Source organism: Calliopsis andreniformis, chromosome 3 (genome assembly GCF_051401765.1).
Source record: "Calliopsis andreniformis isolate RMS-2024a chromosome 3, iyCalAndr_principal, whole genome shotgun sequence".
NCBI classification, from domain to species: domain Eukaryota; kingdom Metazoa; phylum Arthropoda; class Insecta; order Hymenoptera; family Andrenidae; genus Calliopsis; species Calliopsis andreniformis.
In genome coordinates, this window is record NC_135064.1 from 355070 (window position 1) to 478393 (window position 123324).

Genomic DNA, 123324 nt, shown 5'->3' on the forward strand with positions numbered 1-123324 from the left:
TTGTTTGGCCGACTCGCGACAGCTAGATTATCTGAAACAGAACATGCCACTATTTTGAACAGGCTACTGTGAGTTTTTTAATATACCTTGTTCCTCGCGTGGATAGGCTTATTTTATGAAAAGCATAGCGTAATTAGCGTATTTCAGAAATACGCTAGTATTTCTTTCGAATGTTTAAAAACGCGATCACGAGGGCCCTATTTCAGAACTAACAATCTCTACATAATTTTCAACGTTATTAAAATAAACTTTCAATCACAAAAAGATTTATTTAAATTCTATTAAATTTATTTAAATTTAAATTTTCAATCACAAAAGAATTTATTTAAGCAGGTCAATGGTTTTCGATTAAAATAATATTTAAAGCTAAACAGATTCCGAAATATAAATTTTCAAGTATAATCCATGTTACACGAAAAAGGTCAAAAAATTGTGAAAGTCACAGTTCTCTTCTTTTTTTAAATAAATATTCCACTTTCAACTAAATTTCAGACATCGGTGAAAAACAGTGATCGATTTGACGTACAATGAATGTCCGGTAAATGAATTTAAATATTCAAATACTTTGTTATACATCAATAATCACAGAAAATGAAATATCGATATGTTAATGTATATTTATTAAAAATATTGTAACATACGTGTATCCATATATTTCGAATTTCGATAGACGATATACATATACCCGTGTACATAGTTATGGATCCGTGTACGTGTCTAATTCCAGATCTGTGTACCCATATAGTTACGCATCCGTATACCTGTATAGATCCGAATCCGAGTATCCACGTAGTATTCATGTATTAGTCCGTGTATTACAATACACATGTGTGGAGGTGACTGGTTATCGGGAGTGGTATACTCGACATCGGAATCTTAATCGGAACTCAGTTTTATTGACCACCGCACCGTTTCGCAACACCCGCATAACCGTTCTCGCTGTTCACTTCATTTTTTTTCTCTCTCACGGATTCGCTCTCACTCTAAACTAGCCACTCGTACCCTTACGCGACACTCGATGCGCTCTTCTAAACATCCTGCCGAAATCATACATCACGCTAACAGTCGCTCATTCACTCAGACGCATTCCAATCTTAACCTAAACATTTGACAGGGACGTGGCGTCGGCTTGTCGCCGCCACACATGTATACGCGACCAAACACGGATCTTTTAATTTCACGTGTATACGCGTATTAAAATACACATGAAATGAGGATCTCTAATGAAAACATTATAATAAGATGAGCAGTTGAAGGTTTAAATAATATATATTATTAATAATTTCTTTGACTGTCTTTAGGATTCAGTACCGATTAAAATTTTAAATATCTTTAATTCTAATTTGTTGAAAATTTTACTGATCAAATGTATAGAGCGTGTAAATAATATACTTTTCAATATTTTAAGACATTACATGAAAGCCCAAATAGACCAAAAATATTCTGTGATAAAATATTTACTTTTCCTTTTGCAATAAGAATAGCTTAGTTAAGATATTATTGCGAGCAACGAGTATATAGCTTCATACCCTACTGATATTCATAGTGTTGGAAACCTAACGTTTCTTAGCTTAGTAATCCGTGTGACAACCTTGCTTTTCCTTACGAACACAACCATGGAAAAACCCATAACCGTATCTAAGGGGCCTACAGGGTTTTCACCACCACCTACCCTCTCAAGAGGGTCCGATGCTTGCCTGCTTTGAGGAAGCAGATTTTGGTTGACTGTCAAACTGTACGCACTGTTGTAATAAAGCAATCTTTTAATTAACATACAAATTAATTATTTTTAGGAATCCAATAACAGGAAAAAATAAACAAAAGAGTATCGTAGAGGCTTCATTTCTGATGTCAATTTGTCAGTTGTTGACAAATTCCCTAAGCGAAAACGTACTCGTTATAATCAAACTTGTATATATCGTAAATAAATTTGTGTTCTACGTACAACGGTGTAATTGTAGCTATAGTTACAATGTCAGATCAGAAACTACAGATTGAGTCAGGAACTTGGTTCGCGATGCGATCCAAGCACCAGCAACTCGCAAAAATATCTGTACGCTCAACCAGTAGTTGGAACAATCTATAATTTTAAGTGGTGAATACTAATATAGACAAAAGATCTTAACACATTTTGTGTTTATCTCATATGATTTAATGAAAGTTCCAACATTTATGAACTGTATAAAAATGAGCTTGGTTGATTTATGTGAGTGTCCGACCAAAAGCTCTGACTTACTGATAATCTGACTTGTTCACTACAATTGCAAATGCAGTCTATCAAAATCTTAAAAGCTTTCTAAGGCACATACACACACACTTTTCAGACAACTCGCAGACCTAAGTCAGCAATCTATTTCAATTATATATGTATGACTCACTGATATACAGAAACTACTCTTTGTTCCAAAGTTGTACTCTTAACGCTTCAGTACATTATTATTCTAAACCGGTGGAAGTTCATACAGTTTATCATAAAATAAATAATTTGTATTCCATTTACGATCTTCCATTTCTTAAAATATTGAAACGCGTATTGTCTACAGCCTGTATTTATGTACTATTTATTTCCTTACACAATGTTTAATTACACAATACATATATATTTTCTTTCATTATAGCAACATACATAATGTCTGTCAAAGACACTCAAGGAAACACCGACAACTTGTTTGAACTATAACATTCCATCTGTGATGCTTTTTAGACGATAATGAAGTTATGGAAACGACTGAAACATTCTATTGTTCATTATCGTTTATTATCCACTTTATTTCAACGTCTTACTGACACTATGTTAATCTTTCCGTGACATCGTGCGAAAGCGCTGAACCTAAGTGGTATCTTTGTTTTGAACAAATTTGCCTTTAAACTCTCGAAACACAGTCTACTAGCCTTCAGATCAGAAAGAAATATTGCTTATCGCCAACGATACACTTTTTTAAAATCGCAAATAGTTTTTTATCCATTACCACTGAACGATAGAAATATTTGTATAAGTATGTTGTAGTTCTGTTTCCTTATGTGTAAATATACTATAGCTACAAACATATAGTAAGATATACATACTCTGTTACTGTCAGTTTTCATCGTAGGAAAACGATATCATTTGTTGAATATACCGTCCATTGAGAATACACGGGCACGATTATTTACACGCCATGAAGGATATAAACTTTCGTGCAAATATAGAGAATCGTTTGATTTGAAATAAAAATTAAATATTTCTGTTTTATTTCGTTATTAAACAAGAAAAACTTCTAGCTAATAAATTACGATGGATACGGGAAAGAAGAAGATAAATTGATTTTAAAAAAACAAACAAAAGAGTGTGAAACGTGATGTGTGCCTCTCAAATTCCACCTGGAGAAAGGATTAGAAGAAAGTTTTTCCGAAGATGAAGTTTCCAGCTGCAGTTGGGTCGTCCGAGGAGAAGTACTGTTTCCAGAGGGTAGTGAATTTATCCCAGGTTATTTCCCCATCCTATGTAAATGAGAAACAGTATGATAGCATTAGTGAGTTGGTGTATACGGTTCCGCGGAATTATATCATATGATTTACACTTACGACTCCCAATTTCTTGAAAGCCTCCCTAGCCTCAACTTCTTGAACACCGTGATATCTGCAGACATTGCAAAATTCGTTTTCGTCGATGGTCTTGTCACCTAATAAACACCAAGATAATAGATCCTTTCAATTTGTAATTTATTTCCTGGTTTTAGGAAAACATTTATAAAGGTCATGTGATTAATTTACGCTGTGTTTAATTTAGACAGTGATATATATGTATGTATTTTTGAGAAATGTATTCCTAAAACTATGGATTGTATACAATGTACAGAATGAGACATCTAAAAATAGATCACCTTTAAATCTAAAAGATCTAAATCTAAAAATAAATTACCTTTCGCAATTGAAAGAAAAGTGTCAAACCTAATTTGCTTCGCGTTACGAGGCACATAATCTGGTGTCAATAACTTTTTTATAGGCAGAAGCGTAGACGAGAAATAAAGGCCAATTACGTTTCTTCAAATGGATCAATATGGATTTTTATTTACATTCTGGTAAAGTGTTTCAAGAGAAATACAATGGCCTATAGTTCGAATTCAAAGTTGTTCCAGATCAATTAAAATGGAAAATAAATTACTCCCAGAAATCGCTAATTTATTTATTTTAAAACCTGTGGATACAGAGAATATTGCATAATGAATTTCGTTCGGTTTGATCACAATGATTTCGCTCCTTTATGTCCTCTCTGGTTATTAGCACTTCGCTATACACATGTTGCTTTAATTTTCCTCATAAATTTCCCCATGTTTATTTAGGTTTAGTGACACATCTGAGTGATTACAAGAGCAATGTACCAATAAATAGAGGAAACGTGAAAGTAGAATAATTCCTGATGAAATGGCTCACTTTTCTTTAGTGTGCCAGAACATAATAAATACAAATATCATTGCAAATACAAAAATATATTTCTAAAATAAAGTACATGTAGAATTCGAATGTGCATGAACAAATAAAAAGTAATCTTTAGTTTAAGAAAAAAAAAAGAAATTGTAACACATGCAAAAGGTCATTTCATCCGGACTGTCCGGACTGTCCTTAAATAGAAAGTACATATTTTGGAAATGATAAAAAGAACAATTATTTTTTTAATTTAGACAAAACTTTTCCACAACAATTGCAGAAATTTAAAACCTTATTATGTCCTTCATAACCTTGCGTTTGAGCATGTGTTCGAGCAAAGCTTATACGATTTGAGCAATTTTTTTTTTTGTACTTTCTTGTATTTTTTATATTGTCAGAAAATATCAAAATTTAAAAAGTGAGCCATCTGATCCCAACCATATGGAACATGATAATGATGACTTATTTGTTTATTGTATAATATAACAATATAATTTAACAGTTTGCTTTCTATTACAAGAGCAAGTAAGTTATTCAAATGATCTGTTTTAGGTGCCTCATTGGTCACCTTGTGCATGACAATGTGTAGTGTATGTGATTTTGAACATAGTCTGTGATCCAGTTTATATTTATTAACATCTACCAGCGGCGGTACAATTTTACTAACATGATTAGTTAATGTAGCTCAAATTCTTGGCTCTCGATTTACTAGTACCTATGTACCTCGTTTATTGTGTATTAATGGTTATTAACTAGGGTTGACGAAAATAAATTTAGAAAGTCACATCTTACCAAACACCATCCTGTTTTAATTACGCAGTTTGGTTGAAAATTTTGTTTTTCTCGATCTGTCACAGTTTTCAGAGCTCCCACGCTCGAGTTTTTAACAACTTCCATCTAGCCCTGGGAGGCAGGTCCATTCCCTCCTTACGCTATTACACTTTTCTGTGCGATCCGTTACGGTCGGTCTGAGGACCTGTTTAGACCAGCGGTTGATCAATAGATCTTTCTGGTTTTGTTGAATTTTGCACGTGATGTGCCGACTAGGGTTTAGTTTGAAGGACCAGAGATACCGATGAATTCTAAGTTGTATCTAATCTTTATTTTGATAAATCTTACTTTATACACAGATGAGTTTAGAGGGCGGAGGAAACATTTACAAATAGGAACCCTCGTTACTCTTTTGAGGGAGGCCTTTCTGGAGTAGGTTATGCCCAAGAACTCGCACCACAGACATGGGAGGGAAGCCGTCGACCGCGCACGGGGTTAGTGGCTAGGCTCCGTAGAGTGACATCACCCCGGAAAAGCCCAAGGGGCGACGGACTCCGAGGGTAGCGCGCTAACGGAAGACGCTCGAGTTTGATGTTTACGATACGTCAATTGCTATTGAGTAGAAACTCGGGACCCCAAAGTGCACGTGTTCGTCCTTAGTTGTTTCTAGGGTCCTTAATCCTCAATGCAAATTAACAAATAATTACCAATAAACTAATAGTGTATTTCCTCAAAAATAGCAGGCCCAATTCGTCCGTATCGTAAACCTAGTCTACCAGATATCACATAATTATGATCGTCTTAACAGGACCAGTATTTTATAAGAGAATGGTGAGCGAATCGCTGATCGAGCCAGATCTAGATGAGCGTCACATTCGAATCAGGAAAAATTAACCTACAATGTGAAGCAAAGACACGACAAAGAGGGCGGCGAGCGTCGTCCGCAAGACATCGTTCATTTCGATCGAGGGAAGAGGATACAGATTCGGAAAGTGATAAAGAAAACGATGATCGCTATGCATCAGGTTCGCCATCTTCGCAATCGTCGGATGTTTCGGTAAAACAAGTTAATGTAGAGAATCCAGATAATATCGATAAGGAGTTACCGACTAAGTTAGATGAAGCGACGCTTGAATTGTTAGGCGATGACCCAACCAAGGACAAGAAAATAGGTCCCGATATCCACGTAGCAGTGGCAGAGCGTTGGAAGAAAAATTTACAAGGTGGTTTGCCAAAAGAGCAGAAAAAAGATTTGCAAGAAAAATACCCGACAATTGGTAATTGTAGTCTAATGAAAGCGCCTAAATTAAATCTCGAAATAAAATCCGCTGTATTATCGTTAGCGGTAAAAAAGGATATTTACCAATTTAATGTTCAAGGCCAATTGGGAACTGGCATTAATGCAATAGGTGCGGCATTAACAGAAGTCCTGGTTGCAGAAAAAAGCAAGGATTTAACAAAAGATACGTCCAAATTTATAGTAAAACTAAGTGATGCTGGTAGAATTCTTTCGGACTTACATCACAGCATGTCTAAAACAAGAAAATCATTCATTGTACCTGGACTGAATCCTATAATAAAACATATTGCAGACGAAAGTGAAATGTTATTTGGTGAGAATCTTACAGAAAAACTTAAAGCAGAATCCAAGGTCCTTCTGTCCAAGGCAGAATCTAATGCATGTGAAATTAAAATTATAAAATTAATTAATAAAGGGGCAGTTTCACAATGTAGTCTGTGTAAAGATCAATTTATTTCGACATATTTTTTAGTGGTTGAACCTAACGGTGAAAAACGGTTTATTTAAAGTTTTTAAATTTAAATAGTTTTATTAAACCACCCCATTTTAAGATGGACGATAAAAGGACCGCATTAAGACTAATGAGTAGATACAATTTTATGGCGACAATTCATCTCAATGATTCATATTTTTTAATCCCTGTGAAAAAAGCAGACAGAAAATACCTTAGATTCAGCTTTAAAGGGAAATTATATGAATTCAATTGTATTCCTTGGGATTATGTACAGCGCCTCATATGTTTACAAAGGTTATGAAACCGATTGCGGAATATTTGAGATTGAGAGGATATGTATCTATTTTTGATTTAGACGATATCCTTCTATTTGGGCAATCAGTTAAAGACTGTTGTAAAAATATTAAAGAAACAAGAAACTTGTTGGAAAAACTGGGCATGATCTTAAATTTAAATAAATGTAATCTTCAACCTTCAAAAGAAATAAAGTTTCATGGATTTTTATTCGATTCGGATAAATTATGTTTAAAATTGCCACAGGAAAAAAGAACTCAAATATATAACTTAACGATAAAAATCTTAAATATGCAAAAATGTACAATTAGAAAATTTGCAGAATTTATTGGGGTCTTAGTTGCAGCATGTCCAAGTGTTAGGTACGGACCTTTGTATTTTAAAAACCTAGAAAGACAAAAATTTATAGCATTACAAAATGAAAATAAAGACGACGACAAAGAAATGTTAATTTCAAAAGAAATATTTCCGCATTTAGAGTGGTGGAAAAATACAACTATAAGCTGTAATAACCCCATAAGAACCGAGAAATATTGTATGGAAATCTTTAGTGACGCTTCCTTGACGGGTTGGGAAATCGTTTGCAACGAAGAGCGATCTCATGGTTTTTGGAGCAATGAAGAAAGGAATAAACATATTAATTTCTTAGAACTAATGGCAGTATTTTATGGATTGAAATGTTTCGCTAAGGATAAACTTTCGTGTGAAATACTGTTACGTGTTGATAACACAACGGCGTTATCTTACATAAATAAAATGGGCAGTATTCAGTATCCAGAATTGGTGAGACTCGCTAGAGAAATTTGGCAGTGGTGCGAGGCTCGAGAATTGTGGATATTTGCTTCTTATATTAAGTCTAGTGGTAATAAATACGCCAATGAAGAGTCAAGGGTTGTACAAAAAGAAGCAGAATGGGAACTAGCCGATTGGGCTTTTAAGCAAGTAGAATCGTCATTTGGAAGATTCGATATAGGTTTGTTTGCCTCAAATGTAAATGCTAAATGTGACAAATTTATATCTTGGTACAGAGATAAAGAAGCGTGGGCAGTAGATGCATTTACCGTACAGTGGGAAGATTTGTATTTTTACGTATTTCCTCCTTTCGGACATATGGGAATTACGGACAATTCAGAATATAATTATTGTATAAAGTACCCTTCTGGCCCACTCAGTCGTGTTGTGCCAGACAACGCCCATCCGTGTAACATAGTTGCGTCATCCGAGAACGTTCTAGGAAGACACGCATTCCGCTAAGCAAATTCCGCTAATTCAGCGGAAGCGGAGTTTTGTTGAAATCATCTGATGGAATCTAATCCTTTAACCACTCACGGACCCAAAGGCCATATCTCGTCCCTCGTCCTGCAAAACCACTACGCGGGGCACAACAGTCATGGTATCCACTGTTTATAAAATTACTATTAGCAGAGCCGATTCATTTCAAACCTATCAATGATTTATTAATTAATAATTGCAGAGAACAGCATCCGTTGCGAGGATCCCTTTCCCTGGTTGCCGGGAGATTATCAGGCAAGCGTATGAGTTGAAAGATGTTCCTCGAAACTCAATTTCTATTATGTTAGCATCCTTGTCAGAAGTGTAAGGATGGCACTAAAGGCGGATTATGAGGATACAATAATAAGAATAGATTGACGCAATCCCGCGCGATTACCTGCGGCTACGTTTGGCGAGGCACTGCCGTGGATCGGCACGTGCCCGAAGTCGTCCAATGTTTTACGAAAAACAGTTGTCGCCTAGCAACGGGTCACAACGGTTTCGACCGTTATTGAAATGCGTATCTCTCGAGAGTCACACACACATACACACATGCATACACTCTTACAGAAGGAACAATCAAACAATACCAAAATCTACTAAAATTATGGTGGCAATTTTGTCAAGAAAATAATATTCCCTCCTTTAGAACCTCCATTACAAATATTCTTAAATTTTTAACAATTGAACTGAACAAAATTAAAACAGTTGGTACATGAAACTCGTATAAATCGGCGTTATCGTTAGTAATGGAAAGCGAAATAGGGCAAGACCCAACTATTACAAGGTTTTTTCGCGGTGTAGGAGTTTTAAGACCTTAGACTCCAAAATATGAGGAAATTTGGGACCCTGAATTAGTGTTAAACTACTTGCGAAATTTTTGGCCTCATAAATCAGTATCGTTTCAATATTTGACGAAGAAACTAGTAATGCTATTGGCTTTAACAACAGCTCAGACAGTACAGACACTTTCAGAAATAAAACTCAGTAATATTTGTATATCAGATTCCGAAATAAGATTAAAAATAGTAGACAGGATTAAAACTTGAGGTCCAGGGAAATCTCAACCGCTGTTACTGTTACTGTTTTTTGCAGATCAGCCACGATTATGTGTAGCGACAGTTTTACGTCGATATATGTAAGAATCAGCTCAAAAGAGGCCACAAAACGAAGACTCCTTGTTAATAACATTTAAAAAAACATATAAACCAGCAACATCGCAGACGATTAGTAGGTGGCTAAAAGATGTAATGAATGAAAGTGGAATTGATATAAGTATCTTTGGGTCACATAGCACTAGACACGCTTCTACTTCGGCAGCCTTTCAAAAGAAGGTAGATATAGAATCTATTCGAAGGACTGCAGGTTGGACGCCTAAATCAAACGTGTTCGCTCGATTTTACAATCGACCGTTGATCGAAAATAGAAGTTTAGCACACGTTATTATTACATCTTAAATTTAAATTGTTTTGTCTTAACTTAATGAAAGAATTAATTGTTTTCGTTCTCAAAAAAAAAAGAATTGTATGTTTTGTTCAGATTATATGTTACAAATTGCATTAACTTTAAACAGCTACAATTGATCTAGAGGACAGGACAACTAACGCAACATAATTAAGGGATCAAACGAACTTACCTGTAAGTAATGTTCGATCCTAATTATGTTAGTTATCGTGTCCAAATAGATCAAAACCCACCCACTATTATTTCCCAACTCTTGATCTATTCGTATGCAATTTGTATACGCTTTAAAGTGTCATGGTGTAAAGAGGGAACGGACCTGCTGCCCAGGGCTAGGTGGAAATTGTAAAAAACTCGAGCACGGGAGTTTTGAAAACTGTGACGGATCGAGCAACTAAGCGCTACTACAATTGAGCTGTTCGGACAGGACGACTAACATAATTAGGATCGAACATCACTTACAGGTAAGTTCGTTTAATCCCTTAATTATATCGCTCTTTCCTCGCATAGAGGAAAGATCATTTTTTGAGAAATGGGGCAATAACTGTATTTTGTGTAAGAACTGGTTTTTTATAGTATGCAGCAAATGAGCGACACAGAGGGTGTTTCTAAATTCGTGGGAAAACTCGGAGATGTAGGTAGAAGACAAGAAAATAAACCGAAAACTTCGTATTGAAACTTCGAAAACTTCGCTTAGTTTGTTAGTTATATGCGGTTTTTCATTTCATGAAATACCGATGTAACAGTGGCCCATCCCCTTTAAGGTCAGTGCCCAGGCTTCGACGAGGCCTCGAGCTTTTAAAGGACCTCTGGGCCTAAGTGAGCCTCTGTCGATTCGCAACGCAACTTTCCGGCCCGGTCCACGGCCTGCGCTCGGTGACAATCACCCGTCACCCAGTTTCGTAGAAGTAACAAAGTAAACAATGACCGCGTACATGAATAAAGCCACGCATTTTTGTCAAATAATGTGTCGTCATATAGAATAAAAAAAAATGAACAGAGGAAACAGTTTACCCTATGTCATTGGGAAAACAAGTTTGATTAACGTTACAGAAAATGTCATATACATCCATCGGTGTCACGACGGGATCAATGTAGTCCTCTGTTACTTGTAGTAGAACTCTAGGAAAATTTTCTACGAAAAACAAAGATGAAAAAAGAAATGAACCTAAGAGAGGATCGAACCCACGATTTCTGAATTCGTACTGCAATTTTTTTTGCTTTATATACGTATACACCAACCTTTCGTCTAATGAAACTTCAACACTAAATATTTTTATAAATAACTAAGTCCCATTCGCACAAACTTTCGAACGTGACCGGTTACCCGAAGTCCGTAATTGCTTTTGGTTAGCAATGCAGTAGCCACGCATGATAAACATCAAAAAGTCGGCCAATAGGGCACCCACCTTCAGGAAAGTTTTCGATGAAGCTACAATTTTTGGCCTCATATAAGAAAGGAAACCAAACTTTGTCTTCATTACATTTGTTATCATTATGATTATAAAGAAATCACGTTTATTATTATTATTGCAAGAGTGAGACAAAGATATCAAGGTTCCTTACCTTGTATGTATTTATAACAACAACTGAATTTCTTTACAAAAAGGTCCACCAAATATTTCTTACTCAAGCAATCACCGGTAATCAGGCTCTCTATTTTTAAATGTAATATAAGCAATGGCTTTTAAGCTAATTTTAGCCAACTTGCTGAAGTTTTACACAGTAGCCGCTGTGCTTGATTTTTAAATATATTACTAACGGCGATATTTTAAAGAATTTTTTCCTTTGCATCAAAACCAAGTTTTACTTTCCAAGATGTTGAGGAAATACATTAGTACAACACATCGTAGTTTGGCTATATGAACTCGTGCGTGATTGTGCACATCACGGACAGTACACGAAGTGGGCTTATAGACGGGGGGGGGGGGGGGGGGGGGGGGGGCAAGTTTCAAGGGGAGCTCCTCAAGCAGTCATGTGCAGGTGTGGGGGACATACCCCTTGTTACCCGAGCTGGGGACCAGGGGGCGACTCGCCCAAGAGGAGAGAAGAGAAAACCAAAGAGTGTTACGCAAATTACGTTTAAAATAAATTTTATTACAAGTTAAAGAATTTTCTCATGAAAAACTTTATTTCACCCACGCCCAATAGATAAAGTGGTACACAACACCACACAGGTCAAATTGTGATGCCATCTATGTTATACCGGAAAAAACTTCTCGTTGGTTGGCGGGAATCATTTATGGCCATGTTCGTTTCGTAGCCGTTTGATTCATAAATTTTCATTTGCACTCGATTACAGTTAATGTTAAAAAGAATAACATTACATATAATAATGTATATTAAAATAATTAAAAAAGCATGAAAAACGTAAAAAAATCTTCCAATATTCAAAGTATTAAAGAAATAATGCTTAAAAGAAACAAGAGGCAATGCAACATCAAGATTTATATTAAAAGACTTTAATATTAAACAATTTAAGAAATATTACATATCATAGGTACAGAATAATATTACATAACATTTGAATTATTAGATTATGTAACATTTTAATATTTAAACATAAGATTACAAACAGGAAATACCTCTCCAGAAATATTCACCAATTCTGAACTAGTGACCAGAAAATAGTATAAGTTTATTGTATTGTGCTCGCCTACTATTTGCATTATCACTTTTCACTTTGCATATACAGTATGTCCCACGAAATCCTGGATAGTCGATTATTTGCTAACCTATTAAAGATACGAAAAAAGTTTTTATATGAAATTGAATGGCAAGAGGGGGCTGATTTATTGGCCGTAACAATTTTTTTTTATCATTATTGTTTACAGAGATATGAAAGTTAAGTTTGGTTTTTTAAACGGGATTATATATATATATATTTTTATCAATAGATAGTACGTTTCAAGACGAATTCAGTAAACATTAATGTATACACCTTTTTTCAAATAGTTTTTAAGATATTACGCGTAAAAGTTTACTGATTTTCGGTGGAAGATTTAGGCCTGCCGTTCCTACCACAGTCTCTTCGTATCAGTTTCAAGAGGCACGGTTTAACACGTTCGACGCGCGACAGGGTAGATCTATCGAGTTGAGCCCGTTTCCCCGGAGAAGTATTGACCCGGCGGTGCTGCCGCGCGCTAGCATACAATTGGACAAACCTTCTTCGACCATTTTTTTACCCCCGCACGCAACGTGTTAACCCGTAGCATCTTAAGTGTGGTCGAGAGTCGAGACTCCCAACTATGCTTCCTGGTCTCGCAGAGTTTCTTCCACCAAAAATCAGTAAACTTTTACGTAAATACATTAGTACAACACATCGTAGTTCGGCTATATTTTATATTATATATATTCATTTAATATATATTCATATATATATATTGAATCTCGGGCTAGATTGAACCTTCCTCTATTGAATGAGTCCTTTTCCATCTCAAAATCTTTCAATATAAGGACGTAAAGCGTCAGCGCGTAAACCTCTGTTTTTGCCTAATTTTGTCGGTAATGTCACCGCCCTGACATATCTGATCCTAGGCCCTTAAGGGGGTACGATCAGATATGTCAGAGCGGCGATATTACCGACAAAATTAGGCAAAAACAGGGGTTTACGGCCTGACACTTTTCGTCCTTATATGAGATGATTTTAAACTGGGAATGGGTTCATTCGAAAGAAAACAGTTCAATGCAGCGCAGTCAACTCGCGATTTAACGAAATTCTACTGATATTTAGTAATACGAGTGTTGTAAAGTAGAGCAAAAATCTACCATTGACAGGTATGGAAATTTAAGCATTTTTATGTAATTTAGAGAGTGTTTTGATCGAAATCGCGAGTTGACTGCGCTGCGTTGTACTTTTTTCTATCGAATGAACCCTTTCCCAGTTCAAAATGTTCTCATATAAGGACGAAAAGTGTCAGGCCGTAAAACCATACAACAGTATTGCTTTTGGCTGGGTTATCGATAAAACAGAGCAAAAAATGTGACAAATTTAGTTGAGCATTTGCAAACCAGGCGACGCCTAATTTGAAAGACTGCCGATGTGGAATCGGAATCTGTGATACCCAAATTAACGATGCGAGTTACTGAAAATTTCCCCCTCCACTACACACACCACCTTAGGAGCCGCGTGTACGTGAGCTCGGCGCTTCGGGCCACTCCGGCCATATTCGAAAAGTCAAAAGAGAACGCAAGTGTAAAGTGAACCTTACTCTCTCGCTCTTTAAATACTGTCCAAGTTGCCGACAAACGACACAAACCGCGCGCGATATTTTCATTTGTCCAGACATATTTACGAAAGCCCGAGAAGACAAGAATACGGAGCCCGTCTTTTGCTATCATGCAGGTTCAAATCTGTGACTTTTTTATTTCATACATAATTTTTAGTAGCTTTTTAACTTTAGAATTCCTCGCTTCATATATTACTTCATTTATAAAATACTGTAGAAAATATAATTCATATTTTAGCCACACAGATAGCCATAAAACACAGTTGCATCGTTCTCATTTTTTTACAACCAGTCTTTTATGGAATGAAATAATAATTTGAGTCATAATAATATAAAATCAAATTTATATAAAGATTGGAATTGTATATTAAAATTACTTGTAGAATAAAAAAAAAGTTGCAGGTTTGAACGGGATCCGAACTCGATCAATGGTAAAGACATAGATGACAGGTATAGGATCCGTGCATCTTGACGTTCATCATTTCATTACGGTTACGAGGTGAGATTGTGAGATCCTATACACGTCTGATGTCACAGTTACATTGTGTATAATGAAGAAATAAATGCAGTAGATCACATGTATGTATATTCAAAACAGTCGTGTGCGTTTGGATACACCACCAGACATGCATAGGGAATTGAAATATCTCAATACCGTCGATTAGCTGTTGCGATTTCGAGTAACACTCGGTCATGTTCGGCTCATGTCGCATATCGCATCGCTCGCTCCTAACCTAGCGCGTTACCACTTATGTATACATACAGGGTGTCCCGCGTAACACACAAAAAAAAAACACACAAAATTAAAAAAGTGTTTACATGTCATTTGCATGGTATAAGGGGGAAAATTTATTGGCTATAACAAATTATCTTTTAGATTATTATTTTCAAAGATACGATAATCAAGTTTAGTTTTTTAAATAGAACTATATACTTTTTTTCAAATCATTTTGTAGTGCGTTTCAAGATAAATTTAACGACATAGAAATTATGTATCTGTTTTCAAATGGTTTTCGAGATATTGGATACGAAAATTTAGTGTTTTTCAGTACAGGAAAATCTGCTCGAGTAGAGAGCATCGCAGGAAATCTCGCCTACGCGTCAAGTGCCACATGCCATACATTGTTCCTTCAAACCAATACGGGAGGGTCTGCTGCAGGAACAGTAGGCCCAAATTCTGGAAATGGTTTTCCTGTGAACCTGACTATCATATCTTTGAAAATAATAATTTGAAAGATAATTTCATCTAGCCAATAGATTTTTTCCTGTATATGTGTAGATACAGTAATGTTGCCGACGAGAGCTGTTTCGTCTACACGGACGAGAGCCGCGGTCTATCCCCACTACCTCGTATGATGTGTGCCTCCGTGTAACCAATTCTTGGAACCATCGCGTACAAGCTCGATACCCCAGAACAAGGCGGCCATAAAAAACAAAGATAGCATTAAGGATTTAAATAGGAAAAATTGAAGCTTCTTATTCGCAAACAGATTTTCACGCACGTAACACCAGTAAATTCCTTGTGCTCTCCCGATGAAAATGATATTAAACACGACAGGATTCCGATTATTTATAACATACATAAAACTTGATTTATAGAAAGAAAGGTCACGTTCATTTACGTATACAGTAATGTTACAGACGAGAGCCGTGCTCGGGTCTCGTAACGGCTCTTGTCGTGTGAACGAAACGGCCCTCGATCGTATTATTACTGTATTTAGAATCCAACGATCCTAATCCAGACCTAACTCAAAATATACATACACACATACATATATATATTAATATTTCTATTTAAAATTGGTTTGAGTTTCATTAGTATCTACTTATATATGTAAAATAATATATACTTCTATATTCTATATTCTATGTATATATAAAAAGGATGAATAGTATCTAGCGAAATAATAAATCGGAAAACGGACAAGTAAGCTCTTTCTACAAATTAAGTTATTAAGTATCTTTATTATAAATAATCGGAATCATGTCGTATGTGATATCATTTTCTTCGGAAGAGCACAAGGAATCGATTGGTGTTACTTACGTGAAAATCCGTTTGCAAATAAGAAACTTCAATTTTTCCTATTCTTAATCCCTAATGCTATACTTGTCTTTTGTAACGTCATTGATTTCGGGCATCGAGCTTGAGCATAGACGGTCGAGCGAAACCCTTTTTTTTTGCTTCTTCGGTCGTGCATCAATTATCTTGGCGACCGAGAGTAAAGGAAGCCAAATCGACTACCAGTGACGGACGAGGGCCGCGACCAGACCCAAGCGCTGTTCTCGTCAGTAACATTACTGTATATGTATACGTATACTTATGTACACGCACACATATGCGTGATCTTCATATTAATATAAAAACGATATTTGGAAAAAGTGTCTATCTCGAGAAAGGCATCGACGTGGGCAAACAATGAATAATATGAATGTAGTGGTATTTAGAATGTGACACTTGTAAAAGTTATACACATACAAATAACATGTGTCGTTTGATAAATACCACTACATTCACACGATTCAGTGCTATATTGAATCACAGAAAATATCTTAGCAATCGGAAACATCGCGCGTGGCTCGTGCCGCTTGCAGGGATTTGAACAGTTGAATGTGGCGTTTCAAGAGTGAGAGAGTAAGACTCATATTCGCACTCTCTCTCATTTCCGCAAATGTCCGAAGTCGGTCGCGAAGCGTCGAGTTCACGTACACATAGCTCGTATAGTAGTGTATGCAGTAGAGGGGGAAATTTTCTAAGCTACCTCCCGAATTCGAAATCATAGAAAGGCTCCATCTTGCGTTCATCAGGCAGCCACGTGTCTGTGGATAATACTATTTCTGTAACGAAAACTGTAATAGCAGATACCGACCTGGCAATTTCGAAATGTCACGTGACTACCGTACCCCCTTAAGGCATGTCTGAACAAGTGCAACGCGCGTTGCAAAACACACTTGAATCGATCGGAAAGGGACGATTTTTATGATATTCAAGAATATCGTGCAATACGGAGCTACACACGCAAATGCTAGGCGCGCACGCAACGGATCCAGGTTCAGAGAAAGGTCTATGCTTGTTTTAAGTATCTATTAGTGTGTTAGTTGAGTCGGCTAGTAACCGAAAGGTTTTCCCAGTTCACCCTACTTAAGTAATCCCCAGGGTGTTGCCAGCATCATGTATTTAATACTACATGCACATTTCTCCTATTTTTTTATGAACTGGAATAATACCGAACCGTGCACAAATATGTTGATGCATAGAATCCATATCCTTTATTGTGCATATTAAAAATGAGTTGATATCTTCAATATGGGACATGTAACTGGAACTAAGTATTTCAATTTCGTCGTAAGTAATAATTTTAGTGAAAAATGTTTCAAACAGAAATTGAATGGCTATACACGAAACATAGTTTGACACAATTAATTACTTTGTAAGTATATGAATAAAGGACATATAAAGGTCAATTTAATTTTTTGAAATGGAATGATATATTGTTTGAAAATTTTGATGTGGCAGCCTGAAAGTATATTCAAGCGTTTGCGATTAAACAAACGAACCGATAACAGGCCCGACCAGCGCGACGCCAGGCCAGGTCGTAAATTAACGACAGGCACTTGATGGAGTACAACTCGGGGGAGAACGAGGACTTTTGTCGAAGGAAGAGTCATTCCAGCGATATCCTCGAGTTCGTGCAGACCTCATTGTACCCAGCGTTTTAAAATATATTCATTGTAGAATTCTTTACATTTCTTATTGCCTTATAAGTCAGAAGTGGGATAAATGCTTACGTAGTTTTTAACTGCGTGCCGTGACGCGCTCGCAAATATATAACACGTGTATCATATTTTTCACGGGCCGTACAATTTTGGATTTTCAACGCAGTTGTGTTGGTGTTAATGATACGATAAGTAATCTAGTGAAACTTAGTATTTACGTGCTGGATTGAACATTGTGCGGTGGATATACTTTTGTGGACGTGTCTGGCTGTAATAGCGAACAATGGGCCGATCAGGAGGCAAATCGAAACGACGGTCGCTTGATGGTTCACGGGGACGTTTGAGCAAACGTGAACAATCGAAGGACCGATCGCAGGAAGGGTCTAGTGAACGTGTGCGTGATTGTTCGCGAGACCATTTTCTTCGATGTATGACGACTTTCTTGTTCGGAGTACAACCGTAGCATCTAGTGCGCGTACCCAACGCTACCGCAGTCGCTCGGACGGCAAACTCGTGCTCTCATTGGCCGGTGTTTTTCATTAATAACTCGTTAGCGAAGCCTCATCTTACATTTTCGCTAAGGAAAAAGTTGTTTCAAATAACCCCCTGAATCACCCCTTTTAAGGAACTGCGACATTTTTGTTACACCCTGTATATTACAAACGAACGTTTAGGAAGAAGCAGGATAAGCTGCATCCAATTGAGAAGACCCCGGCGCCCTTTCATACTATTCATCTAGATCATGTGGGGCCTTTTGAAACGACTGCGCGGAAAAATAAATACTTGCTAGTTATCGTGGACGCATATACGAAATTCACAATCATTGAACCCGTGCGAGACACTAAAGTGAAGCGAGCAGTGAAAATTTTACTGAGTGTGATACACCTTTTCGGAGTACGGTCCCGTGTCATTAGCGATCGGGGTACGGCTTTTACAGTGAGGACGTTCAAGATATTTTGCACAACATATGGGATACGGCATATTTTTAATGCAGTCGGAACGCCTCGTGCCAATGGTCAATGTGAACGTTATAATAGAACCACCGTAGCGTCATTAGCTACGACAATGGTTAGAAAGGAAGCAGATAAATGGGATGACTATGTCAAGCAAACTGAAAGTGCGATGAATACCACTCGCAATAAAAGTATTGGAGCAACACCAGCAAGGCATTGATGGGTTGGAACTCAAGGACAACGGCGGAGGCACGAATTCTGCAAGAGGTGCAAACAGAAATGGAATGGCTTGACTTGTCTGAATTACGACAGCGAATTACTGATCACATCACGGAAGACCAACGACAACAAAAGGAACGCTATGATAAAACTCAGCGCGCAATAACGCAGTACCAGGAGGGAGATCTGGTCATGGTGGAGATTACTACCGAGCGAGTCACAGAAGAAAATAGGAAGCTTTGTCCAAAATTCAAGGGACCATTCAAAATTAGTAGGGTTCTTCAGAATGACCGTTATCAAGTTGAGGATTTACGACACGGGGGTAAACGAGCCAAAATGGTTGTCGCAGTCGAACGGCTAAAGTCATGAGTTGTAACGGTCGAGTCAGATTGTTTATCTATTTTATAATGCAATTTGGAATTAGTTATAGGTCATCGTCATTATTGTGATTGTATTATGCTATAATGCCGAAGGTGATGTCTAGCCACTGACGGATGGGGATGAGTTCGATATCACAGTAGTTGATGAGAGCTGTCATCATTGCATACTTTACTGTGTCATCGGGTCGATAGCGATGCCTAGCCGCTGCGGAACGATGATGGTCTCGATATCATAACAGTGGTGATGTCTAGCCGTCACTCTATGATTGTTTTGACTATCAGATTGATAGTGATGCCTAGTCACTATCGAATGATGATAAATCGATATCACGGTGATGATGATGTCTAGCCATCATCACGTGGTTGTACTAAGTTGTCATGGCAGAAAGCAGATTTTGCGACTGCATGACTCTCGACATAACAATAGAGTGAATACAACTTGTTTACGAGAAGTTCAATTGTATATTACTGAAAATAATATGCAGATTTCTTGGAAACTAAGGCCGAGTCGAGAGGCCTGTATAATAATAATAATAAACAATGAAAAACAAATTTGTTTATCTTTAATGTATAAATACTGCAATTTATACGATAGGTATGCGTGCAGTTGTCGGATATTAATTCAACATGATTAGGAGGATTCGACAAAATTGTTGAAATAGAGGAGGCTAAATTTGGCAAACGTAAATACCAATGTAACCGTCTTTTAAAAGGACGTGTTTTTATGTTTTGTGTTTTCAGGGTTTACGGGTGAGATTGCAAAAAGATCCGTTGTATCAATCGCGATTAGAAAAATAGAAACACTTTTGCGAGTAATCAAAGAATGAATTCCTCCAGGAACGACAATAATGTTGGACCGTTGGAAGACGTATAATAGTACATATAGTAATCGATTTTTATTGCATTATATTACATAATGTTCAAATTTAGTAATTATCTATCAAAAAGTGTACCACTTTCAATCTTAATGATTTCGAAGTATAGTTCTTTATTGAAGGTAATATTCACTTCGGTGAAGTTTCAAATTTAAATACAGTTACCTTTATCTTTTATTGTATTATTGTTGAGTAGAACTAGTCTTTTTTCGCCCGTGGAAGTGGCACACCTGTGACCGATAATTATTTCAAATTAGTTTTAGAAATGCAGATGTTGTTTATTAGGTTATTTTTATATAAATGTACATACACAGTCAACTGAACGAACATGGTCCGATGTTCGTTTAAATATATCCCGATACGGAAATAAGGAAAAAGACTTGCTATTGTACTTCTGCGAATATCTTTCTAAAACGAATCATGATAAACTTAAAAGAACCGACGTTTTGTTTGACGAAAAGCTAAGTTTCAAAGACACTTACATAGTAGTAGCCACGAGGGTCCTAATATATCGCACAATAATTAATATTTACGTAAAGAAAGCTCAGCGAACCTGTTTGACCTGGGCTCGGCGCGTTGAAGCTTATATGAATCCAAATTGACAAGTTATACAAAATTCGAGACTCGGCAAACTAAGAAAAGGTCTAAACTCGCAAATTCGAATTCATGCAAACTTCCACGAGCCAAATTAGGCTTGCGAAGGCAGATTCGCCGAATCACTCACCAAGCCAGGCTTGCCGAATCACGTGCCTTGGGAAGCCTTCTTAACACATATAATGTAAGACACACTCACAGAGACTTATCGTTAGATCGCTATAACTTTGGTCGCCTCCACTAGCATAAACAATCGCCGAGCGTGGACATTGCCACGCACATACATGTATAGCCAAACTGCAATACATTGCACTAATATATTTTTCTTAATATCTTAGAAGCTAAAATAGACCTGGATTTGGTGTAAAGAACAAATTACATAAAATATCGTTGTTAGTAACATATGCAAAAATCATGTAGATCGATCATTGTGTAAAACTTTGATAGGCTTGCCAGAATATTGGCGAAGTCTAATAGATTAAATTATTATACTTGATATTTTTTAATTATTTTAATCGAGTTATTTGCCTTAACATCATACATTGCTTTTGCAAGCAATCGACTTTTGTAGGTAGTTAACTTTTGCAGGAGATTGGTTTTTGTAGGGAATACACATATTTAACATGCTTTTTTTATTTTCTCAAGGTTGTGGGGGAATATAACATAACAGTGTTGTAACGAGTCCTCGATAAATTTTCCAAGAAGTCGCAGTTAGTTCTCCGATGGACTTTCGCATCGAATACTTGCTCCAATATTTATGATACTTCAATACCGAATTATTCTACTCCAGGATTTCTAGTGATGTGTGTAGTTTTGAATGAACATATGAAATATTTTTTATTATTTTATCCATATGAGCTATTGGAGTCTCATAACATATATCTATAACTACTATAGTCACTGAGCTTTTCCATACTTGTAATATTTATTAATAGTAGGGGAAAGCTATTTCATGCAACGTTATGGATTCCTATTTATAATTATTTTATTATTATATATTTATATATGAGATGCACCTATTAGTGAACATGTACATAAGTTTGATGTACAGTAGGAGTACAGTTTGATATACTTGGATAATTAATTCTCGAGATTTCAAGGCGGCTCGAGTTCGCAGGACAAGTTGAATCTCTAGATGCTTGAGATCACAAAACGAATCGAGATCCCGAAAGGAATCCTGCTTCGGTATCCCGCCCGATTTCGCCCGAATTTCTCTGTCCCGTCCAGAACGTCGGCTGTTCAAGACACTGCTTTGCTCGCACACCCCTAATTTCTGATGATTTCCGCTAAATTTTTAAGTACTTATAACTAACAAATGAAGCCTCAAGTTTGAAATGATTATTCTTAATTTTTGTCTTATTTTTATGTCTGGAATTATCTGTTAAATTTTCTGCATAACATTTTACTGTACATCTACTGATAATATAAGTGAAGGTGTATATTCGCTAGTAAAAGTTTATGTTTACTGACTTTCCATTACCACTGTAACATGTACATATACACGTATCCATACAGTATCTCAGATCTTTTGAGTTAAGTTTCGTCAGTTATACATCAAAAGCGAAGGATGAAATATTATATACAGGGTGAGTCACCTAACGTTTGCACCTTGAATATCTTCATTGTTTTTTAAAATTCGTCAAATGTCTCAAGGAGAAAGTTGAATGGTTCAAAGGAATTTATACATTATCAAAAGAATTTTTGTTTTGTTGTCATTTATTTTTAGAGATGTCAAGATCACCTCCATTTTTTTAAATGGAAACACTCCTTTTTAAATACTTGTAATGATAGTTCCTTCCATTAGGAATTTAGTGATTATAATTAGTCAAGGTCATTCAAGATCACGGACAAAAAAAGTACAAAGAGTAAACGTAAGAATCCCGTGACTAATGAAGACATTGAAATAAATGTCTTAGCAGCTATAGGTATCAATCCACATGTGAGTACGAGAAACATTCCCCCAGAAGTAGGCATGAGTCAAAGTAGCGTAATACGAATTCTGGCTTCACATAAATCCGTTTCATATACCGCTACACTAGGAATTACTCGGAAGTGACTTTCAAAATTGAAATAATTTTTGTCAATGGAGGTTGCAGCAAAATCGTTCATTTTTTTCTAATGTGCTGTTTACAAACGAAGCGACATTTAGTAATCATGGCTCAATTAGTCTACGGAACGCTCATTATTTGTCTGTTGATAATTCGCACTAGCTTTGACAAATTGACCACCAAAGACAATGGAACGTAAATGTGTGTGCGGTATTTTGAACGACAAAGTAATCGGGACACTTCATTACCAGAACGATGTCAGGACAAAAATATTCCCAATTTTTGCAAAAAGATCTGCCAATTTTGTTGGAAAATGTCTTTTTAAAACCGTCATGGTACGTGGTACCAGCATGACGGCTGTCCTGCTCATTATAGACGAATAGCAAGAGAAACGTTGGATTTTAGGTTTCCAAACCAATGGATTGGACAAGGTGGAACTGCTTCATGGCCAGCACGTTCGTCTGATTTAAATCCACTAGGTTTTTTTGCGGGGTCTGCTAAAAAAGACTGTGTATATGAATGCTCCAACGACAGTTGAGGATATGCATCAGCGTATCATCACAGCATATGCAAATATTCAGAGCCCGTTAACAGCAATGTATCGATGTAAATGGAACATTTATGACAACAATTATTAACGAACATTTATGAAACACAGGTATTCCATTTTCATATTTTAAATTTTATACGTTTTCTCTATCCTTGAATATTAATAGTTACTGAATTCCTAAGGAAAGGGACTATCATTATAGGTGCTTAAAAAGAGGTGATTTCGTTTTAAAAAATGGGAGTGACATTGGTATCTCTAACAAACGACAAAAAACAAAAATTTTCTGGCATTGTGTGAGCTCCATAGAACATTCAACTCCGTTCTGAAGACATTTAACGTATCTTTAAAAACAATAAAGATATTTGAGGTGCAAACATTAAGTGACTCACCCTGTATATAAGTATAAATCATTTGATGTTGGCAGTTAACAAATTACAACAGAATCATAAAATACTACAAAATCGATAACGATGTCCATACTATTGTAGGATGAATAATTATTTGTATTGATTTATATTGTATATATATTGTATTGTTTATAAAAAAAGGAGGGGACCTGCGAAAAAGGACCCAAGTTTGGCGCAGGTCAAGGCGCCTCACCTTACTAACAACTGGTCACGTACGAAATAGGAGTAAGGACGCAGGAAGAAGCAGTAGTACATACACAGTCGCTAAGGACAGTTTGATTCGTGCATTAAAGAGTTCAGTGTGTTTACTATCCGACTGTTTTTTTTTGTTTCTGTGTTAAATTAATAACATAGCCTACACTATGTACTCATGTAAGTATTTATTCGATTATGGCGCGTTACACACCATGATGAAGTACTGCTTTTACCACCACTATTTCCTTTATTGTTCATTAATATGAATAAACTGATAGTTTTTTGTTCTAATCGCACTTTTTTTGCAATCACACACGTGTATAAAAAATACAGGTTCTTTGTTGCATTTTATTAATCTTCAAAAGTATCAGCCTGTAACGTCTCTAATTTTTAATTTTGAATACTTCACAGATAAAGACTAATAAGGAGTGAAAGATGATATCCAATATTTTTGCAAAAACTCGTTTCCAGCCAGATCACAATTATTAATAATTGACACATTGTAAGCAAACTAATATGAAATAACTAAGAAATCAAGATTTATAGTTCGATTTCACGAGGAGCTTGTTTATACAATCTTCGTACAGAATTTGCTCATCTAATACATCTATCCAGTTTATGATCTATCCAGTTTATAGAAAATTACTCCAGTTTCCTTATCACTTACTTTTTAAGACAATCTGGAAAGTAATTTCCATATCTTTTTTAATTTTAAATGAATTACAGTGAACTTCGATATATCTGAAATCTGAATGTCCATATTAAGAAAGAGAATAACTTAAACTGGATCATTTAACTTGAGTAGTAAACACAAATATATTTTTTGCATATGCAGTCGGATAATGTATTTTAATGTGTATTTTTTCTCGATTAAGTCCTCCAAATTCTGATTTGATGAACATTTTTGAGGTTCAAAAACTCTGCGGTTAGTCCCCAAGAAATTTTAAAACGATGGGAACAGCCCGATTTTGATATGTTCCGTACGGCCGGCAGAAAAAACTCAGTATGAGTTAGGACATATAATGTCAGTTTCTATTACTCTGTACTAACACTGGTAGATGCCGATACCGCGCCGCGCCGACCGAATGAAAAGGTCAGTGTCGGTCCATAGAAACCGACGGGTCCCCAACGTGTTAATGAAGTTATAAAGAAGGAATTTAAAATTGCAGAATTGTATGACAACATTCTGTAGTATATATGTTTTACAAATGAAGTGACTTACCAGACGTATCAAACAATTGGAACGTTAGATTCATGTAGATATCTTGCCAATCGGATGGATTCGAAGGATTTTTCGCATATTCTTCCCACAGCAAATACCATTCTTCTCGGCTAACCTAAAAAGGAAAAAGAAGGAATAAAATACTGTTCAAAAATATGGTTTACTACAAATCTTTTCTTAAATTTTAGAAAAATGTAAATACACAATGACAATTATCACGATATTTTATAAATACCTACTGACATTTTTCCGATATTTATGATTTTATAGGAATAAGAAAGTTGAAAATATAGAAAAAATTTACTTTTACTAATTCCAATAATCGTTTGTTTATTTGTATGTTTAGCCTTTAATAGATGAACAGTTACTAGAATAATACATATTAATTTATTAATATATAGGTACAGAAATTGTTTTCTAAATTGCTTATGGTTAGAACAATAAATGCTAAATAATCAAAAACAAAATTGAACCTATTTTACCTATAAATATAATATATCCTTCCAAAAGCGGTGAATGTTTTAATTGCTAATATTTTTTATAGTTTTTCGAAAAGAAACATTCGTTTTTACATAAATAAAATGATTTTTTATTTTTGAATTTTCTTATTATTTATTTCAAATAGATATTCATTACACAACTCCATTTAAAATTTAAACTTTTGTATCATTACATAATTTTCGTTAGAACTATTTAAATCATTAAAATATTTAAATACTATTTAAATTTCATACTATTATATACTATTAATAAATACTATTTAAAATCAAAAGTAGATAAATTTATTACATAGCTATTCCGAAATCATTGAGTTTAAGCGGTATGCTGTCTTTTCGTAGATAAACTATTCCTTTTGCTTTTCGTACAATTTTCATATCTTTGTTTATGGTTGTATGCAAAAGCTTGTCAGAACAAAATTGACCTATTTCAAGGGGCACGAGTAACAGCGAAAACTCAAGATGATTTTCTAAAAATCATGAATATTTTTTATAATGCAATTTTTTTTTATACTCTGGTACAGCGTGAAAAAAAGAACAAATTCAACAACCATATTAACCACACTGTTTTGATCATTGTATCTCAAGATATATGTATTTGTATTACACGTGAGTACGTCGCTATCTACTAATTCGACAAGATTTTGAACAACTACTTCCTATACATGTAAACGCAGCTCGTTCTTACTTTCCAATATATTTGCAAAAAACTGTTGCTACTAATACATTGAATTTTGCTTATGCAAGTTATTCATTTGAAAACTTTAAATCTAAATATCTCAAAAACGACATTTTCAGGGATAATGTAAAATACTAAAAGTTACTCGGTTTCAAGAGGGAAATACAATTATTTTAATTATTTTTTAGTTGTTGAACGCTTTCAAGGTTATTTAAAAGGTAACTTTGTTTTTTTTAAATGGAAACCTATATTTTTATTTATAGATTTTTATTCTTTGCGAAAAAAGAAGAAACTTTTGTATGAAACATTTTTTAATCAAATTTTGTCTCAAAAAGGTGTTTAATAAAATAAAGATTTTTTTTTAAGTTTGGTGCTTCGACAATGTTACGTTCCGAACAGGAAAATTTTTGAAATCTTTCTTTTTCGGCCAATACGTCGGCTGGAATATGTCACGATAATGCTTTACATTTTGGAAATTCCTGATCGGACATATTCCGGGCTTTTGACGTCCAAAAAATTAAGCATTTTATTATTGTTTCTACCCGCTCTCTCCTTGGAATCGGCGTCGGCCGTCGACGAGGCGTGTGTGTGTGTGCATGTGCTGCGTTCTTCTGAAGTCTCGGGAATGTAAACGCAAACCTTTTGTTAGAACGAGAAGCGTTGTACACCGACATTCAAAATTGCGGGTTCTTATAAGCCAGAATCAATGTGATAGGAACGTGTGCGATCTACACTCTTATCACCAATGTGTACGAATCGTTGCGTGCAATGCTTATTAATACCGATAGCGAATCGTCCGCGGGGACCAAGTGCAATTGCATCTCGCATTATCTGAAACAGCTGTAGTTGATTTCGAGAAGCCTCTTGTAACGCGTCGACGTGTTATAGAAATCAAAATGAGAACCTTTCGGCGTTCAAATTTGGAGCTAGCGAAAAGACTATAAACATTGCGCGACACGACGACCGCGTGAGCGGCGATGCCTCGTGGCGTACGTGCTATCGAAACTTCTCGATAATGGCGGGAACCTACAAGGTTTATTGTATTAATTATAAGAACGATCAACAGCTGGAAAATTCTAATAAGAGCAGAATCCGTGGTTGAATAAATAATTGTAAATCTGGGAGCTGAGATACGGAGAGAGAACACAGAAGATATGTTAAATACAAATTAACGAATGACGCGACGGCTCTCGTGACATTACGCACGCGATTGGCTAGGACCTCACATCGATACGGCAATCGATCTATGTGTTGATGATTCGCGAAGGATCCTGCCCGTCCTAGCTTCCGCTATTGAGCACTCTTCATCGACAGGTCGTGAGGTGCGTGACGGGAACCCGTGGGCTAATTATCCTTTCCTTTCTTTCTTTGTTCAGTTACTAATTTCCATTAATTTTACAATAGTTTTCGAGCATAGATTCACTCACGAGTGCAGTGTGTCGGAAGTGCTTAAACTCATAGCCCCACGTAAAATTCCGTAATCAGTTCGCGTGAAATCATAGTTCAATTTAAAATTTAAAGATTCTAAAACAAAATCCGCGTGTGTGTTTTTTTTCTTTTCAGTACTAGCAGCATCATTAGATAACTCGAAACATTTAATATAATGACGATCTGGCATCGATTTGGCATTTTCTCTTTCTTGGACACGATTTGGCTTTATTTGAATTTGATATTTTTTTTCCTTGATATTTGACGATTGACCGCAGACTCTCTTTTACATTGATTTCTTCAATTGCGTAAGTTGCACAGATTATTTCATTTGATTTCGATTTATTGATTTTTGTTACTGATTGCTTTATATTCTGATTATTTTCTGATTTATCACATGTGTTCGCCTTGTGCGCTCACGTGGCCAGAGAGGCATTAATGTCGCGAGGCATTCTGGAGTTTCCTGAATGTCCTATGGTCACGCTAGAGTATAGAATTTCGAGAGAGTAAAATATATTGGACCTTGTAAATTTTCTTTTTTTTTATATTTTTTTTATATTATCGTTCCGAAGATTGTGTTATTTTTCCTTTTTGTTTCTTGCTCATCTGTTTGATGCTACCAAATCTTCATACAGTTCTATTTTTGTAAAAACTGAATTTCTATGTTAGCTGAAATTTCAGAATATATCCTTTTGTTATTTTGTTATAACATCTGGTGTTCCGTTCGACGAGGCAATCGTTGTTTATTGCTGTCAGATGTGAGAGAATCCGGGATTCTTTCAGACAATTTGTCTATTTAGTTGTTCTTTCGAAAATTACACATCTGGCAATTCATAAAACAATTTCGTGCTTTCGTCGAGCGGCGTGTTCCTCCCCAGCAATAAACATCGAAGGCTGTATTGCCCTGCAGTCGGTACCGTTACGCCAACTCATCATCCTTTGGGATTATCGGAGGGTTGACGCCGACTCGCGGGACAATGCAGCCATAAAACATCTGGAAAACACTCGCGTGGGTCCATTCGAGCCGCGTTATTCCGGGGTTCGATCTTCCTACCTAATTTTCGCGACCTTCGACCTGAGGGAGGGGTTCCTCCACCATCATCGCGGGATGATCGGGGACTTTCCACCACCACCGCCGCAGAGTGACCAGGGAGAGCCCGTTCCACCCCTATCGGAGTGATTGGGGATCCTCCTTCCTCAGGTCGATACACAAATCGATCGCGAGCTTCCATCAACGCCCAAAAAAACGTTGACAACCCCGAACGCGCAAATTAGGGGAAGATGAACTGAGGAGGAAGCGGATTCCGGAAACTAGAATCAGAAGCTACGAGAGAGTTAACGTCCTGACATCTCAGGAAAAAGAATCCCAAACGATTCGTGGGAACTTAGTTTGTTCGTAAATCACCTCACTTTCGAGATCCGTCCGATCTTAATTTTTGTAAACAGACGCTTAAGATTCATTTGGCAAGCGGCAACCCAAAATCGCGAAGACGAGTATTCGCGATACGAACATCAGGCCACTATCTGGCAGAATTGGTATTTAAAAGAACATTCGATTTTGACGAATGACTGGATTCTTTTTTTCAAGTAATGAAAATACTTGTAAAGCAAAATACATATAAAATAACTGAAGATATAAAGGAATAAACAAGTAGGGGTAATTATATAGATTAGGGGAGCCACCTCCGATTTCAATGACCTTGGAATATGTTGTCAAGGTCAGCATTCTGAACAACTTTTACGTATACATATACCCGGCAGTCTCTTTTAGTTTTCGAAATATTCGCAAAAATGTTTTCAATATTAAAAAGTGTGATCGGAGTTGGTCTGGGTTAGATTCATTAGCGGGGAGAGGTTTGGGGAGGGGCGGCAGCCTACGTTCCTACTTATTCCTTTCCATCTTCAGTTGTTTTATATCTATCTGCCATTACCTGAAGAAAAGCATCCAGTCGTTCGTCAAAATCGAATGTTCTTTTAAATACAAATTCAGTTTAATTACGAAACCGAGCCTGGTAGTAGGGGGAACCGTATTTCACTGCGATACGCAATGTAGAGAAGTGGGCTATATTACCGTTGCCTCTTCGTAGCGAAGAAACCGTCGGCAGACGATCGTACAGGTTTGAATTGGACTCTGTTTTGTACTGAATGAACTTTAAACTGGATTGCCTCGAATGAAGCATAACGAGAGCTAATCCCGGTGACTTTTAACAGCGACTTATCTCACCGACGCTTTATAACTCTGCGTCCATCACATAAGTAAGCATCTATTCGTCACACTGGTAGTTAATTAGATGAGGTTGCAGAGTTTTGTCAACGGAGGAGTATATCACTGTCTCACGTCGAGGGAAAATGTTTGGTGAGCACAACCAAGTGATCAATCTCAACCAGTGGTCAACCAAGGAGTGGTTTTTGATTATTTCTACGGCGTATAGCACTCTCAAAGAATCATGGAGCGATCCCCGATCCCAAGATGCATAAAACGCCTACAAGGAAACGTATAGAAATGCGAGCCTAATATTCGACTGTCGAATATTATGGGAATTTGGGTCAAATCGAATGGACCAAGACACAAGAGAAAAGAATGAAGAACTTATGATCTGTGTTGAACAGCTTGCTGTGCGGAGACGTCAGATGACTGTACTGGACTGCTATATGCCTATCTGTTGACAGACTTCAAGAAACTAACAGTAAACTGTTAGGCGTGGATACATAAAAGCGCGGATTACTAATTAGCCGCTATATGGCGTTCACTGTCCTCCATATTTCTTTCTCTATTCTTCTACCATGTTATCCCTCTCTTTTGTACTCTGACGTCACGACGTGACTTCCACTAATAACTGCTGCCCGTATATACTTGATCAAATTTAAACGTAGCAAGCGAAAAGAATCAGAAGTCGTTTTTGTTGTGTGTGTTATTGACAAACACAATCTCCTACTGAGGTCACACATTCGGTAGATCACGTATGCTATCCGATGACGCATTTCGCAGCCGAGAGCATAACCACGATGTAACGTCACTTTTAAACAAATAGTTTTTTGCTTTCGCTCCAGAGCATACTTTTTTTTAGTTGTGCCCCTTTTGTAATGCGAGATATGTATTTATTATATGTTTTGACGTGGCACAAGTGCCAGTCACAAAACCGAACTCTTCCCGGGGCAAGAGAGGCCTTTAGTGCGCACCATCGGGAATTTAAGCGGCGGATCTCCGGAATCGGGGAGCAGCCAGGGTACCAACCGCTCCAGAGTCACTCCACCCGGCGAATGACGCGACGCTTAAATTGGGAGGCTGTCATAACTCTTCGAGCCAACTCAGGGAGGACGCACAATGGGAGGGCTGCATCACGGTTGTACGAGGACGCACCGATGGATGGGAACCAGCCAACGCGCGCGAGGTTGGCCATCTCCTCTCGTGTTCCGGGAAGAAGTCTTTACCGAAGAAGAGCAGGGACGTTGCTACGGGAGCCATCTCGTGGGCAGAGGATAGCAACGGACCCCGGAAGTACAGCGTCTCGGATCTTCGCCACAAGAAGAGTTCCAGGGGGATTCAAGGAGTCCCTGCCAATCAACGATCGTCATTCGAACGGCGCCAATAATTATTGGTCGCGACGTCGCGTGACATCAGCGAGCCAATCGGGGCACGGTGGGGGAAGCGTCGCGTGCCGAGATCCTGCCGTACGTAGCGATCACGGCCTTCTTCTTGTACGGGACGCCGACTAGGTCGCAGGTGGTAAAACTTTCCCCATTGTTCTCCCCAGTTGACTCGGAAGAGCTCGGTTCGAACGCGAAATTTCGAGAGGGCCGACACCTCGTGGTCGTGTAGGCCGTGTAACAGGAAGAAAGGCTTCGCATACGGGTTTCTCGAAACCGGCGGGCTCGACCGAACAGTGAGTCCGCGGCTTAGCGGCATAATAGCGAACGGTTGTCGCGTGCGAATACATCTTCGGCTTGCTGGTGTAACATTGTTGTAACAGCAGCTAGGCGGGCGGATTTCTTAGGCGTGTCGAACGTGCGTTTCAGCCTCGTCGCCGCCCGAAAACCATTGTAACGCGATCGCTGTAGCGGGAAACGGGTAACTGCCCGCGATCACGTGTCGCGGAATGGCGCGTGTAACAATCTCGACTAGAACGTCTACGTTTCTCGCTAGAATATATTCCTTATTACATCAGAAAACCGTGTTTTGACTGGCGTTCTCGCCGTAAGAACCCAAAATGTCAGATACGTTCCTCACCCTACGGCTGAAAGAACCTTGCCCCTATCCGCGCAAAAAGCTAGCCTGGCACGCGATTCGGAAAACGAGAGACGCGTTCCACGCTGGTATCGCAAGATACCTGGCGCCCACGGAAAAATCAAGGCGTGGGACGTGTAGTGGCTGGATCCTGCACGCCCGTCCTAGCCCGAATACGGCTCGGAGGGACGGTCACGTCGCAACGTGTCCCATGAAAAGTTCCCTAGAAAGCATTACCTCTAATTATTAGGCATTAAACATTAGAGATAATCCTTTCCTATGTACACGTACCCATGTGACACATACGTTGTAAACATACGTTGTAAACATACGTTGTATATGTACACATACGTACATACACACGTATGTGTATTATATATAATAAGCACAGTATGAACAATACAGTTTAGCATTTAATCTACTAAGCCTTACGGTTATACAGTTTAGTCTTATATGTTCTAAAACTATTTTATAATTTCTTACCTGACCATCCTGGTCCGCATCGGCCCTTTGTTTCAAACCCTCCCACATTTTAAGCAAATTATCTCTCGTACTTTGAACTTTAGGATTGGTAACAGTCCATCCTCTGCATTCGCTGATTCGCTAATGTTACGAAAATAGGAATTATATCAATAAAGCGTATAAAAATTACTTAATATTGGAAATATTAATACTATTTTTAACGAAATAGCTATTATATATTTTACTTCCATTACTCCTTAATATTTCTAGTATAAGCAATAATACTTTATACGTATTAATTTATTATTAAATTTTAGTTTGAATAAAACTATCTTAAAATTTAGTCAAATATAAAGCACTAGTTACTTGTACGGCAAGGTCAATGTCCTTTCTGTCGATCGCACCACTTTGGTTGAAATCTGAAATCATAAAAAAGTTATTAAGTAGTTACCGAAATTTCATAAGATGCATGTCTATTGAAGATAAATATTAAACAAATATATGGGTCATTCCACGCGAAATCGGGCACGTTTCGGAGTAAGTTCTTGTAATTTGCTCAAATTTGAATATGTTGTAGTCTTTAACGATATTTAAACGTGCCCTATAGGATTTTTTAAAATTTTGAAAATTGTCGATTTTACAGCGGTTTGAAGTTAAGTGCTACCTTTTTTTTAAAAAATTATAGCTATTGAACTAGTAAGCGGATGGAGATGAGCTTTACGGTGCTTATAGAGAAAACATTGAAGTTTGTAAAAAACATTATTTCATTTAAAAAAACTTGTTTTTTAATCATCTTTTTTGCAATTATTTTAAACAAATGCAGGTTTTTAAGATGATGCGCGATTTTAAAAATCTGAAAAAAAGGAGAATATAGTTTGATCCTTCCCCTTGATGGACAAACTTTCAAAAAGATGGACATTTTAAAATTGGCCCTGTGAAAATTGCCGAAAGTTGACGCTGCGTCGAGTCGCACTGCTGTGGCGGGCGTGTCATCGCTGGCAGCCTACTCGACTCCAGCGGGCGAACGTGCGTTATTATTTGGAATCAAGAGATTCCAAGAAAAAAGACATTTTTTCTTAAATAAATGATTTGTTTGAACCGTATCGCTTGACAAGTTGTGGTTTCACATTGTCGCTTCAATCGTAAAACAAAATCTGAGTTCGGATCGTGATGGCTTGATAAAAAAATTCCGCAGGCAAACGAACGTTAGTACCGTATACTAATTCTGCTGAAGTTATATTCAAATCTGGTTGCGCGTATGCCTAACAAAACAAGGGGTAAAACGTTGACCCAACTATCGGTGTCATGACATTTAATTGCAGACTTCATATGGCGATGAAATCTTTCCACCGTGCCATTTGTCTGCGCGTGGTACGCGATCGCGTGAATGTGTTTAGCACGAAGCAATCTGCACAATTCGTTAAACAACTGGGATTCGAATTGACGTCCTTGATCAGTTGTAATTCTCAACGGCACATCAAAAGGAGCAACCCAGGTCGAAAGAAAGCTTGAAGCAACGGTTAATGCCTCCATGTCAGGTATAGGTATAGCTTCCGGCCAGCGAATAAATCTATCAATGTACGTAAGATAGTACCTGTAACCCTGAGATAACTGCATTGTGACAATGTCAATATGGACGTGCTCAAAGCGTGCAGCAAGGTACCCAAAGTTACCTAAAGGTACATTAACGTATCAAGAAATTTTTGACCGCTGACATGGAATACATAAACGTGTTTAAGTTCGTATGTCCTTGTTAATCGATGGCCAAACAAAACGTTCTGTAATTAACTTCTGAGTAACTATAATCCCAGGGTGTGATATATATTATGTAATGAGTCAAAGACTCGACGGCGTAAAATTTTCGGTACAAACGGCCGCACCGCATCGCGTGTTACATCACAATAAAGGTCTGTATTGCCTTTTGGAAACCGCACCTTTCGAAGCTGCAGTGCATTGGATCGACATGATAGAATTACATGTAATTCTTCATTATCTCGCTACGTATCTGCAAGAATTGCATGGTTGACTACTTTGAATACGGCCTCAATACGAGATAACGCGTTGACAACAGAATTTTCCAAACCATTAATGTGACGTATATCGATGATAAATTGACTAATGAAATCAAGATATCGAAATTGACGTGGCGAACACTTCCTGAGACTCTGATTAAATGTAAAAGTCAATGGTTTGTGATCCGTGAAAATTACAAAATCTCTTCCATCAATCGCGTATCGAAAACACTTTATTGCACTATATACCGCTAACATTTCGCGATTATATACGCTATATTTACGTTGCGTCGAGGAAAAAGTTTTTGTGAAGAACCCTAAAGGTTGCCAGACGTCGCTTACCTGCTGCTGTAATGTTACAATCGGATAATAATCCGATGTGCCCACAACAATACCAATCGTTGCGTCAGGTATCGGGTGCGCAAGCATCGTGGATTCAACCACGATGTTTCGCAGCAGAAAACGCATGCAGAGCTTCTTTATTCAGAATTACTTTTTTGTGCCCTATAGGAGATCATTCAAAGGGTACAGAATTTCGCTGCGCTAAGAATAAATCGGCGATAAAAATTGAACATTCCTAAGAATCTACGCAATTCTTTGATCGTTCCCAATTTCGGAAAATTTACAATAGCATCAATCCGCTCACATAACGGTTTGACACCAAAGGCGTTTGCTATATACCTCAAGAATGTAATCTCCTTTACACATAAAATACATTTTGCAGTATTTATTACAATCCGATAATCCTGTAAACGTTTGAATAAAATGTTTAGGTGTTCAGCATGTTGTTCTTCATTCTCTGACGCAATTAAAAAATCGTCGATGTATACATAAACGAAATTCAATCCGCGCGTGATTTCATCTACGAATCGTTGGCATGTCTGAGCAGCATTACGTAACCCAAGCATTATATTTAATACCTCAAAGAGACCAAAGGGAATTCTAATGGCCGTTTTTTCAATATCCTCGGGTGCAATCGGTGTTTGGTGATAAGCACGCAGAGACGAAGATAGCCAGAGTCAGAAGTGCAGTTTTCTCCGAACTCCAACTTTAAGGGCCTAGGATCAGATATGTCAGGGCGGTGACATTACCGACAAAATTAGTCAAAAACAGAGGTTTACGCGCTGACGCTTTACGTCCTTATATTGAAAGATTTTGAAATGGAAAAGGACTCATTCGATCGAGGAAGGTTGAATCCAGCCCGCGCTGGTCATTATTTAATCAGATTCTGCTGATGTTCAGTAATATGAGTGTTCAAAGTAAAGCAAAAATCGACAAATTCACAGCCATGAAATCTAAGTATTTTTAGTTAATTTAGAGATTGTTCTAAGCGAAATCATGACCAGCGCGGGCTAGATTGAACCTTCCTCTATCGAATGAGCCCTTTTTCAGCTTAAAACCTTTCAATATAAGGACGTAAAGCGTCAGCGCGATTTTGCAGTGCTTTTTGCGAAGTTAGAGATAAAACAGAGTAAAAAAGTGACAAGTTTAGTTCCGCTTGAACACGCCAGGCGGCGCCTAATCAGGAGGCCCGTGCTGCCCTGAGTTGGCACGCGAGTTTCGAGAATTTGACGTACCACTACACATGCAACTATACGAGCTGCGTGTTTCGTTTATGTCCCACAAGAAGTCCCATGAAAAGTCATTCTGAGTGACATTGTAAGGTTCGAACAGAAAGTGAGCTCGGCGGTTCGGACTGCTTCGGACGGCTTCGGAAAGATTCGGAAAGAAGCTTGAAACGCTTAGGTCCAAGTCACCGGCAAGCGCAACAAGACACAAGCAGCCTTTTTGATATTATAGATATTTTCACGTTTCGACTCGGAAGGAGATTCTTCGATGAAATGTTCAAAAATTTTTATGAAATTTTGAGGGATGAGTTTAAAGATGAAACGATGACATTCTCTGTGTATTTTGTATGAAAAATTTAATTAAAACAAGTTTATGTACAAGCTGATACAATCGAGAAAGAGCGATTCTATATGCAATAATAAACTAAAAATAAAGAATATAAATTGTTTATAATATTTATATGTTCTTAGGTCTGGGTTAGGTCTGGGTATATACAAAATAAAAGGAGACATTGCTAAAAATACATTAATTTAATATATTTACTTTTTCATTATAATAATTTATAATTACTATCAGACTTGATATAAATTTAATTTGTGGCTTATCTGGGTGGGATTAATAATGTCCTTGTTGTCAGTCACCCTTATCACGAGTTAGACTACCCCTAATCGTTTAAATGCACATTTAAGGCCTCAAACCTGCAAGAAGATTCTTCAAATCTTTAAGAAACCTTGGATTTTATGCTAATAAGTTATTGCATGATAACAAATTACTGGTTCTCTTACCTCCGACCCTTACTGAAGGGTGCACCACCTTTGACTCGTGATTTACATTTGTCTTACTACAAGCCGATCAAGATCAAGTAAATATTATTTCTTGAAAATTGAGTTCCAAATGATAAGGATTGTTAGATGTAGTCTTGCTTATTGAAAAAATTACGCTTAAGAGCACAGTTACGTAACTGTAAACAATGAACACAGATAAATATTCCATTATATGTTTTATTTTAAATTGTTTGCGGGATGTACATATACAGTTCACGAAATGATTCATTTTAAATGTATACTGGAAACCTTATAGTTCATATTTATCACAGAAGTGATATTCATGATAAAAATGTTTAAAACCAAATGTTTTTTTACACTAGAAGCATCGAACTATCGAAGTATTATCACATAATGCACACTTCATTTGCGTATTCTGTTCGATACCAAAATCTACAAGATTTCTATTTTTATACCAAGCATAGTGAAATAGGTTTTTATATCTTGGTGAAGATAACTGATTGTGTACAAGCAATTGTAATTTAATAATATTGTTTCTTAAATGAAGATTAACGGCGTAGTCATGTAATAGTACATCGTCAGAGAACCGCCTAACATAATTCTTCCACACTCTAAATCCGTAAACATCTAAAGACTGGATTCGTCCCGTGATGCCCTTTAGAATTGTCATAATTGTAATTTCTTTGTCAACTGATTTTATATAATGTACATCTTGTTCACAGTATCCACTCCAAGAGTCTAGTAACAACACACTTGTGGTTCTAGTTTTAGGAAAAAAATACCTATTCCAACTAGATGTTGAAATAAACTGGAATATTAAAATAACATCCCATTAACTATGTATGTATTAATTATCAATAAAAGATATCTTAATTGAGATAATTTCAAAATACCTCATTACCTGAAGTGAGTTTCCCAGATTTTCATGCAGACACGTACACGATCATCGGCTTAAATAATGTTTTCTGAATTGTTGGTCCAAACTGTTCGCTTACATCCTGTAAGATCATAAAGAGGGTCGACAACAATCTTCCTTCAGCAGTTACTGTTCCAGTTGTAAGATTCGTCCAGAATGTATTTCTAACTGAAGTCCACTCGGGTCTGAATTGTATACATTTTCTCATCCATAGGTTGTGATCACAACCTTTACCATATTAACAAAGTCTGCAGCCTTAGTCTTCAAAACTTCATCGTCTTCTATTGCCTTTCGTGTAATTAATTTAGTTACTTTTTGAAACAATGCAATAAGTCTTTTTAAATTATGTAACCGTGTTCCGGAAGCTACAAATTCCATATTATTATTATTCTGCTCCACATATGCTTTCAATGGCAATCGTCGAATATCTCTGTCGTGCAAGATATAACCGGCATCAACAGTCTTCTTGAAATGTTTTATTACATACTCGGAAACTTTTACTAATTTTTCTTGTTTTGTTACTTCTCCTGCGATCTGATTAGCCCAACGACGTAATTGCCGTTCGGAAAAAACAAGTTTAAAATTAAGTTCAACATTATTAAGTTTAGTCAATATTAAAATCTTCATCACGCTGTGAACAAAGTCCTGTATATGTTTCTTCAGACCAATTTTCATCGGTATCATTTTCATTAACAGCTTCAACTTCACACTCTTTATATTAATCCGGAAAATCCAATGAAGACTCTTCCAGAATTTTAATTGCATTAAATTCAAATATGTTATCAAACAATATTTTCTCTATAGATTCCTTCGATTCAATTTCTTCCGTTGTTATGTGAGTTTCTATCAAGTACATTATTTTTAATGTTGCTAGTAACAAATTTAGCACGTTTATCGGGTTAATAATGATTTTTAATCATTGAAATAGCAGAATTACTTCTGTTAACACGTCAAGTACTTGGCTGTGACTAGAGAACGTGTTTTCGAGGAAGAGAATAACAATATATACTTTTAGGATCAAAATCAGAAATTTATAAAAAAAAAAGAAAAAAAGAAGTAAATCGGGTATGATTCAATACAATCTTAATTCTAATCACAATGTGAAAAACGAAGTCTACCGCACTAACCAACTAGTCAACAGTTTGCAGAAACAAGGCATTCACTTGGTATCGAATAAATAGTACTCATACAATCAAACACTCAGTTCACAACACTAGGTCCGCACACGGAGAACGTTAACTCAACAGTGCCCGCCTTAGAGGCTCGTCCTATCCTTCGCAAAAAAAAAAAAAAGAAAAAAAGAAAACGTGGCCTAAAGTAGGTATATTTGGTAGGGGACACTGCTTATAATACAGTATATAACAATACTTTGATAACGTTTCAAAAATAAAAAATATCCAGGTGACTATATATTGTTACGTTCCGAACAGGAAATTTTTCGAATTTTTGACTTTCGGCCATTACATCAGCCGGGGTGTGTCACGACAATGCTTTGTCATTATGAAATTTCCTAGTCTGGTACCTTCTGGCCGTTGATGTTCAAAATTCTAAATTATAATTGTTTTGTTGTATTATATGTTCTCCTTGGAATCGTCGTCGAAAGTCGACGACGCGAATGTGTGTGAGATTTGTGAGGATGTATGTGTGGGTGTGTGTGTTCTTCTGAAGCCTCGAAAAGGTGAGCATGAACACCTTAGCCGTAACAACTATCGTTACATTACGATGTTTGGAATCGCGGGTTCTCATGCGCTTGAATGAGTGTGCACCGAGTGTATGGTCAACACCTTCTGTTGCAAGTCAAGCATCTTATTGTCCGTGATGCCTGTTAGAGCTAATTGCAAATTGTTCATAAGGTTCCAATGCACCCGTATCTTGCATGAATTGGGACGGTTGCGAGTGATTGCAGAAAACTTTGTAATGTAACGGCGTTTCAAAAATTTGGAATGAGAACCTTTCGCGTCTGGTTTTGGAATTCGCACAAAAACTGTATACAGCGCGCGACACGACGCGACGCGCGAGCGACGATACCACGCGACGAAAACGCCGAGCGTTTCCCGCGAAAGTATGAAAAACCTGTATAAATTATTACAAGTTTAGTAATTATTGACCGTCGTTAATTGTAAGGAGCAATAGAGAATGTTGTACATGTGTAGCATTGCGCAAAATATTGAGCAACCAGTGAATTGTGAAGGAAACCGGAAGGAGAGCACATGCGATATATCGAAATGCGAGTTGACAAATCACACGACGGTTCCCACACGCTGCCTCACCTGATTCGTCAGAACCTCTCACGGATACGGCAGAAGATCACTGTATTGGTGATCCTCGAAAGATCCTCTGCCTATCCTGATTTCCGTGATCGATTACTCTTCGTCGACAAGTCGCGAGGTGCGTGACGGGAGACCGTGGGTTTAATTATATTCTATTTCTTTCTTTCTCTCTATCTTTCTTTTGTTCTTTTCTCAACTATCAATTGCTTCGAGCATAGATTTACGGGAGTGAATGGACTCAATCGCCCACGTAAAATTCGGCAATTCGTTCGGAAAACCATAGTTCGATTTAAAATTCAACTCTTTAACCATTCCGCGTGTGCTCTCTTCTTCTTTATAGTATCATCAGCATTCATACTCTACATTGTATCATTCTGCAACCTATAAACGAACTGGCATACCCTAAGGATTTGATTTGCCTCATTATTGGATTTGTTTTCTGGAAAGGATTGATTGCGTTGATTTCTTCAACTGCGTGAGTCTTTTGAGTACTATCTGATTTTGATTTATATATATGATTGTCTGGAATTGTTTCATATTCTTTCGTATTGATTATATATTAATTTCTCATTGTTGTACATGAGCTATCGCCTTTTTGTTTCGCCACGTGGTTTGAAGGACATCGATATCGCCAGTCGATATCGTGGATTTACCTTGGTGTCCTTACGGCCACCTTGGCGCGGGAGATCCACGTGCACAGCACGATCTAATATTTTGTTTGCGATTACATATGTGAATATTCTATTTTTGTCTTTTGTATGATGCGCGCATTTATTAACATCATATAATCGTGACTAATATTATATATCTAAATGATTCTTTTACGGTTGTGTGCTCATTCGCCATAGTGCGTTTCAATTCTTTTCTTTTCAATTTTTTTTTGTATATGCATACGATTATCCATTGTTAATCTTGTTGTTAATTCAACAACAACTTGTTAAAGTATCAGAGACTATATATACTTATATACTTATAGTCTCTTTATTCATTTAATTATAAAAAGAATTATAATTATAATTTAGAATATATATATATTATATACTCAATATATACTTTGTGTTGATTATTTTACTTTTCCAAATACAGTATTAGCATAAGCCTCCACCTCTCGGAAAAATCAATCACGCATAGCGGGGCCCGTATGGGACTAGATGGTTTTCTAACCCATTTACCTTTATCCTTCTTGGATATTTGATTAATAGAAATTTAGACATACTCGCGTATCGTGGCCGAGCTTCCTTTTCAAAGCCGCTCTGTTATCGCGACTATACTACCATTTCGCACTGTCTCAGCATATTTAATTCATAGACAGAGTAGTGGCTCGGACTAAACGTTTGAACGCATAGAAGTATGTAACGGACAGAGTTACGAATTCCGTTCGAAACAGAAGCGGTACGAACGAACGGAGTTACGGACTCCGCCCGTAACAATGTACATATTCCGTCCGAACGAAAGCAAGTGTCATTTTACAGGCACTTGATTTCTCCGCATTTTTTATTTCTTACAGTATTTTAATTTCAAGATTAGATTTTTAACAAAAAATCAACCTTTATCAAAAATCAACCTTTTGTAATTCCAGAGTATACGAAGATTAATAATATTCCGTATCATCTATGAGTTCTCTGGGTCACAATGTAATACCGTATCGAATTCTCATGTCGTAGGATATGTTTAGTAGCCGACCGACGCGACGGTCAAAGAAGGGAAGAAAGTGAGGGGCTAATGAAGGCCGCGAAGCGTGTGCACGCCTGTGACCTCCACGCTTCGCACGAGCAGGCTTGTCTCATAGCAGACCGCACAGTAGTGACGTGGTTTGAGATGCACATATTTTCAAATAGGACTCTATTCACAAGTTTTGTCTACTAATTGTGCATACCATTTACGCCAGTCCATTATTCATGCTCGCGATACTTTCCTATGTGACGCGTATCTACATACACTCCAAACTACATAAGAAAAATTTACCTACTCCTACAAAAATACTTGGCTTGCATAGGTGCATCTGTAGAAAACCGTGTGCACAAGCGCCTACAACTTGTACGAGTGATTGCTTCAGTGCACTTACAAGTATATTGTATTCACTGTTCATGTGTGTTCAAATATACTCATACGAACGAACACGTAAATTTAATACAACCAGACATCCCTTTAAACGCGTTCATTGTTTATTTTCTCCTGTTCGTACCATAAATAGATATCAGGCTTACTTTTGCTCAAATGGTCACGATACAAGGAGCATAGAGAAGCTGTACAAACCCAACTGTCAATGAATATTATTATTTATCAACCTAAGGAACAATAGCTAAAAATGAATTAAACCGTCTACATAATTTCCGTAGTACAGTTGCATGTCCTTAATTAACTTTTTTAGTTAGCAAGCAAAAGATGCACTGTTGTTTTAAATTCTTTAAAAATAGCACAGAAAAAACGGAAAAGAAGAATTTCAACAGCGTTTACATTTTTGATGTGGAAGATAGTTTTTAAACAAATTAGTTTACCAAATTCTAATTTGTTCAACATTTCTGCAAATCATCGTCTAATGTATTTTTAGATTTCTCTTTGAGTTACATTTAATTTTAAAACAAACACAGAAAAGGGAAATAGCTATATTTTTCCTTGTAAAAACAATTCTTAAAAATCTCCAAATATGAAGATATATTGCACGTAGAAGCAATGGCGGTATCGATTGTTCTATGAATTATTTCACGAATTATTTCTATGAATTATTTTCCGATTGTTAATAACTAATTTGAGCTTAAATATGAAGATTACGACTTTTCTTAAGAAAATATTGTTAAGACAGCGGCTAGGGGTTTAATTAAATGTACATGTATATTCTTTCAATCAAAGTAGACAGTTTCCACAAAAACAACAGTAATTATTATTCAAATCACAATTACGAATTTCGAAAATTCATTTTATAGCTATTTACGTTATTAACTTTGAAAAGAAAGTTGGACATTCACTAGAAGAATAGTAAGTTTTATGAAAATTAGAATACATTTTAATGTACTACTTGTTACATTGAACGAAAAAATGAGTGAGAAATGATATCATTGTAAGGGTATTTTTTAACAGTTGAGTTTTATGCATTGAAAATATGCAAAAATGGAAACATATGGTATCGTCTGTTATTATAAATACTTAATATAAATACTATTTTATTATTTGTTAATATAAATACTATTTTAAAGTGCAACAAAGTATTGGAAAACATGATGGAAACAATAGAAATCAGTAAAGAATAAGATTAGTAGGATGTTTATTATGATTTGTTATTACTTTTATTATTTACTACTATTTTTATTGTGATTTATTATTATCTTCTTATTGTTACTTTTGGAAACAGTTCTCTTCGATAAAAGAAATTATTTATACAGAAAGGTTTATTTTAAAATATGGAACGATAAATATTACTAAATTTGTTTAAAACTGATCTTCGAAAATAAGTAAAACGTGGACATATTTTGTAAATTACATTCGTATTGTTTATCTCAAAAATTTTTACTTAATTTTTATTTAATGCTTGAAATTATCCTGATAAAATATCTAACTAGCTTTCGAAACTTATATGAGAATTTCACCTCTCGCAATTGTTTTCTCTTAATGTTTGTTTAACCATAAGTTAAATTGTTACTCACTTAGATATATTCAAGGGTTACCGAATTTCCTAAGTAGAATAGCTGACACTTCTCTATCTCCCTTGGCAGTCCCTAACTTTTTTCATGCTTCAAGCCAAAATTTTTACTATTTTATCGAATATCTTGTGAAGTACTATTGTTGTGAAACTGTCCTTTGCTTAGGCGTGGTTCACTGAAGAATCACCACGATAACCGATATTTTCGTGAATCGGTGAAAACAGATGAGTAAGCGCAGTCCAAAGACAGTATTGCTTATCTCCTGACTAAGGGTCAAGGGTTCAAGAAATCACCTTCCCACCTAAAATATGTAATAGTCCTATAACGATATATAGTCCTGTGCGACACCGATCAAGGCAATTTTGTATTCTTCACTCTCTCGTTGTAACCTCGTTCACGAAACTCGTCTGAGAATTGTTGTACCCGTAGAAGATACAGTCTTAGTTGAATTTAACCAACGTGTATTGTTTCAAACACCCGTGGGTATCCAATACTATTACTTTTGATTCCTTTCTTAATCGTCACACTTCATTAGATATTTCTTCAAGAATAATTGTATAAAATGTCAGGTATTTATATTTTAAAGTAGTAGTTAAACAAGTTAAATTTCAAATGTTGTTATCATATTTATGAATAGCACTCTATCTGAATTGTTTTTTTAGTTCTGTTATTAATATTTTGAGATTATACACTGTTTTTTGGTAAGAGAATTATCTTGTGTGTCTGAATCTTACAATTATTTGTTTACTTTTAAAATAGGTATATAGGTTTCATATAAAACTTAATGTATGTAATTTAAGAAATAATCAGTAATATTCTAATTGCAAAGAAACAATAATTATTACAATTAATGGTAATATTATCGTATTTTATTACAATATCTCATTCAATGCAACCAATTTATGAGTGGGACAAGATGCACTTTTTTAAAAAGTAAAAAATAAAACTGTTAAATGTACGTGTTATTGTAATAAAAAAACTGATCTTTTTAGTGGTATAAATTAGAACCAAAATAGTCGTTTAGTTTTCGTGCTGATTTGTCTTAAACAAAAGTGTCTCATTCTTGCCTCCTCTCCTCTTTCAAGTAAACTGAATTGTCAAAACTTCATCATAAAAAATGTTTACTTACCGAAGAAGGTGTTAAAAACATAAAGCAGCTTCTTTTTGCGGAATTCTGACAGTGTCATTGTGTCGATCTGCAACACAGAGATAGAAGCCATATGTTTAATGTTCCAGTAAATCAGTGTGTGTTTTGTTAATATTTATTCTCGATAGAATGGCGATCAGGGTCGATTGTCTCAAACGACTGACCCTTATTTTATCTCGTCAGTAAAATGTAATCACGGCTTGCTTTTATCGAGCTGCTTTATATGTCACCTCGATATTTACAAGGTCGTCGTAAAGACACAGTCAGCTTAATCTAGATACATCGGCAGGTGTTCAATTTTAAATGATCATCCTTTTTCCAATATTCAAATAATAATTAAAACGTTGCAGCAATTTTTTTCAAAAGTTGTTAAGATAAATGCTTACGTTTCTCTGCAAGAAACTCTTCGTAAATCCAATAGAGATTTTTTCCTTCGCTTCGAATCAAACCAACTGCCGACTCAGTAAGAAGTATGTATCCTACTATGTAATAAACTTTAAGATTCTTCCTTTAAGATAAAGCATACATTTGAACATTGAGTGACGCACATTTCGCCGTAATTCCTCTGTAGTGCTGTAAATTTAAGTTAAGACACTCGGATAGAATTAAACGTTACACTCTACAATATGACGTAAATCTATTTAATTCATCTGTCGAGATTCATTTGTTTGCACACTTTTTTTTCTGGAATATTATCTAATAATGGCTTTCTTATTTATGATGTAATGGCAATCATGTAATTGTGTACTCATTTTCTACATTACGTTTACGAGATATTCTTTTTGTTATAAGAAATGTATCTACATAAGGTATACCAAAACAAATGTTGTATGAACTAATATACAAGATAAACAAATTAATTCACTTTCAATACCTTATTGGTGTTGATAGGACAAAGTCATTGCCGAAGAAATAAATATTGCAGTAAGTAAACAATTTTTTCCAATTACATATTTTTCGAAATCTCAGGCCTTTGACATGTTCTTAAATAGAACCACACATTTTTATTATCATGACTAGTATTATTGTGACCTTAAATACAAAAATTTTAGAAATTTTTAGGAATACATAGGAATACTGAAATAACCACAACAGAAAGATTAAGTCGTAAAGAGAAATTTCGTGCACTACTACACTAAAACGTCGTACACTAGCATGCTTGTATAATATGGTGTTGTCACCGAATCATTTTCCCTCGATGACATTTTGAATAGGCAAAAATATAGTTTTTTGTGATTATAAAATGTGTCCAATACACTATCCCTTAGATTCAATGCATTTCTGAATACGTACTCTAATTATAAGTGAATGCCTAGGTATTTCAAATAAACTTATATTGTTATTTATTGCTGAGCATGTAGCAGTAATCCGTTGGCGCATGTGTTCTAGCGTTCTTGGAACATCTCTGTAAACTGTTCCTTTTAACTTGTCCCATAAGCAAAAATCGAGTTATCGAACTGATTAATTTACGATGCAACTGTAACTGATCTAATGATTAGGAAATATTCGATTAAGAACTTCGCGTGGCAAATAAGCACTAGTAAATTATAAATTTTTCGTATTCAAGATCACGTGAATATATTTTTTTTTTTTTACTTGGAATGTTGTCTATCTTTCTTCAATGAAAAATAACACAGTTGTTCTGACGTTGAAGTATGTACATATTACTATTTGTGCGTGTCAAAGTGAAGAATGAAGAATTCTTGTTTACTTTACAATGACGTATTCAAATATTTTGTGTATGCACCTACTTTACAAAAAATGTAAAAGAATCATTTTATTGATATTAAAATACTGTTCACATACAACTAATAGTTAATATCAGAGAGTTGACACCGATATAATTACGGTTACGGTTATGATACCGCTCCATGATAGATAGAAATATCACTTTCGGCTCTTAGATCCGAAATTCATTCAATAATTACAATTACGGTACCGGTCTGTGTGATTCCAGTAACAGAAAATATCATTTCTCTTATAAGAGAAATTTTGAGAGGTTTTATTTTCAGTTATACATGTTTTATTATGCGGAGTACGACCTACCGGAAAGCTTGTCAATTATGCGGAAGGAGTGTGCACTTTTTAATAGTATATGCAATTAAAATATAGAATGCTCATTTTGTGAAATGCAACGAGGACAACATATAACATTTGATATCAAAAATAATCAAGATCTAAAATACGCGAGAGGTCACAGAAGATAGACTTTTCGTAATGTATGATTTAATACATTTTTGTGTTTTTTTAATATAATTCATATTATGTATTTGACAAAAGCAGCGTGCAAAAGTTTATTTAATGTGACTTAAAATAGTATAAGTGAATCTTTGCGACTACTTTGTTTATACTTCTTGCTAATGCTTCATTGATATACGATTAAAAATTATTTAATTTTAATTTTTAATTAAAGTAGATATGTAAATAAAAATAGAAGTAGATTATGAACACAAATTAAATCTTTCACGTAAATAAGAAACATAAATTAGTCATATATTTTAATAAAATATATGTAAATTAAGATAAATAAAAATTTTTAAAAATTAACTTTTTCGTTAGTAGCAGATGTAAACATAAAACTGTCTGTTTCCAAAATAAATGTGACAATACAATTGAACCTAATAATTTTTAAGTCAATCATTATTTTATTTAACAATGTGACGTGTCATAAGCTAAGGGTACAAACACATGAAACGCTGGTTGCCAGAACTGGTTCACCAGCGCCTGTTTTCAGCGGTTACCAGCACGAAAATTTCTTGAATGTAGTTTCTATTGAAGTGTGGTGTGTTTTTTTCGAGTTATTTATTTGATTTATCATTTTGTTGAAAAACTTCGAGGTGTAAAAATTTTGTCTATTTGTGTCTTGAATTTCCTTCTAATTTCTTCTTGTAGTATTGTGTTGTATTGTTCAATTTAAAACTGTCCACAATTTTAACCCATCTATCAAGAAGAACGACTAGTAATTTGTTTAAGGTAAGTATTTTGATTAAAATTGTATCATAATTGAGTATAATTATTAGAAGGCTCCTCTGTCAGCGTGAAGAATGTCCATACTGATGGATATGCAGGCCTCTCTTCCTCTGGATACGCTAATTTTTTTATCATTTTTTGAATTCTACAGCGAAAACTTAATATTTTTTCAGATCGAATTTTTTTGACATGCAGTATAATGCTTTTAAAAAAGAGTATATTATCGTCTTCGGTCACCTTTAACCTCCGTTCGGATTTCTCCTTTAACATTAATAATTTTTCTTTCTCTATATATAGTATAGACGACGTGTAGTCGTCTCTATTATGCTATGTTTTTTTGTTTGTTGTATTGCTTTGTCGTTCAGGAACAGTTACAACTGGAATTGCTGAGTTGACATCCTGAGAAGTCAGACTGCTAGACTCAACTGTAGCTTTCTCCTTAGCCATATCCAAATCCTCAATAGTCATTTCTTTTTCACCACCGACTAGAATTTTTTAATTCATTATGGTGTAGAATCATTCTATAAAAATTTTGATGTAGAACAATGACGTAAACATTGCCTAATATGAAAGCTTCATAAAAATCTTCGAAGACGCAGAATGATTTTAGTTACGGATGGTTCTACTCTTAATACTTCTTTACACTTCTAACACTTACTTTCTATAGGTGTAGATAAATTCTCAGAACTCTTCCGGGGTACTACGATACCTTTAAAAAAATATAGTGCTTTAAAATAATGCCACCTGCTCATCGTCCTTTCACCACTTTCATCCCCTGGTCGTGGCCGCTTTATTTTGGAAATCTCCATAGCAAATTAATTACGCAAATGCTTCCATTTTTTTAACATAGCCGCTGTAATTAGAGAAAAAAAGACCTACTATGTAGGATTTATTTTTAACTGCTTTTTCTCTTTTTAATGTGTTTAAATGCTTGGTTTATTGTAATTCTATGATTGTATTTAGATATTTAGCAACATGATCATCCTTCAACGAACTGGCTTTCGCTTTTCGAATGGGTTCCTCAACGGTTGCACTCATTGTAAGGGAGGCTATTTCTGCAATATTGAACAATCTTCAACCGTATCATATGCCGGTACCGACAAAAAAGGATTTTTTAAGAATTGCCAAAGAAATTTTTAATTTATGAGATTTTCAAAAAACTCTGCTTCGATGTTCTACAACTATAAACAATTTTTCTCCATCGTTCTACAAGGCATGGATGCTAATGTTACGTCCTAACTAGACGGGCGGTCGTCTCGAGCAGCGGAGATAGACCTTTAGGGTTCTTGCTCTTTTAAAGTGCTAAAGCACACCTTGATTAAACTTTACCTTATATGTAGTGGAAGGAGAGAGGGGAAAGTGAGCTGGTAGATCCTGTTTGGGTTTAACAATTTTATATATTTAAGAAGGTTACAAATTACATACCAACTCATCCAGTCTGTCAGTACAATTTTAGCATTGCCACCTTGTAAGTTATCGGCTTGCAGGTCACTTCTGGTCGTTTCTCAACGCGGTTTTCCTTATTGTACGCACGTTCCTATTTCGCGGATTCACTTAACGCGGTCTAAGGAGGCGGATTCGGATTTCGCGGAGTATGTTTATGACACTTTTGACTCTTACGCGGTTTTTCCGTTCAACATTACTATACGCCCTCGCTGTTACAATGTTACAGCTCTCGCGTGGGTGGTGATCAGAGATAGGTTCTGATCTGTCGCTTCTCCGACTCGGACTAGAATTTGTACTTGAATCACGACGGGACTAACTCTCTCTCTCTGACTCTCGGTCTGACTCCGATTATCTGTGACTGGCGCGTGCTGACGACTGTTGTTCTTATACAGGGTGTAACAAAAATGTCGCAGTTCCTTAAAAGGGGTGATTCAGGGGGTGATTTGAAACAACTTTTTCCTTAGCGAAAATGTAAGATGAGGCTTCGTTAACGAGTTATTAATGAAAAACATCGGCCAATGAGAGCACGAGTTTGCCGTCCGAGCGACTGCGGTAGCGTTGGGTACGCGCACTAGATGCTACGGTTGTACTCCGAACAAGAAAGTCGGCATGCGTCGAAGGAAATAGCATTCGTATGAAAATGTTTGCATAACGTATAAACGAAAACGCAATGCAACAAAAGAAATGAACGGAGACTTGGAGAATTAACGTTGAAGATAGAAACGTTGAAAGTAGTATGCGTTAGATTTAAAAAATAATAATCATTAATGAATTAAATGCAATTCATCTGAAGTTTGTAAATCTGTGTCACTGGTCATCGACCGTCGAAATGGTTTATGGTAGGGTAGAATTTTTCCAAAGAAGCTCCTTGTACCCCCCACGTAGTTTAAGCACCACAGACCTTCCTTGTTCGGACACTCCGAGATCATGTCTCCTTCGAAACCAAAGTAATAAAGCCATAAATTACCTAAGCGGGTGCCCTAGCATAAACCATTTCGACAGTCGATGACCAGGATCGGTACAGTGACCCAATGACACAGGTTTACAAACTACAGGTGAAGTTTGTCCTCTTCTTCCTTTATTTTTCGTTGTATTGCTTTTTCGTTTATACGTTATGCGAATAAGAAATTTACATATTCGTGTTTCTACGTTGCACGTAGTTTTCCTGGATTTTATGTAATTATTCACTTCAAGTGATAAACAAAAAAAGGACTCGGTATTATTTATTATGTCGCTTTGAGATTTCATACTAATGCTATTTTCTTCGATGTATGACGACTTTCTTGTTCGGAGTACAACCGTAGCATCTAGCGCGCGTACCCAACGCTACCGCGGTCGCTCGGGCGGCAAACTCGCGCTTTCATTGGCCGGTGTTTTTCGGTAATAACTCGTTAACGAAGCCTCATCTTACATTTTCGCTAAGGAAAAAGTTGTTTCAAATCACCCCCTGAATCACCCCTTTTAAGGAACTGCGACATTTTTGTTACACCCTGTATATTATTCCTTTTGTGTCATAACATCCAAAGGAAAACGCTTACATCAGTTTGTTGTATCAGTTCGATAGAGTTAGTCGTAATTGTTTGCACGCTTGATTACATATTTCGGAATGCATCAGCATTTCTTGCTGATTGACACCAAAGAAAGGGGACCGTGTGAAGACTCAACGAAACACTAATTATCAATTCATAATCATCAATGTCGGGGCATATGGAAAGCAAAGCGACAGCGGGAGCTTCCAAGCATCCGATATATACAGTCGAATAAAAACAAAACGTGTTAAAATTCCGGAACCAACAATTTTGTCCGGAATAAATGTAAAAGCTCCATTTGCATTTCTGGGAGATGAAGCATACCCATCACTTCCATACAACGTAGTTAGACCGTATGCGAGGAATGATCTGGGCACCAACGAAGAAAATTTCAACAAAACATTATCACGCATGCGCAAATCTGTAGAGTGTGCGTTTGGAATTTTATACGCTAAATGCCGTTTACTTACAAAAAGTATTCAAATGAACGTTGATATAGCAGAAAACATTATAAAATATATGTGTATTCTGCACAACATAATTATAGGTAGAGAAGGCGTTCAACATAATTTACAAGCCACTACAGTAGTCCCTGTCCCAGAAAATTCAAAGAAACCACTTGGAAGACCTACAAATCAAGCGAAAGATATAAGGAGTTTATGCGCCATTTATTTTGCGAACAATCCATTAAGCTACAATGTAGAATACATGTAGAACAAAAACAATGTAGAATAAAGAGATTAAAGATTAAAACTTTTGAGAGTGAACTTCATTTCTTTGATAATATTTACTTACTAATATCTAATCAGAGATTTGAGGCTTTCACGGCCCGGCATCATACAATTGTCATTGTTGAAGCTTTCGGGTGTAAACCGTGTCCGGTAGGAAGAGATTTTCAAAATTCAAAACACAAACAATACAACACAACACAACAACAAGAAATTAGAAGGAAATTCAAGACACAAATAGACAAGATTTTTACACCTCGAAGTTTTTCAATAGAATGATAAATCAAAAAACTCGAAAATCACACTACACTCCAATGGAAACCACATTCAAGAAATTTGCATTTTGGTTGAACACTTTTTCGAAGAGTTCGAGAACCGTTGCTACAGTCGCGCTGATTTCCAACTTCCACGTGTGCACCCTTCGCGCTGGTAAGCGCCGAAAACAAGCGCTGTTGAACCAGCTCTGGAAACCAGTGTTTGACGTGTTTGTACCTTAATTTATAGTCCTCGATTAAGAGTGACATACCCATCCACCTATGATGATATGGAAGCAAATTCACGTGGTCCTGAATTGTACGAACTGTATTTAATACAACACAAGGAAAGGAGAGAATGAACCACGACAATAATCCACGGGGACGAAACGCAAATTGTTGTATTAACCTTTACCCTGAAAGGAACGACCGAACTTTCCAACTATTGCCGACCCTATTGCGTAGAATTGTTACACGCGGAAGACGGACATGCATATATTTTATGCACGATGGTGCATTACTACCGCATTTCAGCAGGCCAGTCCGGGAACACTTGTCAGAAATGTTTGGATCCCGGTGGATCGGAAGAAGACCTGCTCCGCACTTGTGGCCTCCACGCTCCTCGGATTTAAATCTACTGGACTTTTTTTTGTGGGGAGCAGTAAACGACATTGTCTATAAACTGAAAAGGCGTATAAATAATGCGTTCCATGTATTACACAACAAAGACGATATATTTAATAGAGTGCGTCGGAATTTGAAACATCGTCTACAAAACTGTGTAAATTGTGGTGGTGGACATATTGAAGCCGATGGCCAGGCGAGACTACTAAGGGATATTAATGAAAACGGCAGTGTCCTGTGGGTGAGGCGCAGAAGATAATTTATGCATAGAGAACAGTGCAACTGTGTTCTATGGCTACCTGTGTGGCTAAAATATGAATTGTATTTTCTACAGTATTTTATAAATTAAGTAATATATGAAACGAGGAATTCTAAAGTTAAAAAACTGGAAAGAAATTATGTATGAAATAAAAACGTCACAGATTTGAACCCGCATAATAGCAAAAGACGGGCACCGTATTCTTGTCTTCACGGGCTTTCGTAAATATGTCTAGGCAAATGAAAATATCGCGCGCGGTTTGTGTCGTTTGTCGGCAACTTGGACAATATTTCAAGAGCGAGAGAGTAAGGTTCACTTTACATTCGCATTCTCTTTCGACTTTTCGAACATGCCCGGGGTGGCCCGAAGCGCCGAGCTCACGTACACGCGACTCCTAAGGTGGTGTGTATAGTGGAGGGTGAACACTCTCTAAATTACATAAAAATGCTTAAATTTCTATAGCTGTCAATGGTAGATTGTTGCTCTACTTTGAAACACTCGTATTACTAAATATCAGTAGAATTTCGTTAAACCGCGAGTTGACTGCGCTGCATTGAACTTTTTTCTTTCGAATGATCCCATTCCCAGCTTAAAATCATCTCATATAAGGACGAAAAGTGTCAGGCCGTAAACCCCTGTTTTTGCCTAATTTTGTCAGTAATATCGCCGCTCTGACATATCTGATCGTACCCCCTTAAAAGCGACAAGAACTTATATTATAGCTTACAATAACATAAGTAAAAATACAATACATCTAATAAAAAAAATTATAATAAATAAAACATATAAATTAATTAGTCCATTTGTGTTTATTGTTTCTTTAGTATAATTCTGTTTAAAAGTGGAGCTATATCGAACCTTTGTCTCGTCCGCGAAAACCGTTGTCGGTTAGCATACGTGAGCTACTGAAGACATCCGCGGAAGAAGATTCCGTTGTGTCAATAACAGACACGGCAAAAACAACGTATGAATCTTTTCGGTTATTACAGTTAAATTCGACCGAGTAAACGACCGGTATTAGCTTTTCGAATTGCAGGCCCGATGTCGAGTTGTGATGTCAGAGTCTGAAAGATAGAAAGAGAGAGAACACATGTAACAGTATAGAAAAAGAGATAAGAGCAGACAGCAAGCGCCGCATAGCGGCTAATTAGGGTTTCGCGTTTACACGGAGATACACCTGTCAGTATTTCAGCAGTCAGTGAACATCCGCTCAAGAGTACATTTCACTGAGCGTCTTTTGGTTACCAAACCGCTCAAAGACCTTAAGCCGATTATAAACTCGCTGAGTTCTCTGTCTCTCGCGACCTGGTCCACTCGATCTGTTCGAATACCACATATTGTACGTGTGGCAGTCGAAGCAGCTTGCAATAAAAGTGACATTTTGGCAAAATAATGTACTTCTGCAATCGGTGATCTCACTTTGATTCCCTAAGATTGCTATCAACGTAAACTAGTAACATATTCCTCCGTTGTCCCAGCTCCACCACCTCGTATAGTAATAGCTCCCATGTAACGAATACATGCACACGAATGAGGTGGATGCAGAGTTGTAGAGTGTTGGTGAGATAAGCCGCCGTTATTCATCGGGACTAGTTTTACTAATAACCGTGGTTCTCTCTGCTCATGAATCATAGCTCTCGCTGTGATTCATTCAAGACAATATCTAATAAAGTGCATATAGCGCAGAGAAGAAATTAACTCGCCTGTGTACGTTCGACAACCGACGGTTTTTTCGCTATAAAGAAACGTCGACAATAGAGTCCACTACTCTACCTTGCACTTAACGAGGTATTGTGTTCCCCTCCACATAGGGAGGTCCTAGAGTCGGGTTACTCAAGGACAAGTACAAATTCATACGCTGATCGGTGCAGTTCCACCGATTTTCTGCTGTAGACATCAACAAAGCTAACCAGAGGATCCGCACCCCCCAGGAGGCGCCAATCATAGGGAACCCCCTTCAGTCTCCCTTGAGATTTTATTTAAATAAACGTTTGATCCCTTACGAACAGCCAAAGAAAATTACTTTTGTACATTTCTTTGGTTTAATCCAACTTTTTCCCTAATCTGGAATGTTACATACAGCTAGTAACGTTAGTGATTTAAGAGTTAATTTTTTATCAAACCTTTCTTCTGCAAAGCACACTACTATTTTAAAAGAAATGCATTCAAGTTTTTAAATAATCAGTCTAAAATCTATTTAAATAACATCTAATATTTTAAAAATAATTCTTTTTTTGAATTCGGCTATTATTGCAGGAAATGAGCAATATTTTATTATAATGCTTGTTGTGAACAAATGTACATTTGTGACATTTTAATAAACCGTTATTTTCTGTTTTATTGTACAAATGCAATCTGCTCCTTGTTTAGCCAGAAACTTCTTCAATCGATATTGAGAAATCGATATAACTACCTTTTTATTCCACTTTATGGCCAGCCATAATATCGAAATATTTCACTACATTGATTGATTTCTGTCATTTAATTGTATCTTATTTACTTCCGGACAAAAAAGAGCTTATATATATCTACTTTTACTACTAGTATACTACTTGATTAGCGACAATGGGATTTTAATATAATGTGAAGAGGATATAATCATAATATATAATCAGATATATTCATAATAAGTTCAACGCATTTTTTTTGGTAATAGTAAAAGTTGTTACGAATATAGATATGCGTTGGGTCAAAAAAGAGCCAAAGAACGTAACAGGGTTAAAAATATGTGTATAGTAATATTGCCAAGTAGTTGTATGCGAATTTCAAAACTGGAATATGCTTAGAAAAATATGCTTAGAAATATGATTAAAGAAAGTTGTAAATCACTTCTTCAAAATATGTACAATTGAAACGAAGAACTTCAAAGAAATTATTTTTGAATGTTAGTATACTCTCATATTAGTTATGTGTATAATCTATCTGGAACAATTTCTGCTGGAAGAAAATACTTAAAACTTCGAATGCCGTTAAGATCGTTTTTGTTCCAGGTGTTTAGTGAATATACACAGCTCTGCCAAAAGTTATTTATCTTGGTATTTTCAGTACTCAAGCCTGCGACGTACTCGTTCGGTTGCGCCGCCGCGCCATCAAGTCCGAACGGCACGTGTAAAGTAAGCCCATACGCTTCGCACGCCTTGAATTTCTAGAAGACGCTAGGTATCTTTTGATACCGGCGTGGAAGCGTACCTCTTGTTATTCTACCGCGATCCGGGCTAGCTACTATTTTCGGAGAGGGGTTGCGCTTTTTCCGGCGGAGAATGAGGAACGATGATGGGATTTCGGGTCCTTTTACGACGAGAACACCAGTCAACGCTCGGTTTTTCGATTAAAATACAATCGTATATTTTGGCGAGTGACGTACAGATGGCGTTGACGTAATTATTACATGCAGAATATAATGCAATACATGGTTGCAGGCGAGGCACTTGTTACTAGCGCTATTGTTCGCGGTACAAAATGTTTTCGGATCGTGACGAGGATGAGACGCACGCTGTCAGGGTTTAGGAGCCACCCTATTGCCCCCTCGGTCGTGATCCCGAAACACAGAGTTTCGGTTAGGAATTTCTTTCCCGGAACGCGGAGCCAGGTGGCCCTCCTCGCGTGACGTCGGCTGATTCCGATGACTCGGTGTATCCCCGTACAACCATTCTCGAGGAGTCATTTTACTCGCCAACCGGAGTAATCCTGGAGCATTTGGTACCAGAGCCGCTTCCCAATCCAAAGAACCGCCATGAGATATCGTCTGCTATGGTAGAATTAATTTCAACAGGCGGCTCAAGGTCACTCAGCCCCTCACGCGCCTTCCTGGTTGGTTCCCCCACCGCGGCAGTTCTCCGTGCGCACAGCGCACTTGCCGCGCGTGTGGAATATCCGTGAGCTCGCTCCTCTGTCCCATCACCTTTCTCGCTTCTTCCTACATCGCTCAGTCCATGCTCTTCCATGTTGCGTCCTTCTCTTGTCTTATCTACCGCTTTCTTTTCCCGAGGTGTGACGCGACACGACATAGCGCAGGACCGCACGGCACGTGCGGCGTAGCGCGGTAAGATTCATATCGAAATCACATGCTTCCAAGTTTATTTATCATAAATATACATTCGGAACAACGAAATTTACAAAATCAAACTCATAAAATTATTGTTGTACGTAAACGACGCACCTACGGAATAATGCAATGACAATAATAGTCCAATTACTGGGCCATCAATAATTGTATAAATGCTTATATTCATACTGGATAAAATAAAATAGAATTATTTAGAATACAATTAAAGAATAATTTTATTTTGGACAATAAACTACAATAAAGTTACATTATACAGTAAAAAAAAAACAAATGAATTACAACTTGGAATTAAGTTTAACCTGACATAACCATATATTGTTAGCTATATTACATACATATATATTATATATTATATATTACATACATACATATTGCATACATACATCTATATTACATACGTATATTAAAACTACGGATAATTGTGTATGGCTATTTGAAAAGATTGAGTGAACGTAGTGATGAAGAAATCAAAAATGCATTAACGGCAATACACAAAGCTACGGCGGAGCGTGCAGAGTTTCAGTACGGACAGTTCGACGAGTTTGTACAGAAGGAAATGTTCTGGATCATTTGGAAGAGAATGCTCCCAGCTGTTCATTTTCGTCGCCGAAGAAAAGATCTGACTGTTGCCGTATCACAGGTATTTACGATGCGAAGAGAGAAATCATTCGAGAAACAATATTAGACTTCTACGAGAGAAAGGAATTCCTGACCCTGAATAAAATATTGGAAGTTTTAAGAGAGTCAGGAGAGTTTGAATGTTCCCTGTCATCTATATTTCTGATTTCCACATTCATATATCCAGATTTCTTTAATGAAATCCTCCTCTTGCAATCGTTCTGCACTTTCAACACATTTCCTCCAATTGTCTGCAGTTACTTTGGCAAGTCCTTCGTCAAACAATCTTCTAATTTCGGCCATCGTAAACGCTTTATTGTGTTCTGCTACATATCCTTTTACTTGCGCCCAAATCTTTTCTATGGGGTTGTACTGACAATGATACGGTGGAAGTCGAACTACTTCATGTCCCATTTCTAATGCCAGTTCATCAATTACATACTCTTTTCGGGTAGCCTTATGAGCTCGTACAATGTTCAGAAGTTTTGGTTGTGTCCAATTCTCTTGAAACTGTATATTTTTGCTTCGTAGCCATTCCATTACTTCTTGTTTTTTGCTGGAGCTTGTTGGTGCCTTCTCTGTAACCGTTAAATGGTAACTGGCGTTATCCATGATAATAATGCAGCCCTCCTCGAGACCTTCCAGTAGTCGAATAAACCAATCGTGGAATACTTCCGCGTTCATTTCTTCGTGATAATCTTGCGTTGAACGCGATTGGAAAACCAATCTTGCGTGATCCTTGCCTTACAGTCTTGCCATATGAAGTGTTTTGTATGATTTTTATTGATCCAAGTCTCGTCTAGATATATAATTGGTCGGGAATCTCTTGTGCTTCTAATTTCGTGCATTTTCCGCAGAAAAGTTATCCTGGCAGCAACAATATCAGTCCTCTTCATTAAAAATTTCCGACCGTCATTCGCTCTTTTGTATTTGAAGCCAATTTTTTTAATAACTGTTCTTATGGATGACAGCGAACTTTCAAACTTTCCTGACTCTCTTAAAACTTCCAATATTTTATTCAGGGTCGGGAATTCCTTTCTCTCGTAGAAGTCTAATATTGTTTCTTGAATGATTTCTCTCTTCGCATCGTAAATACCTGTGATACGGCAACAGTCAGATCTTTTCTTCGGCGACGAAAATGAACAGCTGGGAGCATTCTCTTCCAAATGATCCAGAACATTTCCTTCTGTACAAACTCGTCGAACTGTCCGTACTGAAACTCTGCACGCTCCGCCGTAGCTTTGTGTATTGCCGTTAATGCATTTTTGATTTCTTCATCACTACGTTCACTCAATCTTTTCAAATAGCCATACACAATTATCCGTAGTTTTAATATACGTATGTAATATAGATGTATGTATGCAATATGTATGTATGTAATATATAATATATAATATATATGTATGTAATATAGCTAACAATATATGGTTATGTCAGGTTAAACTTAATTCCAAGTTGTAATTCATTTGTTTTTTTTTTTTACTGTATAATGTAACTTTATTGTAGTTTATTGTCCAAAATAAAATTATTCTTTAATTGTATTCTAAATAATTCTATTTTATTTTATCCAGTATAAATATAAGCATTTATATAATTATTGATGGCCCAGTAATTGGACTATTATTGTCATTGCATTATTCCGTAGGTGCGTCCTTTACGTACAACAATAATTTTATGAGTTTGATTTTGTAAATTTCGTTGTTCCGAATGTATATTTATGATAAATGAAATTGGAAGCATGTGATTTCGACATGAATCTTACCGCGCTACGCCGCACGTGCCGTGCGGTCCTGCGCTATGTCGTGTCGCGTCACACCTCGGGAAAAGAGAGCGGTAGATAAGACAAGAGAAGGACGCAACGTGAAAGAGCATGGACTGAGCGATATAGGAAGAAGCGAGAAAGGTGATGGGACAGAGGAGTGAGCTCACGGATATTCCACACGCGCGGCAAGTGCGCTGCACGCTCGGAGAACTGCCGCGGTGGGGGAACCCACCAGAAAGGCGCGTGACGGGCTGAGTGACCCTGAACCGCCTGTTGAAATTAATTCTACCATAGCTCCGCTCCTCGGCAGTCAGCCCTCTCCTGCCAATGGCTTTATCGCTGTCGCCGAGATGTCCGCCGACTTTTGACTTTTGCACGTAGAAATAGATCTTAGTTAGTTATAATACTCCTGATGGTGCATATTTTTTCTCTAGGAAAGGTTCAGCTTTGCGACCTGCATTGATGCCACGTCATGAGCTGTACTTATTCAATAATAGTAGGGAAAACTAAAGACAAACGTAACAATTTGGATTTTTTATTCTGTATCTTTTAAGTTTCAGAAAATTTTTAAAAATGTCGAACAGGTCAGTAAACTTATATTATTAAACAAGGTAATCAAACAGAAACACTAGCAATATATTACACCAATTTTTTTTTTAAATAATTCTTTTTGTTGAAGTATATCATTTGTTAAACTACGTAATAACCTTGAATTTCTCGTTAATTTACCATATTATTCTCCGGTTTCACATAGGTTTGTTAAGTTATTTCCCTATTTATCCCTCTTGGGGCTTGTTAGGATTTTTAGCTTTTCAACTTTGACATACAATAAAAGCATTCTCTTTTGACTATCATACGACATAAATAAAAAACAGAAAATGGACAAAACCCAGCCCTAGAGACGAAAGGAACATGCGATAATTTCAGGTAGGAACGATGGTAACTTCTATTTAAGTTTAAAAATTAAATTAAGTAGTGGAAAAATTCTTTTGAAAGGTACTTGTACTTATTTTGAAGGTAAAAATAAGTATAAATATCAACGTAAACTTAAGGTAGACTTTTAAGAAACCAATCGACTACCTGTTTATCTTTTACGAATGTGGAACATTTTATAAGCAGTAATCTCCTACTTGAAGATCACATTTAAGAACTTAATAATTCTATTTTTATCCATTTTCTGTTTTATTCAGCAAACACTAACTTTACACAAGAAGTAAGTCACTTTTGACTGGTCTAAATGCAATGTACCTAAAAAATTTTTTGGGTCCCATGGAGTATTAAATAATTGGTCGTAATTCAAAAAAAGTTTAAACTGCCGTTTATAACGATATAACTGTATTACGAAATAACAAAATTAAAATCTGAAAGCAGTATGCAAAAGTAGAGATTTCACGCTTTCAAACGACTTTTCAATATTACCAATATGGTCGCTTTTGCCGAAGTTAAGGAGGTACGATCAGATATGTAAGAACGGCGACATTACCGATAAAACTAGGCAAAAACAGGGGTTACGCCCTGCCACTTTTCGTCCATATATAAGATTATTTTAAGCTGAGCATGGGTTCACTCGAAAGAAAAAAGTTTAATGCAGTGCAATCAATTCGCGATTTAACAAAATTCTGCTGATATTTAGTAATACGAGCGTTATACAGTAGAGCAAAAATATTCCATTGACAGTGATAGAAATTTAAGCATTTTTATGTAATTTAGAGAATGTTTTGAACGAAATCGCGAGTTGACTGCACTGCGTTGTACATTTTTCTATCGAATGAACCCTTTCCCAGTTCAAAATGTTCTCATATAAGGACAAAAAGTGTCAAGTCGTAAGACGATACCACAGTATTGTTTTTGGTTGGTTTCTCGATAAAACAGAGCTAAAAATGTGACAAATTTAGTTGGGTTTTTGCGAACCAGGTGGCGCCTAATTTGAAAATTTCCCCCTCTTCTACACACGCCACCTTAGAAGTCGCGTGTACATAAGCTCGACGCTTCGGGCTACTTCAGAAAGTCAAAAGAGAACGCGAATGTAAAGTGAACCTTACTCTCTCGCTCTCACAATACACAATAAACAATATTCAAGTTGCCGACAAATCAGTATCAACAGTGCAAATCCTGTCACATGAAACGAAGCCAGAGGTAACAGTTTGCAACACATGCAAGAAGGTAAGTATAGTCACATACATATAATAGTCATATAGATTTTTCATCGAAGATAAATTCATTAGAAATCGTTTTCGCTGTGCTTAAGTTTTTATCACAGATATTATAATATTCAACTGTAATTTTTTGGCTTTTATAAGTACAGGGTGTCAGAAAACTCAAACTGAGCTCAAAATTTATTGGAACTTCAATATCATTTTTCAATAGAGCAGCTGAATTCCTTTGACATTTTTTACCTTCTCGATTAGTAGAATACAATACAGTAAAAAAAATTTGACTTTAGAAAAACTGGTCAAGATCAATTTTGCGGTCTATTTCGTAAACAGATCTCCATCGATCTACATGTGTATAATGACACTATGAAAGTCATGACATACAAGTACATATAGTTCTTACGAATCAAAGATGGATTGTATTTTTATTGACTACTTTAGAGCCTTTAGTGACTCAGCCTAGTTGCCGGTGGAAACAATGCCCTTCGACACTTATGAGCTAACCGGGATCGTGGCAGCGGTTACAGAAGTGGGAGAGGCGGGTCCTAGAATATCAAGAGTTTTATTTTTTAAATAAAAAATTATAAGACATGTATTATTTAGTTATTTCCAAATTTTAAAAATGTATTGTGTAATTATTGTTGTGATAGATCGCATCGATGTGGGCAAACAATGAATAATATGAATGTAGTGGTATTTAAACTGTGACACGTGTAGAAATTATACACATACAAATAACATGTGTGGTTTGATAAATACCACTACATTCACACAATTCCGTGCTATATTGAATCACTAAAAATATCTCAGCAATCGGAAACATCGCGCGTGGCTTGTACCGCTTGCAGGGATTGGAACAGTTGAATATGGCGTTTTAAGAGTAAGAGAGTAAGACTCATATTCGCTCTCTATCTCTCTACTTTCCGCAAATGTCTGAAGTCAGTCGCGAAGCGTCGGGTTCACGTACACATAGCTCTTATAGTAGTGTGTGCAGTAGAGGAGGAAATTTTCTAAACTGCGTCCCGAATTCGAAATCATAGAATGACTCCATCTTGTGTTCATCAGCCAGCTACGTGTCTGTGGGTAATACTATTCCTGTAACGAAAACTGTAATAGTAGATATCGAGCTGGCAATCTCGAAAAGTCACGTGACTTCCGTACCCTCTTAAAACTATTTGAACATGACCTCATTTTTCGAATTCGTAGAAGTGATTCTTTAATTTTTTGCTGAGTCTAGTTCCTTTTTCATTCGGCAGATGTCACAACATTGAGAGGTCTAACAATCTGTGGATCTCACGCTTTAATTGTTTTCTGTTGTGTGTTCGACAGCAACACGTGTTTCGAGAGTGTAGTGAGAAAACTTAATTTCTTGTTATTTTCTTAAATACAATCTGTGATTAAGTATTGTGAAAAATGCCAAAAAGACAGAGGTCAGAAGAACTAAATAAGGTGATTAGAAAACTAGCCAAAATTCAACAAAAAATGAATACACTACAAGACAAAGAGGCAACGACGTCATCCTGAGGAGAGACAGAAATAGAAGAGATAGGCCTGTGCCCAGAAATTTTAAGTTCACCTGAAAATGGTAAGTTTAGAAGGATTCTAACAAATTTATTCTTCTTCCTTCCCATTTAAAAGTGCTTTAGAAAACACAATTGACTAAACCCTTCTTACTACTACTAAAGAACCTGTACAATATAGGGCAAATTTAAAATTCTCTGTCGAATGTGCTCGCACGAGTGGTGAAACAGACTGGAAGTTGTGTTCGCATGAAAAATGACAAAATGGAAATTTACACCAAAGAGCTTGCATGAGTAGCACGACATTTTGAAAACAAATATACAAAGCTGTATAAAGTCATCTAGTTATTATAATAGGATTTTCTATTTTTCTTTCTTCCAATTTAGGTTGGTCATTAGATGACGAACAAATCTCAAGTAAAGAAAACAGAACCCAAACCTCAATGTTCAGATAGAGAAAAACAGAAATAACCGCTAAATGAGTGCTTCCTAGGAGCGCCATGAAAAGACTGCAACAAATCTGGAGTCAAAGCAGTTATACATCCCTCAATAATATTAATATGGAAATAGTAAATAAAAGAGCGGGTTACCAAAGAGAAAAAGGGAACCTTGTTACAAAAACATATAACATTATCTGATTTAGATGCTCCCAAAATGAATCCATATGGTTGCACCGTCATTATCATACGTAGTTCAGAAAAAAGACAATTATATGGTGGAAGACCAAAAATTAATCGGCTCAGCTTTAATGGCCCTATGTATAGCATCTGAACCGTTATAAGGTGCGAACACAAGATGAGGAGGTAAAATTGATTTCATACAAAAATTATACGATGCGGCAAAACTGATAATGGAAGTACACTACCAGGAATGTCGAAAGAAGTCAAATCAGTCTTGGCAAGATCAAACGCAGGAGAATGGATCTTTGAACAAGACATATCAGAAAGGATCATGGAATCCAAACAAATCGGCAAAACGATGTAACAGTAGGAATTGGAGGAATAGTTTATTTTGAGTCTGATTCAGGGATATAAGATTACTTTCAACCACGTCTTGAAAACTGTTACAATATCGATTTCGGTTCTTAAAATAGTTATGAAGAACTTTTATTCTGAATAATTGTTATGAAGAACTAAAACTACGAATTATATCTGTTTCAATTACAGTTCTACGCCTGCGCTCATATCGGCTCTATAATTGTTATTTTTCCGATTCTATAACCGTTATTATTTCGGTTCTACATCGGCTCCAAAACAGATATAAAATTGATTCTCGTATTGATTTGATTACGCTAAATGAAATCGAAACGTGTCAGAAGTTATGACTCTAGATGTAAATTACTCTATATGTACATAAGTATATTTTTTAGATAATTATTATAAAAAATAGATTCTTACATATACACATATCAGTGCTGTCCGGTGGCAAAGCTCTTGGCTCGCCTCTTTCCCTTTTCTCTGTGGGAAGCCCTTCTCTTCCCTTTTTGTTACTTTGATTTGAGCCACTACTAACGTAAATACCGTATCATGTCGCGTTGTTTCCTTAACGACGGAAACGGAGTGGGAAATCCATGGGGCACACGAGCTCTCACTTAGACAGCGCTGATATGGGTATATAGGATGTTTCTGAACAGCACAGGATAAATGTAAAGGGTGATTCTAGAGACCAAAATAAGACGAAAATCAAGAATAACCGCGTTTGAGACTTCATTTGTTAGTTATAAGCGTTTAAAAATCTGGTCGAAAGCATCAGAAATGAGCCCGAGCAGAGGCCCCGACTATAAAAGACTATAAAAAAGAAATCCAGTGAATTTAAATCAGGCGAACATGCTGACCATGAAACAGTTTTCCACCTCATCTAATCCATCGGTTTGGAAACCTAGAATGCAACGTTTCTCTTGCTACTCGTACATAATGAGCAGGGCAGTCGTCATTTTCATACCACATATCATGACAGTTTTGTAAAGAGATATTTTCCAACAAAATTGACTGATCTTGCAAAAATTCAGAATCTTTTTTTGTCCTGTCATTGTTGTTAATAGATTGCCGGTCTGGCAAGGCAGTGGAATTTAGTTAAGAACAGGTAGTAAGAGACTTCGTTGTACTGGTGGCGTTCATCTGCATGGACGAATAAAACATTTGGCGTGCAGATGGTGACAAGGTTTGTGACACTTGCAACTACGAAAAGCTATTTTTGAGAAAGCCAAGTAAATTTTTATTAGCCGTTAATATTTAGTTAATAAAATTTATTATTAAATTTAATAAAATTTATAGTTAATAAAAATTTATTATTAAATTTTATTAACAAATTTATTATTTGTATGTATGTTTTCGTCGAGTTTTGTTTTGAGCCTCAATAGCAATACAGGCATCATAAACCCGGAATTTCTAAAGGGCCTCACGGCGATGGGTCCGCACGTGCGCGACCATCGATGGACCTCGCGATCAACTTCGCCGGCAGGCAAGGGCCTGGAGGAAATTCCGATAAGTCAGTCACCAAAGTTTCCATAAGGGAGCTTACCCCCACAAGTCGAGAGCGTTTTCTTAGTTTTAAGCTTAGCGTGTAAGAAAACAGAGGGTGCGGATGTCGGAGCCGAAGCAAGCTGATTGGTCAGTGTTACGTTCCGATCAAATTTTAACAAATTTTTCATCAAAATATGGAGCGACGTGATTCAACAATGCATTGCATTGTGGAGTTTTCCTAGTTGAGCACGTACGCAATAGATTTATCGAACGTACAGGAAGTAGATATCAAATTGTAAACCTCTTCTTCTTTGAAAGGATCGTCGCCGAGGTGATCCATAGCCTAAACTCTCGTCGTAGTATGCGATAAAATCGTTTACGAATTCCTTTGGGGAATACGTGGCGCGATAGCGCGTACCGCCGTGAGAACCTTCTCGAGCGAATGGAAAATTTGCGTCATTAAAATTATTATAACGTATCAGTTAGTTCAGCCTGTTAAATTAAACTATAGTACTTTCATGTAAATGATCGAACTAATACAATTTCGGAATTGTTACGAATGGTATTATAAATTCAACGAAAATGTATGGAGGGACTCTCTCTTGATGTTCGAGCGAGAGTGAGTTGAGACACGACACTCGAGCTTAATTGATTCATTAATAAAGAGTGAATCCTGTGAACACGTTTGTAACCTCAATCATTCCCTTCATACTCATTAAGACTGTTTAATAATAATACTATTTAGTACATGTTAAGGATATATAGAAACTAATTTAGTATAAAATTATAATATTTGAGCGCAGCACGTGGCTACACTTTCGCTTACGCCATAACGCACAACACCAGAACCATGAACCATGGAACAAAAAAAACTACAGAGGCCTCACGCATATGAGAAATAAAACTGTCTTTTCCAACAGTCATCGTTTTGGTAATGAAGTGTGGCCCGATTACTTTGTCGTTCAAAATACCACATCACACATTTTCATATTTTAAATCTTGTACGTTTTCTCCGTTCATGACCTTGTATGACTTTGAATAATTATAGTCACATAATAAAAGGGACTTTCACTGTAGGTATTTAAAAAAGGGTGGTTCCACGTTAAAAAATGAAACTGACCTTGATATCTCTAAAAAAGTGACAGAAAACAAAAATTTTTTTGATATTGTATGAGATCCATTGGATCATTCAACTCTCTCCTTGAGACATTTGATGTAGTTTAAAAAACAATTAAGATATTGGAGGTGCAAACGCTAAGTAACTCACCCTGTATACACATATATATAATGTTTCTTTTCTTTTTATCGTTTGCCTGAAGGATAAATTTTTCTTTTTAGATTTATTATTTCTTAAAGAATAAGCTAGTTCAGTTTTCTACTTTCTGTAAAACCAAAAATAAAAGATATAAGTTCCTTCTTCTCGTTTTGTTTTACTCAGTTCCTCTGTTTGTATAAGTTAAAAAAAGAAAGAGAAAAAGCACTGTTAGGATTATTAAAGAAAATGTAACAGCGGTCCGGAGTGGGTGAGAAGCTGATTTAACTAAAAAAAATCGTACGCTTATAATTTCTTTTCCTCTCCTGAAAAGGACAGACGTTTATTGAGTGAATTAATCCAAGGGGGCTGCAAAGGGCTGAAATCCTCGTCTTCGGCCCCCTGATGGTGATTGGTGCGGTAGCAGCCCTAATGTCTGTAACGCCTCGAACAAAAATCGGCGGAACCGCATCGTCTAAGAACGAATAACTCGTACTAGAGACGTCTGACCCATCTTCAGGCTATGAGCAGTCGTGCCTTTGAGAGAGGACCACAACACCTCGTTGCGTAGCATAAGGTAGATCAATGGACTGTGTTACCAAGTTCTTCGCAGTGAAGAATCTGTCTGCTAGCGAGCGTATAGGGAGGATAGAGGTGGCCTGTTCTGTACAGACGATGTCCTGTTTGGCGGATTGCCTCGAACGAAGCACAGTAAAAACTGTGCCTTGCGAGCAGGAAGAACCATGTTTACTAGCAGAGCTAGTCTCAGTGACTGATAACTCTGGCCTATATCCTTCATGCCTTACAACGTAACGTCCACCTCACACGTGTGTACTTATCCGTCATACGGAGGTTTTAGTGGACGCGAGAGTAGAGCCCATACTATGGAGGAGTAAAACCTGCCTCACGATAGTTGTACCTAACAAGTGCACCGTTAACCAGTGGTCATGCAAGGAGTAGTCTCTGGTGCTTCCAAGCCGAATAGCAACCGCCAGGAAATTATTAATTCCAATAGGTTTTTCAGGCTTATCACGAAAATGTCCTTTCAGAATGCGATGTGCTTCGCCTAGGACAATTGCAATACCTGTAGTTCACGCAGAATGAAATCCGTAGTTCGCCTGAAATAGAGAAAACAGCATTGAGAGTCGACTAGGAGTTCTCGAGCGATTCGGACACCAAAAAGCACGTACTCAAGTATAGTCTGTAGCGGATATTCGTTGATTGGGTGCTGAAAGATGGGCAAGTATAAGTGTAAGCGCGAAGGTGGCTTCTTGTGGTGTTGTACCTGCGATCAACGCTACCTGGGCATCATCCCCCAATGATCGGGATCGGCACAGTGACCCAGTGGAGCAAGTATTTAAGCAGCAGGTGAATTCCTCTCCGAATGGGTGAGTTTTGCCGATAGTAATTACTCATATTACTAGAGTCATGTTATTCATCTCAATTTATTTAAACATTCTTTGGTTTGGTCCATCATAATTAAAAAAATAAAAATCAATGTTTCCGTACTTTTTACCGATTACAGCAACTAATACGTCCAATTTTCGTTCATTCATTATGAAATAAGTATTCTTGTACAGTTTTTAATGTTTTAGTACACAATAAAATAACGTACAATTCGTAGGAACTACGAAAACATTGCTTTTTATTTTTTTTACTATGGCATTACTTTACTAAATCGGCATTTTAAAACTCTTTTTCCTCGTTTTTTATGTTTGATAACGTTGTTAATTATTTTAAAAGTCTGATGAAATTCCAAAATATTTGTCGCGACAGCTAACATGTTGCTGCATTTTTTGTCATAATTTTTCCACCAACAGTTTTAACAAAATTGGTCAATAACCTTCTTTTCTCTTGTTTTTTATGTTTTACAATTTTGTTAATTAATTTAAAAATCTGAGAAAATTCCACAACATTTCTCGCGAAAGCTAAAGTGTCCCTGATTTTGTTGATCATTTTTCATCCAATAGTTTAGGAGAAATTGGGCAATAACGTAAAGGTCTTCAGTTTCTTGTACAAGTCTCGAACAGGGTGAGTAGCAGACGCTCCGCGTAGCTTGTGCCTTGTCGCTGGTCAGCCGAGCGCTTGCTATTTGGGCTCTCTGATTGGTCGGGATTTTTCGTTAATAACTTGTTAACAAAGCTTTGGAGGACATTTTTGCAAAGGAAAATGTTGTTCAGAATCACCCCAGGAATCTTCCATTTCCGGCTCCCACACTTAGTTTGGACACCGTGTATAATTTGGGTCGACACACAATAGAGCGCGCCACCAGTTATTTTTTTTCTGCGATAGAAAGTCTTTCCTTGGACTTTCTTTTCTATTTACTTTTCTCGGTGTGTTTTCGTAAACAGCATGTACTTTACTTGTTTTGTATTCTTATCAATCTAGTAAATCCTTATTACCAAGAACATGACTAAACTTCAGTTCTCTATCTTATGAGTTATTTTGACTTACGTACGTATGTTAAACAAAACGTATAGGGTGTATAAAAATTATATGTATAACCATCACAATTGCAAAATTATCTCTGATTTCGAAGTTCAAAGTTAATTTTAAAAAGGGATCACATTATAACTAGAAATGAGAGATCCCAATTTCGTACATGTATTCAAAATACGCATGTATACGTAAAATTAAAATATCCGTGCTGAATCCGTGAAGTACACAGCTAATCGAAATCAGATCTACACAAGCATACGGATCTGGAACTACACACATGCACAAATCCTAAAATTCACGGATACATGCAAGGATATTGAAATACACGGGTACATATACGAATCGTATATCGCGTATCAAAATACGAAAAAGATAAATATGTATTAACATATTGATGTTAATCATACTATGCGTGATTATTAATGGATAGCAAAATACACAAATATTCAAATATCTGTTCAAGAAGAGGAGAGAACTCTGAATTTCACGATTTTCGTTCTTCTTTGTTTGAAAGAAGTTATACTTGGAACTTTTTATTTAAAAAATCTATTTAGTGTATTTACTTATGTGCTTCAAATTTTATTTCAATTAAGAACGATAGACCTTTTTAATTAATTCTTTCTGTAGTTGAAAAATTATTTTAACGACGCTAAGAATTATGTATAAATTATTTTTTGAATATAGTCTTGAGGTAGTTAAAAATTCGAAAAAAATAAATACTACCATTCCTTGTAAATCTTTTCCATAAAATAAACCTATCCATAAGTTACTGCAAGGCATACTATTATGGGAAATTTTTCTTTCCTCCTTAAGAAAAATTATAAAAATTATAATAAGAAAGACTAAAGTCCTTATAATATTTCCATACCTCAGAGTTAGACTAACCTAAGTTCATTTTTTTCAAAATTAAGTTTTTTACAAGATCCTATTGCTTTTTCTTCACTCTATTAGAATATTAGGAATCTAGTAAAGTTGCGTTATAAGTGAAGGAAATTTAATAGTATAAACTACTTCAAATACTATATTAAGAAATAGATAATCGCATTTGTTTTTAGGCTCTGCGGAAAAATAACGAAAAAGAACTTGAGTCACATTGCCTCTCAGGTACAGAATTTTGTATGGAAAATTCTATTACACGTTTCGCCCATACTCCTTCTCGATTGCCATGTCTATTATTTTGCCACTTCGTATATTTTCCATATTTTTGATCATATCTAACCAGTTTCAATGAAATCTCAAACATCGAGGAAAAAAATTGATCGATTTGGCGTATAATAAACTTTGGGTAAATGGACTTGAATATTTGTTATACATTACTAATCGTACAAAATAGAATAACAATATATTAATAAACACTGCGATATACGTATGTATGTATATCCATGTACACGATGCACGTGTTACGAGTCCAGACGAGTTAAAGTAACTATGAAAGGGCTCGATTCAAAGCTCCTTCCGTTGACCTTTGACTTTGCCTGGAAGTCACCATGTAAGGGCCGATAGGCATTTCCGTTGCACCCAATTAATAGATTTTCTTCGAAATTAATATCTTTCAATTTTCTCGGAAACTCTGCGATGCAAACGAGTCCTCACCATTTTTCCCATGGATTTTTGACTATAAAAAGGTTAAGAAACTCGGTCTAGCGGGCTCACTCGTAATCCAGTTTTGAAGTTAGTACGTGGCTTAGACTGGAAAGCAAGATCGAGCATTAGTTCTCCTTCAAGCAAAAATCTTTGAGTACAGTGCGTAAAAACTCACTGTAACGTAGTCTTAACGACGCGTCCCCCGCATACCTCTGTGCGTAATCGAGAGAGAGAGGACTTAGTTCCGCGACACGTAAAATCATAAACACTTGTATTCCTTCGAGTCAACTCAAACGTGTAATTATATACAGTTTTATAAGGTTTGTTAAATTGGATTTAGTTCAATCCTTTCCTAAATCCAATAAGAAGCGAACGCGTAAACGATCCCATAAATAATATCTTTACCGCTCGAGATATATATTGTAAATTTAAAAGTTACGAGTCTATATTAACATCTTCGCAATCCTTGCGAAGGTCCTTTTCCTAACCTACAAGTGGCTCCCGGTGTTGGCAGTTGCGCACTGGTTCGTCCACGTCCCGGTAGCTCCTGGCGAGTGCAAAGTTACTCGCTGGTTCGTCCACAGTCTTTATTCCATCCTAGTGGCTTCCGATACTCGCCAAGTTGAGTGTCGGTTCGTCCACGAAAACCTACCCAAATCCTAACGTGGCTCCCGGTGTTGGCAGTTGCGCACTGGTTCGTCCACATCCGTGAGGTGGCTCCCAACGATTGCAAAGTTACCCGTTGGTTCGTCCACGAAAAAATAACAATATTCCAAAAACCCTGACCCTGTTGTTTATTAAGTACGTGTGTACTCGACCGATATTTAAATTTAATTTTCTTGAAAACGAAGCCTCCACGCAATTTCGTTATTTCTGATTTTCGTTTTATTTCCAGTTATAAAATCTACCTGACCCAATTTATACCATAAATTATGAAATACCCTGTACATGGTGCGATGTACTCGTTCAGTCGCGTCGAGTTCAAGCCCGAACAGCCTTGCAAAATAAGCCTCTAAGCTTCTCACGCTTTGAATTTGAAACAGGTTACAGGTATTCTTCGAAAAACTTCAAGAAAGTAAAAAAATTACGCCAAGTACATGAAAAGGTCGGTACTGTGTCACAAAAAGATGTGAAGTCGAAATGAGCTGCAAGTACATAAAGGTGTTTTCCACCAATGTTTCAAAGGCGACACTATGTAATGTAATGTAAGATTCGATGTTTTCCAACTACGCTTAAGATGACACAACTATGCACAGCTAAAATGCTGTGTTTAATTTGGCGTGACCAGGCAAGGTATTCTTAGTTCATCGATACCATACTTTCTCTCGCAGGCTTTCAGATAATTTGTGAATTGAAAACTCTGACAATATGAATAGACTTTCATTATGTTGCATTTTAAAATATTTCTAAGGTCATTTATCGAAATCAATACTTTGCTTTTCACAGACGTGCAACTGACTCATCAATTTAAATAAAGTTTTAACACATTGCTATGACTTCTTGTCGACGATATCTTTCCAACGGAGCGAGATATCGAAAAGTGCCACTCTTCCTTTTTGACTCCTTTACACATAACAAGTAAAAAAGCAAGAGTAACATTTTTCGATATCTCACACCGTTTTCGAGACAATCGACTCCGAAGTTCGCGATTTCCCACCACTGGTGCTGACTCGCTTGTTCGCGTACGAGCGCGTAGCCTACTCTACCGCGGGCGTTCCACCGGCATATTCGCGCTCTGATTGGTTGGGGTTTTCTGTTAATATCTTGTTAACGAAGCCCCGAAGAACATTTTCACTAAGGAAAAAGTTGTTTCAAATTAACCCCCGAATCACCCCTTTTAAGGAACTCCAACATTTTTGGGAGATCCTGTATATATGTCGGGGTGAACATTTCTTTTTTTGTGCTGGAGTGATCCTCACTCATTCTCTCGAATTTACCGAGAAAGAACCTCCGCTCACAAAATTAAGGAAACGAATAGCAAATCAGTGGTCCGCTGAACGTGTGCTGTGATCCCGTCGGGCCGTTCACAAAATCAGCCTCTTTTTCTCGTCCTTTCGTCCTTTCTAGCCTCCCAAGACTGCCTTCATGGCCCACAGCTACGCTCGGTAATAATCACCCATCACCTCGTTTCCTAGGATAGATAAATACATAATGATCGCGTACGCAAAACGATCGCTGCCGGAAAGAGGTGAGTCAAAACCGCGCACGTTCGTCAAACAATGCGTCGTCATATATATCGATTTTCAATTTTGATGTACTTGACGTCGAGCGTTGCCGCATTTCTAGATGCATTAATAATCACATAAACTGGAATATCAATATATTAATAAATACAGCGATGTACGTGTATCCATGTTTTTTAAATTTCGATAAACGATACATGTATACCCGTGAACGAAGTAATCAGATCCACGTTCTTATGTATTTTAAAATCCGTGGATCTCTGTAAATCCGAATCCGAGTATCCTTGTAGTACAGTCCGTATATTTCAATACACTTGTACCCTTGCACTAAACAGTACACGGATACAAACACGAATATTTTAATTTAACGTACACACGTGAAACACTCTATTAAGTTTACGTCTTTTTTCTCCACCTTTGCAGAATGCAACAACTCTCCACTTATAGTTTATATCATATCTTCATCACGCTGTGAACAAACTCCTATACAGGGTGTTTCTAAAGTCGTGGGAAAACTCGGAGATGTAGGTAGAAGACAAGAAAATAGACCGAAAACTTCCGGAAACGCTTAGTTTGTTAGTTATACGCGATTTTATATTTCGTAAAATACCGATGTAACAGTGACCCATCCCCTTTAAGTCAGTGTCCGGGCTTCGATGAGGCCTCGAGCTTTTAAAGGACTAGGCATCTCTGGGCCTACGTGAGCCTCTGGCAACTCGCAACGCGTGTCGAGAGATACTTCATCGAATGGGAAAGCATACTTTCGAATTGAAAATACTATTGATATTTATCTACAATTAAGGGGTTGCTTTGGCATTTTTAGAAAGTCGAAAATTTTGCTTTCTCATAAAGGGATGTCTTGAACCTATTTAAATAACGTGGAAAAGATTTCATACTAAAATATTAAAAATGAAATTCGGTTTGAATGGAGAAATATCTTCGAATCCGGAAATATTTCTGAAAATTCAGGAATCCTTTCTGAAAAGACTAGAGATGTGTTTGCGTGAGGGTGGAGGGCATTTCGAACATCGATTATAAACATATGGTAAGTCGTTATTATTCACACACAGCGTTCTTCTTTAATACTCTAGTCGGATTTTGAATATTTTAGTATGAAATCTTTTCCACGTTATTTAAACAGGTTCAAGATATCCCTTTATGAGAAAGCAAAATTTTCGACTTTCTAAAAATGTCAAAGCAACCCCTTAATCGTAGATAAATATCAATAGTATTTTCAATTAGAAAGTACGCTTTTCCATTTGATGAAGTATCTCTCGACATGCGTTGCGAGTCGTCAGAGGCTCACTTAGGCCCAGAGATGCCTAGTCCTTTAAAGGGGATGGGCCACTGTCATATCGGTATTTTACGAAATATAAACCCGCTTATAACTAACAAACTAAGCGTTTCGGAGAATATTGTATATGAAGTTTTCGGTTTATTTTATTGTCTACTACCTACATCTCCGAGTTTTCCCACGAATTTAGAAACACCCTGTATACGTTTTTTTTTTCATCGTTATCATTTTCATCAACAGTTTTAACTTGACACTCTTTAAATTGATCCAGAAAATTCAATGAAGACTCTTCCGAAATTTCAATTGCATTTAATTCAAATATGTTATCAAGTAAAATTTTCTCTATGGACTCCTTCAATTGAATATTTTCTCTTGTTATGAGAGTTTCTATCAAGTACATTGTTTTGAATGTTATAATAACAAATAACAAATTACACACGTATAATAACTAATAACAAATTCAGCACGTTTATCGGATTAATAATCATTTTTAATCACTGGAATAGCAAAATTACTTCTGTTAACACGTCAAGTACTTGGCTGTGACTAGAGAACGTGTTTTCGAGGAAGAGAATAACGTTTTGCCAGAAATAACGCGTAATTCCATAACGTTTCTAAAATAAAAAATATCCATGTGATTATATGTATGTATTCCGTACGAACGAAAACATGTTTCATTTCACAGGCACTTGATTTCTACACATTTTTTTATTTCTCACAGTATTTTAATTTGAACTTGCATTTTTAACAGTCATTTAATATAATTTTTTTAAATTAATGATGTTATCATGTAATAATTTATTAGTATAAAATCCAAAGTTTCTTAAAGATTTTAAGAATCTTCTTACACAATTCAACTCTTAAATGTGCATCTAAACGATTAGGGGTAATTTACGCCTTAAGAGTGACTAACAACAACGACATTATTCACCCACCCAGATATGCCACAAATTAAATTTATATCAAGTCTGATAGTAATTTTTCTACTAACTTAAGCTATTTCTCGTATTTCATCTTATCAACTTCGAGTGGTAGTTTCACCCTATAAATATAAAAATGGACCAATATAAAAAAACACGTATCTCTCATTGGTAATTGTTTAGGATTAGGACCTTCCCACCAATTTTTTGCGCTTTTGCAACATTATAGATTTTGATATGTAAATTAAGAATCTGGAAAAAAAATTGCCGCTCGCTTCTCGTTTTTGAGATATAACAGTTTATATTACGGTGCTTTACATTATTGACAGAATGGAGCTCATGCGCAAGCGCTAGTTCTGCGAAGTTATGAAACGCGCATGTCTGCTTCAAAAAGTTTAAAAATCTAGCAAAAATAGTTTACCACAATGGCAGGATATTCGGTGACTTAGATAATGAATAATGCTTGGCTATTGCTTCAAGATTTAATTGGAAATACGAGCAAGTGGCCCTTCTTTATTCGACAAACATTTTGGAACAGGAATCTCAGATCAACGGAATGATAATTGTAAATTTCTGTTACCTAAATGGAGTTGCCAAAGACTTCCTCCATGTGGTATAACAATTTACCTTAAAAGAGAACTACACGATAAGAAGGCGATATGAAATAGCGGCTCGCAATAAATATTTGGTCGATGTAACGTATGGAGAAAAAAGGCGGAAGCGCATTTATTCCTATTCAGTGTTCCATAAGAGAATGTTTTACTTAAATTGGGATACATATCCCAGGACATAAACAATCGATATTGATTGTTGAAAAACGGCTCTTTTTAGAGCAACAATAATTAACGTAGAAATAAGTATTTTGTTTAACTTCACCATGCATATTGAAATATTTATAAAAAAATTATTTTTTACATAAACATATAAGAACTGACTTCTTTGCTTCTGGAAATAAAAAGAAATAATTTGACTGCAACCCCGGTTTTATAAATATATAAATTCATGTGCTTGCTTTATATTGCAAATTAGTAAAGCAGATATTGTACATGTTAAACCAACATGGAAATGATGCAGAAAATTCAAAATTTCACTAGCACACATGCTCGTCTCAGGACTCCACGTAAGATGCGCATGCGCATCAGCTCCATTCTGCCAGTACTGTAGAACTGATACGGCGACGCCCGCACTATAATATAAACCTTTATATTTCGAAAACGAGAAAAGAGTGGTAATTTTTTCTTCCAGATTCTTAATCTAGCATTAAAATCTACAATGTAGCAGAAGCACAAAAAAATTGGTGGGAAGGTCCTAATCCTAAACAATTACTCTCTTATTTTTTGATTCTCCATAACAGATCTGAAAACCAAAACAATCGAAGGAGGATACTTAAAAACCTTTACTTGTTAGTCAAAGTTTGCTGATGAATGGTTACTTGCATAGAGCCGGTCAAGTATTAATGAAGAAAGATATTAATTTTTAGTATTTGTGACTTTATTTGGATGCTGTTGCATTTGCTTCGTGCAGGATCAATTAACAAGTTCAGCAATGTCGAAGAAGGATAACGCATATTGTTCTAATGTCATATTATACTCAAATTTTTCATAACAGTACTTGCGTTACTTAAGACTAACTGATTGCTGCTTACCTCGCGCATTCTATATTAGATTCTGCCACAGATAATAGGTTAAAAGAAAGTACTTTTAAATAATCACTTTTTAAAACTAAAACAATGAGCGAAAGCAATAGATGAAGAAATTGGTATGTTTAAAGTAAGTTAACGTTTCTAATCGTTTTCCAACGACCGTAATAATTTTGTTGTTTTTGGTTTAGTATAGTTTCTTTAGTATATGTGAAAGTCATATTTAATCGAGGTCTAATTTCCGTCGTAATTAGTTTGGAATCCCTATAAGAAATATCAAGTATCGACAAGCCCAAAATGAATCTCTATATTGGTTTATGGATACATAAAATGAAAACCATTATCCAATGGAAGAAGAATATAAACAACGGTTTAAAGCTTAGACTAAACAAGTAGAGTATCGAAGTACTTCACAACACGGTAAATATCAAAATCTCTCAGTACTGGACAGAGATAACGAAAAGGTAATATTATGAACAGTTTTTCTCTGCAAATACGATTTTTCGACTCCCGTAGATGTCATTAAATCAATAGATTGTACGATTATCAAGAAATTTTCAAAAATAAATTAAAACCGTAGTCTAAAACGAATGTGATTACTGAATCTATTAGCGATAACAATGTTAATCGGCAGTACTATTTCAAACATTGCAGGCATTAACGTTGCATTTGATTTGATATTTCCTGAAAGGTACCATTATCTACAAAAAATGTCACCGAAAGAGATTATTGCTTTTATATGTATAATCGAAATCAGAAGGCAAATGTTCCTACTACGACAACATGCTATACATATAGAGTATGTCCCACGAAATCCTGGACAGTCGATTATTTGGTAACCTATTAAAGATACGAAAAAAGTTTTTATATGAAATTGAATGGCAAGAGGGGGCTGATTTACTGGCTGTAGCAAGTTTTTTTTATCATTATTGTTTACAGACATATGAAAGTTAAGTTTGGTTTTTTAAACGGGATTATATATTTTTTGTTTGATCAATAGATAGTACGTTTCAAGACGAATTCAGCAAACATTAATGTATACACCTTTTTTCAAATAGTTTTTAAGATATTACGCGTAAAAGTTTACTGATTTTTGGTACAAGAAAATCTGCGAGACCAGGAAACACAGTAGGAGGTCTCGACTCTGGACCACACTTAAAATGCTACGTGTTAAACCGTGCCTCTTAAAACCGATACAAAGAGACTGGGGTAGCAACGGCAGGCCTAAATTCTACACAGTAGTTTTTGTCACAACCCTTTACCTTTACGGCATGCAGAAAAATATCGCCCATGTTTTAGTAAAGAAATAAAGCTAATGGATAAAGCTAAAGCGTTGCTCGTACTTTGAAGTAATTCACAAATTGGCAATACATTTGAATGGAAAATACTTATGATGGCAAGATATTATGTACTACAAGAATTTAATATTAGAATTTGAATTTAAATTCGTACAAAACGGGTAGAGAAACTTTTTCAGATGTGAATGGTATTACTACGGTGTATACAAAATTATTGTGTAGAATTTAGGACTGCCGTTCCTACCGCAGTCTCTTCGTATCAGTTTCAAGAAGCACGGTTTAACCTGTAGCATTTTAAGTGTGGTTGAGAGTCGAGACTTCCTACTGTGCTTCCTGGTCTCGCAGATTTTCTTGTACCAAAAATCAGTAAACTTTTACGCGTAATATCTTAAAAACTATTTGAAAAAAGGTGTATACATTAATGTTTGCTGAATTCGTATTGAAACGTATTATCTATTAATCAAAGAAAAAATATATAATCCCATTTAAAAAACCAAACTTAACTCTCATATCTCTGTAAACAATAATGATAAAAAAAAATTGTTACGGCCAATAAATCAGCCCCCTTTTGCCATTCAATTTTATATAAAAACTTTTTTTGTATCTTTAATAGGTTACCAAACAATCGACTGTCCAGGATTTCGTGGAACAATACTGTATGTGTGTGTGCATATAATACGTAAGGTAATCCGTGAAGTTGAGTTTTTGTTCGCATAGTTTATGGGTTGATTCGTCTTAAATTGTACATTATTTAATTAATGTCTTAAATTATTTTTTTTTATCAGGAATGAATTACTTTTGTTTAAGCTAATAATGAAGAATATATTACAGTGTAATATTAAATTAATACAAGTTTATATTTAGATTCATACACTTATAATAATTCTATTCTTCGTGATATATCTGCTGGTGTAATAGACATCAGCCGGTGAAACGCATAGGTATTTTAGGAATAATTTATACTTTTTATTTTATTAATCATTTAATTGTTTTTGAGTTTCTAAAATATTTCCATTTACGCCTTGCTCTTTATATCTTCCATATTAGGCAATGTTCACTACTAATAATTGTAGCTAACTAGCTTTTTGTGTTATTAATTTAAGGGTTACAGTAGTCCACGTGACTTTTCGAGATTGCCAGATCGGTATTTACTATTACAGTTTTCGTTACAGAAATAGTATTACCCACAGACACGTTGCTGCCTGATGAACGCAAGGTGGAGCTTTTCTATGATTTCGAATTCGGGAGGTAGCTTAGAAAATTTCCCCCTCTACTGCACACACTACTATACGAGCTATGCGTGCGTGAACTCGACGCTTCGCGACCGACTTCGGACATTTCCGGAAAGTAGAGAGAGTGCGAGTATGAGTCTTACTCTCTCGCTCTTGAAACGCCATATTTCACTGTTCAAATCCCTGCAAACGGCACGAGCCACGCACAATGTTTCCGATTGCTGAGATATTTTCTGTGATTCAATATAGCACTGAATCGTGTGAATGTAGTGGTATTTAGCAAACGACACATGTAATTTATATGTATATAACTTTTACACGTGTCACATTCTAAATACCACTACATTCATATTATTCATTGTTTGCCCACATCGATGCCTTTCTCGAGAGAGACCCTTCTTCCAAATATCGTTTTTATATTAATATGAATATCACGCATATGTGTGCGTGTACATACATATACGTATACATATACAGTAATGTGAGAGTCACGCTCGGGTCTGGTCGTGGCTCTCGTCCGTGACTGGTAGTCGATTTGGCTTCCTTTGCTCTCGGTCGCCAAGATAATTCGTACACGACCGAAGAAGCAAAAAGAGGGCCTCGCTCAACCATCGATGCTCAAGCTCGATGCCCGAAATCAATGACATTACAAAAGACAAGTATAGCATTAGGGATTAAGAATAGGAAAAATTGAAGTTTCTTATTTGCAAACGGATTTTCACGTAAGTAACACCAATCGATTCCTCGTGCTCTCGCGATGAAAATGATATCAAATACGACATGATTCCGCTTATTTATAATAAAGATACTTAGTAACTTAATTTGTAGAAAGAGCTTACTCGTCCGTTTTCCGATTTATTATTTCGCTAGATATTATTCATCTTTTTTATATATATAATACAGAATTATATATTATTTTACATATATAAGTAGATACTAATGAAACTCAAACCAATTTTAAATAGAAATATTAATATATATATGTGTATGTATGTATATTTTGAGTCAGGTCTGGATTAGGATTGATAGATTAAATACAGTTATAATACGATCGAGGGCCGTTTCGTCCACACGAACGAGAACCGCGATCAGATCCGAGCGCAGTGTCCGCATCCTCACTGTAGTGGATTGGAGTACCTTTCATAGCATTCTGCATATCTCGGCGACCGAGAGCAAGGGAACCCGAATCGTCTCCCAATCGTGGACGAGAGCTGCACTCGGGTCTGGCCGCGACTATCGAATCGACTACCAGTCAGTCGACTACTCAATAGACTACCTGTAACATTGCTGTATATGAGGATGAACGTGACCTTTCTTTCTACAAATCAAGTTTTATGTATGTATAAATAATTGGAATCATGTTGTGTTTGATATCATTTCCATCGGGAGAGCACAAGGAATTGACTGGTATTACTTGCGTGAAAATCCGTTTGCGAATAAGAAACTTCAAGTTTTCCTATTTAAATCCCTAATGCTATCCTTGTTTTTTTATGGCCTCCTTGTTCTCGGGCGTCGAGTTCGTCGCGATGGTTACAAGAATTGGTTTCTCAGAGGCACGTATCATACGAGGTAGTGGGGTTAAATCGCGACTCTCGTCCCTGTAGAGTGTAGATGAAACAGTTCTCGTCCCCAACATTACTGTATCTACACACATACAGGGAAAAATTTATTGGTTATAACAAATTATCTTTTAAATTATTACTTTCAAAGATATGATAGTCAGGTTCACAAGAAAACAATTTCCAGAATTTGGGTCTACCGTTCCTGCAGCAGACCTTCCCGTATCGGTTTCAAGGGATAATGTATGACATGTGGCACGTGACGCGCAGGCGAGACTTCCTGCGGTGCTCTCTACTTGAGCAGGTTTTCCTGTGCTGAAAAGCACTAAACTTTCGTATGCAATATTTCGAAAACCATTTCAAAAAAGATACATAATTTCTATGTTGTTGAATTTGTCTTGAAACGCACTACAAAGTGATCTGAAAAAAAGTATATAGTTCTATGTAAAAAAACTGAACCTATCATATCTTTGAAAATAATAATCTAAAAGATAATTTGTTATAGCCAATAAATTTTCCCCCTTATACCATGCAAATTTCATGTAAACAGTTTTTTTATATCTTAAACAGTTTAGGAAATAATGGAGTGTACAGTGTTACGCAGGACCCCCTGTGTGTGTACATTAGGGTGGACCTTATTTTTGGACCAAAAAATTTTTTCAATCTCACCCCCCAGAATTGTGACACTTGTTGAGAAAATGATCTGGAAAAAATTTGGGGTCAATTGGATCATGGGAAATGGACGCGCATCAAATTTGTTTCTTAAATGCTTAATTCGTAAATATATTGAAATGTAAGTTTGCAATGCAAACTTTAAAACACAAACAGCAACCACAGGAAGATTACCGAGAATTTTTGAAACTCACAATTATTTTCTTAGGCGAAAATTTTGCAAAAAATTATGCTTTTCGAGCTCTGGGAGCATTTCATCACGCTCGATGGATGGCCAAGGCAATATATTATTTAAAAATATATTTATTCAGAGAAGAATTTACTTTGACTAGCGAAGAGACCACTGGGATTCGGGACATTTGTATTTTCCTTGCCAATTTATACTTAAAAGCGTGGATGCATGCTCCAATCGTAGTAGAAGCTCTGCGGCAAAATTTAGAATTTTTACAAAATTTGTACGCTTATCGTCAAATTGATGATGCAATAAGCCGTAATGCGATGAACAAATTAATTAACCATTTACGGTACTTGGTACCAGAAACGGCTGCATTGTCATTTTTCGATAGTGCCGTACCATATGAAACGAAAGTGCAAATGGTAGAGGCAATAAATGCCAGTACAGATAGTGACGATAAAGAATGCATTAAAAAATATAAAATCCTTTCGAAGGATGTGCATCACTATATGAATAAAAAATGGAATATTTTATTTCTCCAAATTCCAAACGATTCTTCCAAAGATTTTTAATACCGACAACATTTTTGGAAAAAGACCCTTCTACATGGAATGATGACCCTGATTTCAAAATTGGGCTAAACATTGTTAAAGGCATTAAGGTTGTCAATGACACCGCTGAGCGGGGCGTTAAACTTATGGAAGAATATAATAAAATATTATCTAAAAACGAAGAGGAGAAACAATGCATATTACAAAATGTGATGGAATACCGAAAACACTATCCTGACATCACAAAGCAGAATTTGTCAAAAGATTTCTAAAGCATTTTTAATACATACAAACGCCTGATCAATCCCTCCGTAACTAATTGAATTTTTGAGACGCATTGAAGATTGCTTGTTAACCTTTTCGTGATCAGCGAGACGTATATGTCTCACTAGGGTTTTTAAACTATTATTGATGTATGCATTACACTTTTTTTTATAATTTATTCAAAAGGGTTAATACAGTCGCGTCTAGGACAGGATCTGCATGGTCTTACCGAACGTCCACAAGCAGATCTGGGACGAAACGCTTGTTACATTTGTATACATAATTTAAAAACTTACGTGATACCTTCAATTCCAGGCAAGCAACGTAAGACGTTGTATCAAGAATTAAGACAGGATATGCTGGCCCTACCGACGAGTCCGTCAGCAAATCCTGGACGAAATACTTTGATGTCATCTCTTTTCATATTTTCCATAATGTCTATAATAATTTCTTATTTTCGATCTTGGAACTCTTTTTCTTTTGGAGCGTATTAACTAATTAATTAATTTAATATCTTTGTTAGTTATGAATATATTAAAAAACTCTTTAAACAAAAGTTGTGGGATATAAGAATGTAAATATAATGATAAAAAAAATTTTTTTTTCAAGGTCATTTTTTCGAGTTTTCAAGATCACGGGTGTTTTTTCTATTAATAACTGTTTATGCTATCTGTGTATCTTTAAAGAGAAAAAAAGACAAATTCAACGATATATCACAACATATATTTATGTTAAAATTAAAAAATGAAAAACTTAAAAAATTTTCAAATTTAATGTGCGTCCATTTCCCATGCTCCAATTGACCCCAAATTGTTTCCAGATCATTTTCTTAGCAAGTGTCACAATTCTGAGGGGTGAGACTAAAAGAATCTAGCAAAATAACTTTTGTCAAGTATAGCTAAGGTCCAGCCTAATGTATACATAGGTGGTAACGCGCTAGGCTACGAGCGAACGATGCGATGCGCGACCCATGCCGAACATGACCGTTTGTTACTCGAAATTGCGACAGCTAATCGACGGTATCGAGATATTTCAATTCCCTATGCGTGTCTGGTGGTGTATCCAAACGCACACGACCGTTTTAAATATACATGTGATCTACTGCATTTATTTCTTCATTATACATAATGTAACTGCGACATCAGACATATAGGATCTCACAATCTCACCTCGTAACCGTAATGAAATGATGAACCTCAAGATGCACGGATCCTATACCGGTCATCTATGTCTTTACCATTGCTCGAGTTCGGATCCCGTTCAAACCTGCAACTTTTGTTTATTCTACAAGTAATTTTAATATACAATTCCAATCTTTATATAAATTTCATTTTATATTACTTTGGCTCAAATTATTATTTTATTCCATAAAAGACTGGTTGTAAAAAAATGAGAACAGTGCAACTGTGTTCTATGGCTACCTGTGTGGCTAAAATATGAATTGTATTTTCTACAGTATTTTATAAATTAAGTAATATATGAAACGAGGAATTCTAAAGTTAAAAAACTGAAAAGAAATTATGTATGAAATAAAAAAGTCACAAATTCGAACCCGCATAATAGCAAAAGACGGGCTCCGTATTCTTGTCTTCACGGGCTTTCGTAAATATGTCTAGGCAAATGAAAACATTGCGCGCGGTTTGTGTCGTTTGTCGGCAACTTGGACAGTATTTGAAGAGCGAGAGAGTAAGGTTCATTTTACATTCGCATTCTCTTTCGACTTTTCGAACATGTTCGGGGTGGCCCGAAGCGCCGAGCTCACGTACACGCGACTCCTAAGGTGGTGTGTGTAGTGGAGGGGGAAATTTTCAGTAACTCACATCGACAATTTAGGTATCACAGATTCCGATTCCACATCGACAGCCTTTCAAATTAGGCGTCGCCTGGTTCGCAAATGTCCAACTAAATTTGTCACATTTTTTGCTCTGTTTTATCGATAACCCAGCCGAAAGCAATACTGTGGTATGCCTTTACGGCCTGACACTTTTCGTCCTTATATGAGAACATTTTGAACTAGGAAAGAGTTCATTCGATAGAAAAAAGTGCAACGCAGCGCAGTCAACTCGCGATTTCATTCAAAACACTCTCTAAATTACATAAAAATGCTTAGATTTCTATAGCTGTCAATGGTAGATTTTTGCTCTACTTTATAACACTTGTATTACTAAATATCAGCAGAATTTCGTTAAATCGCGAGTTGTCTGCGCTGCATTGAACTTTTTTCTTTCGAATGAACCCATTCTCAGCTTAAAATCATCTTATATAAGGACGAAAAATGTATGGCCGTAAACCCCTGTTTTTGCCTAATTTTGTCGGTAATGTCGCCGCTCTGACATATCTAATCGTACTCCCTTAACGACTGTTAACTTATTAACTAAATAAATATAAGTAAACTCATTGACGACTACTAGTTGTTTCATTTCTTTTTTTATAAACTGATTAATTATTTAACAGATATGACACAATTTATCTGCATACAATTTTCATAAAGTACATTTGAGAAAGTATACAAACATAAGTTTGTTAGAAATTTTTCTTTTTGTGTTTTAAAAATTGAATTGGAAGAGTACTCGCTTCATCCTATTTAATAGGTCAATTGATGAATATTAATACTCTATTGTTCATGGTCGTTAATTGAATTTAATGGCTTGTTAATGTTCGGGCACCACAATCTTCGTGAGTTTAGCGCTGTATATTTTCACTCATAATAATTTTCACAAATTGACTGTTTTCAATTGTATTAGAATACTCATTATAGTTAGTACAAATCGACAGGGCGTAGATAGACTTCAGTATCTCATGAATAGAAATTTACGTAGCTTTAAGTCAGCTGCAAGATGTATGAAAACTATCTTTTTTATTCGTGACCTTCCGAGTTATGAAGATCAACTTAGATTTTTTAAATGGATATGTATAATTTTTTTTACATACGTAGTTAGTAATAGTCATTTGCAACTAAAATATTACCTTGCTAAAAATTGTTTAGAAGATAATCGGCATCTTAAATAATGGAGTAGTAGTTGGTACTGTATCCTTGAATTAAGTTGGAATGTTACGGAATTTAAGAAAGTAAACAAACAATATCTTGTTGTTTACATTAAAAACAATGTGTGTGCATATGCACCTGAAAATAAAGATGTACGACATAAGATCACTAGAGCTGTTGAATCTATTACAACTGAAATGTTACAAGAAACAATGGGAAATGTTATAAAATGTGTTGAATGCTGCATTAACCAGCATGGGCAAAATTTCGAAAAATTTATGCCATCATAAGAAGTGTATAACATATTGTTTGTTTACTTTCTTAAGCTCATTAATATTTGAAACTTAATTCAAAGATTAAAGTACCAATTGCTACCCTATTATGTAAAATGCTCATTATCATCTAAACGATGCATAGTAGCAATTTTTAATAAGATATTTTAATTGTAAATGACGTTTACTAATTATATATATAAAAAATTATACATATCCGTTTGAAAAATGCGGTTGAGTTCCATAACTCAGAAAGGCTATGAGTAAAAAAATAATTTTCGTGTACCTTGTAGTTGACATAAAGCCATGTAAAATTCACTCATTAAACTGTTTTGTAACTTCAATCATTTACGAGATATTTGATTAGACATTTATGGACGGACACCCTGTATATTTAATTTTTTTAATTCACATAAGCTTTTACATAACAAGTGATAAAATAAAGAATGCTCAACTTTAAGGTCGCAAAAATATTTGAATATTTAAGAAAAATAGAACATTTTGATAAAAAGTACATGTATACATATGTATACTTAAACAAAAAAATTAATTTTAATACTTTGCTGGATGTGTCTTATTTGAAACGTATTGCAGAACGTGTTGCAAAATGTGAAACATGCTTACATTAATGGTTTTTTCAATTTTTCGATTTTATTAAAATTTTACAAATATTATGATTTAATAAATTTCACATTTTCTCTGTAGGAATTTAGGTCGAGTAATTATATAATAAATATGGAATGGATTGATCTGTCATCAATTCGTGATTTATGTTGTGGATAATTGTCCTGCTAACAGAATAACAAAAAAATGTTGTTCACATATACATATTTATAAGTAATCTCTGCTTTGTTACTATTATATTATTTATATGTTTTACATTAATTAAGTAGAATAACATATATATCAAGTTACTGCATATTTCATAATTTAATAAACAAATGCTTTTAATTTAAATTTAGTAGATAAGTCGTTCTTACTAATATATTAAAAGTACTACTTTTGACAAATATTTTATAACAGATTTACTACTATTTTATATTATAAGTTTTAAAATCCCTCTGTATATTCCAAGTTACAGTTGTTCTCTGTGAATTTCTAAACACGGGTGTTTTATTAAACTAATAAATGATGAAAGAGTTGTACAAGAACAAGAACAAAAACATTGTGATTCCAAAAAATTGTGCGACGAATAAAACTGAATCGTAACAAAGAAACGCGTAAACGTTAAATTTATTGAAATCGTTAAAATGAGCATTTAGGATTTTTCATGAAAATTAAAAAATTTTTGCATTACATTTCTCAGGTTCTTCATTACTTTCACGGCAATTTATAAATAATAAATGTGATCATACGAGATTTCATTTTTTTTTTTATCAGACATTAATACATATAGGGTGTAACAAATATAATCTTCGATTTTTTAAGGAGTGATAGGAAATCCAAATTAGAACACAAAATGTCCTGTAACATAATGTCCGAACTGCCTTCATTTTAAAATAATAATGCTGTAAAATTAACATACCTGCATGCTAAACTAACAATCAGGAGATTCTGTAATATTACAGATGTATTGGCAGACAGAAATAGAACAAAAGGGTCTTAATAGATTTTGTTGTATCTCTTACGATGAAACTTTTATAAAGCTTTAAAAATTCAAGATATTTTTAACTTATTAACAAAATATATTAAGACATTTTTTGCTTTATTTCTGCTCTTCAATGCATCTGTAAGATTAGAAAATCCACTGATTATTAATTAAGCATATTGTTAGTTAAGATTGTTAGGCATGTTAACTTTAAGGCAATATTATTGCAAAGCAAAGACAGATAAGACTTTATGGCATAGGACATTTTGTGATTTAATTTGGATCTCCTACTGGCAATTCAAATATTGAACATTATATTTGTTGCACTCTATATAGTGTATTTCAATATAATCAAACTTGTCAATCATAAATAGTTTTGGTATTAAAATATTAACACACTATAATATAGATGTGTGTGTTCTTGCAGTAACAGTTCAATAATTCAATCGATTTAATTAATACTGCGGTTGTTGTTCATGCGCATTATATGTGAATTATTATCTTAATAAAATGAATCATAGTCGCAAAAAACTGTTTTTAGTGAAGTAATCCACGAGTAACTAATTGCACAGTTTAAATGATTATCTGCATTGAAGACATGAATGTGTCTCTCCTTTTACTAGAACTGTAAAATATTAATAACCTTTTCATAAATGTAATTTAAAAACATTTATGCGCATCTACGTTGGTATTTTTGACAAGTATTTCGTAGATCTCCAATGAAAATACGGTGTATAGAAAGATAATTAATAAAGGGTGTAATTATTGAAAATAGAATATTCAATATTTTTCTTTTGTCTACAGAGAAAAAATAAAATATTAATTATGTAAAATGAAGAACGATTCCAGGTCACTCTATTATATTGTCAACAATCATTTAGCTTTTATGATGACGTTGAAGAAACTTATTTACAATATTAAAAATACAAAAACAAAAATATTTATTAATGTAGGTTTAAGAAGAGAAAAGACAGAACTAATAAATCATTCTCAAAGAATTTAAAATTCACTTATAAGACACACTAGCTACCACTAATTTCAATAAAAATTCAAGTTTAACCTCTTCCACTTAATCCTTCATAAATAATCTTTACTTACTATTCATATTGTCAAACTCACAACTATCGTCTTAGGCACATGAAGAATACTTCATACAAAAAGAACCCTTGTATAAAAGTCTCTGATAATCAGATGTACAATTTTCACTTGGCAAAGATAAATCCACAAGTTCACAACGTACAAAAAAAGAGCAAACAATTTAAGCTAGTTTTTACTCACCTACTGCTGAACCAGGAGCGTCTATGTTGGCTTTCCAGTGATGTTGGTTGTGAAAAACGGGGGTATTTCCAGTAAAATTGTCTATTCGCAATCACTATATACACCGTAGAGTACGAAAGGAAAGAAACAAGCAAATCAGTGCGGAAGAATGAACATGCGACACGAATGATGGACAGATGAAGCACAAAGTGTACGCAGCGAGCTCGAGCTTCTCCTCTTTATACCCTCGAACTTGTACCTGTGCTTGCGCAGATCGGCCTCTTAAGTGTCGTCCACTTGGCTCCTTGGTTCGAATAACCGAGCACGGATCATCACGTGCTTCAATCGCGTGTCATATCAACGACTCATTCATGTCTGAAATTCAATTTTTTACACCTTTGAATTATTCAGTTCGTATTGTAACATATAGCGCTTCAAGAGTATTCCACTTCAAATCAGTATATTCTTCTTCCCCATTTTTTTGTTTCTCCATTCTGCTCAAAAACTCTGACAGGAAACAAATGGTATGGTTGTATCGCGTTTATAAATTGATGAATCCTCAAAATATTTATTATTCTTAGAGTTTTTGTAATTCAAAGAACTATCAATGAAACCCTTGATTTATGTATATAAAATATTGAAATAAAAAATAGTTCGATCTTCTGTGATATGTGATCTTTACTATTCGTTTTCGATGGATTCTTTTTTTCTTTCTTTTCTGGAAAATCTTGATGATTAAATAAAATGAGATCATTGATTTGAATGTATAAATTCGAAAGCATTTACAATATTTTCTCTAAAATGTCGTTCTTTATTTGTAACTGTTAGTTTCTTACACGTCTTATTAGTTGACAGAATTTTTGCCCTACACCTATCCATGTTAACATGGATCAAAATAAGTAAACACGTACAATGCATGCTTACGTTTGACATTCCGCTTGAAACACCAATATTAAATGTGAATAAACATTTACATACCTTTTATAGTTATTAACATCAGATGGGTTAGATTGATTCCGTAATTTTATAGATGTCTCAAAAATAAAACAAAAATAGAGCAACAAAGTCTTTATACATTTTATTGTAGCTGGTATGATTTAACTTTTATAAAGCTTCTAAAGTTCGAGATGTTTGTAGGAAATTGGTGTCGGATTTTCAAAGCTTTATAAAAGTTAAACCCCAAGAGGTACAACAGAATGTATTAACACCTTTTTGTTCTACTTTTGCTCTTCAATGTATTTGTAAAATAACAAAATCCTCTAGTTTAGCATATAAATATATTAACTTTAAGGCATTATTATTGCAAAATAGAGGCAGATCGGACATTATGCCATAAGACATTTTGTGTTACGTTTGAACTCCTTTACCGTCCCTTAGAATATTTCAATGTATTTCCTGTATTTTGTGTATATATATCCTGTATTTGAAGATATCTTTTATCATTTACAAAGGTGTCTTAGCATTGTATTCTCTTACTATTCACTCGTTATATGAAGCAAAATTTCTTAGCTCAGTACAGTGCTAATGAATTGCATTAGGTGTAACCTAGTATTAGAAAAGAAACAAATCGATAACCAATGCAAAAGCTTCATTAGAGGGAAAGGGCTTAATAAGTATATAAAGTAATACCTGATTAATAAGCTACAAACTTATCGTGTAAATACATACACGCTAATAAGGAAGAATCATATGATAAAGACTCGTGTATCAACAATAATAGAAATAAATACAAAATACGCGAAAGATAAAAGATATAAGATACAATAGAACGTAAATTAAATGAACTAATTAATATGAGAACAACGAGTCAATCGAATAACCAAAAATGTTTCGTCCTTTTTCAAGTACTTTTGCATCCTAATATTACCATAATATTGTAAACTTGATTATCTCGAAAATTAAGCCAAAAACGAAAAAATTTTATTCTTTATATTTTTCTCATTCTTCTATACGGAATCATCTTCTGCCTGTTTATATATGTTATTCAGAAACACTCTGTATAATAAGGTTTTTAATTTTGGAGTAGTAAAAGTAAAATTTTTGACAATAAATTGAAAAGATAGTTATATACTTTATAAAATTCTACCAGCCACAGTAAAACATCAGAATGGAATTTTATTACTTTCAGAATGTGTTTTTTACTCTCTATGTCAGTAAATGATTTCCCACAATTATAACCTAAATAAGCATAACGGTTAGGAAGAAATAGATCAAACACTTGTAGCACAGTTGCTGAAATATTCAAAAGAAAAGTAAGAGAAGAACAGGTAGCAACACAGTTTCAAGCAGAAGAAGAATGCTTAAGAAATACCTTGAAAAATAGGAGAAAGATGAATACATCTCATAAGAGAAAGATAAAAAAGTACAGGACGATTCAACAATTGGAGAGACAGAAATGGATCAACCGAATTGGATAAGAGTAATCTTACTAGAATTGAAGAAACAATCACACGAGATAAACAAAAAAACAGAACAATAAAAAGAAAATTAACAACAATTACTAAAGAATTGAAGGAATGGAATGACAAACAAGAGATATATGGAAAAGAAAAGAAACAATTGCGAGAAATAATAAATAAACTAGAACAGAATGCACAAGGCACGGAACAGTTGATGAAAAAATTAAATGGCTAATGTTAAAAGAGAAAAAAATAAAAAGAAGAAAGGAGGAATAATATAATTATGAAAGAATTCCAAAAGAGGGAAACAACAAAAGAATCTGGAAGAATTGTTGAAAAAGAATATCCAAACTGAAATAAAAATATGTGGAAGAAGTACAATGGATAGGAAGAACAAGAAACTCAAAAAGAATGATCATGATCGTAGCAAAACTAAAACACTGAGTACACAAAGAATTAATAGTGTGCAAGAAAAACTAATTTAAAGGAAAAAGAATTTTTATAGAGAATGGTATAACAAAAAAGGGAAACAGGTATAAAAAAATCACAAAGATAATAATAGAAGAAAAGAAAAAAAGGAAAGTAGGGAATAAGAAATGGAAACTTTTGAAACAGATAAAGCTCTGTAGATTTCGACATACACGTAAAAAGGTAAACGATAGATTCCAACAAAATTACGGCCCATCTCGAAGAGTAGATGAAAAAGCAAGCGAAGAAAAAAGAGGAAAACTCAGAACAAAGAGAGAGAAAATAAATGCAGTACAATAAAGATAAAATTTTGGAATATCGTTGAACTCCAAAATAAGGACAAATAATTTTAGAAATTTATAAAATTGTGACGTGATACTGATCGGCGGTAATTTTTGCACAAAATACTACGTATATCAACACTACAATTGAAAGTGAACTAAAGTCGGACTGCTCTGAGACAGGGAATGGATTTTTCTTTAACTTCGGGTTACCGTTTTAGCCCTTAACTGGCTACCACCACTTCTTCAAGCTTCTGTGTTGCAATCCTTTGGTGATGCAGCCGCTCTTTGTATATTCATATACCAAGCATCCTTTACTTTTTCAGCCATCTTTTGGGTAGATCTTCTGTGGCGTGTGTCAAATAGACAATCGATGTCCCTCTAGTGAAAGCATAGAAAAGAGGACCTGGAACACTAAAAGGTGTCGGACATGAAAAAGTGGCAGTAGGTGTGGAAGGAAATGTCAGGCCGAAAGAAAGGAAAAATCCGTTCCCTGTCTCACAGCGGTCCGACTTTAGAGCAGTTAATTTTATCTTAGATGATAGATAATTTTATGAATCCGTTCTCGTCTGATCCTCTACAGGAGCCGTAATGAATGTTTATTTGAAGGAAGGTGGAGGCTTGTATGAAATTCTGTTTAATGAGACTGAATTACGGTTGCAATACCGTATATGTAATAATATATTCTCTAATATATAATGAGTATAAATTCTTCAAAACATAAATAACTCAGAGAAACAGTTGTTAAAACGGAAAGCCATGGATGCTACAGGATCAGAGTAAACTCGCGTTACAAAATGTAATGATAATATATGTGCAAAACAGGAAAACTGAAAATTTATACGTCCTGTACAACAATCATAAGTTGATACTCGGGATGATACAAGGGTAAGAGATGCTACGGATTAGTAGCTGTGACCATTTCGGTCAATAGCAAAAATGAGTGTGACCCTACACAAAGATCCGCCTAATCAGACTTGCATTCCTTCCAGGTATCAACTTACGATCATTCTATAATACAAACCGAACATAAAATACAAAGTACGAAAAAAATCTGCTACATAATAATAATAAATAATATGAACAGCAAATTCTATTAGTTTTAATCTTTTAAATTGCAAATTTCAAAATTGCCTTTCTGTCAATTCTCCAATTTTTTTGAAATCAGTAATTTTTCAGCAAATCAGTGCCTTGTAAAATATGTAACAAATTTAGTTGGGCTTATATATGGAATCTAAATCTGTATTACTTAAATTGGTGACGTGAGTTTTAAAAATTTCCTCCTCCGTTACACACACCACTGCACGAGTCGCATGTACATGAGCTCGGCGCTTTGGACCATTTCGGACAACTTCGGAAAATCAAAAGAGAAGGCAAAGGTAGAGTCAACCTTACTTTCTCGCTCTTGAAACTGAAATGTTGTCGACGTCGTGGGCAAGCAACACGAGCTACGCACGATCCGTTTGATTTTTCAAATATTTTCACTTTTCAATTTAGAGTTAAAAGGCAACTCTTCGGCGTGATCCTCAGAGGGTTGTATGAAATTTTTGAGGGATGAATCTAGGAATTAAACGATGACATTTTGTGGAATACCTAGTGCCAATGCGTATTTCTTATTAACAATTTAAACCAACCTGTACACAGGCTGTCGTAAAACGCGTGGCACAACTGTAAAAGGCATTTAGATGTACAGATAAACCGAAAATAATGACCGTTATACATATATAAAGCCCGGAAATAGTGAGGTACATATATACTAGACGAATCTTTAAATTCAATTTTCTCGAAAACTAAGTACTTTATAAAGAGAATTGTATTCTTTATTTTCTGTTTATTTTTATATGTATGTAGAATCAACCACTTCCCGGTCGTAAGTACCCCTTGCTGCATCGTATATGTTCAAAAGTTAGTAGTATTTTGAAAACAAGCGGTTGGATAGCTGTGGATCATAATTATTTCATTATAAGTAACACGTTCCAGGTTCGGTACCCAATATGGAAAGAACTATTTTCTTAAATACTTAAATTCCATGTAATAGAGTCTTACAAATATTGTACCTTTCAAATACAAATTTTCGTTTATAAATATATATCTAACATATAGGTACATACATTTGAACTTTCTTCTGCTTTTTTCTATGTATTTTATAGAGGAATTTCCACTGCTTAGACCCTAGATGCAGTAACATCAAAATACGCATAACGTTTCCGTGTGTACGTGATCTACTGCATTTGTTTCTTTATATGTTGAGTGCGGTTGTATCCGTTGGACGCAGTGACTGGTCACAACGTCGGACACATTATTTTAATTCTCTGTAGATACATGCACATGTACATGTACATATGTATATACGCAATATATATTTATTGTAGAGAAAAGTTCAAACATTTATTAGATATGTATTTACGAATGAAAATTTGTACATCAAAATTGCACTATTTATGAAGTAATACTACATACAATTTAAATATTTAAAAGAAAACAGAGAAGTACTTTCCATACTGGTTATCGAATGCAGAACTTGTTATTTACAAAGAAATCATCATCTACCTACCCAACAGCCTTCCTTAATACTATAATTATTTTCTAAGTACATACATACAGACAATGCTTTAATTGTCGATTAAAAATGCACATAGAAATATTCCCCAGAATGTCATCATTTGATCTCAAGACTCATCCCTTAAAATTTCATAAAAATTTCTGGGGATCGCATCAGTAGCGGATTTACTCACAGGCGCTAGGTGGTTGCCTCAGGATCCATAAGACAGCGATCCCCAATACAACAATAAAAATATACATCATTTACCTGGAAATTCCATACGTATAAATAAACACAATAATATTAGCAACCACTGCCAAAAATTTCAAGTAAATCGGATGAAAGTTTACCGAGTTATTGTTAGCTTTTAACGACTAGAGTGTGAATTATACATACAGTTACCGCGATAAATCTGAAACAGCAGTGTACAGATAACTTGTGACCTAGGCATCTAGTGTCGCCTAAATTTAAGATACTAGTCTGGTGTTTGTGACACGTTGCCTCATTTCCCAAATTTCGGGACCTGGACTTAGCTGTAGTCGTCCAAGAACACTCTTGACCGAAAACGCAAAGTTTTTAATTCGATTTTGAAACTATGTATTCGGAAAAGATATAAAAAATCCAAGTGCGTTCAAGAATTACTTATAGGGTCACGATGGATCCGCAGCAGGCTCAGGAGTTAATAATACAAGGTGTCCCAAACTAAGTGCGGAAGCCGGAAGTGGGAGATTCCTGGGGTGATTCTAAACAACACTTTCCTTTGCAAAATGTATAATTGCTCATGAAGATCCAAAAAGAATTTCAGAGTTGACTCGTTCGAACATACATGTCAAATTTAATTCAGTATCTAAACAGACTGTGTGCGTTGTTTTATGCATACAGAAAGTAAAAGTTCGCAGTAGGTAATTTACACATACGAGGATCATATTGTTATGAAATGCGAAATGATATTTTAGTGATTCAAATGTCTCCATGCGTCGATTGATTTTAAATTTTGCTTACTCAGACATTAAGGAAATACCTCCATCAGTCTGGAAATTTCTTCATATATCTACATTTATCAATTTTTGGAAACGCTTAATCAGAAAAGCATAGACAGCTGGTTATTAGTACAGGAAGCATAAACGCCGATCGAGATTTAACTAAAGTAGTTAGTTTAATTTTGTTTATTTAATTAATTTAGTTAATTTTATGCCGATGTTTGTGATACGTGTCGAGTTTTTCTACAAACCCAGTTCTTTTCTCGCGATATTCATGTGGTATGTGCAATTTACCTTAAAACTGTACGTCAATATTTCTAGTGGTGTGCGCAGTTTCTTCGCAAGGATATAGATCAGAAAGTTAATTGGAGGGTGGACACATTAATCTTTTCTATTCCAAAATCTCGTAAGAAGTATTTTAACTTGCCCACTGAATTGTAATAAATAGACAGGTTTAATATTATTCAACGATATCCTCGTATGGTATTTCAATATTCGTGAACAAGAGAGTCGTAATGTGTTGATGTGTCAAGTGAACAGACAACTTACACGAAGGTGGACATATTAATCCTTTCTATTTCATAGTGAGTGTTTTGAGTTAGCCTATGGATTGCAATGAATAAACAAGTTTATTATTATTTGACGATATTCATCAATTTTGACTGAATTTTGGATCCTGTGGCTTTGTTGAATGTCGTAAAATTTCCGATCAGTTATTCTACGGTGAGTAACCTTTCCTCTTCTTTATGTCAGTGTGATATTGCTGTTCGGTCAACCATTGTTCGAGGCCTCCGTGCGAGCTTGTTTCTGGTACTTTCTACCAGATTTTTAGACGCTTATGACTAACAAAAGAATCCTCAGACGCAAAATCGTTATTCTTGATTTTCATTTTATTTTGCTCTCCAGAAGTACCCTTCAAATTTATCCGGTGCTGTTCAGAAATACCTTGTATTATTTTGAAATTGTACAAAACATGTTTTATATTAAACTTTATTTGAAACCTAACATTTTACATTGGAAAACTTTTAGATTTCTGTTAAATGAACTACAATTATTGACAGCAGGTTTGCAGCAGTGAACAGAAAAGACTAGCTACTAAATGTATGGAGTATAATTTGTGCAAAAGATTTTAAATTTACCAATTTTTATAATACTCCAAGAGCGAAAATGACCAGACTAAAGTCCAATGCAATCCCTTGGGAAAAATTATCTAAGGATACACGGCAGAACTTAACCCCTTGCTCTCGGTCGTCTCCTCCAAGATAACACTGTTCAACAAATTTTGACTTTTTTTCGATTTTGTAAACGTGAATAAACATTTCTTATAGATTTTGACGTGCTGATTACGAATCTGCAAACCGTTTTGTTCCAGAACGTACAGTTTTTGAAAAAATCAATTTTGAAAAAAATGACAAATTTTCAACTTTGGGATTTTTCTGTGCTTTTGCCGTAGTAGTTATTTAGTTGCTCTTTGCACGAAATGATTCTGTGAACTCTCCCGAATAAAATAATATAAATAGTTATTAGATTATAAACATCGAAATAGGTTTAAATAACAATTAAAGTGAAAAGGACACCCAAAACGCACCCATTTTTGCTGATATTTTTCACTTTATTTCAAAAAGTAAAGGTCTAGGAGAAAATTTGACTATACCACGCGATAGAGCAAACCTTTCTACTAAGGCAAGCATCAAGCGAATGTTCAAAATTATTTTTGTTTTCAATATAGAAATAAAATAGTTTGGCGAAACGCGCGGCGGCGGCAGTGGTACTCAATGACGTCAATGCGTATAGGGTCCGCGGAACGGCAGGCGATAGGCGAGGCGTCCACCAGCGCGCGCCGCCGTCATTGAGTACCACTGTCGCCGCCGCGCGTTTCACCAAACTATTTTATTTCTATATTGAAAACAAAAATAAGTTTGAACATTCGTTTGATGCTTTCCTTAGTGGAAAGGTTTGCTCTATCGCGTGGTATAGTCAAATTTTCTCCTAGACCCCTACTTTCTGAAATAAAGTGAAAAATATCAGCAAAAATGGGTGCGTTTTGGGTGTCCTTTTCACTTTAATTGTTATTTAAACCTATTTCGATGTTTATAATCTAATAACTATGTATATTATTTTATTCGGGAGAGTCCACAGAATCATTTCGTATAAAGAGCAACTAAATAACTACTACGGCAAAAGCTCAGAAAAATCCCAAAGTTGAAAATTTGTCATTTTTTTCAAAATTGATTTTTTCAAAAACTGTACGTTCTGGAACAAAACGGTTTGCAGATTCGTAATCAGCACGTCGAAATCTATAAGAAATGTTTATTCACGCTTACAAAATCAGACCCGTGTTGAACAGTGTAATTAACAAAATGAATGGAAACTCAGAACCTCAGAATGCAAGAGGTCAAATTCTGCCGTAAATACATGTAATTTCAATAATAATTTTTATTGATTTATATTGTAATTATTTTATATATATATATATATGTACAAATGTATTAAACAGTATTTATTACATACAGTATGTCCCACGAAATCCTGAACAGTCGATTATTTGGTAACCTATTAAAGATACGAAAAAAGTTTTTATATGAAATTGAATGGCAAGAGGGGGCTGATTTATTGGCCGTAACAATTTTTTTTTATCATTATTGTTTACGGAAATATGAAAGTTAAGTTTGGTTTTTTAAATGGGATTATACATTTTTTGTTTAATCAATAGATAGTACGATTCAAGACGAATTTAGCAAACATTAATGTATACACCTTTTTTCAAATAGTTTTTAAGATATTACGCGTAAAAATTTACTGATTTTCAGTACTCTCGACCACACTTAGAATTCTACGGGTTAAACCGTGCCTCTTGAAACTGATACGAAGAGACTACGGTAGGAACGGCAGGCCTAAACTCTACACAATAGTTTTTTACACAACCGTTACCTTCACGGCATACAGAGAAAAATATCGCCCATGTTTTAATAAAGAAATAAAGCTAACGGATAAAGCTAAAGGACTGCCTACCTCAGTCTCTTCGTATCGGTTTCAAGAGGCACGGTTTAACCCGTAGCATTTCAAGTGTGGTTGAGAGTCGAGACTTCCTACTGTGCTTCCTGGTCTCGCAGATTTTCTTATACCGAAAATCAGTAAACTTTTACGCGTAATATCTTAAAAACTATTTGAAAAAAGGTGTATACATTAATGTTTGCTGAATTCGTCTTGAAACGTACTATCTATTGATCAAACAAAAAATATATAATCCCATTTAAAAAACCAAACTTAACTTTCATATGTCTGTAAACAATAACGATAAAAAAACCTTGCTACGGCCAGTAAATCAGCCCCCTCTTGCCATTCAATTTTATATAAAAACTTTTTTCGTATCTTTAATAGGTTACCAAATAATCGACTGTCCAGGATTTCGTGGGACATACTGTATATGGTTACAGCAGGTCTGCATGCTTCAACTTCACAAGGAAATCAGTGATCTGAATAATAAACTTCAGAACGATGAAAACATTTCAGGTTAATATTATAATTTGTATGAATTGTAAAGTTTTACATTATTTTTATTGTATTCTATATACATGTATTGTTATTTACATCTTTTCACCACGCATGCGTTTTATAGTCTATGTACCAAACTCGGATAAAAAAATTGGGACGCCGCACAGACAAAAACTAGCAGTCTAGTGTATTATACGTATAGAAGTCTGTGTTTCTACCATTACCGCGAGTTGTCTCTAAGTAGATGAAATTAGCGAGAGGTTTGCGACCGCTGTATAACATCTGTAGAAAGCGATGCTCTTCTTTACTGGCTTCCGTCAATCAAACAGCAACTTATCCTATCACCTTCAATGCGAATTTCATGGGTTTCGTACATATTGGCTTAACTTCATTTATAAGAGGCATAAATTGTAATCGGTTAGATACGTGGATGTGACGTTTAATCTATGTATTGATTACAGCTTCTATCATTATAAATTTTACGACGAGAACCGCTTGAAATTATGCAGTACATGTATAAATTGCCAAAGCAAATAATATAAAACAGAAACAACTTTGGCAACGATGAATATTTGATATGTCTATCGTTTATTCAGTTAAAATATAACATAATGACCACTTACTTTAAGATTTTATTCTACTTTAACAAGCGATTTTAAACGAATTAATATTTATTTTTAATTATGATAAATTTTCTACAATCTATTAATTAAACATTATGGACATTACAAGTAATTTTAAAAATTGTTTACAGAATTTACAACTTTAAAAGGAATAAAGATAAATTAATGAATATTTAATATCACAAGTACTGAAATGAACATAAAACAAATGTTAAAATTTCTCATTATTAGGAAAACAAAGTGTAAGTTACATATAATTTCCATGTGTAAAAATTACATAAAAGTATTTTTCGTTTTTAAATTTGTTTCTTTTTTCAAACAGAACACTGAATTTCTTTAAGTCCTTGTGATCCCTTAAAATCTCTAACTTCGTTTACAAAACATCCATTTTTTTAAGTAATTTTATTCAACTTGGAGAAAAAATGATGAAACTTTTAGATAATGTATGCTAAACGTAAAAATCAGTGATTTAGTGGTTAGTGCTCATCAAATATCAAAAAATACAAAAAATTGTACACTCGCTCTTTAAAGATGCGTTTTATTCTTTGGACAATAAAATCAGCAGAAAGTATAGAATTTCGCAATCTGGTTGCGATACTTTTCCGACATCAGAGGAATAGCTTATCATTAGAACATAGCATTATTAGTTTTGGTAGTGGAGAGAGGGTATTTGAGAAGAATCTTTTCGTAACTCAAGTAGTATTAATACATCGTCTACGGAAGCTATCATACCAAATTTCGTCAAATTCCGATAACTCAGATCAGAGATATACAGCAAACTAAATGCCAACACACATACACGCATGGCATGCATGCACGCACATGCACGCGTGCACGCACACATGCACACACGCACGCATACAGAATCTAGTCATCGGTTTTTTGACTTTTTTAGGACTCAGACGACCTGAAAACGTCGAAAACTACAAAAAACCGAGAAGGGGTTCAAAATTTGAACCACAGCAATACTTTCTCGCTCTTATTATTATACTATAATAATATTATAATAGTTATTATTATTATATTATTTTTATTATGTGTATTATATTATAATAACAATAGGGAAAGTAAAAAAGTATAAACACTTACGATTTACATAATTAAATGTTTGTACTCTCAATACTACAAGTCTGACCCTTCTCCCAAGGCAGTAACAATCTCTAATTGATTATGGAACCAACACAAATTATACCAAGTGCAAAAATTTGCATGTATGAATGCTTTAACTACTCAATGTGAAGACATATTGTTTTACAGGCACATCTAATTCTGGAAAGCATTTAGTTAGTCGAAATTTAATTGCTGTAGTGCTTTTTAAAAACACTAGGTACCGCAGAATAGAATTCTCAAGACATAGTATCGTTTGTTATATCCAATGTCAATAGGTATTTCAAGGCCATTCGTGCTGTTCGTGGTGTTTAAGCCTATATGTAATCGCTTGCGGGAGGACGAGTACCTAAAAACTAGCCCAGGGAGGTTTGCGAATGGCTGTGCTCGTGAGTAGACGAACAACGTGGACTCACCAGAGCGCACACACGAGCCTCTCCATGCACGGATGGTCGTAAATTAAAATCCCATTTCACCACTGTGTCGACCATTTCAAATGGGCCTGAGGACCACGCGCGGCTACGCATTGCAAAAATTGACCGCGCACTCCGAGAATTCGTTTGCGCGGCGCGGTTGCAGCGGTAGGACTCTGGGAGACTGCCTTAATAATAATATTCACCCAGCAAAAGTTAGTCAGCTTTAAGTAGGCTACAAATTGCGATATTAAAAATTTCTCAACAAAATTTTTTTCAAGAAAACACCGAGTCGACCTTAAGTTTTTTAAAATGAAATCATATATTTTTGATTTCATATTGATGTGGCTGATGTTAATGCGAATTCAATGACTTACTGCAGAGTGTATTAGAAAAATTTTCGGAAGGCAGATTCTAGACACAAAAACAATGAAAAAAGTTCATTGTGCACTATGTCCGAAAACACTTGGTTTTTTAACTATAAACTACTTTATATTTTGTACAGTGCAATACTTTCTTTAAAATTTATGACTGTGTGCCACTCATGCGTAGAGCTGGAACATCTCAGGCAGTGTTATCAGATCGTACTTTTAAGTACGAAACTCGTACCTTCTTGTTGTATGTCGTACCATTGGCGTACTTTGCTTAGTATCGTACTTTTTTAATTTGTCGAAAGTATAACATCAATTTTTTTTATTTATTAATTTATTACTTTTTTTAAATTTCAAACCTTCAATTTCTTCTGAACGCATCGATCGAGGATAGGGTAATCCTGAAGATTCACTTAACGTTACCACTCTATAGTTTTTTATAATCTTTGTAGATGGTTTAAATGGTACAACGTGATATAACGCTTCGTTTACGCAGCAAGAAGTTCTTTTGCCTTTTAGTATCTTGTTTTAACTTTTGAAGCTGTTTGCATTGTTACGTTCCGAACAAAATTTTAATTTTTTTTATTATTGCTCTGCAATAAAATGCCTTAATAATACATGCATGTATTGTGGGTTATCCCTAAATCAAGTGCTGCTGCAGATTAATTGGCTACGAATTAGATGAAATTGAAATCCCCTTTTCCTTGGAATCGTCGTCAAACATGAATAGCCTGACGAGGCGTCAGTCAGTCGCGTAAATTCCTGTGAAAATATATAATAGTCTTGCAACGGTCAGAGTAGACGAAGCGTGTAGATTAAATTTTTGTATGCGTAGTGTCTCCTGATAACGTTAGCTGTGTGGGAATGTCTCTCGTCAGGAGCGCTACAAAAATTGAGAATACCATATGCAAGCCACAGAGTTCGGTTTCAAGCGCGGATTGTAGGAGTACGAGAGTGTAAGAATGTGAGAGAGAGTTGAAAAGAATGAGATAGGGAAATTAGCACATAGATTCACACACACTACTGCCTTATTTAGAAGATTTAACAGTAAAGCCGGATCGGACCCCCTCTGGACGCTTTCGAAGGCGCGAAGCTATGACACTCTACGACGAAAAGTCGCGAGGTGCGTATCCAGGATCTACGGAATTATATTAGAACCAGAGTTTTTCTAGGCTTTGTGTTAAAGTTAGGAAAAGGACTTGATTCCATTGTAAAAGAATTTCTGCTAATATCATTAACTTTATTTGCTTTATCTTTGTGTTAATTCTTTTCATCGTATATATATATATATATATATATATATATATATATATATATTTTTACGTATTATAATTTATTTTAGTTATTCATTGTAGTGTACTAAATTGTCAATCTTGGTACGTGATGTAGTGTGAACAGTGTTAATTTCCTTTTCCTGCAGCAGGAACGGCGAACAGAGACAAAGAAAGAAAGACAGAGAGAGAAAGGAAATCAAATTTCCAATTCGAATTTTATACATATTATTGTTTGGTGAGTTGAATATTTAATTCCACATATCTTTGTTAATTTCAATGTCAATTTGGAAACAACTAAGTGATGGTAGTTTTCTTGATAATCGTCAAGATTGTGGGGACACCCTTATCCGAGCTACTACAGATTAATGCGAAAGTATAAACCATTTCACTGTAAAGTTTTACGTTAATAGATACTGTTTATTTTTTTCTTTAAATGAATCTAAGTTATTACGACTAGCCTCCAATATCCTTTAATCTAATCAGATTTCAATGAAGGGACCTGTATAGGACTAGATTACCGACGAATCCAAATTTTCCTACTCTTTACCCTTCAGGTAAGGTTCCTTTTATAATTAACAAAAATTTTTGTACTGTTACCCGTGCGCCGGAACAAGATTAATACCTCTCGGGCCCACACCTGCGCACGGCGCGTAACAACATTAATTCGTGAAAAGAAGAGTGTCTTCGTACGTAAGCAATAGATTAGTTACTATTATACTTACTATTTCAATTAATGACTTTGAATTCAATAACTTATCCTTTGCTACCCTATGTACTAAAATTTTCATTTCACTTTGCTTTGAGTCTATTTAAGAGGATTTTTCTAATACTTTGTAGAATTTGTACACAAATAGGAGATAGTTTCAAACTCAATAAATTATTCAGAATTATTTTATTTTTATTATTCATTGTTTTAATTATTAATTGCAATTATTTATAAGACTGAAGTATTAATATAATCTAACTTACTAATATCTTCCTTTTTTCACTTAGATTTGATGCTATAAGAGCATTTGATTGACCTAATCTCATAAAGCCAATAATTCTTATTAATCACACTTTATTCTTCACTATGGTGATGAGTGTTTTGATGCATGTTTTGTGTTTATGTCATATTTATTTTCGATTCGCACGCAGGTATTATTTGCATTATGCTAACAAAATAAAAAGTATTCATTTAAAACAACGAGCAAATTTATTTTAAAGCGTAAAGTTACACCCGACGTAGGTGATGAGAATAAACCATCAACAAATAATGTTCCTCTGACAACTTCGGAGGATACGAAAGGGTTAATAGTACAAAAGTGCAGATATTGCAATATTGTATTAAGCAATCATAAACCAACATTGAAAAGGCATAGAGCAACTGCAAAACATAAAAATGCTTTATCTGCTACAAATTCAACGAAATCTATAGAAAAAATGTTACAACCTGATTCAGTTAATGAAATGGCTACATGAGCAGAATTAAGAATAGCTTCATTGCTTGCTACTAATAATTTTCCTGTTTCACTAATTGCTGATATCTATCCAGACTCTAAAATATCACATAAAATGTCTATGGGCCGAATTAAAGCTACAGCTGTGATAAATCAAATATTAGGGCTTGATTTTTGTTAAAATGTAGTGAAAGAATTCCAAGAACCTGGAAAATTTTTTTCTATTATAATGAACGAAACAACTGATCAAGGTTTTGTCAAACAATGTGCAATAATTGTAATTTACATTAAAGATGATCCTGTAAAAACTTAATTTTTTGATATGATAGAAATGTCTTTTGGTACAGCCGAAGATTTGATTTCAGTGTCGATTAATGCAATTAAAAATAAAAATAAAAATATACCTTTGTCTAACTTAGTTGGTTTCTCGTCTGATACTACTCGTCTGATGGGCCAACATGATTCAGTATTTTCAAAACTAAAAGAAGAAATACCAAATATCACCTATATTAAGTGCCCCTGCCGTATGATACATTTGGCTGCATCTAAAGCGTGTTTAAAACTGCCTCGATCAATCGAAAATATGTTACGAAACATAGATTCCCATTTTAGCCATAGTTATTGCCGACAAAAAAAACTTCAAGATATGCTTTATTTCAAAATAAATATCCACAAAATACTGTTACCTGCAACAACAAGGTGGCTATTTTTAAAACAATGCATTGACAGTGTATTAGGAGAATATATCATACTTGAAGCATATTTTAATATGGAATTTTTTGAAGATCCTTCAAAAGTCACAGAGAACATATTAAGCTCTCTAAAAAATAAACTTACAAAATTATACCTTGAGTTTATGTCATACTTCTTGGAGACATTAAATGACTGTAATATTTTGTTTCGTGCACAAAGTCCTCTGTTATATAAATTGAAACCTGAAACTGAAAAACTCATTATAACCATTGCTGCAAATTTCATAGATTTCAAACTATGTATGGAAAATAATACCTTTAATATAGAGCACACAAACCTAAAATTTATATTAACATTAAATAAAGTTTACCGGGGTATGCTTGTACAAGAGACTCTCAATGAATTAAGAAAGAAAGCAAATCCTCCATGTAAAACTGAGATACAAAAATTTCGAAAAGATTCTTTAAATTTTTACATAGAGCTCATATCAGAAATAAAAGAAAGATTTGATTTCACGGATCCAATTTTTACTGAAGTTTCCGTAATAGATCCACAGATCGCGTAATCTCACGAAATAAAAAGTTTGAGTTTCATCAGTAAATGATTATCTGTTTTAAAACAGGCTATAAATAAACAAACATTATTCAAAGAATAGCATGAACATTTACTGTTAAATCATGAAGATTTTGGTTTAAATCAAAATTTATTAGTAGAAGAATATTGGAAAAAATATTTTTAGATTTAAAAATGCAGCTGAAAATCAGTTGTTCCAAAATTAAAGATAGTAGTACACCTGCTGCTAATTCATCCATTTTCTAATGCTTCTGTGGAAAGAGTTTTTAAAAAAATTAAAAATGGAAAGCCGAAACAAATTAAGGGCAGATACTGTAGTTTTATTAATAAATATAAATGAAGGTATTGAGAATGCAGGAAGTCTTATAAAATTTGAAGCTTCCAAATCAATGTTAACGGAGAACTGTAAATATTGAAACATATTGCTCAATTGCCTCTTTTTTATGATAATCTGACGTATAGAATAGGCATATTTATTTGAAAATAATAGTAATAAACAAGTAGAGGTGACCACTGCAATGAATAGCATGCATCTCTATGTTCCTAAATGATATAGAATATATAATTATTAGAATATATGTATATATGAATGTATATGAATACATATAAATATATCTATATACACTCCTGTTATGTTTTTGTAAGATTCTATTTTATTATATTTTTTTCGCAATATTAATGAAGCATTCCATCTATAGATTATGATCTAACCTAATAAGTGCGTATACGTAAGTACAATCAACGCTTTTCTTCTTTTATTACTTTATTTTTTTTTTTTTTGGTTTCGTACCTTCATGTCAATTTTTGTATTGTTTCAGGTACCCAGGCGTACTAAAGTCCAAAGCGGTGCTGGCAACACTGATCTTAGAACCTCGTAGGGTAAGAGATCCTATCACTGTGCCTGAACCTATTACTGTGCTTTACATAGATTTTATGTAGAAAACACAGTAATAGGTTCAGTCACAGTAATAAGGTCTGTCACCCTAGAGCCTTAAAAGAGACAGCATACTGCGCAGGCAAGAAACAGGCTAGCGTTTTACGCAATATAAAAAAGCGTGTAACTAAAAATGTATGCATTCTCAGACATATATGCATTTGAACTTCTTTCATTGCCTTTGTGTCTAGAATCTGTCCTTTAAAAATGTCCTATGCTTTTCTTACTTTTTATGGTAAGCAACACAAAGTAGCGGAGAACTAAAAGATTTGATGTTTCCGGGCATATATGCATATGAACTTTTGCATCATCTATATACGTAGAACCATACACTACAAAAATATCCCACATTTTGTTCTACACCCTGGATATCACGTCCTTGAATTGACCTTAGATTTGGAAATATACCGCAGATCAACGTAATCGCTAAAATGGAAAATAATTTTGCGTGGATTAAATTGCATGTTTATAATGGTGACTTTGAGACGAAAAAATTAATGTCAATATTTATTTTTTCGATGATAGTAAATTTATGCAGTAACACGATATATTTAAGTTACAGTAGATGTTGTAATTGTAACCCATTTTCTTGTAAATATAGTCCAGATCGACGAAATAAACTTACATGTTACACTTTATATGCACATAGTAGTTGCTCGATCGAGAGCCGCAGCTTCGGTCGGGACGTCGCGTCGCATCGCGTCGGGACACAAGCCTCTATCGTGACGGTATGTAGTTGGTAGTCGATTCGGCTTTCTTTGCTCTCCGTCGCGAAGATAATTGGTACACGACAGCAGAAGCAAAAAAAGGATCTCGCTCAACTGTTAATACTCGAGCTCGACACCTAAAATCAATGACATCATAAAAGACAAGGATAGTATTAGGAATTAAGAATAGGAAATATTTAAGTTTCTTATTTGCAAACGAAGATTCACGCAAGTAACACCAATCAATTCCTTATGCTCTTCCAATAAAAATGACGTGGAACACGACATTATTCCAATTATTTATAACAAAGATGCTTAATAACTTAATTTGTCAAAAGAAAAAGCTTACTCGTCCGTGTTCCGATTTATTAATTTGCTATATATCATTCAAACTAAGTTAAAAATGTATTCAAATGTTGAATTATCCATTCGTAAATAGTTTTCAAAATCTTCGGGATCATTTTCTCGAAGCTCTTTCAACAGCAGCATGTGCTCTTACTGATCTCTATTAAAATACCATTTTTTCACCCGTATCTTTCTTTGCCTTTTATTTCCTTCTATATTAACAAAAATATATAACGCAGCACAAGCCATTGAACAAATTGACCTTTTTCTTGAAGACATGATGTAAATTGTAAATTTACACTCAGAAGAGGGGAATAAAAACTGCCTATTTTGTTTATATGCTTCGTCATTTACATCGATTTGAAGAAAGCTGCTGGAGCCCGATCGATTGAGCATATACAAAATTCGTATTCTGTTTCTCTATCTCGTGAGAACTGCTGTATGAACGTTTCCATTGAATTAGATGTACTGTTGGTATCCATTATGCATGAATTACGATTCATGAATCGCTGTGTTAAAAAAATCATAACAAATAATGAATGACGGTTGAAGCCTTCTGGGGATATTAAGAAAAATGTCCTTAACAACATACGTTAAAGTCGTTGAAGCTAACTCTGATACGTTCCGAATTTGAACGGTATTTGAAACTATATGTAGTATATTTGAAACAGGGTGATTCTACATGACAAAATAAATCGAAAATGTATAATCAAAATTTTTATTATTATTATTATTATTATTAAAACGACATATATCGAAGTAATTTCTGATGATATATTTCAAAAAAAAAAAATCAAAAAGATCATGTGATAGAAATCAAATTAGAATTGGTTTGGGTTAGATCTTTTCTTGTGAATATTTCGGAAACTGAAGCTGAACAGCTTCAGCATATACATAGGAAAAAGTTACTTAAAATAGCGTCACTGACAACATATTTCAAAGTCATTAAAATCGATAGAGCCCCTTTTCTATATAATTACTTGAATTTCTCAAACAATAGCCTCCATTATGTATCACCTATTTTCTAAACCTCTTCTACCTTATTTGGACAAAACAAGTACTTTTTGAGTAGTGGAAAGGCACCATGGTTCCCATTTTAAAACCTAATAAAAATATAATTTATGTCGATAATTATAGACCAATAATACTTCCCAACACTTTATGCAGATTGAAGATTATAAATTGTTAACTTAGGTGGGTTTGTGAAAATAAAAATTTCCTTGCACGACAACAGTGCGACTTTCGACAGTTTCATAATACAAAAATAAATCTTATCAAATTAAAAACTGCAATTTGCGAAGCTTTTTCCAATTGGCAGCACTTAACTGCTATGTGCCTAGATATACATATTAAAAGCTTCCGTTGTGATCCTCAGAAAATCCATAATTCAAATTTTATTCCAAAACGAAATCGAAGGAAATATGATGTCTTTTATTAATAATTTACTAAAATATAAATTTATGCAAGTCAGAGCTGGAAAATATATGTCAACACAAATGCAAATTAAAAACGTAATACCACAAGGCTTCGTTCTAAGTGTTATGTTTTTGTTGGTAGGTAGTATACTCCCACACTAAGGAACTCTATTCATAGACGACTTCACTATATTCTGTGCAGATAAAAATCTAAATACTCAACAGCTCTGTCAAGAATCTATAAACAATGTATTAAAATGGTTTACAGAAACAGCATTTAATATTTCCATATCAAAAAAGTAATGTATACTTTTTAATACAAATGAATTTCTAAATTCTCGACCTGTAATATATGTAGACGCACACGCAATAGGAACAGTAGAAAACATTATATTTTTAGGTATGATTTTCAACTCCAAACTCACATGAAACTCCCATATAACAAATTTCACAGTAAACTACAAAAGAACGACTAATATCATTAAAACTTTGGCATTTATAAACTGAGGGACCATATACAATAAAATACATAAAGATATCTATGATTCAGCAAATGGAATCCTTCTAAAAAGATCTGAATCCATCCACATATCAGCCATAACGTTGTGCGTAGGAACTTTCCAAACAAATCCAATAAACATTATTTTAATAGAACGTAATTAGTTTCCTATGCAGATCGTAAGAAGAAAATAGGGTCTTAATAGTATCCTAGCTTCTAACAGTGTCTACATTAAACAACTAATACTAAAAAGAAATAAAAGCTCGTTTAGGAAAGAAAATTATTCAAAATAATTCAAATTGCCACTACAGGAAATAATTAAATAGCAACAACCTATTACTGCTCCATGGACATTAATTAAACCCAAAATAAATATAGAAATAACAAACTACAATAAAAAAAAAAGAACAAATAGTACTGAATGCAACACCTACGTACGGGTCATTCCACGCGAAATCGGGCACGTTTCGGAGCAAGTTCTTGTAATTTGCTCAAATTTGAATATGTTGTAGTCTTTAACGATATTTAAACGTACCCTAAAGGATTTTTCAAAATTTTGAAAATTGTCGATTTTACAGCTGTTTGAAGTTAAGTGCTACCTTTTTTTTAAAAAATTATAGCTATTGAACTAGTAAGCGGATGGAGATGAGCTTTACGGTGCTTATAGAGAAAACATTGAAGTTTGTAAAAAAAATTATTTCATGTAAAAAAACTTGTTTTTTAATCATCTTTTTTGCAATTATTTTAAACAAATGCAGGTTTTTAAGATGATGCGCGATTTTAAAAATCTGAAAAAAAAGGAGAATATAGTTTGATCCTTCCCCTTGATGGACAAACTTTCAAAAAGATGGACATTTTAAAATTGGCCCTGTGAAAATTGCCGAAAGTTGACGCTGCGTCGAGTCGCACTGCTGTGGCGGGCGCGTCGTCGCTAGCAGCCTACTCGACTCCAGCGGGCGAACGTGCGTTATTATTTGGAATCAAGGCGACTTCACCCAACATTACTCTACATTATCTCCGAGCATTTGCAAGGTTTAATGCAATCAATAAATATTGGTAACTCAATCTTCGTCTTATTCTTGAAAACATAAATATAATCTCTTAAATCCTAGCTTTCATTTCGAAGATTTTGGTATTAATGCAGAATGGCACTTTTTTGCAACTTCACATGGCAAAAATGAATGTGAACTTGTCAATAAGTATCATTGACAAAGAGTGAGTTACCAATATTTGCCGCCTTGATCGCAAATAATAACGCACGTTCGTCCGCTGGACACGAGTAGGCTGCCAGCGACGACGCGCCCGTCACAGCAGTGCGACTCGACGCAGCGTCAACTTTCAGCAATTTTCACAGGGCCAATTTTAAAATGTCCATCTTTTTGAAAGTTTGTCCATCAAGGGGAAGGATCAAACTATATTCTCCTTTTTTTTCAGATTTTTAAAATCGCGCATCATTTTAAAAACCTGCATTTGTTTAAAATAATTGCAAAAAAGATGATTAAAAAACAAGTTTTTTTAAATGAAATAATTTTTTTTACAAACTTCAATGTTTTCTCTATAAGCACCGTAAAGCTCATCTCCATCTGCTTACTAGTTCAATAGCTATAATTTTTTAAAAAAAAGGTAGCACTTAACTTCAAACAGCTGTAAAATCGACAATTTTCAAAATTTTGAAAAATCCTTTAAGGTACGTTTAAATATCGTTAAAGACTACAACATATTCAAATTTGAGCAAATTACAAGAACTTGCTCCGAAACGTGCCCGATTTCGCGTGGAATGACCCATATTCAAAATTTGTACAACAAAATAATTGACCAAAAAAGATCTGTCAAATGAATGTGGATCCTTGCACATGTTGGCATATCATAAAACGAAAGTACTGACAAGGCAGCAAAAAAGCCACATCCTTAACAACTACTATAAAAAACTTTAAAATTTCATACAGAAATTTAATAAACCATAGCAAAAAAAGCAATAAGAGAACAGTGGACAAATCAATAGAGAGAAGCAAACAACATCAAACTTCATGAGTACAAATTACATAGATATAGACGAAACAAAATTCGTAAATCATTTCTCAAGAAAAGTATAGGTTATATCAATAAGATTATAAGGATAGAGGTTAGGTCACACTAAATTTTCTCATTTCTACTTGATTTCAGAATCAATTAATCAATATGTCATATGTGCAAAGAAATATGTACACGCTAAAAGGGGGAGGAGAATCATTCTAACTTACTGTAGAGTCACTTAGTGGTCAGATCGTGAATGTTCTCGTTACCCCATATAACCTTAAAGCACCTAAAACTACTTCCAGACAATTGCGCCCGATCGTAGTTCAAAACGAATTTTCTCGAAAAAGAAGTACAATATGCAGAATCAACCCCTTTCTGCTTATAACACCACTTCTACGACAACTTGAATTTTTGTTAATCTCATGAAAACTAAGGCCGATCGTCGAGTCATATATAGAAAAAAGTTATCCAGTATGATGACCTTGACAATATATTTCGTGGTCAACGAAATTGGTAAGGAGGCAGGCTTTTTAGAACTTTACCGATTTCGGAAAGATTATTTTGCAATGAATACATTTGATAATCTATCTGCGTAATTATGAAAATATTAAAGCCGATAAACAGATTGTAAGTCGTTAGAAGTTTTATATATCGACTATCTTTGTATTCATTAGATAGAAAAAGAAGGTTTATTATTATCGTCAAGTGTTTTCCATAAAGACTACATATAACTGTTATAACCAAAATGAGAAAAGCTTACAGTTTAAAAATTATATTTTTATTTACATGATTTTGGTTACGTGTAACCACTATAAACGATTATTTGGAATAAAAAAAGTTTAATCACTTATGATGGTTATACGGAATCAAACAAATTTTAGTTATTTATAATGGTTATGCATAACCAGAACTGATAAAAATTAACATTTTTTAAAAAATTTCTTTAATATTTAGTGATGGCAAACGTATACATTAATAAAAATCAACTTTTTATCAATGACTTTTTTTGATCAATTTTTTAGAATAACTATAATTTTTGTCTCTAGTTTTGCATTCTAGTCTGTAATCGGTCTTTATAATCGACAAAATTCTGTTTTACCGATTGAAGGTCGTACGCACCTAGGCTTAACTAAATTGTTACATGTAGAACGCCCTATATTCTATATAATAATCTAGGCACTCTTCACCTAGTCTCCAACTTTGCAGAGTAGAATCTTACTGATTGTTGAAATATATTGGACAGCAGGAGCTTCTTCAACAGTTGTAGGACGACGTTTCATTCGATATTGCGGTGGATATCTATAATAGTGGCCGCAAAGGATGTGACAAATTAACGACGAACTGAGCAGAAATCGGGAAATCATTGGGTTCGATCAAGGATACTTCGTTTTCAAGGCTTGTTCACGTTCTCAAGATACCACTTTTACGTTTTGTCGGCCTCGCAACGTCGACTCAGCAGTCGCACACGTCGACGGTTTTGTGAAACTGAAGCATTCTGCCTGGCCACCTTTTGCCTTGGCAGACAGCCGATCATATCTCACCAGTGAAGAAGCTGATAGAGAAATACTTCGCAACCCTCCAGCATAAATAACGTAAGCAACTTTCTTACCCTTTTTTTTCTTATGAGTCTTTGGTAATAGTACTTTTTTCTTTCCCTTTTTTCTTTTTGTTCATTTAGAACTTTGCTCAACATTTTGGTGATTAGCAAATATTAATCATGTTAATGTTTTTAGAAGGTGCAACGAAAGTTTCTAGCAAAGTTCGACAAAATGTAATCGAATTACTAATTACGATTACAGTGTAATTGCAAATCCAATCACACACGACTTTTTGTAATCATTACTTGTAATGGAGTTTAAATTACAAGTGTAATTCCCTTAATATAATGTTGGGAACCAACAAATATTAAAATACATAAGGTTTACTTTAAAATAAGTAACATATTTCAACGGGTACAACAATTACAATGATAAGTAAAAAGACGTGTAGTCGAGAGGAGCTCTGAGTATCAAATACTACACTTACAATTTTTTTTTATGTATACAGGGTGGAGCAATAACTATTAGCACCTCAGGTATCTTGGAAACTATAATTTCCGCAGAAATATTTGCTGAAATAAAATTGCACAGTACGAAGGGGGTCATCCGGTGGCGATAATACCTTTTTGCAGATGGAGGTGCTTCGGACATTTGAAGGTCACCTCCATTTTTTTAAATGGATCGGTATATTTTTGCTTCTGTACCATGATAGAGGATCTTGAAACGAATTCAACGACTTATTCCATAAGGTCATTGAAGGTCATAGAAAGTAGGGAAAGGCGATAATGCTTACGATTTTGGTAGTAAATGAAATATACGTTTATAGTAGTCTTACAGTGTCAGAATTTATTGATGCACAGGCTGCAATAATTCGCTATTGCATGTCATAAGATGTAGTTGGTACTTCTTTATACTCTTTCTCTTTCAATGTTCCCCACAGAAAGAAATCTAGAGGTGTTAAGTCTGGTGAACAAGCTGGCCACGATATTGGACTGCTGCGTCCAATTCAACGATTTCGAAATTTTTCATCGAGTTCCCTTCGCGCAATCAATGAATAATGTGCTGGACATCCAGCACACCTCTAGATATCTTTCTGTGGGGAACACTGAAAGAGAAAGTGTACAAAGAAATATCAACTACCTTTTACGACGTGCAACAGCGAATGATTGCAGCCTGTGCATCAAGAAGTTCTGACACTGTAAGACTTGCAAGTCAATCAATCGTAAAAAGAATCCAATGGTGCATTGACAGTGATGGTCATCATTTTGAACACCTATTATAAACGTATATTTCATTTACTACCAAAATCGTAAGTATTATCGCCTTTTCCTACTTTCTATGATCTTCAATGACCTTATGTAATAGGTCGTTGAACTCGTTTTAAGATCCTCTATCATGATACGGAAGCAAAAACATACCGATCCATTTAAAAAAATGGAGGTGACCTTCAAGTGTTCGAAGTATCTCCACCTGCAAAAAGCTATTATCGCCACCGGATGACCCCCTTCGTACTGTGCAATTTTATTTCAGCAAATATTTCTGTGGAACTTATAGTTTCCGAGATATCTGAGATGCTAATAGTTATTGCCCCACCCTGTATACAGGTTGGAAATTATAAAGCGTTACAGAAGGATAGAGGAATATTATGTGATGGGACTTTTATTTTTCTCGATAAACGCGCAAAGGTGAGTTGGAGTCACGACGACTTCTTTCAAATAGAATCATACTTTCATTTTTTGCTAGTATTGTAGCTTATTTTAAGACGAATTTGAAAATTATCTACACAAGGTCATTCAAGACCAAACTTGTAGGGAAATGCTGAACAGGTAACTGAAATTTATTGATAAAATTTAACGTAATTGCGTTTTATTTGTACTTTAGTAGGTGTTCAAAATGATTACTTTGTACCTTCGTACTTTGTAAAATCAATGCGCTTAACAATTCATTGTTGAAATGACTTTGATGTCCTTAGTTTTGCTGATATTGAACACATGTTATTATTTTAGTGTAAAAGTTCGAAAGAACGAAACGTCTGAATGAAATCAATACACAATAAAATTGTAAAGTAAAAATCGAATTATTTTTCGGAAATAAATTGAACAAAGCTTACAAAAGTTAATATTGTCCAATATTTGTATACGGAAACCAAGTTAAATGAATTACTCTCCATATTATACAATGAATAAAAGTAACACGAAATGGTGAAGTCGGTGCTAGCGGGGCGTTACTTGGTCGCTGCGACGACAAGCAACACCACCCCCTCAGTTTCGATTCCCCCACTACAATATACCTCACTTTGGGACAACAAAAATTCGGTAGGCTGTAGATACCCCTGGCTGCATTGGTGTAACGTTTCGAACGACCTAAATGTGCGGAGTTACGTTACTTATGGAGAAATGGTTTTTCATGAAGCGAAAAGAAGAAAATTCGAGTGGCGTGCGATTAAAGATTGGAATCTACAGGCTTAGATCTTTTTATAGTAATAGTGTTATGCCCCGCGTGGTGACTTCGCAGGACGAGGGACGAGATATGGCCTTTGGGTCCGTGAGCGGTTAAAGGATTAGAATCCACCGAGTGATTTCAATAAAATTGCGTTTATTGAGCAAAAGGTACTGAACAGTTCAGGAGGTTACAGTGATCGCTTCGACCTGTTCTCAGCCGTGGTTAGCTTCGAACTCTTCGATTTTCAACTCCTTCGAGTTCTGTTTGGCGTTTTTTGGTGAGGTCGCACATTACCATATATGGTTCTGTTAGCAACAACGTTAAGATGTCGATTGTAAATTAGCGGAACGTGCTTAGCGGAACGCGTGCCTTTCTAGAGCGTTCTCGGGTGACGCAACTATGTTACACGGATGGGCGTTGTCTGACACAACAATAGTTTCTTTAGCAATTTACTCTATTTTATTAGGAAATGACTTTATTGATAACTTTAACAATAACTTTTAACTTGAATCTTAATAATAATATAATGAGGAAGAAAGTTTGTTTAACAATAATACTATTTGTTTTACGGATATGACAATTAATGGTTATGATAACAATGATATGAATTGATATAATAATATGATAATTAAAAAATTAGAGAATCTAATTATATGAGTCGCTGCAATAATTAATAACTGGAAGAGTTTAAGATAATAATGACAATTATAATTATAATTTAATTCGCAGCTCTGTATCGCATATGAAATTTATTATAGTATTATTTAATTTCTTGTTTAAGCTTCATTGAGACTTTTATCCTAACATCTATCTGAGTTTCGGTCGCTGCCTTTAGGAAATAACCCAGCAGGAGCGATCACAAAACTTATCGAAATATCGAATTGCTTCTTGGTACTTGTTGACAGCTAGTTCGTCTGCTGCAGTATGCGAACGACTTTCCTCGAAATAACTACCTTTTTTACCTGTTCGGAACAATCGCTGTCTGCTAGCAGAGCTGAGATACTCATTTTCACAACTTTATGGTCAGAATCCTAGGTTAGGATTTCGTGATCTGACAAGTTAGTGATGCGAGCCCTTAACCTCTAAAAGAGCATCAACTATTCTTGTCTCGCTGGCTAACAGTGGCTGCCTACTAGAGGAGCGGTCCACGGTCTACTGGACCGCTTTGAACAGTATCACTGGACGAGTATATCAGCTGCCTTCAAGGTTCTCGTGCTAACACCACGATTACCAGGAAACGAATCTGTTTTCTGTCGCTCATACGGCTCTTTTTATACTCGAAATTCTAAGAATACACCTGCGCAGAAACGTAATATTGTAATATTAATATAATTTATAACAGTACTTGGCTAATAATAATGGATACTAACAATTAATATTTAATTTTAGGAAGACATAGAAAAAAACATAATATCTGTTAGAAGAGGGGATAGAAAGTGGGGTTAGAGTAGAATAGAAGTGACAGATGTGAACAGAAAAGGATAGAAATAAAGAGAGTCAGTAATAGAGGAAGAAAAAGTATAGAAGGGGATAAAAAAGAATAGAAAAGAACTGCTGAAATTGGAAAAGGGTACAAAGAATAGATGAAGATAGGAAGAGGTAAGAAAAGAAAGAAATAAAGATTGTCGGGGCATTGCACATGAAACGGTTCATACTAGTCCATATTTTGTCGGCCGTATCCGAATCTAATTTGTACCGTGGAAATTAGACTTTCTTGACAAAGGATATTTGCTTTTTCACTGGAGGCCCCTTAAAATCGGCCGATGGGGAGTTTTTTCATGAAGTATCGAATACGCGGGTCAAATGTCGAGGGACCTCACACTTCAAATTCTTTACTCCTAAGGACAAAGACAGCAATAGGTCTTATACTAATGAAAATTCTAGGATCTACGTTTCTTAGTAGGTTTTCACAGAAATGTCACCCGATTTGCTTTACTAACGAAAATGGTACCAAATACAATATATAGTTCTGACTACTTTTTCGGATTCCACTAACTCAAAAACACTGAAGAATACAGTCCGGATAGATTTAGCCGTGAGTGAAATCACGTTTGCAGCACGGTCATGACATAATCATGAGCTACGATGGGTTACTAGTGTCCATTCGTGTTGTTCATGATACTTGCAAGTATAAGGGTTCTCTGGAGATCCCCTAACTTCAAGGTGTTCTGTTTTTGTCACTTGATGTGAGAGTCACTTTCAAGTGGCCCGAAGCGCCGAGGTCATGTACACGCGACTCCTAAGATGGCGTGTGTAGTGGAGGGGAAAATTTTCAGTAACTCGCATCGCCAATTTGGGTATCACAAATTCCGATTCCACATCGGCAGCTTTTCAAATTAGGCACCGCCTGGTTCGCAAAAGCTCAACTTTTGTCACATTTTTTGCTCTATTTTATCGATAACCTAGCCAAAAGCAATGCTGTGGTATGGTTTTACGGTGACACTTTTCGTCCTTATATGAGAACATTTTGAACTGGGAAAGAGTTCATTCGATAGAAAAAAGTACAACGCTGTGAAGATAACTCGCGATTTCGTTCAAAACACACTCTAAATTACCGATAGTAATTACTCATGTTACTAGAGTCATATTATTAATCTCAATTCATTTAAACATTTTTTGCTTCGATCCGTCATAATTAAAAAAATAAAAATCAATGTTTCTGTACTGTTTACCGATTACGGCAACTAATACGTCCAATTTTCGTTCATTCATTATGAAATAAGCATTCTTGTACAGTTTTCAATGTTTTAATACACATTAAAATAACGTACAATCTGTAGAAACTACGAAAACGTTACCTTTTTTTTTTTTTTACTATGGTAAATATGGTATGGTACTTCACTAAATCGGCATTTTTAGATTCTTTTTCCTCGTTTTTTATTTTTTACAACTTGGATAATTAATTTAAAAATCTGAAAAAATTCTATAATGTGTCGCGATAGCTAATGTATTCCTGATTTTTTTCATAATTTTCCATCTAATAGTTTAAGAGGAATTGAGCAATAACGTAGAGATCTTGAGTTTCTTGTACAAAACTCCGGCACAGCAGGTAGTGAACGCGACGCGTAACTTGTGCCCTGTTACTGGATCGCCGTCGATCCGCTATAAGCGCTCTCTGATTAGTTGTTGTTTTTAGTTAATAACTCGTTAACGAAGGCCCGGAGGAAATTTTCGCTAAGGAAAAGGTTGCTTAGAATTACCTCAGGAATCACCCCTTCTCGGAACTTACACTTATTCTGGGACACCCTGTATATGATGAGAAATGATTTATGAACCATCTTCGCTTGTTACATTTTTATCTATGCGAAAGTCACCGATACTTAACCTATCGTACTGTTTACAACGAGAGGGAGACGTTGCGAGTGTTCACTAGCGGTGTTATTATATGTATATACATTTAGTGAACAATAAACAATATATATCATAATATAATAATGAAAGCATTATAAAGATATACTTTTTCATAAAACCACTCTTTTCGGGGCTCAATGTTGCACAAAATGTAGTCTAACGAGGATGTCGTTACTTTATTTATAGCAAAAAAATTCAAAATAGTCTTTTATCCGTATTGTGTTTTGGTTTGCAGTATTTATATGCAAATTTGTAGAAAGATCGATCAACATTTAATCAAGGAAAACAACGAAAATATAGTATTTTTTAAATATTGTTATATTCGGCCTTCACCTGGTCCCCTTTTTCGCTGTCAATAAGCGAGAAATGCTGATGCATTTCACAACATTGTTATGTGAGTGATTATAACCGACACCGCCGAGTTGATTCAACAAAAGAACGCGTAAGCGTTTTCCTTTTGGGTATTACGAAGAATGACCCAAAAGGAATATTATAAAGAGGATGCGAGTTAATCAGTCATTAGTCTTTCAGTCAAGATCCGTCAATCCGGGATCAGAGCGAATCTCTGACCATTGCCGCAACGTGGGAGCTGTAACACTGTGTGGTGACGCATGCGATGGTGTTGAGAGAGAAACTTTTGGGCGAGTCAACAAAGTCGTCGACTTGTAGGCCCTCGAGCAGGCCATATCATAAAGCGCGTGGGCCATCTGTTTTTCCTCTATCACCGCGTCACACTCCCCTACAGAAAACTCGAGGTCCCAATATTTGGGTACCTAGAACGAAAGGACACAACGCTACGAAGTGTCCTCACGACACGACGTACGCGGTGCTACGTTCATCACAGCATTGTGCAAAATAAAGTTATTTTGTGCCTCAATACGAGTTAATTATTTCCACGTATATCACCTCAACTGTAACAGCGAGGCTGTATCGCGTAGCAACGGTAAATCGCGTAAAGAGTCGAAGGGAATAGCTAATAATTCCGCGAAGTTCACATCCGCCTCCTTTTTACCGCGTAGAGTAACTCCGCGAAGTACGAAGTAGGGAAGTGCGTGAAACAAAGGAAGCGAGGTGACATCCGTGACTTTGTACTTTCAATCAAGAAGAAAGAGTTTGGTATGTAAATTGCGACTTGTCAAATACATATATAATTGTTAAACCCAAACAAGATATACCAGCTCACTTTCCTCCCTCTCCTTACGTTACATATAAGAGAAAGTTTAATTAAGGTGTGCTTTAGCACTTTAAAAGAGCAAGAACCCCTAAGGTTGATCTCTGCCGTTCGAGACGACCGCCGTGTAGTTAGGATATAACAGCCTGAACGACAGTTACCGCTTACTGGTGGCAGACTAAGAATTTCATAAGTAGTTTCTCTGCTGAGACTTCCTATTATGCAAAAATATTATGGGAAAAATTATTAAGAACAATTCTCAAATACTTAAATATTCACATTTTTAAATTTAAATTTACTTTATTAAATAAAAATAGTTATAACTATAGACTCTAAACTGTAAACCATACATTATAGACTGTAGAATAAAAAATTATACAAATACGTCTAAACTATTATTCAATTATAAAACATATTTTTATGAATATACGTCTTCACTTAAATCTACATATATTTCTTTTGGTTCGTTTAAACAATTAGAAATAATAACCTTAATGGGAGGGGGACCTCCGACATACCAGAGTGATACTATAGTTTATTACCTTTTAAATACCATCCACAATTTTCAGGTCAATATAAAATACAAAGAAAGTTGGTAACATTTTACCACATTAAATTCATAAATATTGTTTCTAAAAGCTTTTGTTTTGACGCTTTCCAGCATGGAGGAATTAAACTTGAATTAAATTTTTATATATTACGAAGAAATCTATTGTTATTATTATTTAATACGTAAAACCGCTGAACAGTTCAAAACGAGTATATATTTACTGTATTACAGTATTTAACATTATAAATCAAAATTATACATAATTGTATTAAATCTGTTATACCAGAAAATATTGTTTGGATTATTTAGTGACTCGAAGATGACTTCAAATCTTTCATTTTTCTTATAATAATTGAAAAGATTTCAGTTTACTTTTACGATAAAGAGCTGCTATATAACAGCCTTGTGAAGGGTTAACAGTTAAATATGGACAACCTTTTTCCTGACAATTTGAACGTTCAGTATCTTTTATGGATGGTGATAAATTTAATTCTTTAAATCGTATATTTATTGCGTTTGACAGCTCTTTCAAAGTGACTTTGATGTTGAACACATTCTTCCATAAATTGATTTTTTGACTTCAAACTGAAAGTTTTACATTTGGTTCCAAGGCTTGTTGCGTTACTATCTTTTTTGATCCTATATTCTTCTTTATTTATTGTATTTATTGTAAACTCGAAGCGAGGTTACAAAAATGTAACCTCTGGAAAAAATGAAAAAAGTTTTTATTACAAAACAATTCTAATCTATGAAAAAACCTACGAAAATTAGAATTATTTCAAATAAAAATTCGAAAAGGAATAAAAAAAGCCTATCGAGAGATTCGAACCCGGGACCTGCAAAATTGCGAGTAAGTGCGTATTCGCATTCAGCTATTGGACTTTCTTATGGATTTGTTACATTAAATCACATGTTGTGGAAAAACTCCAATTACTAGCAGGTAGTAAATAATAATTACTGATGGAAAATAATTTATAAACCATCTTCACCTGCCACGTTTTCATCTATGAAAGGGTCATTGACGCTGAACCTCTCGTACTGTTTATAACGAGTGCCAGCCGTTGCGAGTATTTATTAGCAATGTTACTATTTATACATTTAGTAAACAATAAACAACATGTATCATAACGTAATGACAAAAACATTATAAGGATATATGTTTTTGTCAATACTACTCGTTTCAGGGCTCAATTTCGCAACAAAATGTAGTCTAACTAGGAATGTTATTACTTTGTTTATAACGTAAAAATTCAGAATTCTATTTTATCCGAATTTTGTGTTTTGGTTCATAGTATTCGTATATAAATATTTAATTTCGTAAATAAAATATGTTTTCACCCCTAACTTTCGGGGTGGTTTTGATCCCTTTAACATGAATTAGAGCTGACAAAAAATACGTGTCGAATATTTTCGACTATTCTACAATACTGCCAAGTTTCATCAAAATCGGAGATTCACACCTTGCAATGTTCTCTTGTAAGTAGTTTACTAATTCATTGAATACCAATGCACCAGGAATTCATACCAGTGCACCAATTCATTGAATATAAGTGTTTCTTTCGTTCTTTCTATGGTCAGTTAATTGCTCTGAACAGTATGCCCCTTCCCTTCTGTGACCAGTTTACCTTTATAGAACGCTAAAGAAAGAGGAATATAGTGTGCACTTCATCACGTATCATAATTGATAGTAATCTCTAAGCAAGTTCGCAAAGTGAAGTATGTATGGGTAGCTCGCTTGAGATTTATTCAGCATTGTAATACAATCTCCCGAGAACAAAACTGCTTGGCTCACAACTTTCCTTGGCAGCATCACACCCTTATATTATCGCCTACGGATATAATGGGCTCCGTGCCCCTTTTTTATAATATATCGATATTTCAGAGCCCGAAGCGTGAGATACATTATACTTTTTCTTTCTTCGTCCTGATTGACCGCTGAAATAATTACTGTCTTATATTTAACTACTATAGTAGAAAACCAATTGTGCTTAGTTTCGAGACATGATTTTAAAACATTTCTCGCGAAGATTCATAAGGATATTAATTTACATTCTCATTCTATTTTATGTCCCGCATGTTGCCATAAAGTGAACGAAATGCAATTAAAAAAATTGTTGCAGACCTTCAAGAGTACGGCACTGTACATCCGAATAGTTCGGAACATACAAATTCGATTGTGCTAGTAAGGAAAAAAAATGGTAATATTCAGTTATGCCCAGACTATCGAGCACTAAATAATATCACATATAAGGACAGATATCAGCTCCCGATTTAAAGGATAGTTTTCGTAATATACCGATGGATGAAAATTCTATTAAATTCACTGCATTCGATGACCAATACGAATTTACCAAGATACCCTTTGAACTTGCCAATTCCTCCACCATCTTTCAGCGCTATGTTAATTTAATTTCTCGAGAAAAAGTTGATGAAAGGAAGATTTTAATATACAGGGTGTCCCAGTAAAAATTACCATCTCGAGAATCTTTTAAACTGTAAGAGTAATAGAACAATTTTTTAAATTAAAATTGTTTGATATTAAAGAAGTAATCACATGTGAAGGTTACTTCTGTTTTTCTAAATGGCATTCTATATTTTCCTGTTTATCATCTGATAATATCTCTCAAAGCCAGTACAAATACCTATAACACAAGGTTATTCAAGGTCATGTAAGGGAGACTCTGAATAATAAATAAACTCACCTTGTTTAGATGTAATGTTCTCCTTTAATATCAAACAAGCTTTATTTAAAAAATTTATCTATTCCTCTTGTAGTTTAAAAGATAATGAAGGTAGCAATGTTTACTGAAATACCCTGTATATAGTATTGAATAAAACGTGATCAGGAGTTGTGTGACGTCGCTTCTCCCTAATGGCGTGCGAACTTCTTCCGTTACCAGTGCTTCATTGTTAATGTCTGAGAGATGTGCGTGCCAAAGAGTTATCTGATTTAATCTGTTAATATGTAATGACTTACATAGGACTGTGTATATGTGTGAGTGTGGCTACCCTGAGTAACGGAGTGCGGTAGAGTGTGAAAAAGAGTTGAGAGACTTCATGTTGTATCATTCTGTTCATCAAAATTAAACATTCTGTGTTTGCACGTATATATGTATATTGAAATAATACACGTATTATAAACCATAAACAAAATAATCAATACATTAAA

At 35.2% G+C, this 123324-nt stretch overlaps 2 protein-coding genes across 3 annotated transcripts; both read right to left on the reverse strand.

The window, feature by feature from the left end:
• Positions 1–597: 597 nt before the first annotated feature.
• Positions 598–88743, reverse strand: Scp2 (Sarcoplasmic calcium-binding protein 2). Of its 2 annotated transcripts, XM_076374679.1 has the most exons (7): positions 88551–88742; positions 44956–45022; positions 33003–33055; positions 32658–32777; positions 25346–25460; positions 3565–3662; positions 598–3480 (listed from the first exon to the last, which is right to left on the reverse strand). In XM_076374679.1, the coding sequence occupies exons 2-7, from the start codon at positions 45011–45013 to the stop codon at positions 3373–3375; spliced, it is 552 nt and encodes a 183-aa protein (XP_076230794.1). In that variant the 5' UTR covers positions 45014–45022; positions 88551–88742; the 3' UTR covers positions 598–3372. The 2 variants fall into 2 exon arrangements, with proteins under 2 accessions (XP_076230794.1, XP_076230795.1); XM_076374680.1 differs by lacking the exons at positions 598–3480; positions 3565–3662 and adding an exon at positions 12494–12694 and having other exon boundaries at positions 88551–88743.
• On the reverse strand, positions 57618–58151 carry LOC143188819 (uncharacterized). Its single transcript, XM_076393283.1, has one exon. It carries the CDS (start codon positions 58149–58151, stop codon positions 57618–57620), a length of 534 nt encoding a protein of 177 aa, XP_076249398.1.
• Positions 88744–123324: the final 34581 nt, after the last annotated feature.

Bases quoted from the DNA above. Each gene is read 5' to 3' on its own strand.
- LOC143188819 (XM_076393283.1), bottom strand. From the start codon at position 58,151: ATGAACGCGGAAGTATTCCACGATTGGTTTATTCGACTACTGGAAGGT.
- Scp2 (XM_076374679.1), bottom strand. From the start codon at position 45,013: ATGACACTGTCAGAATTCCGCAAAAAGAAGCTGCTTTATGTTTTTAAC. The intron at 33,056-44,955 runs GTAAGTAAACAT...TTATGATTTCAG, and splicing joins TGTTTTTAACACCTTCTTCG to ATTTCAACCAAAGTGGTGCG. The intron at 25,461-32,657 runs GTAAGAAATTAT...TTTCCTTTTTAG, and splicing joins ATGCGGACCAGGATGGTCAG to GTTAGCCGAGAAGAATGGTA.